A 144,179-nucleotide genomic window follows, 5' to 3' on the forward strand; every position below is an offset into this window, starting at 1 on the left:
AATGTGCTTGTTTTATTTTTTTAAACAAAGAAAACAATTTGAAAGGTGTCTTTATTTTTTAATTATCGTGCCAGGATTTTACTGGTTCGGCCCACTTGGGAGTAGATTTTTCTCCATGTGGCCCCCGATCTAAAATGAGTTTGACACCCCTGATCTAAATAATTAAAATAGAATTAATGTACCAGTGTTTTAAAGCAAAGGATTGAACCTGACTCCTTCCACGTCCGTGCACATCTCAAAAAGAGCATGTAAGGCGTGTTCAGTATTGATTGATTCATGGAGTCTTGCATCATATATGGCTGACTTCTGCTGTTCCAGACCCGAGGTGTGATATCGAATCCACGTGAATTAATAATAAAGCCCTGTCAGCTCCATTAGAAATACAGGCTTGACCATTGCATTTTTAATTAAGCTTGAGTGCTAACATATCGAGGAGCTGTCCTGCATGTCATTGCGTATAACTCTCAGCGAGGGAGTGGAATGACTTGACGTATTTCACACACACTGAAGTTGAGATGCCATGTGTCCTTACACAGTTTGGTACAGAAGTACCTCAATGACAGTCCTGAAAAGAGTTACTGTCTTATAGATAGAAGATACAAAACCAGTGACGTTGGCACGTTGTATAATTCGTAAATAACAACAGAATACAATGATTTGCAAATCCTTTTTTAACTTGTATTCAATTGAAAAGACAAGATATTTAATTTTTGAGCTGAGAAACTTTTTTTTTTTTTTTTTTGCAAATAATCATTAACTTTGAATTTAATGGCAGCAACACATTGCAAAAAAGTTGGCACAGGGGCATTTTTACCACTGTGTACATGGCCTTTCCTTTTAACAACACTCACTAAATGTTTGGGAACTGAGGAGACCAATTTTTGAAGCTTTTCCGGCGGAATTATTTCCCATTCTTGCTTGATGTACAGCTTAAGTGGTTCAACAGTTCAGGGTCTCTGTTGTGGTAGTTTAGGCTTCATATTGCGCCACACATTTTTAATGGTAGACAGGTCTGGACTACAAGCAGGCCAGTCTAGTACCCGCACTCTTTTACTAAAAATCCATGCTGTTGTAACACGTGGTTTGGCATTGTCTTCCTGAAATAAGCAGGGGCGTCCATGATAACAATGCTTGGATGGCAACATATGCTGCTCCAAACCCTGTATGTACCTCTCAGCATTAATGGTGCCTTTACAGATGTGAAAGTTACCCATGCCTTGGGCACTAATACACTCCCATGCCATCACAGATGCTGGCTTTTGAACTTTGTGCCTATAACAATCTGGATGTTTCTTATCCTCTTTGGTCCGGAGGACACAACTTCCACAGTTTCGAAAAACAATTTGAAGCGTGGACTTGTCAGAACTCAGAACACTTTTCCACTTTGTATCAGTCTTAGATGAATGGTCGGGCCCAGCGAAGCCGGCAGCCTTTCTGGGTGTTGTTGATAAATGGCTTTCACTTTGCCTAGTATAGTTTTAACTTGCACTTACAGACATAGCGATGCACTGTCGTTACTGACAGTTGTTTTCTGAAGTCTTCCTGAGCCCATGTGGTAATATCCTTTACAGACTGATGCCGCTTTTTGATGCAGGATTGAGGGATTGAAGGTCTGTAATATCCTCGATTACGTGCAGTGTTTTCTCCAGATTCTCTGAACTTTTTGATGATATTACAGACAGTAGATGGTGAAATCCCTAAATTACTTGCAACAGCTCATTGAGAAATGTTGTTCTTAAACTGTTGGACAATTTGCTCACGCATTTATTCAAAGTGGGGATCCTCGCCCCATCCTTGTTTGTGAATGCCTGAGCACTTCATGGAAGCTGCTTTTATACCCAATCATGTCACCCACCTGTTCCCAATTAGCCTGTTCACCTGTGGATTGTTCCAAATAAGTGTTTGATGAGCATTCCTCAACTTTCTCTGTCTTTTTTGCCACATGTGCCAGCTTTTTTTAAACATGTTGCAGGCATAAAATTCGAAATGAGCTCATGTTTGCAAAAAATACAGTTTTCAAGTTCGAACATTAAGTATCTTGTCTTTACAGTCTATTCAATCAAATATAAGTTGAAAAGGATTTGCAAATCATTATATTCTGTTTTTATTTTCAATTTACTCAACGCGCCAACTTCACTGGTTTTGCGGTTTGTACTTAAAGTTCAATGCATGAAGTTGTCTCCACAGCCTGGATTTGAGGATCCCTCCCAGGGGAACAAGAGGATGAACCGCCAGAGGTCGCTCATCATTATGATAGGCGAATTCTCATATTTTAACAGAAATTGGTTATTCGTGTCACACCAAGCTTTACATGTCAAGTGTTAAATGATTTAAATGAATAAATACAGCTACAATTATAGTTTAAAGTGGCTCTTTTCCCTCCGCGTGGAAATGTAACAAAGTATTGTTACATACGAAGTTTCCCCAAATATCACAGCTACATCAAGACAAACACGGATCATTTAAAAATACGTAATCAATTTCTGTACCGCTTATACTACATCTTCAAAGTATAGCTGGGTTAACACAAAGCTATCATGTAACTTTTACACTTGATTTAGACGCCGTCGGTCTTTCTTTTTTTCCTTCTCCGGTGTTTTTACCGCCCAGTACAGGTAAACTTGCCAACACTGCCATTATTTTGACACCTGCTAAAACACTGCCATTATTTTGATACCGTTAAAAAACTAAGCGAAACTGGAAAGAAAAAAAAGACTATCAGAAAAAGAGAAGCGATCATAAAAACCTTTGAAATGTACAAAAATATGAATATTGGCATCAAAAACATACACCCAAAACATTGTATTTTTTCAGTGTTTGTCGCCCAAACTTGTTTCGGTGTCAATAAAATAACTTCAATGATGTCAATTTTTTTTTTTTGTACCAAATCTTACTGCAGTGTTCTGACTCCATAGAAAAACCGCATGAGGCGAGGGTCTTATTTAAATAATATTTTCTACCAGGGTGGATCAATAGAGCATTTACCTGTACTTTTATTTGATTTGCATTATTTTTAACATTTTAAAAACGTTCTGTTTTTTTCTGGCTAACTTGATATTCATTGCAGATCAGCTGTGTGAGCAAAGCACTCAGGGAGGAGAGAGGCGATGGGAAAGTGTCAGTGCTGCTGAGTTAACACTGTTATTAAAGTTACATAGGATTCCAGTCCTGGCACAACTATTTGTTCATTTTTATTAATTTCCAGTCATGCAAAAATGGACTTTGTTTTGTAAGAAAGATGTTTTACATTGTTTCCTTTGTGGTTTCTGTTGAAACAGTCATTTAACCTGTGCTGAAAAGTCCCCATTTCAATGAAGAGTAAATAAGTTGGAGTTTATGTGATATTATTTTTTAACTGCCTTTAATCTGTCTCCAGTGTCTTACCCCTCATTTTGTACAACTTTGCAGGTGAAAATAAATTATAAAATGTTAAAAAGCCAGACAGAAGAAATATTTCCAGTTTTTGTTTATTACAATAAACCGTTAATCTGAGCATTTGTTATTTGCCAATTCCTCTGGCGGAATGTTGTACATTAAGTTGAGGTATACATTTATATATCATATTTCTTGGACTGTAAGGCGCACTGAAAATCCTTTCATTTTGTCAAAAATCGACAGTGCGCCATATAGCCCGGTGCGCCTAAAATACGGAATAATTTTGGTTGTGCTAACCAACCTCGAAGGTACATGGTATAATGAAGAGTGTGACCAGTAGATGGTAGTCACACATAGATGCATGTAGACTGCAATATGATGCCAATATACACCAAAACTTTAAATGTTCCATTGAAAATAAAGAACATTACACACGGCACTCAAAAATCCGTCAAAATGTTTTAGTATGACTTTGAAGCCGTACTGCTTGATGGATTGTCGGCCCATTACGGCTACTGTAGTCAGGGATACAAATATTACTATGGTGTGTGTATAAGGACTGCAAAATAGCACCCATTAGCAGACATATTATCTGGCGTTTTCTGGTACCTGCTGATGTGTATTTGAGGATCTGCATAAGGCCTGAAAATGGGCCCAAGTCCGCCACTGTAGTCCGTGACGATGATGTAGTCGCAAAGCTTCTTCTTTTTCACTATCTTCTTATTATGGGACATTCACCCTGTGCTGATGCCATTTTGTAATTTATAGTCTCTTTTATCTCTCTATGGAAGAACTTAAAAATACCAGTGGAGTGGGTTTACATAATTACAGGACTTTAGGAATTAGAGGGTTACGGTTGGACGGTTTTTCACGGGACAAATTTCTGGCGTTGTTGTTGCACTAGCGAGCCACGGGTGAGAAGATGCTGCTCCGTTGTTGATTGAAGTAAACTCTAAATGTCATTAAAACAGTTAGCTCCATCTTGACACTTCTCCCACGCCCATCCTTGCACGCTACACCGCTACAAGAAAGATGACGGAAAAAGGACGCTGTCGAAGGTGAGCCACGTAAATAAGACCATCCACAAAACGGTGCATCCTGAAGCGACTGTCAGAAAGCGATTTGAAGATGGTCTGTGAAACAATCTATGCAAAAATTTGGCCCTAGAACCACCATCACATGTTATGTAGACCACAAGGAAGTGTTTTACATTTAGAAAAAAATTATAATGACTCCTTTAATGCGCCTTATAATCTGGTGAGCCTTTTGTATGAAAAAAGACCTGAATAGACCCGCTCATCGGCAGTGCACCTATAATCCGGTGCACCCTATGGTCCAGAAAATACGCTATGTAGTTTTGATGTAATAATAATAATGGATTTGATTTATATAGCGCTTTTCCAAACACTCAAAGTGCTTCACAGAGAAGTGAAAACCCATGATTCATTCACACCTGGTGGTGGTAAGCTACTTTTATAGCCACAGCTAGCCTGGGGTAGACTGACGGAAGTGTGGCAGCCAGTTTGCACCACGGCCCCCCCCCCCCCCCACCACCACCACCTATGGTTCATTAACCAGTGTGCATGTAAATGTGCATGTAATTCTTACTATACTTACTGTCACCACGTTTTGAGCAAATCAATGACTTGCAGGTAATTTTAAAAATGTTCCATGATGATATTCTGACAACAAAATTGCTTCAGCGTCCAAATATTTGGGGTCTTTTCCTAGGCAAATTCTAATTATGCAAGCGAGTAATAACCTGTAATTAATCATGATTAATCACAATTCAAGATAGTGATTATTCTGATTTGAAAAATTGATCACCGGACAGTCCTAATTATTTGTTTATATTTACTACAATAATGACTCACAAAACCTTCTTGTGTACCACAGTGACAAATGAAAAAGACCCGATGTGAACCTGCTTCTGCAAAAAGACAAAACACACTCGAGAAACAAAACAACACCTCCTTAGCAGTTCACATTACAAAATAATGTATTTTTGTCTAGTATAAACGGAGTGCGTCCATGAAGTGACCGGCCTGTTTTATATGTCAAAGAACATTTGGTCATCTTGATAGAAATCAGTGAAAAATCAGCATGTACAGTATTCAAAATAATGTGAATCGTAAATAGTATGTGAATAGCCAACATTTTGATTGTCATTTAATCTAAAAAAATCCACTCCACAGTTTTAAAGCTAAAGATTAAACCTGGAGCACATAAGGCAATTTCAGCATTAATTGATTCATGGACACTTGCATCATACTTGCCCTGTTCAACTCCCGGACAAGCCCCCATTACATATGCAATGACCTGTGGGGTCAGTACACATTTGGAAAAGATACAGGAGTGGAAAAGTCAACAGATTTTATTTCTACTATGGTTCTATATTTATTACAAACATAACTCACGAACCGTCCAATGTCCCAAAGTTACAAATGAAAAAGACCTGATAAGAATCTCAGCTGCTTCCTGCAAAAAGACAAAACGCAAAGCGTTAACAAAACACCCCTACAGTAGGGGAGTCACTCCTACTGTGACTCCGATTTGTGTCTAATGTGAACAGAGTGCGTCCTTGAAGTGACCTGTCTGCACATAAAAACATGGCGAGGTGCAGTGTGTTTGCAAAGTCCTCACACATTTATGGCAATTCCAATAGTTTTGCGCAACCGTAGTCAACATTCTCTGAACCAAATATTTTTGCGTAAGTAATCAATAAGCAATGGGCCAATAATTTTGGCTATGACAGTGAGAGGGCCACTTTTGCTGCAACGTACGTTCCAAGGAGTGAGGAGTCATAGCCATAGGCAATGAGTAATACAGGCCTGGGCAATTATTTTGACTTGGGGGGGGGGGGCAGTATATCTATTTATGTATACATATATATATATGTACATATATATACACATACATACCTACAGTGTATCCATCTCATCCATTTTCTACCGCTTATTCCCTTTGGGCTTGCGGGGGACGCTGGTGCCTATTTAAGCTACAGTCGGGCAGAAGGCGGGGTACACCCTGGACAAGTCACCACCTCATCACAGACCTACAGTATGTACATATGTAAATTGTGAAAATCTGCTGTACAGTGTGTGTGCTTGGGTCCTATTTTTAGGAACACTAATACAAAACCTCACAATAAGGTCTGATTAAATGCTAAAAACATTATGAAAGACTGCTTAAAAAAAGAGAATGGAATTTTATTTTTTTTTACTGAATGAGACACCCAGAATGTACATAAAAATAAAGAATGTGGGATTTATAATATTAACTATGAACAATAAAACACTGAATATTGACAACATATGAACGTCACACGCCCTCTCGGTCGACATTTTCTACAATTAAATGAAACGCAGCAAAAATGCAACAAACACATGACGGGTAAAAATAAAAAAATAAAAAAACACCTACAATCTGATATAACATTAAGCTTTGGAACTTTGTAGCAAAAATCTCCTTCCGTCTCCCTGACACCCATATTTCAGGCTGGCCGATCTGGAAACACTCTGTGGAACGTTCCCCACCCACACTGCTTGGTGCCTCGTCTGAGCTGCTGTGACTTAGATTACCATAGTAACTAATTAGATTACCATAGAAACTAGTATATCATCCAAAAGCATCGAAATACTTTGTATAGTTAAAGACTCACGGTCATTTGAAAACATCACTGCACATCATAATGGCAGCTACAGTTTCCATCGTAAGGATCTAAAAAAATGATCTTTAGGCCCAGGGGCTGCATCCTTTGCCCAGATCTGGAGTAACAGATGCCTTTTCACCACTGATACTTCATCCGTCATTGCTTTTTTGAGACCGTCTATTTTGTCTGGCATTAACTGAAATGATCCAGCTGCAAGAAAATGCATATTGTTGGCATCTTTTCCATACAGTAAATATATGTCAATCCATGTTCTCTCTCCATTGTCTTGTCATATTGCACTGATTGCATCCTGAACAGCGGCGCAGTCATTTGTGCTTATCTGTGCCAGTCTGCACGAACATTCCTGTAGGTTCAAAACAGCAGTCGCAAAACAGCTTCAGGCTCAACAAATCACATTGCGAGCCCTAAATGGTTATAATTGCATCTCCTTGTGTCAAGATTGTGGGCATTCTAATAATCAATATACAAAACCCAAAACCAATGATGTTGGCACACTGTGTAAATGGCAAATAAAAACAGAATACAATGATTTGCAAATCCTTTTCAACCTATATTCAATTGAATGGACCACAAAGACAAGATATTTAACATTCAAACTGGTAAACTTTGTTATTTTTTGCAAATATTAGCTCCTTTGTAATTTGATGCATGCAACATGTTTCAAAAAGCTGGCACAAGTGGCAAAAAAGACTGAGAACGTTGAGGAATGCTCATCAAACACTTATTTGGAACATCCCACAGGTGAACAGGTGGGTACCATGATTGGGTATAAAAAGCAGTTTCCATGTAATGCTCTGTAATTCACAAACAAGGATGGGGTGATTTGCGTGGGCAAATTGTCGAATAGTTAAAGAACAACATTTCTCAACGAGTTATTGCAAGGAATTTAGAGATTTCACCATCGACGTTCCGTGATATCATCAAAAGGTTCAGAAAATCTGGAGAAATCAATGCATATAACATTGAATGCCCGTGACCTTGGATACCTCAGGCGGTACTGCATCAAAAAGCGACATAAGTGTGTAAAGGATATCACCGCATGGGCTCAGGAACACTTCAGAAAACCACTGTCAGTAACTACAGTTTGTCACTACATCTTTAAAGGCAAGTTAAAACTACTATGCAAAGCGAAAGCCATTTATCAACAACACCCCGAAACGCTGTCGGCTTCGCTGGGTCAGAGTTCATCTAAGATGGACTGATGCAAAGTGTAAAAGTAACTTATATCTTTTGTGGTCTGATGAGTCCACATTTCAAATAGTTTTTGGACACTGTGGACGCCGTGTCCTCTGGATGAGAGAGGAAAAGAACCATCCGGACTGTATTGGGCGCAAAGTGATGGTATTACACAATGTGCTAACTTCACTGGTTTTGGGTTTTGTACATTCTGCATTCACATGAAGACAAAAATTAATTGGGCTCTCCATTTTGCTCATTTCAGAGACACAATGCTTTTCACGCAAACTTACATCTTTGTTTGGGCTGCCAAGTTTTCAAGTGTTTTAATGCATGAACAACCTTTGGTAGATCAGGCCCTATGCCCTGCGATGAAGTGGCGACTTGTCCAGGGTGTACGACGCCTTATGCCCGATAGTAGCTGAGATAGACACCAGCGCCCCCCGTGACCCCAAAGGGAATAAGCGGTAGAAAATGGATGGATGGCATTTAAAACCATCATCATAAAATGTGAGCATAGCATCAATAATGTCAATATGCCACTGTCCACATACTTGTGAACATGTTTATACAACATGGACATTTGAGAAAAGACCAAAACGAAAATGTTTCTGCTATTCTATGGTGACAAATCCTTGCACTTCCTTATGTTCAAGACAAAAAAAAGAAATTGTTTTGTTAGTGTATTTCTTTTTGCAGATTGTCTATTTCTACCAGAGGCAAAACTTGTTTGTTAAATAATTCATTCGCCAATGAATAATTTAGTCGTTGAGTATTAACAAAACTGCCAGATTTCTTACACCATACGCAACTCTTACTAGGTTATGTTAGAGCTAAGTACACTATATCAAATTCTTTTTCGATCTATAATTCTGTTCCCAACGTGGTACACTGAATCAAACTGATATTGTATCGCCTCATATACTGGAAGTAACATGCTTGGAAACGCCAGGATAGTTTCATAAATATTATAAAAGTAAAAAGACAATATAAAGTCGAAGTAAACAGACATACGGAATTGAAGAAGAACCATTAAAGTCATCCACTAATTAAAAGGACAGGGAAAATAGCGTTTCCTCTGTGCATGTGATTCATGTTAGGTAGTTACACCGAAGACAATTACACAATATTCTAATAGAAAAAAGAGATCACAATAGGAGGAAGTAGCAACATGGGAATTGATGTAAGTTGTGTGCTTAGCTGTTTGCATCCTAATTAGATCTTAGCGTGCTGTGCAATAAAAAGGAATAATGAAAGCAGTCAATTCTTGTTGCCATGCAAAGTAAACCTTTGCCTTTTCCAAAAATAATTACCAGTAGATTTTGTCTTAGAAATTTCTAAAAAGGTGAGCAAAAAGTCTCCTACTCAGTTATTGCATATTGTTGCTGTGTCATAAAAAAAAAACATGCAAGTCCACTCAGTGATGATTATACTAGGGGTGTAACGATTTGTTTTAACAACGATTCTAATCAATTCTAAAATTTGTGTTTGCAGATCCGATCGTTTTTGTTTTTTTTATCCATACGATCCAAAACGATTCAGTGAATTAAAATTGATTCAGTAACTTTTTGGCGAAAAAAGAAAAAAAAATCAACCAGTGTGACTGTGAAATAAATACTGGATACTGATGTTTCTTATATTATTGTTAATTCTTGTAAGGGAATTTGCTATAAATGAATGTGTCATGGTGTGGTCGTATTTCCCTGTAAATAATGTAAAAACAAGAGTATAAAGAAGTCGTACTGTTCCGTTACCTTTGTTTATACTACTGTCACTACTCAACTGCCAAAGAACTGTAGACACCTTCATATTTGTTTCTTTCTATACTGTAAATAATGTAAAAAAAAGAGTATAAAGAAGTCATACTGTTCCATTACCTTTGTTCATACTACTGTCACTATTCAACTGCCAAAGAACTGTAGACACCTTCATATTTGTTCCTTCCTATACTGTATATACTGTTACACTATTTGATATTGCACTGGTACTGTATTTGACTACTGTTCTTCTACTTGTACTGATACTTCTACCATAACATCTGTGACTTATTGTGTAACTGAATTGTCTTGTAATTAATGTACATCAGAGCTATTACATTTTTTGTATTTTTGGTATTTAGTGTATGAGATTCTGCAACTAGTGTTTGGATCCCACTGTATGCAATATCTGAAGAGCATGGAAAAAAGCATTTCACTGTGGTGTAGTCTGCATGTGACGAATAAACTTGAACCTTGAACCTTACTGCGTAGATCGTTCTCCCAGGATGCAGACGGAACTCCGTAGGCAAAAGAAAAGTTTTCTTGTATGTTCACTATTTTATCTAAGGAAAAAATTACAATTAGAAACATATGTCTAATGTAATGCCGATTGCACGAGAAGCTATGGCAAAGCTAACGGAAAAGTTTAGCATAGAGAACAAGAAGGAAGAATCATGGAACATAACTGTTGCGTGAAGCAAACCAGACAACCAGACTGAGTGTGGCGAAAAGCAGGAATATACAGCTCTCTGATTAGTGCCCGGGAACAGGTGAGCGCATACTTGCCAACCCTCCCGGGTTTTCCGGGAGACTGCCGAAATTCAGCGCCTCTTCCGAAAACCTCCTGGGACAAATTTTCTCCCGAAAATCTGCCGAAATTCAGGCAGAGCTGGAGGCCTCGCCCCCTCCAGCTCCAGTGTTGACAGCCTGTTTTCACGTCCGCTTTCCCACAATATAAACAGAGTGAAGGTTCATTGTTAGGGAGTCTCATTAGCATCCTTCCAGCGCTGCAACAACACAAAACAAGAGCAGTCACGTTTTCATCTCTTGTAAAGCAGTTCGTCTGCCTCTAACAGCAATGTTGTGACACTCTTAAACAGGACAATACTGCCATTTACTGTACATGCATATGTGACAATAACATTTACGGCTTTTAGAGCAGTGGTTCTCAACCTTTTTTCAGAGATGTACCCTCTGTGAACATTTTTTTAATTCAAGTACCCCTAAACAGAGCAAAGCATTTTTGGTTGAAAAAAAAAAAGACAAAGAAGTAAAATACAGGACTATGTCATCAGTTTCAGATTTATTAAATTGTAAAACAGTGCAAAATATTGCTCATTTGTAGTGGTCTTTCTTGAACTATTTGGAAAAAAAGATATAAAAATAACTAAAAACTTGTTGAAAAATAAGTGATTCAATTATAAATAAAGATTTCAACACATAATGCGATGAGGTGGCGACTTGTCCAGGGTGTACCCCGCCTTCCGCCAGATTGTAGCTGAGATAGGTTCCAGCGCCCCCTGCGACCCCATAGGGAATATGCGGTAATAAATGGATGGATGGCTAGTTGTAAATATACTCCTCCCCTCTTAACCACGCCCCCCAACAACACCCCGCCCCCAACCACGCCCCATGCCCAACCACCGACCACGCCCTCCCACACCCCGAAATCGGAGGTCTCAAGTTTGGCAAGTATGGGTGAGCGTCCTGAACACTAATCAGAGGCAGGGGAAAATAATCAGCACCCATGGCAACCAAGAAAACACAAACCCAGGGGTGCTGAACCAAAACTAAGGGAGTCTTTAACTAAACAAATCATGATCCGGACAAGGGATCATGACAACGGAGATAAGATGCTGTTGAAGGTGAGCCACGTAAATAAGACCGCTCACAAAAACGGCGCATCCTGAAGAGGCCGTCAGAAATCGACTTGAAGATGGTCTGTAAACATAATTTAAGCAACATCTTGCTCAAATAACCACCTTTACATGTTTTGCAGACCACAACAAAGTGTTTTAAATGACAAAAAAAATTGTAAATATGAGCTTTATAATCCGGTGTGCCCTATGGTCCAAAAAATACGGTAGGTCCCCTTTAAAAAGGTTTTCCGAGGGCCACACTTTTCACGGATTATTTCTATTGTCCATGAGGAAAAAATGCAAGGCCAGATTATGTTCGGGTTCTTAATCCACTGTTCTTTCTTTTTCTTCTTAAGAACCCATGAGAAGTCGAGAGCTGCACATTTGTCAGAATAGAATGAGAGAAAGAGCGCTTAGGGACTGCCTGAAGAGAAGCAGAATTTGCTTGATCCTAATTGCACAGTCCTGCTGGGCAGAAAATGTTCATCATTAGAGCCATTAGTCATAATCGCAGCCGTTTAAGACCCGAGCTAGCATGCACAGGGCCCACATCAACCACACTTGATTGCCACAGTTGAAGGCGGTCTATGCAAGCGTCTCTTCTTTGGGTCTCTTTTTACCCAGGGCAAGCTGGACCGTCTGATTTCTTTGCCCCCACTCCGGGTTTTCATTGTAGCGCTTTGTTTCACGCGACATTGTGATTAATGAGCACAAATGATCGCTACACGGACGCCACAGGTTGAAACGTACGGATGATGGATGGAAACGCAGCTGAGCCATATTTCCAATGCTCCCGATGACTTTGTTTTGTCCCGACTACGTACCAGAATGCATTCTGAGGCGTTAATAACGTTGCCCTGGAGTGTTTTCAATCCTCACTCCGGGCGAGATAAGCTGCAGCCAAGAGAGCAGCAGAGGTCATCTGCAGTGCAGCAGCCCGCCGCAATTAACTCACAGAAATTAATTTGCTGATTTCAGATGTTTCAGAGAAAATAAGGCGCAGTAAGGAATTTGGGAGGATATGCTATGATTGGCTTTCACGCTAGCTTAGCTTGAAAACGGTTTTGCGGATAATGGCAGACATTGTGCATTAGTATTCCATTAGGTTCCTTTGGAGTATAGGTGTAGCCTAGAAGCGGCTCACCAGACAATGTGTCCTTGCAAAGCAAGTAAAAAAAAAAAAGTCTAAACCAGACTTGGGCAAATTAAGGCCCGTTAAGCTTTTCAATTTGGCCCGCCGGACAGTACCAAATAATTTTTTTAGATCTTTAAAGGCCTACTGAAACCCACTACTACCCACCACGCAGTCTGCTAGTTTATATATCAATGATGAAATATTAACATTGCAACACATGCCAATACGGCCTTTTTAGTTTACTAAATTTCAGTTTTAAATTTCCTGGGAGTTTTTTCTTGATGTCACGGACTGTTAGGAATATGAGCGCTACGCACACACACAGCTAAAAGTCGTCTGCTTTAACCGCATAATTACAGAGTATTTTGGAAATCTGTGTTGCTGAATATTTTGCAATTTTTTAAGTTAATATTGGAGAAGTCAAAGTAGAAAGACGGAGTTGGGAAGCTTTAGCCTTTAGCCACACAAACACACGGTGATTCCTTGTTTAAAATTCACGGAGGTGAAACTTTACTATGGATCAGAGCGGACATGGATCCCAACCAAATGTCAACCAGCAGGTTTCGGTGAGAAAATTGTGGTTAAAAAGTCGCTTCTTACCGGATATCAGGTGAGCTTGTGCCACCCATACAGCTGCCGTCGACGCCCCTGAGACACTGCGCGTCAACACACGGCCGTGGAAGTGCACTTCCGACTATCAGGTACTGTTAAACTCACTAAAACACTAGCAAAACAATAGAAAGATAAGGGATTTCCCAGAATTATCCTTGTAAATGTGTCTAAAAACATCTGAATCCGTTTCAATGCAATCGCGTTTTTTTTATTTTTTTATTTTTTCTTCTCGCTATCAATATCCTCAAACACGAATCTGTCATCCTCGCTCAAATTAATGGGGAAATTGTAGTTTTCTCGGTCCGAATAGATGTTTTTGTTGGAGGCTCCCATTAAAATCAATGTAAATATTTGAGGAGCCATCAACATGTGACGTCATCGTCTGCGACTTCCGGTAGAGGCAGGGCTTTTCTCTTAGCACCGAAAGTTGCGAACTTTATCGTGGATGTTCTCTACTAAATCTTTTCAGCAAAAATATGGCAATATCGCAAAATGATCAAGTATGACACATAGAATGGACCTGCTATCCCCGTTTAAATAAGAAAATCTCATTTCAGTAGGCCTTTAAGATTGAATCTACATGAATGTTCGGGCAGACTGGCACAGATACGCACAAATGACTGCGCCGCCGGTCAGTGCAATATGACAAGACAATGGAGGGAAAATATGTATTAACATATACAAGCCCCGTTTCCATATGAGTTGGGCGATTGTGTTAGATGTAAATATAAACGAAATGCAATGATTTGCAAATCATTTTCAACCCATTTTCAGGTGAATATGCTACAAAGACAACATATTTGATGTTCAAACTGATGACAAAAAAGTTGGGAAAAGTGGCAATAAATACTGATAAAGTTGAGGAATGCTCATCAAACAGTTATTTGGAAAATCCGACAGGTGTGCAGGCTAATTTGGGAACAGATGGGTGCCATGATTGGATATAAAAACAGCTTCCCAAAAAATAGGGCGAGATACACCCCTTTGTCCACAACTGCGTGAGCAAATAGTCAAACAGTTTAAGAACAACATTTCTCAGTGCAATTGCAAGAAATTTAGGGATTTCAACACATACAGTCCATAATATCATCAAAAGGTTCAGAAAATCTGGAGATATCACTCCACGTAAGCGGCATGGCCGGACACCAACATTGAATGACCGTGACCTTCGATCCCTCAGACGGCACTGTATCAAAAACCGACTACCACCACATGGGGTCAGAAACAATTCAGAAAACCACTGTCGCTAAATACAGTTCGTCGCTACATCTGTAAGTGCAAGTTAAAGCTCTACTATGCAAAGTGAAAGCCATTTATCAACAAAATCCAGAAACGCCGCCGGCTTCTCTGGGCCTGAGATCATCTAAGATGGACTGATGCAAAGTGGAAAAGTGTTCTGTGGTCTGACGAGTCCACATTTCAAATTGTTTTTGGAAATATTCAACATTGTGTCATCCGGACCAAAGGGGAAGAGAACCATCCAGACTGTTAGCAAAGCCAGCATCTGTGATGGTATGGGGGTGCATTAGTGCTCAAGGCATGGGTAACTTACACATCTCTGAAGGCACCATTAATGCTGTAAGGTACATACAGGTTTTGGAACAACATATATGCCATCCAAGCGCCGTCTTTTTAATGGACGCCCCTGCTTATTTCAGCAAGACAATGCGAAGCCACATTCAGCACGTGTTACAACAGCGTGGCTTCGTAAAAAAAGAGTGCGGGTACTTTCATGGCCCGCCTGCAGTCCAGACCTGTCTCCCATTGAAGATATGTGGCCCATTATGAAGCGTAAAATATGACAGCGGAGACCCCGGACTGTTGAACGCCTCAAGCTCTACATAAAACAAGAATGAGAAAGAATTCCACTTTCAAAGCTTCAACAATTAGTTTCCTCAGTTCCCAAACGTTTATTGAGTGTCGTTAAAAGAAAAGGTGATGTAACACAGTGGTGAACATGCCCTTTCCCAACTACTTTGGCACGTGTTGCAGCCATGAAATTCTAAGTTAATTATATTTGCAAAAAGAAATAAGGTTAATGAGTTTGAACATCAAATATCTTGTCTTCGTAGTGCATTAAATTGAATATCGGTTGAAAAGGATTTGCAAATCATTGTATTCTGTTTATACTTACATCTAACACAATTTCCCAACTCCTATGGAAACGGGGTTTGTATATATACACATATACACTTACACACAGACATAGATACAGTCAAGGTTTCTGTGGTTATCCATTATGAAATAGCTTCTGTGTTTTTTTCTGACCTGTTTCGTCCCTAAAAGCCTGTTTAGCAGGTTTCTCTGCTCTTCAGGGAATTTCAGATACAAATCCCCTGAAGAGCAGAGAAACCTGGTTGGTTTGGACAAGGCCTAGGCAAATATTTTCAGCGCAGGCAGGGATTTTTCCCTGAAATCCCCTGAAAAGCAGAGAAGCAGGCTTGTAGGGATGAAATAGCCACTGTGTTTTTTCCTCGCCTAACATATATATACACAGATAGATAGATATCCCGGCCCACAGACATATTTTTTTCCTCTAAATTTGCCCCCTCGAGTCAAAATAATTGCCTAGGCCTTGTCTAAACCAACATTACTGTCTGGATTGACAAATACCTTGTGAGTCTCCTTTAATTGTATTGTTTGTCCAGGCTGGCCCCGGTCATTGTCCTTGAATTTCAAATTAATTTTGCCATCAGCAATCCAAGGAGAGCTCAGCTATTCAGTGTGCTTTGCCTGCTTCTGCATGAATGTGGAGTGTTTGCAAAAGGTGAATTGGGTGTAGCTATTGGTGCTTGGCGAGCCTTCAAAGGGAAGCTACCCCACTGTAGCAGAATCAGGCCAGAACTCTGAAAAGGAGAATTAAAGCTTTTTGTTAATGGGAGGGCAATGAGAGAAGCGTCCATTTACGACAAGCTTAACTCTGCCCGTTCCCTTGGCCACAAGACTGTACACTGTAGATTCATTTAGATAGAAGTTTGTGGCCTCTGAGCCATTTTACAGTGACATGGACGAGCCTAATCACCCAAAATCCGGCAGCTTGAAAGACAAATGAGATGACAGGCTAATTAGTTTGGTTTTGTCCTGGTTAAGGACAAAAAAAGGACTTTGTCGGGGCTAGGAAGGGGATATTGAATAATGAACCGACTCTAAGACCCAGAGTAGGGTTGTATGGTATACCAGTACTGGTATAGTATTGCGGTACTCCATCCGTCCATCCATTTTCTACCGATTGTCCCGTTCGGAGTCACGGGGTGCTGGAGCCTATCTCAGCTGCATTCGGGCGGAAGGTACCGTACACCCTGGACAAGTCGCCACCTCATCACAGGGCCAACACAGATAGACATAAAACATTCACACACTAGGGCCAATTTTAGTGTTGCCAATCAACCTATCCCCAGGAGCATGTCTTTGGAAATGGGAAGAAGCCGTAATACCCGAAGGGAACTGAAAAGTTCTGGTTCCCGGGCTTGGCGTCATGTCGTGACATTGCCGGTTTTACGAGCAGAGAAGCATGTTCGGCAGCGCACAATCATGGAGTATTTACAAGCAGACACAGTATGTGGACAGCAAAGTGAGAATGGATGCATTTTGGCTTAAAAACTGAAGCTTTAACACTGAAACCTTTGGAAGAGGTGCTTTAAGACATGGCTAGCTAGCTAACAGCGAACATCCATCCGCAGTGTTTTAGCTACTTCTAAATCACTAATCCTCGCCGCCATGGCGACAAATAAAGTAAGTTTCTTACAAGTATCATCCCTGTAGGATGAGGAATAGCTAAACATGCTTCACTACACACCGGTGTCACCGCTAACAAACGCTAGTGTGCATGAATGTGAACAAATGCCATGGGTGAATCTACACCTGACATCCACTGTAATGATACCAAGTACAAGAGTGTATCTAGTCGATACTCATATGATTACATCTATATTTTTTTTATCGTCTCAAAATCTTTTTTCCTTTTCAATTCATATTATATTCATAAACTCAGGAAATACGTCCCTGGACTCATGAGAACTTAAGTTATGACCAATGTATGATCCCGGAACTACTTGGTATCAGATCGATACCTAATTTTGGGGGTATCATCCAAAACTAATGTAAAGTATCAAACAGAAGAATAAGTGATTATTACATTTTAAAAGAAGTGTAAATAGAACATGTTGAAACAGAAAATAAGCAGATATCAAAGGCCTACTGAAATGAGATTTTCTTATTTAAACGGGGATAGCAGGTCCATTCTATGTGTCATACTTGATCATTTCGCGATATTGCCATATTTTTGCTGAAAGGATTTAGTAGAGAACATCCACGATAAAGTTTGCAACTGTTGGTGTTAAGAGAAAAGCCCTGCCTCTACCGGAAGTCGCAGACAATGACGTCACATGTTTGATGGCTCCTCACATATTCACATTGTTTTTAATGGGAGCCTCCAACAAAAAGTGCTATTCGGACCGAGAAAACGGCAATTTCCCCATTAATTTGAGCGAGGATGAAAGATTCATGTTTGAGGATATTGATAGCGATGGACTAGAGAAAAAAAAGAAAAAAAGAGTTAAAAAAAACAAAACGCAAACGCATTGGGACGTATTCCGATGTTTTTAGACACATTTACTAGGATAATTCTGGGAAATCCCTTATCTTTCTATTGTGTTGCTAGTGTTTTAGTGAGTTAGATAGTACCTGATAGTCGGAAGGGTGTCTCCACGGGTGTTTTGACGCGCAGTGTCTCAGGGAAGTCGACGGCAGATTCATGGACGGCACAAGCTCAGCTTTTCTCCGGTAAGAAGCGAATTTTTAACCACAATTTTCTCACCGAAACCTGCTGGTTGACATTTGGTAGGGATCCATGTTCGCTTGACCGCGCTCTGATCCACAGTAAATTTTCAACTCCGGGAATTTTAAACAAGGAATCACCATGTGTTTGTGTGGCTAAAGGCTAAAGCTTCCCAACTCCATCTTTCTACTGTGACTTCTCCAATATTAATTGGACAAATTGCAAAAGATTCTGCAACACAGATCTCCAAAATACTGTGTAATTATGCCGTTAAAGCAGACGACATTTAGCTGTGTGTGTGTGCAGCGCTCATACTTCCTAAAAACCTGTGAAGTCTTGTTTACACATCATCATTACGACGTTTTCAAGACGAAACTCCCGGGAAATTTAAAATTGTAATTTAGTAAACTAAAAAGGCCGTATTGGCATGTGTTGTAATGTTAATATTTCATCATTGATATATAAACTATCAGACTGCGTGGTCAGCAGTAGTGGGTTTGAGTAGGCCTTTAACAGTGAATGAACAAGTAGATTAATAATTAATTTTTACAGCTTGATAAAATAATAGAATGATAAATGACACAACATGTTTCTGCAAACGTCAGCAGACTAATAATTAGGAGCCTTTGTTTGTTTATTTACTACTAAAAGACAAGTTATCTAGTATGGTCACTATTTTATTTAAGGACAAAATTGCTCTTCGTTATCATTAAGAAACATATGTTTAATATACCCTAATATTTTTTGTTACAATATAGCCAATAATGACATTTTTTTTTGTGGTCTTCTTTATTTAGAAAAGTATCAAAATACATTTTGGTACCGGTACCAAAATATTGGTATCAAGACAACCCTACTAACCCAGAGGTTTCAGAGTTTCCAAAATACACATATCATACATTGGAGATTTGCTGTGTAACACTGGAGCTGAACATTCAGAGAAAAATGTTTAACATTACATGAATGAAGTCATCATTTTACAATAAAAATTGTATATAAAAATGGTCACGCTGGTGCCCAATTGTAGCTGAGATAGGCACCAGCGCCCCCCGCAACCCTAAAGGGAATAAGCAATAGAAACATGGATGGATGGATATAATAATGGGTTCAAAGCGTTGAAAAAAAGTAGCGGCTTATAGTCGGTACTTGTGTTAAGATGTGGGCTGCTAAAATAACTAATCAAGGTTATGGTATTAGCATTATGATGTAGTGAAACTTGTCATTTTACAAAGTAGTTATTTACCTTCAGTGTGGTATAAGTACTTGCTTCAGTTCAGGTTAACTTGATGGGACTCTTTTCTCTCGCTTGGGTCTTTACTTTGACTGAAGTGTTTTTACTTGACTCTCCAGTGTGTTAAATGTGAGCACCGAGCAAGTTGTGTGTGTATGCGTGTGTGTGTGTGTGTGTGTGTGTGTGTGTGTGTGTGTGTGTGTGTGTGTCATTTAAATACAACTAGCCTGTGCCAGGCACCGCTAACACAGCACATTTGTTGAGGCCCAAGAAAAACACCTCTGACAGTTGGTCAACCTAAAAGCCCTCTAAAGTAAACTTTAGTGACCTGTACCATGCACAGGAGACGAGCTAAGTAGAAAGAAACAGAGGAATGCAGGTGAAGCAAATAAATCAATCAATATTTCATGAAAACACGAATGGTTCTTTGTCAAGAGAAGAAAAAAAAAATCATCATTACAGCTTGCGGTAAAATTGACATTGTAATCTTTTCCATTAGTGACACAACGCTAGCATCTCAGACCATATTTGCTTTCGCTCTGTTTATCGTAGCCTTTAGTGTTAGCTTTTGCAGGATAAGCAATTTAGAGGCTCAAGGAAAATAGCCTGTGCTAATTCTGCAAAGCTCCAAACTTTTAATTAGGACAACCGCTATGAAACAACAACATTAGCATGCAAAATACTAATCACAAAGACTGCCACCACACAGCTAATTAACAATGTCTGCCTGTAAAGCCAGAATAGTCCATGTAAATACTCCATACAGTCATATTTGTAGTTCATTTGAGTCCTCGCATGATGAATGCTAATTATCTCTCTGAGTTCTGCAGAGAGGGGCCATGATGCATGAAAGTACAGGTATATATTTTCTAATGAATCGAAACAGGAGACAACTAAGCAGGCATTATCTGAAAGCTATTTAACTGAAGAATGACGTAGACGGTTTACTTTGTTTACAAGGCAACAGTCATTAGATCGGTAAAACAAATCTTGGAGTGGGAGTTTTAAAAAAGGAGACTATTAAAACGGACATAAATATGTTCCTTACAGAACTGAAGTAGTGAAGTAGCTTTTTCATACTTTGTGTCAGGCTTTCCCCTGACAGTTTGTCTATGTTTTAGTTTTTTCCTCTGCATTTGTCTGTTTCCTCTGTGTTTAGTATCTCCTGTCTTTAGTTCCTGTCTAGTGCTCTTTTTTTGTCAGCTTCCTGTCTTGTTCCCTGAGTGCTGTGTTCCTCCTCAGCTGCGGCTGATTGGCACCTGGCCACACCAGTTGCCAATCAGCCTTCTCCTATTTGTACCTGCTTTGCCTTGTGTCAGTTGCTGGATCTTTGTATTGTTGTTGCCACATACCACTCTTGTCGTGCTACCTGTCGTGTCGTTTTGTTACAGCTACTACCTGTCATGCTACATTTTGTCCTGGTCGTCGTAGCGGTAAGCTGTTTCTGTTAGCATTAGTTATTCCCAGTTTTTCTGTTTGCTATCCACTAGCTTCCATGCTAAAGTTCCTTTTTGTTTTCTTGCTTTCAGTGCTAGCTCCCTTAGTTTGTTATTCCGCCCACGTGCGTGCTTTTTGTTTGTTTTTGTTTAGTTTTAATTAAATCATGTTTCCATATTCTATGCCTGCCTCTGTCTCTGCATCTTGGGGTTCGTCAACAACAAATAACTGTGACACTTTGTTTTGTTAAAGTAAAACAAAAACAAAGAATAATGCTATTTTGTACATTTTGTTCATGCTTTACCGTATTTTTTGAACAACAGGGCGTATTGGTTTATAAGGCGCGCTGCCGATGAATGGTCTATTTTTGATCTTTTTTTAATATATATGGCGCACCGGATTATAAGGCGCATTAAAGGAGTCATATTTAATTTTCTTCTAAATGTAAAACACTTCCTTGTGGTCTACGTAACATGTAATGGTGGTTATTTGGTCAAAATGTTTCTTAGATTATGTTTTACAGATCATCTTCAAGCCGCTTTCTGGCAGTCATTTCCGGATGGACCGTTTTATGGGCAGTCTTAATTACGTGGCTCACCTTCGACAGCGTCTTCTCCCCGTCATCTTTGTTGTAGCGGTGTAGCGTGCAAGGACGGGAGTGGAATAATTGTCAAAAGATGGAGCTAACTGTTTTAATGACATTCAGACTTTAACAACGGAGAAGCATCTTTTCATCCGTGGCTCAGTCGTGCAACAACAAGGCCGAAAATGTGTCCGTGAAAAACCGTCCAACCAGAACCATTGGTCACCACTTTGTAAGAAAATTGTCGAACAGTTTTAGAACAACATTTCTCAGTGAGCTATTGCCAGGAATTTAGGGATTCTACCATCTACGGTCAGTAAAATCATCAACAAGTTCAGAGAATCTGGAGAAATCACTGCATGTAAGCAAAGATATTACGGACTTTTGATCCATCAGGCGGTACTGCATCAAAAACCGGCATCAGTGTGTAAAGGATATCACCACATGGGCTCAGGAACACTTCATAAAACCACTGTCAGTAACTACAGTTGGTCGCTACATCTGTAAGTGCAAGTTAAAACTCTACTATGCCAAGCCAAATCCATTTATCAACAAAATCCTGAAACGCCGCCGGCTTGGCTGGGCCCGAGCTCACCTAAGATGGACTGATGCAAAGTGGAAAGGTGTTCTGTTGTCTGACGAGTCCACATTTCAAATTATATTTGGAAACAGAGGACGTAGTTTCCTCCAAAACAAAGAGGAAAATAACCATTCGGATTGCTATAGGCCCAAAGTTCAAAAGCCAGCATCTGTGATGGTATGGGGTTGTATTAATGCCCAAGGCAGGGGTAACTTACACATCTGTGAAGGTACCATTAATGCAGAAAGGTCCATACAGGTTTTGGAGCAACATATGTTGTCATCCAAGCAACATTATCATGGACGCCCCTGCTTATTTCAGCAAGACAAGTGTTACAACAGCGTGGCTTCGTAAAAAAAGAGTGTGGGTACTTTCCTGGCCCGCGTGCAGTCCAGACCTGTCTCCCATCGAAAATGTGTGGCACATTATGAGGCGTAAAATGTGACAGCGGAGACCCCGTACTGTTGAACGACTGAAGTTCTACATGAAACAAGAATGGGAAATAATTCCACTTTCAAGACTTCAACAATTAGTTTCCTAAGTTCCTAAACGTAACACAGTGGTGAACATGTCCTTTCCCAACTACTTTGGCACATGTTGTAGCCATGAAATTCTAAGTTAATTATTATATGCCAAAAAAAAATAAAGTTTATGAGTTTGAACATCAAATATCTTGTCTTTGTAGTGCATTCAACTGAATATGGGTTGAAAAGGATTTGGAAATCGTTGTATTCTGTTTTTATTTACATCTAACACAATTTCCCAACTCATTTGGAAACAGGGTTCGTAGGTAGATAGATAGATAGATCTTTATTGATACCTTCAGGAAAATTAAAAAGTGTATCAAATGTGAAGGACATTAATAAAGTAAGATGATGGTGTTGCTGTATGGATAGACCGTGAGGACTTGATTGTCTGCGTGTTTTTAAAAAGGTACATGTCCCCCTACAACAAATATTCAAAAGTATAAAAATAAATCCATCATGAACAAGTAATTAGGAATAACAGCTTGAGATTGCTTGTCCACACTTTACACATCTTCATGACAACCATGTCCCATTAATTTATTGTTGTTGTTTTTTTTAATCAAACATAAATATCACAATTTCCAGATGTTTCCAATTTGAGGGCTTGCTACACCAAACATGGACTACTTGCATTTGGAAAATATATTTTTCAGACTGCTGTAGCAGTGTTTTCCTGCTCTTAGGGCAACTTTTAACAGACATAATCATCATTCATTAAGCCTTCGTTGTATGGCCATGTATGGTCTGTCTGCACTTTGTTAAATTATTGAATTTCAGCACTGATTGCTTAGAGCCAGGACGTAGAACACGTAGTCCTGAAAACAATGTGGCTGCTTTCCAAAACACTAAATGTCATCAACAATTAAGCTCAATTCGGCCTGAATTGTCCATTACTATTGTCGTAGCTGTGCTGTCATCATTCGCCTTTCCCGACAAGTCTCGTTTTATCTTCACCATTGGAATGTTTGATTCCTTGTCAACACACCATGAAAGGTGGGGGAGGACGAGACACTGAAGGAGACTGCGAGTACATTTTTGGCTTAGGTTTGAAAGAACTTTGCGCAAACATGCGGATTAAAGAGCCATTTGTGGGTCCTGTCACGGTGCTGCATGGAGATTTGCTCGTAACAACAGTAAGGACAACTCACTGTGGAGTGGCTGATGAACGATATCGCCGTCATCTAGCTTAGAGCAGGGGTCAGCAACCCAAAACGTTGAAAGAGCCATATTGGACCAAAAATAGAAAAAAACAAATCTGTCTGGAGCCACAGAAAATGAAAAGCCGTATATAAGTCTTATAATGAAGACAACACATGACGCACAGTTGTGGTCAAAAATTTACATACACTTGTAAAGAACATAATTTCATGGCTGTCTTGAGTTTCCAATAATTTCTACAACTCTTAAAGTTTTGTGACAGAGTGATTGGAAAACCTACTTAGTTGTCACAAAACATTCATGAAGTTTGTTTTCCAAACATATTGCTAGGTCATCGGGCATCACCTGGACAAAGATAAGACCTTCTGGAAGAAAGTTATGTGGTCAGATGTAACAAAAAAATGAGCTGTTTGGCCAAAATACCCAGCAATATGTTTGGAGGACAAAAGTTGAGGCCTTTAATCCCCGGAACGCCATTCCTACTGTCAAGCATGGTGGTGGTAGTATTATGCTCTGGGCCTGGTTTGCTGTCAATGGAACTGTTGCTTTACAGAGTAAATAGGACAATGAAAAAGGAGGTTTACCTCCAAATTCTTCAGGACAACCTAAAATCATCATCCCGCAGGTTGGGTCTTGGGCGCAGTTGGGTGTTCCAACAGGACAATGACCCCAAACACACATCAAAAGTGGTCAAGATAGGCCTCAATCAGGCTAGAATTAAGGTTTTAGAATGGCCTTCCCAAAGTCCTGACTTAAACGTGTGGACAATGCTGAAGAAACAAGTCAATATAAGAAAACCAACAAATTTAGCTGAACTGCACCAATTTTTGTCAAGAGGAGTGGTAAAAAAATTCAAACAGAAGCTTGTGGATGGCTACCAAAAGCGCGTATACTTTTGACCCAGCTGATTTGGTCACATTGTCAGTAGACCCATTACAAATTCATAAAAGAACCAAAGTTCATGAATGCTTTTTGTGACCAAGTTTGTGCTCCAATCCCTCTATCACATAAAATAAGAGTAGTAGAAATGTTATAAACTCAAGACAGGCATGACATTGTGTTCTTTACAAGTGTATGTAAACCTTTGACCATGACCGTATGTGTCTATATTAGCTGTAATAGCCTACTATCAAATGACTGTCGCAAGTTGAAGCATATCTTCATTGACAGAAATGTTGAAATTTAATATTTATTCTACACCTTTTTACAACATTAGAAACAATTTGTAAATCAGAGGCTACTCAGAAGGTGAGATACCTCCTGGAAATTACTGGCTTTTAATGGCCAAAGGTATAGATGTGTGTCCAAGTTAAAGGAAACCGCAGGCTGTCTTCTTTTAATAGATTTCTTACAATCTTTGGCAAGCTGATTAATGTTTGCTGTGGTTTGGAACAACAGGGCACCCGAACAACTGTCTGAAATACAGCCAATAGTATGTACAGATAATGTGTCATGAGACATGCAGAACTAAATTACATTCAAAGAGGATACAAGAAAAAGGATATTAAATGAGCTCAAATATACCAACAAATGAGGCATAATGATGCAATATGTACATACAGCTAGCCTAAATAGCATGTTAGCCTTGATTAGCTTGCAGTCATGCACTGACCAAATATGCCTGATTAGCACTCCAACAAGTCAATCACATTAACAAAGCTCACCTTTGTGCATCCAGGCACAGCATGAAAATGTTGGTGGACAAAATGAGACAAAGGAGTGGAAGATTTTACATGTAAACAAACTGCTGTGTTACAGTCCACACTATGGTGAGTTCAAGAACTGCCAAAATTATTAGGACAAAACGATGTTCACCAAACACTCTCATCAGTGAAGCATACACACAAAGATATTAGAGAGTGGGCTTTCTAACAATTGGAAAGGTTTGTGTTATGTTTGTGCTCAAATAAAAAAAACATACTGAAACTAAAAAAATATTTCCCCCCCCCCATTTTCAATCCTTTTTTAAAAAAATGCCCCAGGGAGCCACTAGTGCGGCGCTAAAGAGCCACGGGTTGCTGACCCCCGCTTTGAGTGAGGTCTGATGAGGTCATGCCGACATGGTTATTGAATTTGAGGTCTTGGCCACAAAGTAGCCAGAACAAGAATGTGGGGTAAAAAACATGTGGGAGTTTTTATTTTTATTCGGGGGAGGGCAAGAGATTAGAAGCCACAAAGTGGATTTGAACTGACGTTTGGAAATTTGGACAAGATCCATGATACCAGCGTTTGGGGCTCTGGGCCATTATGTGCAAAATAGCTTTGGAGGGAGAGCGACGACAGAGCAGAGAAAAATAAAAATGGATGACACGGCTGACCAGCTAAACTTTTCTGGAACATAAAGCCGGTGGAGCGTTATGGGAGCATTCGTGCAAGATGACCACGACAGCAGGGAGAACAAGGACAGACCTTCAATTTATCAAGGCCATACACCACAATGAAAACATGTTGCTGGGGGCTACTAAAGAAGCCCAGTAAAAATGACTGAAGTTGAAAGTGTTTCTAAGTGATACTTTTAATTGAAAAACAATGGCAACATTAGTGTGGTCTCTGGCAGAGTGGAACTTTTTTTGCAACATATGTCCTTATTTCTAAGGACAAAACAACACTGTAAACTAGGGTTGTACGGTATACCGGTACTACTTTAGTATCGCGGTACTCATGAATCAAAAACGGTACTATACGCTGTTTGAAAAATACTGGTTCGCCATATACATGTATGTACTTTTTTAGGCATGACGGTGCATCATCGTCACGTCGTGAAATTGCTGGTTTTACAAGCAGGGGAGCATGTTCGGCAGTGAACAATCACAGAGTTCTTACAAGCAGACACAGTGTGTAGACAGAAAAGCGAGAACTGACACATTTTGGCTTGAAAACTAAAGATAAAGGCGAAGTTATTACACTGAAACGCCCTCAGGAAGAGGTGCTTTAAGACATGGCTGTCAGGCTTGGACTTGGTCTTGGGTTGTTTTCCCGAGGTGCGAAGCGAATGGAGTGGAAACGGCGTGAAGGTAGGTACATATTTATTTTATTTACTCATAAACTAAAAACAGGAACAAAACAAAAAGCGGGTTTCACGGTGGCAGTGGGGTTAGTGCGTCTGCCTCACAATAAGAAGTTCCTGCAGTCCTGGGTTCAAATCCAGGCTTGGGATCTTTCTGTGTGGAGTTTGCATGTTCTCCCCGTGAATGCGTGGGTTCCCTCCGGGTACTCCGGCTTCCTCCCACCTCCAAAGACATGCACCTGGGGATAGGTTGATTGGCAACACTAAATTGGCCCTAGTGTGTGAATGTGAGTGTGAATGTTGTCTGTCTATCTGTGTTGGCCCTGCGATGAGGTAGCGACTTGTCCAGGGTGTACCCTGCCTTCCGCCCGATTGTAGCTGAGATAGGCGCCAGCGCCCCCCGCAACCCCGAAAGGGAATAAGCGGTAAAAAATGGATGGATGGATGGTAAACAAAAAGCGCTCAGAATGGAGGTACAAAACTTGGGCTATGAAACAAAAGACTAGCACAAAGGCTATAAACTATAAACATGAAACACAACTCTAGTGCTATGACATGAATGACAAAAACTTACGTGGACAAAATGAACAGCATAGCAAGGCATGAAGCAGATAATCGAAGTCGTGAAGGAGGTGATGTTGCCAGACTGACTACCTGGTAACTGTGGCTTAAATAATGAACATAAGTGAAAACAGGTGTGAGACAAGACAGGTGAACTAATTGGTCGTCATGGTAACAAAACAGGGAGTGGAAAAAAAAAGGAACTTAGAGTCCAAAGGTCAAAAGCACCTGATATTCCTAGGCAGTCTCCCATCCAAGTACTGACCAGGCCAGACACTGCTTTGCTTTGAGAACAGATGAGATTGGGGATGCTCAGGGTAGTTTGGCCATACAAAACTCATGATCAGACATGACAGATGAAAACTAAATTAGTTGGCATGGTAACAAGACAAACAAGGAAATGCAAAACAGAACTAAATGTCCAAAAAACTAAACATAGCATGACCAAAACAAAAGATGAACCATAGGCGTGACAATGGCTAGCTAGTTAGCAGCGAATATCCATCCGCAGTCTGCAGTGTTTTAGCTACTTCTAAATCACTAATGCTCACCTCCATGGCGACAAATAAAGTACGTTTCTTACAAGTATCATCCCTGCAGGACGAGGAATAGCTAAACATGCTTCACTACACACCGTAGGAGGATACAATAGCGCACCGGCGTCACAATGTAAACAAACGCCATTGTTGGCTCTACACTTGACATCCAATGTAATGATACCAAGTATAAGAGCGTATTTAGTCGGTACTACTATGATTACATCGATATTTTTTATCGTCACAAAATATTTTTTCTTTATAAATTCATATTATATTCATATACTCAGGAAATACGTCCCTGGACACATGAGGACTTAAATTTGGACCAATGTATGAGTTTGCATGTTCTCCCTGTGACTGAGTTGGTTAGACTATGACAAACTTTAATGATCCACAAGGGAAATCATTCAAAAATTGTTCCCTCCGGGTACTACGGCTTCCTTCCACCTCCAAAGACATGTACAGTACCTGGGGTTAGGTTGATTGGCAACACTAAATTGGCCCTAGTTTGTGAATGTTGTCCGTTTATCTATTTAATGTGGTTGAAGTGTCCGCCCTGATATCGCTAGGTCGTGAGTTCAAAACCCGGCTGAGTCATACCAAAGACTATAAATTTGGGACCCATTAGTAATTATTTTGGGACCGGTAACAAAATGTATTTCGATACTTTTCTAATCAAACGCGACCATAAAAAAATGGCATTATTTTCTTTATTTTAACAAAAAATCCTCGGGTACATCAAAAATATGTTACTTATTGCAAATCGAAGAACAGTTTTGTCTTTAAATAAAATAGTGAACATACTGAACAACTTACATTTTAGTAGTAAGTAAACAAACAAAGGCTTCGAATTAGTCTGTTGATGTATGCAGTAACATATTGTGTCATTTATCATTCTATTATTTTGTCAACATTATAAAGGACAAGCTGTAAACATTTATTATCAATCAACTTGTTCATTTACTGTTAATGTTTGTTTATTTTTTGTTTCAACATGTTCTGTCAACACTTCTGTTAAAATGTAATGAACAATTTTTCTTCTCTTGTTTGATTACTTTACATTAGTTTTGGATGATACAACAAATGTAGGTATTGATCCGATACCAAGTAGTTACAGAATCATCCATCCTGCCTCCCCGGAATGCCAGCTGCTGAATCCAGCAGCCATCCCGAAGGTGCCCTTGCGCCCGTTGCCGCTTATGGAGGTCCCAATCGAAAGAATTGGGATGGACCTCATTGGACCATTTCACCTGAGCACACGGAAATATCGCTTTGTGTTAGTCCTGGTGGATTACGCAACACTCTATCCCGAAGCAGTGCCCCTGCGCTCCATCTCTGCAAAGAGTGTAGGGCAAGCGTTGTTTTGGGTTGTCTCCTGAGTCTGAATCCCGAAAGAGATTCTGACTGACCAGGGCACGTCCTTTATATCACGCACAATAAAAGAACTATACGGGTTACTGGGAAATAAAGCGATCCGCACCAGTGTGTGCCACCCACAAACAGATGGGCTGGTGGAGCGGTTAAACAAAACGCTGAAAACCATGATCCGTAAGTTTACGCACGAGGACAAACCAAATTGGGATAAATTGCTGGATCCCCTCATGTTTGCCATGCTGGAGGTACCCCAGGCCTCCCTAGGTTTTACGCCTTTTACACGACTGTACGGCCAGAGGCCGCGCGGAGTGCTGGACATAATTAAGGAAGGCTGGGAGGAGGGCCCGAGCTCCAGCAAAAATGAAATCCATTACGTTATGGACATGCGTGCAAAAGTCCACACGGTGGGGCACATGTCACGCAAGAATTTGCTCTGTGCCCAGGAATGTCAGCAGAGCGCGTATAACAAGGGGACCTAGCCAAGGAAATTTTCAGCGGGAGAAAAAGTACTTATATTACTTCCAACCTCCAGCTCTAAATTACTTGCGCGCTGGCAAGGTCCTTTTGAGGTCACACGGCAAGTGGATGATGTGGACTACGAGGTTCAGCACTCAGACTGGGTTGGAGGCACCCAAATTTACCATCTTAACCTACTTAAGGCATGGAGGGAGGCGGAGCCTGTGTCCATGGTGACGGTAGTGAGGGAGGAGGAGGAGTTGGGGCCAGAGGTCCCGCACTCTGTCCCTTCCCCTCCCCTCCCCTGTGATGATCAGCTCACGTTAGCGCAGAAAGCAGATGTTGCTGCGCTGCAACAACGCTTTTCTGATGTGTTCTCCTCCTGGCCCGGCCGCACGAACCTCATCCGACATCAAATTGAGACGAGTTACGGTGCAATCTCCGCCATACAGGCTCTCCAAACACAAGCGCAAAGTAGTTTGGGAAGAATTAAAAACCATGCTGGAATTGGGGGTAATAAAAAATCCCACAGCGCGTGGTGCAGTCCCATCGTTCTGGTAGGGAAGAACGATGGGTCTGTGCGCTTCTGTGTGGATTACCGCAAGGTGAATGAAATCTCACGTTTTGATGCGTACCCAATGCCTTGGGTCGACGAGCTCCTGGATCGGCTGGGCTCTGCTCGTTTTTTCACGACACTAGATTTAACCAAGGGCTACTGGCGGATTCCCTTGTCACCAGAGTCTAAGGAAAAAACGGCCTCCTCCACTCCGGAAGGTTTATACCAGTTTGTGACACCTCCGTTTGGTTTGTTCGGCGCGCCTGCCACGTTCCAGCGCCTCATGGAACGGGTGCTGTGCCCCCACGCGGCATACGCGGCCGCATACCTGGAGGATGTCATCATACAGAGTAGTGGCCGGGAACAACACATGCAGCGGGTGGGGGCGGTGCTCGAGTCCTTGAGGCAGGCGGAAAAGTGCGCAGTTGGCTACAGTATCTGGGGTACCACCTGGGGGGGTACTTGACCAGCCCACTGACTGACCTCACCCAAAAGGTTGCTTCAGATCTGATCCAGTGGACGGAGCAGTGAAGTGTGAAGTGAATTATATTTATATAGCGCTTTTCTCAAGTGACTCAAAGCGCTTTACATAGTGACACCCAATATCTAAGTTACATTTAAACCAGTGTGGGTGGCACTGGGAGCAGGTGGGTAAAGTGTCTTGCCCAAGGACACAATGGCATTGACTAGGATGGCGGAAGCGGGAATCGAATCTGCAACCCTCAAGTTGCTGGCACGGCCGCTCTACCAACCGAGCTAAACCGCCCCAGTGCTAGCGGATGTTCGAGAAGGTAAAAACAGCACTCTGCGAGGAACCGGTACTGCGCATGCCTGACTTTACCATCTCTTTTTGTCTGCAGGCGGATGCGTCGGGCAGGGGACTGCGGGTGGTGCTGTCCCAGCGGGTTGGGGGGCGTCAACCGACCCGTTCTGTACATCAGCCGGAATCTCTCGGAAAGGGAGGCAAAGTACAACACGATGGAGAGGGAGTGCCTCGCCATCCGGTGGGCGGTCGGGGCTCTTCGTTACTACCTATTGGGGCGCGCTTTCACCCATTTGGCACAGAGACGTTTAATTAACGTTGAAACAACATTACTTTCCCATGTTGAAATAACGTTGGATTTGGGTTGAAAATGAAAGTTGGATCAACGTTTAAATACCGACATTGAATTAATGTCAATGTTTCAATGTTGATTCAACTTTCAGTTTCTACCTAACAGAGACGTTTAATCAACGTTGAAACGTTACTTTCCCATGTTGAAATAACTTTGGATTTGGGTTGAAAATGAAAGTTGGATCAACGTTTAAATACCGACGTAGAATCTACGTCAATGTTTCAAGGTTGATTCAACTTTCAGTTTCAACCTAAGATCAACCAACCAATTATCAACCAATACATCAATATAATTAAAGACAACAAAACGTAGTGCATATATAGCTCCAGGCTGAATCCTGTTAATGCAAAATTTAAATTAAGTACAAAGAAAATGGAGAATGTCAATCAATATAATTATTTATTTAGCCTGTGATGCCCATCCTATTCCTCCCTTCCGTGCAGGGGCATATTTCAGTTTATTTTTAATGGCATCATGGACCATCGTTTCGGTCCCCTTCTGGGTATCCAAGACACTAGCTCTAAACAGGCAAAAAGAATACACATTAATTAAGGGTGCATGTGATTTACCCCAATCAAGTTAATGTAATTATTAAACACACACACAAACTCACCTGTGACTACATCGAGCAGCTTCGTCTCGGCAAAGGCAGTTTTTCCCCCTCCCCCCTTCATGTTCAGATTGGACGTTAATTCATTTGTCATGAGCCTGAAATTGAACACGCAAGTCATACATGCAGGCCAAAAAGTACGGGATTTTGCATTATTATAATTCCCGATCTAGCACTCATAGATTAGAATTTGGGTCTTACATCGCCTATTTTTATTTTAATACATATGTAGAGAAAGAGGAAAATACCTGTCCATGATGGTGCTTAAACAGCTCTTTAAGTCATATCCAATCTTTGAGAGCCTGGCTGTCTGCAAATATACAAGAGGATGTGTTTAGCATACACTGGGGGAAGGGGCTGGCAAACACAAACATACATTCAAGTATCGGGCCTGTTTTATTTACACGTGTTTTATCTACACGATTTCATAACCTGAAATTTTTACCTAAGTACAATAATATTTCCGATGTAAAAACAGCTACACAATTATAATGTTATAATTACTTACCAGCAAATCTTTCTTGCTTGGTTGAGTTTTTATCAACTCGTCAATGTCGAGTAGTTCCTCCACTGTCTCCAATTTCTGCACATGGAAGGACAGTTTTATCAAAAAATTATCCTTTTTGGTATTATATGTATCATAGCAAGTGTACTGTGTCGTTCCATATATGCATAAACTGAAATCATTGATTGGGAAGAATGGCCGCCCGAGTGGTGTTTTGTTATTGGACTTTTGTGCTCGTCACAGTTTGTCCATAACGAACACCATGTTCAAACATAAGGGTGTCCATATGTGCACTTGGCACCAGGACACCCTAGGCCGCAGTTCCATGATCGACTTTGTAGTTGTGTCATCGGATTTGCGGCCTCATGTTATGGACACTCGGGTGAAGAGAGGGGCGGAGCTTTCTACCGATCACCACCTGGTGGTGAGTTGGCTGCGATGGTGGGGGAGGATGCCGGACAGACCTGGGAGGCCCAAACGCATTGTGAGGGTCTGCTGGGAACGTCTGGCAGAGTCTCCTGTCAGACAAAGTTTCAATTCCCACCTCCGGAAGAACTTTGAACATGTCACGAGGGAGGTGCTGGACATTGAGTCCGAGTGGACCATGTTCCGCACCTCTATTGTCGAGGCGGCAGATCGGAGCTGTGGCCGCAAGGTAGTTGGTGCCTGTCGGGGCGGCAATCCTAAAACCCCCTGGTGGACACCAGCGGTGAGGGATGCCGTCAAGCTGAAGAAGGAGTCCTATCGGGTCCTTTTGACTCATAAGACTCCGGAGGCAGTGGACAGGTACCGACAGGCCAAGCGGTGTGCAGCTTCAGCGGTCGCGGAGGCAAAAACTCGGACATGGGAAGAGTTCGGGGAAGCTATGGAAAACGACTTCCGGACGGCTTCGAAGCGATTCTGGACCACCGTCCGCCGCCTCAGGAAGGGGAAGCAGTGCACTATCAACACCGTGTATGGTGCGGATGGTGTTCTGCTGACCTCGACTGCGGATGTTGTGGACAGGTGGAAGGAATACTTCGAAGACCTCCTCAATCCCACCAACACGTCTTCCTATGAGGAAGCAGTGCCTGGGGAATCTGTGGTGGACTCTCCTATTTCTGGGGCTGAGGTCGCTGAGGTAGTTAAAAAGCTCCTCGGTGGCAAGGCCCCAGGGGTGGACGAGATCCGCCCGGAGTTCCTTAAGGCTCTGGATGCTGTGGGGCTGTCTTGGTTGACAAGACTTTGCAGCATCGCGTGGACATCGGGGGCGGTACCTCTGGATTGGCAGACCGGGGTGGTGGTTCCTCTCTTCAAAAAGGGGGACCGGAGGGTGTGTTCCAACTATCGTGGGATCACACTCCTCAGCCTTCCCGGTAAAGTTTATTCAGGTGTACTGGAGAGGAGGCTACGTCGGATAGTCGAACCTCGGATTCAGGAGGAACAGTGTGGTTTTCGTCCTGGTCGTGGAACTGTGGACCAGCTCTATACTCTCGGCAGGGTTCTTGAGGGTGCATGGGAGTTTGCCCAACCAGTCTACATGTGCTTTGTGGACTTGGAGAAGGCATTCGACCGTGTCCCTCGGGAAGTCCTGTGGGGAGTGCTCAGAGAGTATGGGGTATCGGACTGTCTTATTGTGGCGGTCCGTTCCCTGTACGATCAGTGCCAGAGCTTGGTCCGCATTGCCGGCAGTAAGTCGAACACATTTCCAGTGAGGGTTGGACTCCGCCAAGGCTGTCCTTTGTCACCGATTCTGTTCATAACTTTTATGGACAGAATTTCTAGGCGCAGTCAAGGCGTTGAGGGGTTCCGGTTTGGTAACCGCAGGATTAGGTCTCTGCTTTTTGCAGATGATGTGGTCCTGATGGCTTCATCTGACCGGGGTCTTCAGCTCTCGCTGGATCGGTTCGCAGCCGAGTGTGAAGCGACCGGAATGAGAATCAGCACCTCCAAGTCCGAGTCCATGGTTCTCGCCCGGAAAAGGGTGGAGTGCCATCTCCGGGTTGGGGAGGAGACCCTGCCCCAAGTGGAGGAGTTCAAGTACCTAGGAGTCTTGTTCACGAGTGAGGGAAGAGTGGATCGTGAGATCAACAGGCGGATCGGTGCGGCGTCTTCAGTAATGCGGACGTTGTACCGGTCCGTTGTGGTGAAGAAGGAGCTGAGCCGGAAGGCAAAGCTCTCAATTTACCGGTCGATCTACGTTCCCATCCTCACCTATGGTCATGAGCTTTGGGTCATGACCGAAAGGATAAGATCACGGGTACAAGCGGCCGAAATGAGTTTCCTCCGCCGTGTGGCGGGGCTCTCCCTTAGAGATAGGGTGAGAAGCTCTGCCATCCGGGAGGAACTCAAAGTAAAGCCGCTGCTCCTTCACATCGAGAGGAGCCAGATGAGGTGGTTCGGGCATCTGGTCAGGATGCCACCCGAACGCCTCCCTAGGGAGGTGTTTAGGGCACGTCCAACCGGTAGGAGGCCACGGGGAAGACCCAGGACACGTTGGGAAGACTATGTCTCCCGGCTGGCCTGGGAACGCCTCGGGATCCCCCGGGAAGAGCTAGACGAAGTGGCTGGGGAGAGGGAAGTCTGGGTTTCCCTGCTTAGGCTGTTGCCCCCGCGACCCGACCTCGGATAAGCGGAAGATGATGGATGATGGATGGATGGATGAAATCATTGGTAAATTGCCTTGCATTAACGTTCTGCTTTTCAATTACCGGTAGTGGTACATGTACATAGACTTAGGGGTGGACCAGATGAAGCGTGGGGGAGGCTATGTTTTTTTGGGGGAAAAAAAGAGATTGTTTAGCAAAAACTGAAAAATAAATAGTTTGTTCTCCTGACGTATATAAAAAAAAAGTTTGCTCCTGTAAGCTCTGAAAAAAAAAAAAGTTGGTTGCCTCCTTGTGCCAAGAGGAAAAACTTTGTACCCCCCAACAATTTCTGCGCTCTGTGCAGTCTTTTATTGTCAATCATAAAACATATGAAACAAAATCTGTCTGGATATTTTTTCGTCATATATTTTAGTATACATGTTGGCCAACAGGTCAGCAGTGAAACCATTTGGAAGTTTCAATACTTGACAAAAACTCTTGTAATAGCAGTACTGGCCTTATCTGTAAAATAAAAAAATAAGTAAAGATCACAGCATTTAATATTACATGGATCCTTTTATGGGCGACCCGTGGACTTGCCTTTTGAGACAAAGCCTTGCTAACGAGTCAAACTAATTAAAAAGTACCTGTACTTAAAATAAACTGGCAACATTTTAAATAAACAATAAAATGAGCCAGAAAAACCTAACTGCCATCCAGACGGGTGTTTTGAAGATCAAAATCAAGAGGAAGTAAATTAATACAGTGACTGGCGCGGCTGTAAAAGACAATGGGTACAGAACCAAAGAAACATTTCTGTTTTGTGTTAGCTTGGAAAAACAATTGTTTGCTTTTGGGCAGGTGGGGAAAAAAAATGTTAGTTGTCTGCTTGGGGAGAAAAAAAAATGTTTGCTCAGGTCCAGTTTATACAGTCAAAATAAACGTTGAGAATAGGCGTGAGATAAATTTCTTGTTTTCCTGCAACCCTCTTGTGAAAGGGCCAAAATTATATCGATATAAATAACCTGTATTATCTCAAGGTACAAACCTGAATCTTTATGGACGTCGATGGTTTTCTTTGCAGTGAAATAGTTTAATTTCCAATTCAAATCTTCGCTCTTCGTCTTGCTTGCTGGATTGGAAAGGAAGTACTTCAGCACGCATGCGCACAAGCTTGGCTTTTAGTTCACGCTGCCATCAAGCGGCGGTTTCGTTGAAAACTGTCGCAAATGGCCAATGCGCGGGCAGAATGTTTGGCAAGTTGAATTGTACACGTTGAAACGACGTTGAAACGACCTTGAAATGACCTTGAAACGACGATGTCCCCCAATGATGAAAACAAACCAGATTTGCAACATATGGTGTGGTGGGGTCAGTTGGTTGTGATTTGGTCGGGATATGGTTAAGTGACGTCGCAACGTAATTTCAACGTCACCTCGACGTTGAACTAAGGACGGGTGCTCACTGGGCAGTCTCCGCTCGGACCACAAACCGCGCCAATGGCTCCACCGTATGAAGGATGCCAACGCGCGGATCACCCGTTTGTACATTGCAGTCCTACAACTTCCGGGTGGTCCACAGGCTGGGCACGCAGATGCCTGTAGCCGACTTCCTCTCTCACCCTTCTATGCGGAGGGGTGGGGGGGGGGGGGGGGGTGGGCGCGGCCGGACGACTGCCCGGCCTGAGTCTGACGATGGAGGCATGTGGAAGGGGGGCGTGGTCCACGCGCCACCTGCGGGCAGGGCATGTGCAGGAGCCGGCTGGAAGCAGATGACAGGTGAGTGGATACCTCAGCTGGAACGAGTTATCTAATCACCCGTCTCTTTATTAGCAGCGTTGGTGACCGCAGAGGGGGGCTGGAAAGCCAGAGGAGCTAAAAGGATGGAGGAGCTTAAAAGCCACAGCAGAAAAGAGGAAAGACTTTGGGAGAGAAATATTTAGTAATAGTGAAAATAAAAGACATTGTAATCTTGGCAACCAGCCTGCCTGCAGTCTATCGGTCCTAAAAAGAACCCCACGGCACGAGTCGTTCACAGTGAGCTTTTGTTAAACCAAATATTGTGTTTTTTTCATATACAACAACCTATCTGGATTCGTTAAGAGAATCGATAAGAGGATTCGATAATGGGCTCAAACTCGATAATTTCTTATCAAACATCATCCCTAGGGACAACCCTACTATACACACATAAGGTTATTTTTCTAAGACGATGCATGATATGCTGCTGATTAAATTTGTAGACAAAGAGACATCGATAAAATAAAAATGTTCTTAGTCATTGACCTATTTGAGGAGATACAACACTTGTTTCCTTGACAAGGCTACTTACTTGGTATTGAAATATCAAACTGTAACTGTAAGGCTGGGTGGCACATGTCTTACTTTGACATGCCCATGAAAGTTTTGTATAACATGCTCAAATGCCTCCCTTCATCTTGGAAATAAAATATATTTGACTCAAAATGTAGCTTTTTCCAATGCAGGGAATGATATGCTGCTTATTTGGGATCAAAACATTAACCTATAAAAAGGTAGCAAGGCTGGTTGGCACATGGCCGACTTCTATGTTTTATTTTGACATGCACATAAGGCTAATGCATTGCATGCTAGTTCTGACTCTCTGAACATAATTGGCTTCTGTTGACAAGGAAATGCAACAAGAATATCATGTGATGTGAAGTGAACTAAAGTAAATTTTATTTATATAGCGGTTTTCTCTAATAACTCAAATTGCGTTTACATAGTGAAACCCAATATCTAAGTTACCTTTAAAAGAGTGTGGGTGGCACTGAGAGAAGGTGGGTAAAGTGTATTGCCCAAGGACACAATGGCAGTGACTACGATGGAGGAAGCGGGGATCGACCCCGGAACCCTCAAGTTGCTGGCACAGCCACTCTACCAACTGAGCTATACCTCCCCACACCTAGTGATCTAATGACATTATTGATGCTATGCTCACATCTTATGATGATGGTTTTAAATGCCATCCATCCATTTTCTACCGCTTGTCACGTTCGGGGTCGCGGTGAGTGCTGGAGCATATCTCAGCTGCTTTTGGGCGGAAGTCGCAGTACACCCTGGACAAGTCGCCACCTTATCACAGGGCCAACACAGATAAATTATTTTTTATATTTAGTTTTTCCTCTTTAATTTTTCAGGGCATACAATTGATCACAAATGGACTGTTCAGTTTGTCTTAGAAGTTTCGCATCTCATACAAGCAAACATCAGTTCATGCTTATTAGGGATGGGAATTGATAGGATTTTTCCGGTTTTAATTCCACTTCAGATTCTGCTTCATGATTCGGTTCTTTAACCAAATGTAATTTAATTTCTTGATACTTATTTGTACAAAAAAAAAGAATACAATATGATGGATTAGCATCAATTTTGTTTAGTTTAGAGCTAACGTGGCCTTACAAAGCCAACAGTGAGGTCTTAAGAGATACATAGCATAGAAAAAAATACTGTAGAATATAACAAAAATAAAACATGTGGAAATTACACAGGAATATAACATTCTTTATCATTTTTAAAACTTTTAGGAATCCTTGTCATCTACCTAGAAAATATACCGTGCAAAGGTTTGTTTAGATCAGGGGTCGGCAACCCAAAACTTTGAAAGAGCCATATCAGACAAAAATACAAAAAACAAATCTGTCTGGAGCCGCAAAAAAAGAAAAGCCGTACATAAGTCTTATAATGAAGGCAACACATGATGTAAGTGTATAATAGCCTACTTTCATAATGACTGTCGCAGGCAAAGGCAAATCTTCGTTGAAAGGAATGTGGAAATGTAATATTTATCCTACACATTTTTACAAAATTAGAAAACATTAGTAAATCAGAGTTTCCTCAGAAGGTGAGATAACTCCTGAAAATGACTTTCTTAAAATGGCCAAAGGTAAAGATGTGTGTGTCCAAGTTTAAGGACACGGCAGGTTGTCTTATTTTAAGCGATTTATTACAATCTTTGGCAAGCTAGGTAATATTTGCTGTGGTCTGGAACAACATGGCACACACCCAACTATCTGAAATGCAGCCAATATTGTTTACAGATAATGTGTCATGAGACATGCAAAACTAAATTATATACAAAGAGGATAAACGTAAAGGATTTGAAATTATCTCAAATATACCAACAAATGAGGCATAATGATGCAGTATGTACATACAGATAGCCTAAATAGCATGTTAGCATTGATTAACTTGCAGTCATGCACTGACTAAATATGCCTGATTAGCACTCCAACAAGTCAATCACATCAACAAAGTGAATCTTTGTGCATTTACGCACTGCATAAAACGTTTGGTGGACAAAGATAGAGAAAAAACGAGTGGAAGATTTTACATGTAAACTGTTCCGTCACAGTCCACACTATGGTGAGTTCAAGAACCACCGAAATTTGTAGGAAAAAACGATGTTCACCAAACAATCTCATCAGTTAAGCATACACACAAACATATTAAACAGTGGGCTTTCTAACAATTGGGACGGTTTGTTCATGTTTGTCCTCAAACAAAAAACTTACTAAAACTAGAAAACCTTCCATGTTTAACTCTTTTTAAAAAAAATGCTCCAGGGAGCCACCAGGCTACCCACTAAGGATCTGCATGCGGCTCGAGACCCGCAGGTTGCTGACCCCACGGTTTAGATTTACAAGGTGAAACTAATATTATGACATCCATCCATTTTCTACCGCTGAGTCCCTTTGGGGTGGCGGGGGGCTACAATCGGGCAGAAGGCGGAGTACACCCTGGACAAGTCGCCACCTCATCGCAGGGCCAACATAGATAGACAGACAACATTCACACTCACATTCAAACACTAGGGCCAATTGTAGTGTTGCCAATCAACCTATCCCCAGGTGCATGTCTTTGGAAGTGGGAGGAAGCCGGAGTACCCGGAGGGAACCCACGCAGTCACGGGGAGAACATGCAAACTCCACACAGAAAGATCCCGACCCCGGGATTGAAACCAGGACTACTCAGAACCTGAGTGCGTTTGTCTCACAATACGAACCCCTCTACTGCCGTGAAGCCCCTAAAACAAACCCCGTTTCCATATGAGTTGCGAAATTGTGTTTGATGTACATATAAACGGAATACAATGATTTACAAATCCTTTTCAACCCATATTCAATTGAATGCACTACAAAGACAAGATATGTGATGTTCAAACTCATAAATTTTATTTTTTTTTGCAAATAATAATTGTCTTAGAATTTCATGGCTGCAACACGAGCCAAAGTAGTTGGGAAAGGGTATGTTCACCACTGTGTTACATCACCTTTTCTTTCAACACTAAAAAAATGTTTGGGAACTGAGGAAACTAATTGTTGAAGCTTTGAAAGTGGAATTCTTTCCCATTCTTGTTTTATGTAGAGCTTTAGTCGTTCAACAGTCCGGGGTCTCCACTGTCGTATTTCACGCTTCATAATGCACCACACATTTTCGATGGGAGACAGGTCTGGACTGCAGGCGGGCCAGGAAAGTACCCGCACTCTTACTACGAAACCACGCTGTTGTAACACGTGGCTTGGCATTTACTTGCTGTAATAAACAGGGGCGTCCATGATAACATTGCTTGGAGGACAACATATGTTGCTCCAAAACCTGTATGGACCATTCAGCTTTAATGGTGCCTTCACAGATGTGTAAGTTACCCATGCCTTGGGCACTAATACACCCCCATACCATCACAGATGCTGGCTTTTGAACTTCGCGCCTATTACAATCCGGATGGTTATTTTCCCCTTTGTTCCGGAGGACACCACGTCCACAGTTTCCAAATATAATTTGAAATGTGGACTCATCAGAGCACAGAACACTTTTCCACTTTGCATCAGTCCATCTTAAATGAGCTCGGGCCCAGCGAAGCCAACGGCGTTCCTGGGTGTTGTTGATAAATGGGTTTTGCTTTGCATAGCAGAGTTTTAACTTGCACTTACAGATGTAGCAACCAACTGTAGTTACTGACAGTGGTTTTATGAAGTGTTCCTGAGCCCATGTGGTGATATCCTTATACACTGATGTCGGTTTTTGGTGCAATACCGCCTGAGGGATCAAAAGTCCGTAATAGCATCGCTTACGTGCAGTGATTTCTCCAGATTCTCTGAACCTTTTGATGATTTTATGGACCGTAGATGGTAAAATCCCTAAATTCCTTGCAATAGCCCGTTGAGAAATATTGTTCTAAAACTGTTCGACAATTTGCTTACATCCTTGTTTGTGAATTACTTAGCATTTCATGGAAGCTGCTTTTATATCCAATCATGGCACCCACCTGTTCCCAATTAGCCTGCACACCTGTGGGATGTTCCAAATAAGTGTTTGATGAGCGTTCCTCAACTTTATCAGTATTTATTGCCACCTTTCCAATTTCTGTCACGTATTGCTGGCATCAAATTGTAAAGTTAATGATTATTTGCAAAAAAAAATGTTTATCAGTTTGAACATCAAATATGTTGTCTTTGTAGCATATTCAACTGAATATGGGTTGAAAATGATTTGCAAATCATCGTATTCCGTTTATATTTACATCTAACAATTTCCCAACTCATATGGAGACAGGGTTTGTATTATGATATTGGCTCGTAATATGCAACATGATATTTTGAACCTTATCTTGATAAAATGTTGATGTTTATTGCTTACAGTTTATAATAACCTTAAATTTAAAATCTCAGAAAATGTGGCGTTTAAAAAATTAATAAAAAATCTTTAGGCCATGATCATCAAAGTTGTATTAAATAGAGGCTTGACCTACAGTATGTCTCCTTGCATGTAATTAGTTAAAATCACATATTAGTTCCACATTCGAATTGCGAACATGAATGGACTTGTTCACCATATTCTAATCTTATGAGTTCCACCTTTTATAAAATAATAAAAATGTGGTGGAAGAAAACATGCAACTTTTCTCTGACTACAATTGAACGTTCACCTACCGAAGGAGTAGTCATTGCTCGGTGACATCCGTCGTTCCTGGCCGAGTGGTACTCTTCCCATCCGGTGAAAGCTGGCGGAAGACGTGAACTGGAGCCATTACTGCCCGCCTCCAAACGAGTCGGAATATGTCTCCTCATGCCCTTCCAAATGAGAAGGCATTCATTTCAGTTTAACCGATAACAGCGCTAACATTATCGGTAGCATTAGTACCTGTAGTATTTACAGCAGATTAATGCTGCTGCCTAGGATGAGAGCCACGCGGTTCATAAATGCTAAATTCATTGCATGCTGTGTGTTCAAATGATTCAGCATTCTCATCTTGATGAAATAGCAACCTTGGATTCATTAAAAGTAGCACCGTTGTGACCTTTTATAGTAAAGTGTCGGCAAACTTTGATGCACTTTTAACGCCCGGGTGTCACGATCTGGTAAACGTTGCTTGCAGCGTGACCCAAAGGATGCAGAGAATGGCATGCGGACCGCAAGTAAAGTAAAAGTAAAAACTAGTTTAATACTCGCAAGGAAGCAGGGATCAAACAAAAACTGCACACTCAGCATCAGTCTCAAAATAAAAATGATCTAGCAGTGAATGAGGAACCCAGGCGCAACTAAATAGAACTAATTAAATGAGGAACAGGTGTGGTGAAAGGACATGGAACAGAAAGTAAAGCTGCTTGAAAACACAGAGACCAAACAGTAAACACTGACAAAACAAGAGCACCAGGAAAGGAAGTGATTCTAAAAACAAAAACACAGGAAAACCCAAACATAACCAAGCTGAAAATGTGTGCGGGTCCGCCGCTGTAGTCTGTGGCGACACTGTAGTCGATAAGCTTCTTCCTTTCTCTACCTTCTTATGGATATTCATCTTCCACTGTTGCCATTTCTAATATAAAGTAGTGTAAAGTTCTTACTTATATCTGTCAGTAGACTCACTCTCAAAGCGTTAAAAACTGTAGTGAGTTTACACAACTCACCCATGGAACTTTAGTTATTAGAGGGTTCCGGTCGGATGGTTTTTCACGGGACAGATTTTCAGCGTTGTTGCACTAGTGCGCCACAGATGAGGAGATGCTTCTCCGTTATTGATTGAAGCAAAGTCTGAATGTCATTAAAACAGTTAGCTCCATCTTTTGACACTTCTTCCACTCCCATCCTTGCACGCTACACCGCTACAACAAAGATGACGGGGAGAAGACGCTGTCAAAGGTGAGCCACGTAAATAGACCGCCCACAAATTGGTGCATCCTGAAGCGACTGTCAGAAAGTGACTTGATGATCCGTAAAACATAATCTATGCAACATTTTGGCCAAAGAACCACCATCACATGTGATGTAGACCACAAGGAAGTATTTTGCATTTAGAAAAAAGTCATAAAATATGACCCCTATAACCAAGGGAGTAGGTTTGATTTTGAGATTGGTGGGGACACAAAAGTGCTCCAAGGCAGCACTCTGAAAGTTTACTTTTTTTGTTTTTACATTAGCAATCATACTTTCACGTCATGCAGATGTTATAGGGTAAAGTAACTAAAATGAAAGCAAAGGAGACAACTTGGAAGAGTTCTCATCTTTACTCTTTAGTGTAGGGCTGTAGTGCAACTGTGCATCATACTGTCAATGAACATAGCCTACTGTCCATCAACAACATCAGAAATACATTCATACAATACAACATTGTAAATAAACATAAATGAACTGTAATAATCTTTTCCCCAACTTGTGTTTAAATCACTCACAATTTTTCCCTTCATCTATTTCTTTCTATTGCTGCTTTTGTACTGTAAATATGTTACATGAAACTAAAAAAAATTCAAAAAATAAAACGGAAAGGTGAAATCCGGCGATCTGATTGGCTGTTAACCGTGCTTTAAATATTGAGCACGGCTACTATTCTAAAGCCTTATCACAGCGTAGGCTATCACTCCGCCTCAGGCACGTATGACTGGTTTGAATGGAAGTTGTTGTCATGTATCCATGACAACGGACTGTTGCAGTCCGTAGAAAAAGACAGCGGATGTTTTTACGATGTTAAAAAACGGACTAAAGTAGTTGAATTCACATGTTTAGGGTTAACTTTCACCTACGGGGAGGGTTAACAATTGAGCATTGACTTTCACCTGGAAAAAAAGCGGAGGAAAAGACGAGATGCAGTGCTAATTTGGAGCTAACGTCTGGATAGGTGGGACTGTTTTTTCCACAGTGAGGAGTGACAGCGGGGACAGCCAATCACACGTAAGTTAGCATGAAAGCGGCAAACAATCACGGAGCGATATTTAGGTTAGAGGCGGGACTTCTAGCAGAGACCGACATTTAACCCTTTCTGTGCCATAATCGTTGACTAAACATTACGGGCAGCGCTTGTATTGATAGTGACTACAAAGTAGCGGCTGGATATTGGTAGGGTCGTGTCCCTAGCGTCCCTACCCAATTCTACGCCCTTGCCTATAACGCGCCTTATAATCCGGTGTGCCTTTTGTATGGAAATAAACCTGAATAGAACCGCTCATCAGCAGTGCACCTTTTAATTCGGTGCGCCCTATGGTCCGAAAAATACGGTACTCATACTTTGAGATGCATATGAAGACAAACCGCTGCTTGCTACTCTGCCTTTTTTCTTTATTGCTTTTCTTTTTCCCCTCCAAAAGCCAAAAGAGTTGATCTGATTAGGAGATACCAGATGTAACTGAAAGTTGGTTCATTAATCACCCGTCAGGTTTACTTACCCGAGGCTCGATAAACAGTTATTTCCAAAAGGCGAGAGAGGAAGTATGCTTTGAAAAGTTGAATCAATCAACCCTCCGGAGTGTCAAGTTTTATTAGAACTTTCATCCCTGCTATATCAAGACCATGTATTACTTTCATGGCAGTCTAAACAAATGGATATCTGAACTGATACTTATTGACACTGTCTACCATCCCCACACAATTGTATTGATCAGGCGGAAGACGTACGATTGCCCACATCACGCCGGGGAACACTGTCCTATAATTAAGCAAGCGGCCAAAACCATTAAACTGTTGGGTAGTTGAGGCCTCCATAGTTTGAGTGCACAGACTTCAATAGTCCATTACTGTGATGTACAGGTCACAGAGGAACAAAACTCAATACGCAGGCTTAGACCGTCTTATGAGCTATATCAAGTTCAGCCCGGTGTCGACTTTTCTACAGTACAGTATATATCACTTGTAATTTCTTAACGCGAGAGAGGAGATAAAAATAGCTTAAAGGTGTCACACTGCATCAAATCTGTGATACAGGGGGATGGGGAGAAGCTGGCAGAATAAATGAATAGAAAAGCCCATACTGCAGTCGTTTCCATTAAAAAGTCCATGAAAAAGACTTCTTGCTGACGGTGCCAGTGGAACGTTAAACAATAAACAGGGCGTTGACATCTCGACGTCATCAGCTGTGACTTCTTCCTGATAACGGGTAATCAAATTACTTTTTTTACTAAGTTACAATTATGTTACTATTTAGCTTGCCGTCGTGTGGGAGTTGGCAGGAAGTCATTATTCATCAAAGTGTAATAATTCATACAGTCGCATATGACTTACAAGTACAAAGTTTCCAGGGCAGAAGCGCATTACAAAGTACCCAGTAACAAACGTGTCCGCATCATGCAACTTGCTGTGTCATGAACTTAAAGGCCTACTGAAACCCACTACTACCGACCACACAGTCTGATAGTTTATATATCAATGATGAAATATTAACATTGCAACACATGCCAATAATGCCTTTTTAGTTTACTAAATTGCAATTTTAAATTTCCCGGGAGTTTGTTCTTGAAAACGTTGCGTAATGATGACGTGTACGCGTGACGTCACGGACTATTAGGAAATATGAGCGCTGCGCACACACACAGCTAAAAGTCGTCTGCTTTAACCGCATAATTACACAGTATTTTGGAGATCTGTGTTGCTGAATCGTTTGCAATTTGTTTAATTAATATTGGAGAAGTCAAAGTAGAAAGATGGAGTTGGGAAGCTTTAGCCTTTAGCCACACAAACACACGGTGATTCCTCGTTGAAAATTCCCGGAGGTGAAGCTTTCCTATGGATCAGAGCGGTCAAGCGAACATGGATCCTGACCGAATGTCAACCAGCAGGTTTCGGTGAGAAAATTGGGGTAAAAAGCTGCTTCTTACCGGAGATCAGCTGAGGTTGCGCTGTCCATAAAGCTGCTGTCGCGACTTCCCTGAGACATCGGCGTCAACACACCCGTGGAGACACACCTCCGACTATCAGGTACTGTTAAACTCCCTAAAACACTAGCAACACAATAGAAAGATAAGGGATTTCCCAGAATTATCCTAGTAAATGTGTCTTAAAATATCTGAATCTGTCCCAATGCAATCGCGTTTTTTTTTTCTAGTCCTTCGCTATCAATATCCTCAAACACAAATCTTTCATCCTCGCTCAAATTAATGGGGAAATTGTCATTTTCTCGGTCCGAATAGCTCTTTTTGTTGGAGGCTCCCATTAAAAACAAGGTGAGGATGTGAGGAGCCATCAACGGGTGACGTCATCGTTTGCGACTTTCAGTAAAGGCAGGGCTTTTTTGTTAGCGACCAAAAGTTGCGAACTTTATCGTCGATGTTCTCTACTAAATCCTTTCAGCAAAAATATGGCAATATCGCGAAATGATCAAGTATGACACATAGAATGGACCTGCTATCCCCGTTTGAATAAGAAAATCTCATTTAGTAGACCTTTAATCGAATTATTTAGCCCACACGGTGTTGCCTAAAACAAACTACCACTCCACTTTGATAGTATTTAATAGTATGTAAGTGTATTCTCACTTGATAAAGTCTTTTCTAACATTCCACACGACAAAAAAATAGAAGTACAGTATTTTCCAGACTATAATGCACACTTAAAATCCTTTTTTTTCCTCAAAACTCGACAGTGCGCCTTATAACCCAGTGCGCCTAATGTACCGAATAATTCTGGTTTTGCTTTTGATTTTATTTGGTACATGGTTTAATGATAAGTGTGAGCAGTAAATGGCTGTCAAACGTAAGAGACACATGTAGACTGCAATATGATGGCAGTATGACTTGAGTAAACAACACCAACATAGCGGCATAGCTCTGTTGGTAGAGTGGCTGTGTCAGCAACTTGAGGGTTGCAGGTTCGATTCCCACTTGTGCCATCCTAGTTACTGCCGTTGTGTCTTTGTGCAAGACACTTTACCCACCTGCTCCCAGTGCCACCCACACTGGCTTAAATGTAATTTAGATATTGGGTGTCACTATGTAAAGCGCTTTGAGTCACTTGAGAAAAGCGCTATATAAATATGATTCACTTCACTTCACTTTATATATGCCATTGAAAATATATAGAACATTACATTACACGGGACTCAAATATCTATTAGAATGTTTTTGTCCGACTTTGTTAAACTATGAAGCTGCACCGCTAGATGGATTGTCGGAGCATTAAACATACGAGTATTACTATGGTGTGTGTATAAGGGTTTGTTTTGCAGTATCATGCAAAAACAACTTTTCTTACCTTCAGGTACTTGCTGATCTGTATTTGGGATCAGTGTAAGTCCTGAAAAATTGCGCGCACCCACCTTTGTAGTCCGTGCCGACAACGTAGTTGATAAGCTTCTTCTTTTTCTCTATCTTTTTGTTATGGGACATTCATCCAACCACTGTTGCCATTTCTAATATAAAATAGTGTAAAGTTCCTACTTATATAAGTCAGTGAACTCGCCATGAAAGCGGTAAATCATACTGGTGTAGTGAGTTTAAATTTTTCACCCAAGGAACTTTAGTTATTAGAGCGTTCCAGTCGGACGGTTTTTCACGGGACACATTTCCGGCCTTGCTGTTGCTTCCGGATGAGAAGATGCTGCTCCATTATTGATCGAAGTAAAGTCTAAATGTCATTAAAACAGTTAGCTCCATCTTTCGACACTTCTTCCACTCCCGTCCTTGCACGCTACACCGCTACAACAAAGATGACGGGGAGAAGTAGATGTCGAAGGTGAGCCACGTAAATAAGACCGCCCACAAAATAGTGCATCCTGAAGCGACTGTCAGAAAGCGACTTGAAGATGATCTGTAAAAGATTATCCATGCAATATTTTGACCAAAGAACCATTACATGTTATGTAAACCACAAGGAAGTGTTTTATTAACATTTAGAACAAATAACTATAATAATATGGTGCACTTTTTGTATGAAAATAGACCCGCTCATCGGCAGTGCGCCTCATAATCCGGTGCGCCCTAGGGTCCGGAAAATACGGTAAAATAAAGTACTCTCTCTGCACAGAATTACATGTTCAATGACTATTTTCAGACTTGAATCGACAAATGACAAGAATTGCCACAGAGCTATCAAGGACTGCATACTTTCGCAAGCCCACATAACGCTCAACAAATGAACTTCAATAGAAACGACAAACAAAAGGCCATTTTTGGAAATTGGAAGCAGACATGAAGCCAAACAAACGGGGTAGAAAGCATTTTGTCCTTGGATGATGGCAACAATAATAAGAAGAAAACCAGACAACTGGCAGGAAGTAGGACCGACACAGGCAAACACAAATGGATTGATTGATGGTTTGGTGTCTTAGGGAAGAGAGCTTCTTACTAATGAGCTGCCGACCTTTCAAAAGGTGTTGGAGTGAAGTTTAGAGACACTTGGTCATTCAAAAAGAATGCAAAAGTGCCAACTGTCAAGATTTGAAGGATGTTTTTTTTCTCATTTATATCAGTCAGTAATAAGATAGGATGTCATGAAAAAAAACATTTTTTGAATCCAATTAGAAATGTATAACACAACCTATATCCGCTTTGCACATACGCAAAATGGTTCAATTATTGTGGTAGCAACAAACACAGCATGTATTTGTGTCATCAGACAATGGTATGTTGAGGTTTCACTTTTGCATGTGTTAGGTCACAGCTGGGCAAATATTTTGACTTGGGGGGCCACATTGTGAGAAAAAATGTGTCTTGGAGGGCCAATTTGTATGTGTGTATAACGTATATATACATGAAAATCTGCTGTACAGTATGTGTGTTTGGGTCCCTTTTTTTCAGGAACACTAATACCAAAAGTCACGAAGTCCGATAGAATCTGAAAAAAGTTATGACAGACCACCTCAAAAAACAGAATGGAATTTTAAAGCTTTTTACTGAATGGGACACCCAAAATGTATATGAAAATAAAAAGAATGGGATTTACAATATTACTATGATCAATAAAACACTAAATATTAACAACATATGACCAGCTCCTCAATAGTTGTGTGTCTTTTACAATCAACCAAAACACAACAAAAATGTAACAAACAGCAAAATATGAACGCAACGTTTAATAAACACCTACAATTTGATATACTTTCATTCTTATGCAAAAAATTTGTTGTAAAAATGTGCTTTTGCATCTGTTCCTGACACATGCGTTACGGGCTGGCTGATCTGAAAACTACTGTATTTTTCGAACTATAAGTCGCAGTTTTTTTCATAGTTTGGCCAGGGGTACGACTTATTCTCAGGAGCGACTTATGTGTGAAATTATTAACACATTACCGTAAAATATCAAATAATATTATTTAGCTCATTCACGTAAGAGACTAGACGTATAAGATTTCATGGGATTTAGCGATTAGGAGTGACAGATTGTTTGGTAAACGTATAGCGTGTTCTATGTTATAGTTATTGGAATGACTCTTACCATAATATGTTATGTTAACATAACAGGCAAGTTCTCCGTTGGTTATTTATGCTTCATATAACGTACACTTATTCAGCCTGTTGTTCACTATTCTTTATTTATTTTAAATTGCCTATTCTTGGTGTTGTGTTTTATCAAATACATTTCCGCAAGTGCGACTTATATCTGTTTTTTTCCTTCTTTAACATGCATTTTCGGCAGGTGCGACTTATACTATAAAATTCAGCGAACAATTTTCTGTGATTTGCTACTTTGCTTTCCAGAAGGTATGTCAATTTTGTCATGGGATTTAGCGATTAGGAGTGACAGAATGTTTGGTAAACGTATAGCATGTTCTATATGTTATAGTTGTTTGAATGACTCTTACCGGCGGTATAGCTCGGTTGGTAGAGCGGCCGTGTCAGCAACTTGAGGATTGCAGGTTCGATTCCCGCTTCCGCCATCCTAGTCACTGCCGTTGTGTCCTTGGGCCAGACACTTTACCCACCTGCTCCCAGTGCCACCCTCACTGGTTTAAATGTAGAATTTAGATATTAGGTTTCACAATGTAAAGCGCTTTGAGTCAATAGAGAAAAAGCGCTATATAAGTATAATTCACACTCACACTCACCATAACATGTTACGTTAACATACCAAGCGTGTTCTCCGTTGGTTATTTATGCGTCATATAACGTACACTTATTTAGCCTGTTGTTCACTATTCTTTATTTATTTTAAATTGCCTTTCAAATGTCTATTCTTGGTGTTGGGTTTTATCAAATAAATTTCCCCCGAAAATGCGACTTATACTCCAATGCGACGTATATATGTTTTTTTCCTTCTTTATTATGCATTTTCAGCAGGTGCGACTTATACTCCGAAAAATACGGTAACCTCACCCACTCTTCTTTGTTCCTGGTCTAAGCTCCTGTGACGTGGATTACCGAAATAACTCCTATAACACTCGAAAGCGCATTGAAATACTTTCTACAGGTCAAAACTTAACGGTTATTTAAAAACAGCACTGCACATCATAATGGCGGCTACAGTTTTTTTTTGTCTTGTCCAGCAACTCAGGCAAATCATATGGTTGATGGAGATGCCCATATCGGCTTTTCAGATTTACTCTACAAAAGAGAAGCCTTATTTGAATTTGACTTTATTAAATGTATTTATATTATCATTTGGTGCAGCCGGGCCGGAGCAGGAGGGGATAGAAAGAGAAAAAAAGGAAGACAGAGAGGGAAATTTCGGGACAAGAGGGGGATTAGACAGAGAGACAAAAACAACAACAGCAAACACAACAATAACAACAAAAACAACAACAACAATAGAACATCACGGCGGCTAAAGTTTTGATGTTAAAGGTCTAAAAAAAAGTATGAAGAACGTGTAAATCTTAATGACCCGCAAGTGGCCTGCGGGCCGTATTTTGCCCAGATCTGTCTTAGGTAGTTCATGTCTTAGGTAGTTCAGGCATCTCGTCAGAATGCTCCCCGAACGTCTTTAGGGCGGGTCTGATCAGTAGGAGACCACGGAGACACTTTGAAACCTCCAAATGGCAGCGGGGGCCTAAAGTCAACTTGTCAAAGGTTTTTAGACGTAATTTCACCTCGTTGACATAAATGGATGAGGACATGCTCATTCTGGAAGTGCAAAATCAAATAATCATATTACAGGCATATCCTTACCGTTAATTGATTAACGTGGACCCCCGACTTAAACAAGTTGAAAAACTTATTCGGGTGTTACCAGTTAGTGGTCAATTGTACGGAATATCTACTGAACTGTGCAATCTACTAATAAAAGTTTCAATCAATCAATCAATCAATCAATCCTAGGCAGCTACATTGGGATCTGTGTCAAACGCCAGCAAGAGAATGGTTAGAAGGAGTTGAATGAGACGTGTGTGTGTGTGTGTATGTGTGTGTGTGTGTGTGTGTGCGTGTGCGTGTGCGTGTGCGTGTGTGTGTGTGTGTGTGTGTGTGTGTGTGTGTGTGTGTGTGTGTGTGTGTGTGTGTTGCTACCATTCTTGAGGCATCAATAAGGAAAAGTACCTTCCATATGAGGACCGGTAAACAAGTTAGGACATAAATCATGGCCCCATTACGGAAAACCATTGCATCTGGTCAACACATAAAAATGTAAATGCGCTCCCTTTGGCCAAAATTATTTAAAAAAAAAAAGTATATAGAAACATACTGTAATAACTTTATGTAAATAATGAATATTAAAAACAAATTACACACAAAAAATGAATCCATCCATCCATCCATTTTTACTACCGCTTATTCCCTTTGGGGTCACGGGGGGCGCTGCAGCCTATCTCAGCTACAATCGGGGGGAAGGCGGAGTACACCCTGGACAAGTCGCCACCTTATCACAAACACAAAAAATTCCCCTCCCACAAAAAAATAACTAAAAGCTTTTTCAGATTTGCACAGTATGTATATATTACTAATTGTCAGGCTTTCCCCTGACAGTTTGTCTATGTTTTAGTTTTTTCCTCTGCATTTGTCTGTTTCCTCTGTTTAGTATCTCCTGTCTTTAGTTCCTGTCTAGTGCTCTTATTTTGTCAGCTTCCTGTCCCTGAGTGCTGTGTTCCTCCTCAGCTGCGGCTGATTGCCACCTGGCCACACCAGTTGCCAATCAGCCTGCTCCTATTTGTACCTGCTTTGTCTTGTGTCAGTTGCTGGATCATTGTATTGTCGTTGCCACATATCAGTCTTGTCGTTCTACCTGTCGTGTCGTTTTGTTACAGCTACTACCTGTCATGCTACATTTTGTCCTGGTCGTCGTAGCGGTAAGCTGTTTCTGTTGGCATTAGTTATTTCCAGTTTTTCTGTTTGCTATCCACTAGCTTCCATGCTAAAGTTCCTTTTTGTTTTCTAGCTCCCAGTGCTAGCTCCCTTAGTTTGTTATTCCGCCCACCCCCGCTGCTACTAGACTACGCTGCTTCACAGGCCGCTGGATGTAGCCGCCGACGTATTCCCATGCTAGTTAGCATGTTTAGCACGCCCGCGTCTATCAGTCCAAAACGGCCCGATATGTCCATATCCAGAAGTGTCTGGCGGTCGTACGTGATCACGGAGTGACCACGATGCGAGCCAGCCATGAAGTCTGCAGAACTGTCCGGCATTTCCGCCAAATGTTCCATCTTTAGCAAGAGCACCGCAGTGTCGCAGCCCGTCCGGGCGCCGCCATCTTGCAAAAAAAAAAAAAAAAGCACGTTATCAATGAATTTTCAGAGTTCGTTGCTGATCTAGTGACACACGCCGATAATATAATCATAATGGGGGACTTTAATATCCATATGAATACCCCATCGGACCCACCATGCGTAGCGCTCCAGACTATAATTGATAGATGTGGTCTCACACAAATAATAAATGAACCCACGCATCGCAACGGTAATACGATAGACCTAGTGCTTGTCAGGGGTATCACCGCTTCCAAAGTTACGATACTCCCATATACTAAAGTACTGTCCGATCATTACCTTATAAAATTCGAGGTTCAGACGCATGTTCGTCAAACTAATAATAATAATAACTGCTATAGCAGCCGCAACATTAATACGGCCACAACGACAACTCTTGCTGACCTACTGCCGTCGGTAATGGCACCATTCCCAAAATATGTGGGCTCTATTGATAACCTCACTAACAACTTTAACGACGCCCTGCGCGAAACCATTGATAACATAGCACCGCTAAAGTTAAAAAAGGCTCCAAAATGCGCACCCCGTGGTTTACAGAAGAAACTAGAGCTCAGAAATTATTATGCAGAAAGCTGGAACGCAAATGGCGCACGACTAAACTTGAGGTGCACCATCAAGCATGGAGTGATGGTTTAATAACTTATAAACGCATGCTTACCTTAGCTAAAGCTAATTATTACTCAAATCTCATCCACCGTAATAAAAACGATCCTAAATTTTTGTTTAGTACGGTAGCATCGCTAACCCAACAAGGGACTCCTTCCAGTAGCTCCACCCACTCAGCTGATGACTTTATGCAATTCTTTAGTAAGAAAATTGAAGTCATTAGAAAGGAGATTAAAGACAATGCGTCCCAGCTACAACGGGGTTCTATTAACACTGACACGATTGTATATACGGCGGATACTGCCCTCCAAAATAGTTTCTCTCGTTTTGAGGAAATAACATTAGAGGAATTGTTACAACGTGTAAATGGAATAAAACAAACAACATGTTTACTTGACCCTCTTCCTGGGAAACTGATCAAGGAGCTCTTTGTATTATTAGGTCCATCAGTGCTAAATATTATAAACTTATCACTCTCCTCGGGCACTGTTCCCCTAGCATTCAAAAAAGCGGTTATTCATCCTCTTCTTAAAAGACCTAACCTCGATCCTGACCTCATGGTAAACTACCGACCGGTGTCTCACCTTCCCTTTATTTCAAAAATCCTCAAAAAAATTGTTGCGGAGCAGTTAAATGAACACTTAGCGTCTAACAATCTATGTGAAACCTTTCAATCCGGTTTCAGGGCAAATCACTCGACGGAGACAGCCCTCGCAAAAATGACTAATGATCTATTGCTAACGATGGATTCTGATGCGTCATCTATGTTGCTGCTCCTCGATCTTAGCGCTGCTTTCGATACTGTCGATCATAATATTTTATTAGAACGTATCAAAACACGAATTGGTATGTCAGACTTAGCCCTGTCTTGGTTTAACTCTTATCTTACTGATAGGATGCAGTGTGTCTCCCATAACAATGTGACCTCGGACTACGTTAAGGTAACGTGTGGAGTTCCCCAGGGTTCGGTCCTTGGCCCTGCACTCTTCAGCATCTACATGCTGCCGCTAGGTGACATCATACGCAAATACGGTGTTAGCTTTCACTGTTATGCTGATGACACCCAACTCTACATGCCCCTAAAGCTGACCAACACGCCGGATTGTAGTCAGCTGGAGGCGTGTCTTAATGAAATTAAACAATGGATGTCCGCTAACTTTTTGCAACTCAACGCCAAAAAAACGGAAATGCTGATTATCGGTCCTGCTAGACACCGAACTCTATTTAATAATACAACTCTAACATTTGACAACCAAACAATTAAACAAGGCGACACGGTAAAGAATCTGGGTATTATCTTCGACCCAACTCTCTCCTTTGAGGCACACATTAAAAGCGTTACTAAAACGGCCTTCTTTCATCTCCGCAATATCGCTAAAATTCGCTCCATTCTGTCCACTAAAGACGCTGAGATCATTATCCATGCGTTTGTTACGTCTCGCCTCGACTACTGTAACGTATTATTTTCGGGTCTCCCCATGTCTAGCATTAAAAGATTACAGTTGGTACAAAATGCGGCTGCTAGACTTTTGACAAGAACAAGAAAGTTTGATCACATTACGCCTGTACTGGCTCATCTGCACTGGCTTCCTGTGCACTTAAGATGTGACTTTAAGGTTTTACTACTTACGTATAAAATACTACACGGTCTAGCTCCATCCTATCTTGCCGATTGTATTGTACCATATGTCCCGGCAAGAAATCTGCGTTCAAAGGACTCCGGCTTATTAGTGATCCCCAAAGCCCAAAAAAAGTCTGCGGGCTGTAGAGCTTTTTCATTTCGGGCTCCAGTACTCTGGAATGCCCTCCCGGTAACAGTTCGAGATTCCACCTCAGTAGAAGCATTTAAGTCTCACCTTAAAACTCATTTGTATACTCTAGCCTTTAAATAGACTCCCTTTTTAGACCAGTTGATCTGCCGTTTCTTTTCTTTTTCTTCTATGTCCCACTCTCCCCTGTGGAGGGGGTCCGGTCCGATCCGGTGGCCATGTACTGCTCGCCTGTGTATCGGCTGGGGACATCTCTGCGCTGCTGATCAGCCTCCGCTTGGGATGGTTTCCTGCTGGCTCCGCTGTGAACGGGACTCTCGCTGCTGTGTTGGATCCGCTTTGGACTGGACTCTCGCGACTGTGTTGGATCCATTATGGATTGATCTTTCACAGTATCATGTTCTCATATGTTCTCATAGTCATCAGTATCATCAGTATGTGGTTTGTGCAGCCCTTTGAGACACTAGTGATTTAGGGCTATATAAGTAAACATTGATTGATTGATTGATTTTGTTTGTTCTTGTTTAGTTTTAATTAAATCATGTTTTCATATTCTATGCCTGCCTCCGTCTCTGCATCTTGGGGTTCAACACAAACAAACTGTGACACTAATGTTGTGAATGCAACACTTTATATATCTAGACAGGGTGGTCCTAAAGAGGTAGACTTTTTTGGTAGGTCTCAAGAAGGTACAAATAACAGCAGTGTGTGGGTGCGTGTGCGTGTGCGTGTGCGTGTGCGTGTGTGTGTGTGCGTGTGTGTTCAGCGCCCACCTAGGATGTTTTTACTGCTGTGGTTTTGCCCGCCACAAATACTAACTTAAAGTTGTCTTTCTGCGATGCAAAACTGTCGTCTTTTTCTACGAGTCACGTCAAGCAAGCGCCGCCACAGACGCCCACCGGTGGGTATTTAAGGACGGCAAAGCTCCAGACGTTCCATGGTGTTGCCGTTCAGCAGGCTTCACACATCTTGAATGGCAGGACCGAGTTTATTTGCTTCCGCTCCTCTGGAAGGACACAATAAACTGTTTGTGTTTAAATTACTACAACTCCCATGCTACTACAAATTGCAGCCAACAGGTTTGGGATCTGGGGTAAGTCGTACAATGGCACCCTTGGATTGTACGTGAATCGGTGCTCGGTAGGATCGTCGGAATTCGGTCAGTGTCAAAAAAGTACCGAAATCGGTGGCCATCTGTACTGATCCCAAAGTGTGCCATCTACTGTGCTACCGAGGTATCACGTTAAGAAGAGTGGCACATGCGTAGAAATAATTGATTACATCAGCTAGATATTTTAATTCCATCTCTGTAAAGTCAAACACCTTGGAAATATTAAATGCTGAATGCAAAAACATACATACATCCATTTTCTACCGCTTGTCCCTCTCATTAGTATGTGTTTAAAAAGCTAGTTTCAACAGTTAATAACCAATTTTTCGCCGGTGCGAATTATACTCCGGAGCGACTTATAATTCGAACCATAGGGTATTTATTTTTTTAAGTTTTTGCTTTTTTGTTTTTGTTTTTGGACTACGGTGTGTCTGGAATCCGTCCCTGGTGGGGAAGGTAATTCCACAATCTATTTCTGGTTGACCTGTGTTTTTTTCTCCATGTGTTTGTGTCCTGAGTTGCACCTACGTCTTGCCTGGCTCTTGTTTCCTCCAATCAGCTCTCCCACATTTGTGTTTCTAGTCCAGGTGGATTCATCTAATTAGTTTGTGCGTCCAGTTCTCACTTCGCTGTCTAGTCTTTGTCCAGTCCTCACATGTCCGGTGGGGTGAGTTCCACGACATTTCTCAAGCTCGTAGCTTTTTTTGTTTTGTGTACTTTTGTTGTTTTGACTATTAAACTTTATGTTTTTGAAATTGTGAGATCTGATTTACTGCAGTATTTTGGAATTCAACATTTTTGAGCAGCAGTCCACTGTTGCTCTGTTCTTGATACCGTGCTTTTGGGATCACCTTTCTTTGACGTTTTTTACTGCAATCAAAAAAACAGATGTCCTCTTCTTGCATTAAAGCTGGTCTTAGATTCATGGTTGTCATGGTGCTTTCCATACAGTCATGGTGTATATTCTTCCTCAGTTAATAACCCCTGCTTTTTCTTACAAACTAAGGACCTGATTTACTAATATCCAAATACTTCATGCTAAACAGCATGTGCAATCTATAAAGTAGCATGTGCTTTGGTGGTCGTGTTGCGTGTGATCTACTAACATTGCACATGCTATTCATACCAAGGGCGTCACTAGACCTAATACTGTACTGGGGCACACTTGGGGCACACATAATTCATGTGAGCGTGCAAAGCGCGCAAGCAAAAATATTTTTAGCACTTATTTATCATAAAAAATACACAAATAATGCTTTAAACTATGAAATCATATCAGATTATGTTGTATGGATCTTTGATTAACCATCTGAAATTAACTAATGCAGTTGACCTACTTGTTCACTTTTTTACTCCAGACTTCTAAACTGCTACTGGTAAAAGCAAAAAGGAAGAGCAATGAATCTTTTTGAAACATATATTGCAGTAATCATCTGCAAATTTAACATCTACAAAAGTAAAACAAAACAAAAAATAAAGCACCCCTACATCTCTGGGTTCTTTTTAAAAAAAAAAAATATTGCAGACAACAAAACACAACGGATTAATTTGTTTTAATTAGCCCCTTAACTGACTCAGCATGCAGCTACAACATTATAAAAGGATGTTGCTGTATAATAAATTACAAACCCCAAAACCAGTGAAGTTGGCACATAAATAAAAACAAAATACAATGATCCTTTTCAACCTATATTCAATTGAATGGACTGCAAAGACAACATACTTAACGTTCAAACTGGAAAACGTTATTTTTTGAAAATATTAGCTCATTTGGAATTTGATGCCTGCAACATGTTTCAAAAAGCTGGCACAAGTGGCAAAGAAGACTGGAAAAGTTCAGGAATGCTCATCAATCACTTATTTGGAACATCCCACAGGTGAACAGGCTAATTGGGAACAGGTGGGTGCCCCAATTGGGTATTAAAGCAGTTTCCATGAAATGCTCAGTCATTCACAAACAAGGATGGAGCGAGGGTCACCACTTTGTGAACAAATGCGTGAGCAAACTGTCCAACAGTTTAAGAACAACATTTCTTAACAAGGAATTTAGGGATTTCACCATCTACGATCCACAATGTCATCAAAAGCTTCAGAGAATCTGGAGAAATCACTGCCCGTAAGCAGCATGCCCGTGACCTTCGATTCTTCTGGCAGTACTGTGTCAAAAAAGCGACATCAGTGTGTAAAGGATATCACCACATGGGCTCAGGAACACTTCAGAAAACCACTGTCAGTAAGTACAGTTTGTCGCTACATCTGTAAGTGCAAGTTAAAACTCTACTATGCAAAGCCAAAGCCATTTATCAACAACACCCAGAAACGCAGACGGCTTCCCTGGGTCCGAGCTAATCTAAGATGGACTGATGCAAAGTGGAAAAGTGTTCTGTGGTCTGACGAGGCCACATTTGAAATTGTTCAGCTTTGTTTTAGTACACCAGAAACTTTAATAAGAACCTTAAATATCGCAAAAAAGACAAAATAAGAGCAAAACATAAGGTGTTAATTTTCCATTCACTGCTGACCTGTGGTAATATCGAGCATATTTCCATGCAATGTGAGATATGCTCACTTGCAAGTGCAATAAATTACACTTTACAACATCAGGTGAGGAAGTTCATTACTGCCAGTTCAGAATTCTCAGAAAAGTATTCTCAACCACGAAAAGCACACAATAGTTAATGCAGCTTTCATAATAATATGCACATTTTTCCTTAAGACTCTGAAATTGTTTTTTTCCCACCGTCAGGATAAGCCCGAGCCATTTGTCTCTCTAATTACTATCCTAACTCTGGCTGAGAAACGTATTTGTCCTTCGACACAAAAGCATCAGTATAATATCTGATTCCGGTGGTCTCAACACGCCGGTAGTTAGCCTTCCCTGCAGAAACTACCACAGTGTAAATTGTTCATCTAAATCAATCAATATGAACTACGGGACCGTTTTCACACCATTCCAAATGACCGCCTGAGGATTATGAGGGACATGTGATGCTTACAAATAACGTCCTCCCCTGCTGGTAAATGTGAAATACCTGCTGCAGCTTTTGTAATTAGGCCGTGACTTCCTTGAAAGTAGGTTGTATTTATTGAATGAAGGATTCCTTTTTGTGCAAAACGTCATACTTTTTAAAGTTCCCTCCAGATCCCAGCTGTCATGCGATAACAGCAACATTTTAGCTGGTGAAACAGAAATTTTTACAAACACCTTTCATCAGAGCTGTCGGCTGACAGTTTGACACCAAAAGGTGCTTTGTTTTTCTTCTTATCAAAAGTGTTCCTTTGCACCCGTGTTTCTGTTTATATCAGAGTCCCTTCTGATGATAACCACGCTCGACTAAATTTAGGCACCAAAATGCTCGGCTGCTTTTTTGAAATCATAAACGCGCAGCTATTAACTGCTATACGCTCTCAAAGGGTGGTCGTTTTTTTTTTTGTTTTTTTTTTTAATCTGTGACATTTGATCAAGTACAACTTCCCATGAAATCGGTTTATTAACACATACAGTATGTTGAAGAAGTCCAACCCCCAGCACAGCATCACTGTGGTTAATTATCTTTGTGTAGACTTGCATTGTTGTCATGTGATCGCACTGAGGATTAGGCTCAGTGTTAATGACGTCCTTACATGAACTCAACTAATTACAATGTAATTAAGATTAGGGTTGTACGGTATACCGGTACTATTATAGTATTGCGGTACTAAAGAATCAAAAACGGCCCTATACTCTGTTTGAAAAGTACCGTTTTGCCATATTTCTTTTTACAGGCATGACGGAGCATCGTCGTCATATCATGACATTACTGGTTTTAAAAGCAGGGGAGCATTTTCGGCAGCACACAATCACAGAGTACTTACAAGAAGACACAGTGTATAGACCAGGGGTGTCCAAACTTTTTCCACTGAGGGCCGCAGACTGAAAAATCAAAGTGTGCGGGGGCCATTTTGATATTTTTCTTTTTTTTAAAAGCAATACAATAGTTGTTGTTTTTATACCTTTATGGCGTTCCTCAAGTTGGGTCCCCGGTCTCCGGAAGGGTCTTAGTCATAAAAATGTTAGAAATAAGTCATAAATTATTATTTTTTTCATTAAACGCTTGAATTTCGAGATCAACTTCAGGTCTGTCTGTCTTTATAAAAATGTTTTAATTTTATTTTTTTATAGACATGCACCTGGGGATAAGTTGATTGGCAACACTAAATTGGCCCTAGTGTGTGAATGTGAGTGTGAATGTTGTCTGTCTATCTGTGTTGGCCCTGCGATGAGGTGGCGATTTGTCCAGGGTGTACCCCGCCTTCCGCCCGATTGTAGCTGAGATAGGCGCCAGCGCCCCCCGCGACCCCGAAAGGGAATAAGCGGTAGAAAATGGATGGATGGATTGATGTTTATGGCCATTATGTCAAAACCCTTATTTAGATGGCAAACACAGAAACTATGCAACATTTTCCCCCAAAACATTTCAAAGTGTAATATTTGACGTGAAGTAATTGGAACCCTAAATCGGTCAATAATTCATAATAAAAAAAGAATAAGTGTTGAAAATAAGTCAAATGTATATTTATATTTTTTTACTTTTAACGCTTAAGTCTGTAGATCTCTTGATTATAGATTTTATTAAAAAAAATTATACTTTTTTGTTTGTTTGATGCCATTTTTGTGAAAGAAAACTTTGTTTCGCACAAAATATGCAATATAATCCCTCCAAAATATTTGAAAGTGAAATTGTTCCAGTGAAGTAATTGGAGCCTTCAGCAGGTCAAACACAGTTTGGATGGCAACTTTGTGTTATTAGTGTCAACACTGCAAATTTTCTTGTTACATGTCACTGTATACTCTTTTATTACACTCTTTTATGTTTTACATTTTTATTATAGTATTTTTTAGAATGGGCCAGGGGCTATTAACAAATTAGCTGGGGGCCACAAATGGCCCTCGGGCCGCACTTTGGACACACCTGGTATAGACAGCAAAGGGAGAACGGACACATTTTGGTCTGAAAACTAACGATAAAGGTGAAGATAACATGGCTAGATAGCCAGCAGCTAATGTCCATCTGCAATCGGCAGTGTTTTAGCTTCTTCTAAATCATTAAACTTCCCCTCCATGGCAACGTATCATCCCTGCAGGACGAGGAATAGCTAAACATGCTTCACTACACACCGTAGGAGGATACAATAGCTCAGTGTTTTTCTCACACTAGTGTGCCGTGAGATACAGTCCGGTGCATACTTGCCAACCTTGAGACCTCCGAATTCATGAGATGGGTGGGGGTAGGGGGAGTGACGGGGTTGAAGTTGAACGGGGCGGGGAGGTAGCGATGGGTGTATATTGTAGCGTACCGGAAGAGTTAGTGCCACAAGGGATTCTGGGTATTTGTTCTGTTGTGTTTATGTTGTGTTACGGTGCGGATGTTCTCCCGAAATGTGTTTGTCATTCTTGTTTGGTGTGGGTTCACAGTGTGGTGCATATTTGTAACTGTGTTAAAGTTGTTTATACGGCCACACATATTGTGACCTGTATAGCTATCGACCAAGTATGTCTTCCATTTCACTTGGGTGTGTGTGAAAAGCCATAGATGTTATGTGACTTTGCCGGCACGCTGTTTGTATGGTGGAAAAGCGGACGGGACTCAGGTTCGCATGTTAAGGGGTGAAGGTTTCAGGTGAGAAAGGACGCTAAAGGCACGCCCCCAATATTGTTGTCTGGGTGGAAATCGGGAGAAATGTGTTACCGCGGGAGATTTTTGGGAGTGGCACTGAAATTCGGGAGTCTCCTGGGAAAATTGGGAGGGTTGGCAAGTATGGTCTGGTGTGCCGTGGGAGATTATCTAATTTCACCTATTTGGGTTAAAAATATTTTTTGCAAACAAGTGATTATAATCTGCAAATCATGTGTTGTTGTTGAGTGTCTGTGCTGTCTATAGCTCGGCAGAGTAACCGTGTAATACTCTTCCAAATCAGAAGGTGGCAGCCGGTAGCTAAATTGCTTTGTAGATGTCGGAAACAGTGGGAGGCAGGGTGCAGGTAAAAAGGTGTCTAATGCTTAAACCAAAAATAGACAAAAGGTGAATGCACCTAAGAAAAGGCACTGAAGCTTAGGGAAGGCTGTACAGAACCAAACTAAAGCTGAACTGGTTACAAAAGGAAAAAAACAGAATGCTGGATGACAGCAAAGACTTGCTGTGGAGTAAACACAGCATCCACAATGTACATCTGAACATGACATTACAAATACCAACATCCCCACAAAGAAGGATAAAAACAACTGACATTTTCTTGATTTCTAAAACAAAGCAGGTGCGGGAAATATCGCTCAAAGAAAGACATGAAACTGCTACAGGGAAATACCAAAAAAGGAGAAAAAGCCACCAAAATTGAAGCGCAAGACAATAACTAAAACACTACACACAGGAAAACAGAAAAAAACTCCAAATAAGTCACGGCATGATTTGACAGGTCATGACAGTACACCTACTTTGAGACAAGAGCTATAGTGATGCATGTTTGTTTATGGTTTAAAGTCATATCCAACAATTGTGACAACGACTTTACCGTCAACTGAGTTTCTGCTGGTGGTATGCCTCCAGACTTCCATCCTCCATCCATTTTCTACTACTTATTCCCTTTGGGGTAGCGGGGGGCGCTGGTGCCTATCTCAGCTACAATCGGGCGGAAGGCGGCGTACACCCTGGACAAGTCGCCACCCCATCGCAGGGCCAACACAGATAGACAACATTCACACTCACATTCACACACTAGGGCCAATTTAGTGTTGCCAATCAACCTATCCCCAGGTGCATGTCTTTGGAAGTGGGAGGAAGACGGAGTTCGCAGAGGGATCCCACGCATTCACGGGGAGAACATGCAAACTCCACACAGAAAGATCCCGAGCCCGGGATTGAACCCTGACTACTCAGGACCTTCGTATTGTGAGGCAGACTCACTAACCCCTCTGCCACCGTGAAGCCGCCTCCAGACTTTTTCAACGCAAAAAAATTTGCCTTGGCTCACAAAAGGTTGAAAAACACTGCAATAGCTCACCGGCATCACAACGTAAACAAATACCTACCTGTAGTGTTTTGCTTCATAAAGTATATACCAATTTTTATGGGCATTTTAACAGCAGTCACATGGTGCATCTACAATGGAACCCACTTTTTAAACGTGCTGATGATGCACCCTGCTTATTGCAAGAAGTAGTTTGTTTTCATATATATGAAGATATGTACAAAAAAACACAAACAGACACCAAAACACATCAATTAATAATGTTTAATCAGCCCCGTAAGTTAATTAACAGCTATAAAATTATCAAATTATATGACAATGTCTAATATTTTTATTTTTAACAGTCCTTTTATGTGGACAAGCATATGTCCTTTGTCACATGTTGCATGTCCTTTCTAAACGTACTAAATAAAGGTGCAAAACAGTGGCCACGAAACAATTTCAGTCTTGGTAGAACACACTGAGAGTGCTAAATACTTTTATTTGCATTTCTTCCTCCCAGTATTGTGGGCATTAGAACATCAGCATTTAATTCTGCATATTATGAAGACAGGCACGTTAAATGGATTGTGCTCCTTATTTAGCTCACTAAAGAAACGCAACAATGTTAATTTTGACAGCTGTTTCTAATGTAGTTTTAGTCATAGTCTTTTGACGAAAGTGTATAAATTAATTTAGTTTTAGTCCAGTTTTAGTCTCCAAAATTCCTGACTATTTAATTCGACTGAAATTACAATGCATTTTGAGAATTAAAATAAAAAAGGACAGCGGAAAACGCGTCTTTGAAGTTGTCTTGAGAGCACTTTTAGTAATTATTATTGCAGACCATCTCCATCCATCCATCCATCCATCCATCATCTTCCGCTTATCCAAGGTCGGGTCGCGGGGGCAGCAGCCTAAGCAGGGAAGCCCAGACTTCCCTATCTCCAGCCACTTCGTCTAGCTCTTCCCGGGGGATCCCGAGGCGTTCCCAGGCCAGCCGGGAGACATAGTCTTTCCAACGTGTCCTGGGTCTTCCCCGTGGCCTCCTACCAGCTGGACGTGCCCTAAACACATCCCTAGGGAGGCGTTCGGGTGGCATCCTGACCAGATGCCCGAACCACCTCATCTGGCTCCTCTCGATGTGGAGGAGCAGCGGCTTTACGTTGAGCTCCTCCCGGATGGCAGAGCTTCTCACCCTATCTCTAAGGGAGAGCCCCGCCACCCGGCGGAGGAAACTCATTTCGGCCGCTTGTACCCGTGATCTTATCCTTTCGGTCATGACCCAAAGCTCATGACCATAGGTGAGGATGGGAACGTAGATCGACCGGTAAATTGAGAGCTTTGCCTTCCGGCTCAGCTCCTTCTTCACCACAACGGATCGATACAACGTCCGCATTACTGAAGACGCCGCACCGATCCGCCTGTCGATCTCACGATCCACTCTTCCCCCACTCGTGAACAAGACTCCTAGGTACTTGAACTCCTCCACTTGGGGCAGGGTCTCCTCCCCAACCCGGAGATGGCACTCCACCCTTTTCCGGGCGAGAACCATGGACTCGGACTTGGAGGTGCTGATTCTCATTCCGGTCGCTTCACACTCGGCTGCGAACCGATCCAGTGAGAGCTGAAGATCCCGGCCAGATGAAGCCATCAGGACTACATCATCTGCAAAAAGCAGAGACCTAATCCCGTGGCCACCAAACCGGAACCCCTCAACGCCTTGACTGCGCCTAGAAATTCTGTCCATAAAAGTTATGAACAGAATCGGTGACAAAGGACAGCCTTGGCGGAGTCCAACCTTCACTGGAAACGTGTCCGACTTACTGCCGGCAATGCGGACCAAGCTCTGACACTGATCATACAGGGAGCGGACTGCCACAATAAGACATTCCGATACCCCATACTCTCTGAGCACTCCCCACAGGACTTCCCGAGGGACACGGTCGAATGCCTTCTCCAAGTCCACAAAGCACATGTAGACTGGTTGGGCAAACTCCCATGCACCCTCAAGAACCCTGCCGAGAGTATAGAGCTGGTCCACAGTTCCACGACCAGGACGAAAACCACACTGTTCCTCCTGAATCCGAGGTTCGACTATCCGGCGAAGCCTCCTCTCCAGTACACCTGAATAAACCTTACCGGGAAGGCTGAGGAGTGTGATCCCACGATAGTTGGAACACACCCTCCGGTCCCCCTTCTTAAAGAGAGGGACCACCACCCCGGTCTGCCAATCCAGAGGTACCGCCCCCGATGTCCACGCGATGCTGCAGAGTCTTGTCAACCAAGACAGCCCCACAGCATCCAGAGCCTTAAGGAACTCCGGGCGGATCTCATCCACCCCCGGGGCCTTGCCGCCGAGGAGCTTTTTAACTACCTCAGCGACCTCAACCCCAGAAATAGGAGAGTCCACTACAGATTCCCCAGGCACCGCTTCCTCTAAGAAAGACGTGTTGGTGGGATTGAGGAGGTCTTCGAAGTATTCCCTCCACCGATCCACAACATCCGCAGTCGAAGTCAGCAGAACACCATCCGCACCATACACGGTGTTGATAGTGCACTGCTTCCCCTTCCTGAGGCGCCGTATGGTGGTCCAGAATCGCTTCGAAGCCGTCCGGAAGTCGTTTTCCATGGCTTCCCCGAACTCTTCCCATGTCCGAGTTTTTGCCTCCGCGACCGCTAAAGCTGCACACCGCTTGGCCCGTCGGTACCCGTCCACTGCCTCCGGAGTCCTATGAGCCAAAAGAAGCCGATAGGACTCCTTCTTCAGCTTGACGGCATCCCTCACTGCTGGTGTCCACCAACGGGTTCTGGGATTACCGCCACGACAGGCACCAACAACCTTGCGGCCACAGCTCCAATCAGCCGCCTCGACAATAGAGGTTCGGAACATGGTCCACTCGGACTCAATGTCCCGCACCTCCCTCGTGACATGTTCAAAGTTCTCCCGGAGGTGTGAATTGAAACTCTCTCTGACAGGAGACTCTGCCAGACGTTCCCAGCAGACCCTCACAATGCGCTTGGGCCTGCCAGGTCTGTCCGGCATCCTCCCCCACCATCGCAGCCAACTCACCACCAGGTGGTGATCGGTAGAAAGCTCCGCCCCTCTCTTCACCCGAGTGTCCAAAACATAAGGCCGCAAATCCGATGACACAACTACAAAGTCGATCATGGAACTGCGGCCTAGGGTGTCCTGGTGCCAAGTGCACATATGGACACCCTTATGTTTGAACATGGTGTTTGTTATCGACAAACTGTGACGAGCACAAAAGTCCAATAACAAAACACCACTCGGGTTTAGATCCGGGCGACCATTCTTCCCAATCACGCCTCTCCAGGTTTCACTGTCGTTGCCAACATGAGCGTTGAAGTCTCCCAGTAGGACAAGGGAATCACCCGGAGGAGCACTTTCCAGTACTCCCTCGAGTGTACCCAAAAAGGGTGGGTATTCTGAACTGCTGTTTGGTGCGTAAGCACAAACAACAGTCAGGACCCGTCCCCCCACCCGAAGGCGAAGGGAAGCTACCCTCTCGTCCACTGGGTTGAACTCCAACGTGCAGGCTTTGAGCCGGGGGGCAACGAGAATTGCCACCCCAGCCCGTCGCCTCTCACTGCCGGCAACGCCAGAGTGGAAGAGGGTCCAGTCCCTCTCGAGAGAACTGGTTCCAGAGCCCTTGCTGTGCGTCGAGGTGAGTCCGACTATATCCAGCCCGAACTTCTCTACCTCGCGCACTAGCTCAGGCTCCTTCCCCCCCAGTGAGGTGACGTTCCACGTCCCAAGAGCTAGCTTCTGTAGCCGAGGATCGGACCGCCAAGTGCCCTGCCTTCGGCTGCCGCCCAGCTCACAATGCACCCGACCTCTATGGCCCCTCCTATGAGTGGTGAGCCCATTGGAGGGATGACCCACGTTGCCTCTTCGGGCTGTGCCCGGCCGGGCCCCATGGGAACAGGCCCGACCACCAGGCGCTCGCCATCGTGCCCCAACTCCGGGCCTGGCTCCAGAGCGGGGCCCCGGTGACCCACGTCCGGGCGAGGGAAATCTGGGTTCATTTCGTTGTAATTCCATAGAAGTCTTTGAGCTGCTCTTTGTCTGATCACTCACCTAGGACCTGTTTGTCTTGGGAGACCCTACCAGGGGGCATGAAAACCCCCAGACAACATAGCTCCTAGGATCATTGGGACACGCAAACTCCTCTACCACGGTAAGGTAGCAGCTCAGAGAGGAGGCAGACCATCTCAAAAACTAAAATTACAGCAAGACCTGCAATCCATGATTATTTCATTAAGTACAATACACACTAAACCTTATTATTTGTTATTGTTTAAACTGAAATTCAGCATTGTTTTCAAATGTTAAAACATATATGAGTAAAATGGTCATATGAAGAAACAGACTAGTTTTATTTTGGATTGGCGGGCAAGCTCACCTACGCATACAACAAAAGTAGAGGTAGAGTAAGCCGTCTTGCTCTATCTCTGCTGTCTTTAATTGCATAATGAATAAAAATATAAACGCTCCCGTTTTGCATGAGTTGAACTCAAAGATCTAAAACGTATACTATAGACACAAAAGACACATTCCTTTCAAATATAATTCACAGCATTTGCCCATTTAAGGCCAAAAGTTTGGACACAATTTCTCATTCACAACACAACTGATGTCCCAACCCTATTGATAAAGCAAGAAATTCCACTAATCAACCCTGAGGATGTCGTTGTGGTTTTTGCAGCCCTTTGAGGCCCTTGTGATTTAGGGCTATATAAATAAACATTGATTGATTGATTGATTGATTGTGGTGAAGAAGGAGCTGAGCTGGAAGGCAAAGCTCTCAATTTACCGGTCGATCTAAGTTCCCATCCTCACCTATGGTCATGAGCTTTGGGTCATGACCGAAAGGACAAGATCACGGGTACAAGCGGCCGAAATGAGTTTCCTCCGCCGGGTGGCGGGGCTCTCCCTTAGAGATAGGGTGAGAAGCTCTGTCATCCTGGAGGAACTCAAAGTAAAGCCGCGGCTCTTCCACATCGAGAAAAGCCAGATGAGGTGGTTCGGGCATCTGGTCAGGATGCCACCCGAACGCTTCCCGAGGGAGGTGTTTAGGGCATGTCCAACCGGTAGGAGGCCACAGGGAAAACCCAGGACACGTTGGGAAGACTATGTCTCCCGGCTGGCCTGGGAAGGCCTCGGGATCCCCCGGGAAGAGCTGGACGAAGTGGCTGGGGAGAGGGAAGTCTGAGCTTCCCTGCTTAGGCTGCTGCCCCCGCGACCCAACCTCGGATAAGCTGAAGAAGATGGATGGATGGCTGATTGATTGACTGTTTGATTAATAAGGCACACCTGTGAAATAAACACCATTTCATGTGACCATCTCTTGAAGCTCATCAAGAGAATGCCAAGAGTGTGCAACGCAGTAATCAGAGCAAATGGTGACAATTTTGAAAAAACTAGAATATAAAACATGTTTTCAGTTATTTCATTTTTTTTTTTTTGTTAAGTACATAACTCCACATGCGTTCATTCATAATTGTGATGCCTTCAGTGACAATCTACAATGTAAATAGTCATGAAAATAAAGAAAACACATTGAATGAGAAGGTGTGTGCAAACTTTTGGCCTTAGTGTATGTCTCTTGTTTTAATGTTAGCATTAAAGCTAGAGAGCTGGCACCAGTCCGCCGTAGCCCATGAGTTTAAAATAGTGCAGCTATCGTTTTTTTAGATTTTTTATTTTATTTAAAAATGGCATTGCTAACCGTCGGGACTGTTGTTGCCGTCGTCATTACTACTGTTTAACGTTTCCTCTCTACATTATTGTCAGGTTTCTCGGTCAAAAATCCAAACACTCTGTCTTGCTAGTTGTAGTTCTGATTGGATACTCGTTTCCTGCATGCGACTGTGATCTAACATGTCCCACCCACCTGATTGATTGATTGATTGATTGATTGATTGATTGATTGATTGATTGATTGATTGATTGATTGATTGATTGATTGATTGACATCTTGAAAAGCTAAAAGGCTTGTTTCCATTGTGGTGCATTAAATATTCAAAGACGAAATGAACCTAGTTTATTTTTGTATTTTTCGTTGACTAAGACAAAGAGTTTCAGTCAACAAAATTAACACTGAAACGCAACACTGTGCATGAGTTTAGTAGGTCAGCTTTGCGTGTGCTTTTAAGCTGTTTTAATACATACAACCCTTCAGTAGATTGGGTCCTAACTAAGTAATATTAAAATTTTTATCACGTCCTTAATTGTAGGACCTCAGTAGAGGGCAACCTAAGACTTTTGCCACCGTATACATGAGAGAGGCAGTGGTCTGAGCATATGTTTGAGAGCATCATGGCCCAGATGTCTTGAAATCACACCGGAATTGATCCTGACAGTTGGGCACTTATGAATGTCACCGGCTCCCAAATGTGATGACAAATTGTATTGTGGGGTAGACTTCAGGATTGTGGCCGGAGTGTGTCATCTTGCATTAATGTGCAGGAGACTGAGTGATTGGGCGAGAACAAGTGACAGGGAGACACGGAGGCACATGTGACTCTTGGAGGACCTTTGTGGCCAACAGAATTTTCCATCTGGCTTCATCAAAGGAAACGAAATGCTGATGGTCCAAAGCAGTGCTCCCCAACCTTTTTGAGAATTTGTCCCGCGGCCTGGCGGAGGAGGGGATTATAAACATAATTTTCTTTTCCTCCTCTGTCCCGCTCTCCCTTGTGGAAGGGGGCCGGTCCGACGGCCATGGATGAGGTACTGCTGTCCAGAGTCGGGACCCAGGATGGGGACATCTCTGCGCTGCTGATCCGCCTCCGCGTGGGATGGTTTCCTGCTGGCTCCACTTTGGACGGGACTCTTGCTACTGTGTTGGATCCACTTTGGACTGGACTCTCACGGTTGTGTTAGATCCACTATGGATTGAACTTTCACAGTATCATGTTAGACCTGCTCGACAACCATTGCTTTCGGTCCCTTGGGGGGGTTGCCCACATATGCGGTCCTCTCTCAGGTTTCTCATAGTCATCATTGCGTTTGAACAGCAAATATCTTGTCTTTGTAGTGCATTCAATTGAATATGGGTTGAAAGGGATTTGAAAATCATTGTATTCTGTTTATATTTACATCTAACACAATTTCCCAACTTATATGGAAACGGGGTTTGTTATTCGTAAATACAAACAGAATACAATGATTTGCAAATCCTTTTCAACCTATATTTAATTGAATAGACTGCAAAGACAAGATATTCAATGTTCAAACTGAGAAACTTTTTTTTTTTTGCAAATAATTATCAACTTTGAATTTAATGGCAGCAACACATTGGCACAGGGGCATTTTTACCACTGTTACATGGCCTTTCCTTTTAACAACACTTAGTAAACGTTTGGGAACTGTAGTTACCGACAGTGGTTTTCTGAAGTGTTCCTGAGCCCATGTGGTGATATCCTTTTCGCTTTTTGATGCAGTATCGCCTAATGGATCGAAGGTCCGTCGTATCATTGCTTACATGCAGTGATTTCTTCAGGTTCTCTGAAACTTTTGATGATATTACGGACTGTAGATGGTGAAATCCTTAAATTCCTTGCAATAGCTCGGTGAGAAATGTAGTTCTTAAACTGTTCGACAGTTTGCTCAGGCATTTGTTCACAAAGTGGTGACCCTCGCCCCATCTTTGTTTGTAAATGACTGAGCATTTCATGGAAGCTGCTTTTATAAATAAATGATAAATGGGTTGTACTTGTATCGCGCTTTTCTACCTTCAAGGTACTCAAAGTGCTTTGACACTACTTCCACATTTACCCATTCACACACACATTCACACACTGATGGAAGGAGCTGCCATGCAAGGCGCCAACCAGCACCCATCAGGAGCAAGGGGGAAGTGTCTTGCTCAGGACACAACGGACGTGACGAGGTTGGTACTAGGTGGGATTTGAACCAGGGCCCCTCGGGTTGCGCACTGCCACTCTGCCACTGCGCCACGCCGTCCCTTTATACCCAATCATGGCACCAACCTATTCCCACTTAGCCTGTTCACTTGTGAGATGTTCCAAATTGTCGTAACTTGGGCTTTGGTGCAGTTTCCTGCGTGGATAGTTTTCCCGAGATGCAAAAAGAGGTGACGGTACATGGCGTAAAGGTGAATGCATGATTTAATATATCTATAAAAAGTGCAAACACAAGGCGGAGAACAAACTTGGCAAAGAAACAAAAACTACCACAAGAGCAAAACTATGGACATGAAACAAAAGACTCGCTAAACGTGATGTAAATAAACAAAACTTACTTGGACAGAAAAGAGCAGAGCAGCATGAATTATGACATGGCATGAAGCAGAGTGATACATAACCAGAGTGAACCGAGCATGAAACAATCAACGACGCCAGAACGACCAACTGAAAAACCAGGCTTAAATAATAATGACATGATTAGTGACAGGTGTGTGAGTCCGAACACATGACAGGTAAAACTAACGGTTGTCATGGTGACAAAACAAGAGTGCCCAAGGAGTCCAAAAACAGACATAACATAACCAAACAAAACATGATCACAAAAACATGACACATAAAAGTGTTTGATGAGCATCCCTCAACTTGCTCAGTCTTTTTTTGCCATTTGTGCCAGCTTTTTTGAAACATATAGCCATCAAATTCCAAAATAACATTTTCCTGTTCGAACGTTAAGTATCTTGTTTTTGCAGTTTATTCAATTGAATATAGGTTGAAAGGGAATTGCAAATCATTGTATTCTGTTTGTATTTACCATTTACACGACTTGTCCACGGTGTAGGCCGCCTTCCGTCCGATTGTAGCTGAGATAGGCACCAGCGCCCCCCCCGCGACCCCAAAGGGAATAAGCGGTAGAAATGGATGGATGAATGGACAACGTGCCAACTTCACTGGTTTTGGGTTTTGTAGGAAAAATAAATCCTATTATGACCCCTTTAATAACCCGGTGTGTCCTATGATCTATAAAATACAGGACAGTTGTCATGGAGCATATGTCCTGCTGTTGAAGATCTTCATAACCATCTGGGCCAACCTTAGTTAAAAAAGGAGGACATTCAAAAACGTGGCCGACAGCCAGCGAAATCTTTCATGAAACCATCCCTTAATTCTACATTTTTGCATTAATATTGATTAAAATCTTCTGCTTTTCAAACACATGGAACATGACAGACACGCTCAGTCTCGAGCATTAACTCCAGGCCAGGACGCTACAAATATTCCCTGCAATATTACGACGTTAATTGAATTTGTATTAGCCGCTTTGCAATTGGAAAGGACATTGAGACATCTCCCTGCATGCAAAGCAGGAGGGAAAATGTGTTAGCTTAATGGCTGATTAGATTTCCTATATGTGCATACCAACATGCTAAACAGGATTCTCCCAGCGATGTCCTTCAAGAGCCGCATGACGATTATTAATCTTGCCAACAAAGTGAAAACATTTTGCTTCTGGCTTTTGAGTTCCCCTCGCTGGAATCCAAAACAATTTGTCGTGTTGACACAAGTATTGATGTTGATCATTTGTGCAAAGGCGACGTGGACTTTACTTTCCTTTCCCGTCGGCAAACAAAGCTATTTGTTCCAAAGATACTTTAGCTTTCCGGGGTTAATTGAAACACGGGGTTAATTGTTTATTGAATTATACAGCCTTTGCCTAATGTAAAGCATTATTATTGTATTTAATGGCGCTGGCCCTTTAAATACCAAACTCTGCCTCTAATCTAGATTCAACTGAATTTCATTAAAAGATAAATCCTCCATTGCCGTGACTGTCACACATCAGAGTGACCCGACATGACAAATTAGTTGTCAACAATATTGATTGGTGGGCGTCTCATATGGAACCGACCCACGCCATGCAAGCTCATTCGCGAAACGTCTGCATTTTAGTGAGTTTCAGGAATAGAAAAGTTTGGGCATTACAGTATATCAGGGGTCACCAACACGGTGCCCGCGGGCACCAGGTAGCCCGTAAGGACCAGATGAGTCGCCCGCTGGACTGTTCTAAAAATAGCTCAAATAACAGCACTTACCAGTGGGCTGCCTCTATTTTTTAAATTGTATTTATTTACTAGCAAGCTGGACTCGCTTTGCTCGACATTTTTAATTCTAAGAGAAACAAAACTCAAATAGAATTTGAAAATCCAAGAAAATATTCTAAAGAATTGGTCTTCACTCGTTTAAATACATCCATCCATCCATTTTCTACCGCTTATTCCCTTTCAGGGTCGCGGGGGGCGCTGGCGCCTATCTCAGCTACAATCGGGCGGAAGGCGGGGTACACCCTGGACAAGTCGCCACCTCATCGCAGGGCCCGTTTAAATACATACATTTATTTTTTTTACATTGCTTCTTATAACTTTCAGAAAGAAAATTTTGGAGAAAAAATACAACCTTAAAAATAATTTTAGGATTTTTAAACACATATATCTTTTTACCTTTTAAATTCCTTCCTCTTCTTTCCTGACAATTTTAATCAATGTTCAAGTATTTTTTTATTTTTATTGTAAAGAATAATAAATACATTTTAATTTAATTCTTCATTTTAGCTTCTGTTTTTTCGACTAAGAATATTTCTGAAATATTTCTTCAAACTTATGATTAAAATTCAAAAAAATTATTCTGGCAAATCTAGAAAATCTGTAGAATCAAATTTAAATCTTATGTCAAAGTCTTTTGAATTTCTTTTAACATTTTTGTTCTGGAAAATCTAGAAGAAATAACGATTTGTCTTTGTTAGACATATAGCTTGGTCCAATTTGTTATATATTTCATCAAAGTGCAGATTGGATTTTAACCTATTCAAAACATGTCATCAAAATTCTGAAATTAATCTTAATCAGGAAAAATGACAAATGATGTTCCATAAATTATTTTTTTAAGTTTTTCAAAAAGATTCGAATTAACTAGTTTTTCTCTTCTTTTTTTCGGTTGAATTTTGAATTTTAAAGAGTCGAAATTAAAGATAAACTATGTTTCAAAATTTAATTTTCTTTTTTTTTTTTTCGTGTTTTCTCCTCTTTTAAACCGTTAAATTAAATGTTTTTTTTCATCATTTATTCTCTACAAAAAACTTTCCATAAAAGGAAAAAAATGTACGACGGAATGACAGACAGAAATACCAATTTTTTTATATATATAGATTTATTTATTAAAGGTAAATTGAGCAAATTGGCTATTTCTGTCAATTTATTTAAGTGTGTATCAAACTGGTAGCCCTTCGCATTAATCAGTACCCAAGAAGTAGCTCTTGGTTTCAAAAAGGTTGGTGATCCCTGCAGTATATCCTTGTTAGGAGAAACATGCTATTAACATCCTGCTGATATGTTGATGATCGCATTCAGTGGGAGTCCAGTTTGCTTGCGTTTTGTTTTGCTACCCCCTAAGGCTTAGCTAAATGGGATATTGCTAATGGTGTCATGATATTATGCGAGACAGTTCATACGCCGGACGCTTCTGCTTCTGATGATCGCGTTCTACTTTCTCCAGGATTTAGGGACATTACAATAAAAAAAAGTGACAGGCAGACAATCGAGGAGTTTAAGTGTGATTGATTTGAAACTGAATATATTTTAAATGTTTCCCATTGAGGAACATTAGATGGGCCATTAGCCCGGCTCCAATTGTACAGGTCAATTAGAAACCAAACACTTCACAGCTGCTTAACAGGAAGCAGGCACATTATTACAAAGCCCAAAACCAGTGAAGTTGGCACACTGTGTAATTTGTAAATAAAAACAGAATTCAATGATTGGCAAATCCTTTTCGACCTATACTCAATTGAATAGACTGCAAAGACAAGATATTTAACGTTCGAACTGGAAATATGTTGTTATTTTTTGCAAATATTAGCTCATTTGGAATTTGATGCCTGCAACGTGTTTCAAAAAAACTGGCACAAGTGGCAAAAAAGACTGAGAAAGTTGAGTAATGCTCATCAAACACTTATTTGGAACATGCCACAGGTGAACAGGCTAATTGGGAACAGGTGGCTGCCATGATTGGGTATAAAAGCAGCTTCCATGAAATGCTCAGTCATTCCTAAACAACAATGGGGTGAGGGTCACCACTTTGTGAACAAATGCATGAGCAAATTGTCCAGCAGTTTATGAACAACATTTCTCAACCAGCTATTGCAAGGAATTCAGGGGTTTCACCATCTACGGTCCGTGATATCACCAAAAGATTCAGAAAGTCTGGAGAAATCACTGCACGTTAGCAATGATATTACGGATCTTTGATCCTTCAGGCGGTACTGCATCAAAAAGCGATCAGTGTGTAAAGGATATCACCACATGGGCTCAGTAACACTTCAGACAACCACTGTCAGTAACTACAGTTTGTCGCTACATCTGTAAGTGCAAGTTAAAACTCTACTATGCAAAGATTAATATTTACAATTTACACAACGTGCTAACTTCACAGGTTTTGGGTTTTGTAGATGGTGAAGAGTGCAGGGCCAAGAACCTGTACATTGTTTAAATCCTTTGCTTAATCCATTCCATAATTTAATTCCACATACTGATATGCTAAAGGTTTTATGTTTTGTACGTGCATAGAAATGTTTTAAATCACATTATTTTTTCCAGAGCTTATATATCTCCTTTTGTTGAGAAAAATTGTTGTACATACTTGGGGTAGCAGGTTATAGTTTGATTCGTGCATAATTTTAGCTGTTTGCAAATGCATCAAACAATTGTATTTCAAGATATTTGATTTAATAAATACATTAAAAAAATTAAACTGATAAATAAACATTTGACTTTTCTTTTATTGAAGACTCTTGATGGCAAAAACAGCGATGAGCAGAGAGGGAGGAGGCAAGGGGAACTGCACTTAACTTTAACCTATCACAATTATTATGAGAGATAAGACGACAGATGTATTTCTTAATGCATTATAACTTGTAAATAAGTGTAAATAAAAGTCCACTTACAATGGAGTCAATGGGAGGTCCTCTATTCTGCCCATGAAACCCAATAAAAAAAACATCCAAAAACCCCCAACAATACCCAATTTACAGTTTGTGACTTGAATTTTAACCAAGTATTAGTGATATTCTTATTATTAGGGCTAACGCAGACCAACTATTTATAGCGGTGCCGTGATCACAGAGAAAGCTAATTAGCATGTGCTGCTATATCGACGTCATTAACTGGTGAGCTACTTTCTCGAAGCTTGTGAAAGTTCATTCTAGATCGTACATAAAGCCTCTCACCTTGATAGTTGAAGGATGAGGGCAAAATCTGACAAGTTGGTCAACTTTGGCATCCAATTTTAACCCGAAAATGGCAAATAAAGACACCAAAAGACTCTTGGTTAACCCTCCCCCCTTAATTTTTTTCTTCACAATGACTATGAGTCATTGTTCATCTAAACGGGAATATATGATTATCTTAGCAGTCGGCAACCTAGTGAGAGCAGACATTGTACAGTAAGTCGAAGGAAAAAGCGAATGTTGTGATGCATTTGAAATGCATGCGCCACCATAGGATTAAAATGAGCAAAATATGTAAGTATTACATGTTTTTATAAATACTTCATTACATATATACTTACAGTGTTTACGTAAACCGTTGATGGATGAGTTTGGATGTTTTTTTTCTAAGTGCTGTATAGGCTGAATAGAGCGAGTCCCTTGAGCTCCATTGAAAGCGGACTTTGATTGCATTTATTTACAAGTTTGAATGCATTATACAAATTAAAAGAATATATGTGTGCTTGTCTTACATAAGGATTATGAATGATAGGCAAAATTCCAAAAAACTGCAGTTCCTCTTTAAGCACTGAGCCCACAGTGGTCTGCAGTCAAACTCAATTAAAAAAAAGTACATAGACTGAGTCACCAAAATGTGAGATCCCATGTTGTGCAGGCAGGATACTATCCATTCAACCATCCATTTTCTACCGCTTGTCCCTTTCAGGGTTGTGGGGGGTTGCTGGAGCCTATCTCAGCTGCATGCAGGAGGAAGGCGGCGTACACCCTGGACAAGTCACCCTCTCATCTCAGGGCCAACACAGATAGACAGACAACATTCACACTCACATTCACACACTAGGGCCAATTTACTGTTGCCAATCAACCTATCCCCAGGTGCATTTCTTTGGAGGTGGGAGGAAGCCGGAGTACCCGGAGGGAACGCACTCAGTCGCGGGGAGAACATGCAAACTCCACACGGAAAGATCCCGAACCCAGGACCTTTGTATTGTGAGGCACATGCACTAACCCCTGTACCACAGTGCTGCCCCATTTGCAAGTCATGACCTCAAAATTAACCAAAATGAGTGATATTGTTATCATAAGCGTTAACGCAGACGGCCTAATTCAGCCGTGCATTAATAGCAGTGAGCTAACTACGACCTAGCATTGCTATTGTGGACACACTGAGTGTCATGGCCCATGCACAACCCCCTCATTCCATCTGCTGCTTGCTCGGCTGACATTTCCGCTGGAAGCGCGACAGGACACGCCCCTGCAAAGTTGCAGGCAATATAAAATCAGCGCACCTGGTGCTAATCAAGACAAGCAGCATAAAGACCAGCGGACCTCAAAATCCTGGGCTGAAACGTAGTTCACTCCTCGTCGTAAGCATCCCGTCTCTGGCTCCCCTCCCGCGTACTGCTCTCTCTCTGTGCCTTCCCAGTTCCCGCGTCTTATGTCCTTTGTGTTTCCTGCAGTGCTTTTCCTGTCTCCCGTGATTGAGCTGTATGACTCGACTTCCTTTTGGATTCTGGACTGACTCCCTTGATCCTCGACCCCTGCTTGGACACGGACCTGTTGACGCCTCGCTTTACCCCATCGACAACCTGCGGGTCTCACAGACGTTCGAGCCTGCTTTTCTCCTCCAGGACTTCTGCCTCTCGCTCAACACTCACGATAACACTCAGCAAGTAATTCCCACACACAGTCTCACACACACGCACGCACGCACACACACACACACACACACACTCTTGGAATTTAGTCACACTCCATTCTTGAGTTTATTATATTATTGTGATATATATATATATATATATATATATATATATATATATATATATATATATATGAAAAATCATTATATATTTATATAAAACATAGAGCTTCTACTTGGCCCTGCGATGAGGTAGCGACTTGTCCAGGGTGTACTCTGCCTTCTGCCCGATTGTAGCTGAGATAGGCTCCAGTGCCCCCTGTGACCCCGAAGGGAATATGCGTTAGAAAATGGATTGATGGATGGACAGAGATTCTACGCCCCCTTGTGGTCTGTGACGTCTACTCCTCCAGTATGTAACACTGAGCCAGCGTCTGTTTTTGGTTTGTCTCAAATTTGCATTTACAATGTAATCAAAAGTGTATGAAAGTTGTACAGTTATAATAGTTTTAAAATAGTTTTATAGTTTGCCACACCTAGGAACATGTCAATGATATTTCCATGATTTCCTGTGGGAAAAATAGACCTGAGTCCAAACCTCAGCACGCCTGTAGGTTCAACTCCCGCATATACATATATACTTTTTAACAACATTGTGGGAGTTGAACGTGGCACCTGCCCCGTTTTTTATACACGCAAACTCATATAATTTAAAAGTGCATCGGTGGCAAAAGCATTAATGACCTATGGAGCTGGAACAGCAAGCAGCAATCAAGGTGACGTCTGTCTAATTTGTCCCACAGGCAGGAGCTGGAATAAAGGTGTAATGATGCGTTTATGAGAAGTCATTTCTGACCCTTCAGGAAACAAAGTAAATTAGGCACAAGGGCATTAACATTCTGGCTCTTGACCTTGCTACTATTATTCCAACATTTACATTAACATATAGCCGCAGACATTTAATTGAAGGTGGATGTAACCTTTTCATGTGCGAAGGCTTGCAATCAGTATTAATATAAAAAGGAGGGTGCGGGGCTCACTTAACCCACTCAGCCTGCATCACTTCTAATATACGGGATTTTTGCATTAGAAAAGAAAAGCAGTGAACTGAGAGGGGAGACCTAATTAAAAGTGGACCATGGAACCGTGTGTCGAAAGGTCAACAATCTGTCTTGGTGTTTGGCGGGGTGCACAAAAATTAACCTTGTCAAGTTAGATTAGGTTAAATATACTTGTGGCACATAACTGTAATAACAAAGGTCTGAATGAAATCGATTTATAGGACGATGGCACCTGAAGCTGAGAAGTAATTATTCCTCCGGTCAAGTGCAAAGAAAGAGGCCCTGTGAGTTGGTGTGTGTGTTATTGTAGCAAGATTACACAAACACTACCCCGCCGCCTACTAGAGATGGCTACCAAAACTCAGTTCCTAAGACCCTTGTTTCTTAACCAGAGAGCCCATTGTTGGGTCGCGAGATCCCTCTGGAACAGAGCTGGGCAAATATTGGGGGCCACATTGAGAGAAAAAAAATGTGTCTTGGGGGCCAATGTGTATGTGTGTATAAATGGTATGTACACATTTAGCTGTAAACATCTGTTGTACAGTATGTGTGTTGGGTTCTTTTTCTTTTTTTCAGGAAAACTAATACCAAAAGTCACAATGTCCCCAAAAAAAAACGGAATTAAATTTTACAGGTTTTTTTTAGCTGAATGGGACACCCAAATTGTACATGAAAATAAAGAAAGTGGGATTTACAATATTAACTATGAACAATAATTGGACAACATTCGAACTGATTATTTTTTTGTAAATATTATCTCATTTGGAACTTGATGCCTGCAGCATGTGTAAAAAAGCTCGCACAAGTGGCAAAAAAGACTGAGAAAGTTGAGGAATGCTCATCAAACACTTATGTGGAACATGACACAGGTGAACAGGCTTATTGGGAACAGGTGGGTCCCATTAAAAAAGCAGCTTCCATGAAATGCTCAGTCATTCACAAACAAGCATGGGGTGAGGGTCACCACTTTGTGAACTAATGCGTGAGCAAATTGTCAAAAAAACATTTATCAACGAGCTATTGCAAGGAATTTAGGGATTTCACCATCTACGTTCTGTAATATCATCAAAAGGTTCAGAGAATCTGGAGAAATCACTGCACGTAACATTGAATGCCCGTGACTTAGGCGTTTCTGCATCAATAAGCAACATCAGTGTGGAAAAGATATCACCACATGGCCTCAGGAACACTTCAGAAAAACACTGTCAGTAACTACAGCTCATCTCTACATCTAAGTGCAAGTTAAAGCTCTACTATGCTAAGCTAAAGACATTTATCGACAACACCCAGAAATTAAATATAAGTTGAAAATGATTTGGCAATCATTGTTTTCTGTTTTGATTTACATTTTACACAACGGGCCAACTTCAGTGATTTTGGGTTTTGTATTATCGTCTCTAATAACTCCATTTTTAAACATGTACAATACAATGTGAATCAAAAGTTTTGTGCTGTTCTTTGCCTACAGTAAACATTCCTGCTGGGTCAACGTCTGAACAGACAACAGCCTACAGAAACACTTTGTCGGCAAACTTGATTGCCTTTTTACATGGTAGAACAAAGCTGTCAGAGCTTGAGCTAATTAGTGAGGCGAGCCATGAGGGCTGTTAAGAATAATAACAAGCACCCTTCAGCCGACGCCAAGTGAGAACAAACCTCAGGAATGTATTCTTCATTTGTTGTCTTCACAATTCATCCATGGGTGAAAACCTCCAATGTGGGGACACACGGCATCCAGCAGTCACTATTTTTACCTTAATCATGAAAAAGAAAACCATTTTCCTGACAGGATTTAATTCCATGGCAAGTGTCCAACAGTGAAGCTTTGTGGTGAGTAAATTACAATAAATACTGCTTTGTCTCCCATATTTCCACAAACTATTAAGCACATCTAATTTAATCTGAGCGTTTGATGTATTTTTGTTTTCCTGGGCTGCTTTCAATAATCCCCAACAAAGAAAAATAAAAATGTGTCAGTCAGCCAGCTACAATTTGTGTTTGCCACTGAGGTTAGATATATGCGCCGGACAACACAAAGACGATTCATGGCTTTAATCTAGACGATGACGATGAAGCCTTCCTATCTCTGGAGACGCTACAAGGTGACTCAAGGTTATTTGATTCATTACAACGTACCGGAAAAAGAAGAAAGCCTTACAAGTGGAATCACTTTAAAAGCCGTATTGCATACATACAAGTTGTACACAAACCATTAATTTCACTTTAGATGCCATACACAGCAGTTATATATTTATGTATTTATCATAATTGGCTTCCGCTATGTCGCAGGGAACTTTATCATCGGGCAAATGCAGATTGTTTTTCTCGTTAAATGTCATTGGAGGACAAAGTATTCAAACTAGTGCCGTGAGAAACTGCAGAAAACCCAATTAGGAATACATCAGTCAGAATCACACACACAACAATGGTGGGAAATGTTTGCTAGCAGTAAAAATCATGGACATGTTTTACAAAACCCAAAACCAGTGGTGGAATTTGTAAATAAAAACAGAATACAATGGTTTGCAAATAGTTTTCAACTTATATTTAATTGAAAAGACAATATATTCAATGTTCCAACTGAAAAACTTTTTTTTGCAAATAATCATTGAGTTAGAATTTAATGGCAGCAACACATTGCAAAAGAGTTGTCACAGGGGTATTTTTACTACTGTGTTACATGGCCTTTCCTTTTAACAACACTCGGTAAACGTTTGGGAACTGAGGAGATCAATTTTTGAAGCTTCTCAGGTGGAATTCTTTCCCATTCTTGCTTGATGTACAGCTTAAGTTGTTCAACAGTCCGGCGTCTCCGTTGTGGTATTTTAGGCCTCATAATGTGCCACACATTTTCATTGGGAAACAGGTCTGGACTACAGGCCGGCCAGTCAAGTACCCACACTCTTTTACTATGAAGCCACACTGTTGTAATATGTGGCTTGGCATTGTCTTGCTGTAATAAGCAGGGGCGTCCATGATAACGTTGCTTGGATGGCAACATATGTCGCTCCAAAACCTGCATGTACCTTTCAGCATTGATGGTGCCTTCACATATGTGTAAGTTACCCGTGCCTTGGGCACTAATACACCCCCATACCATCACAGATGCTGGCTTTTGAACTTGGCGCCTGGATCAATTCGGATGGTTCTTTTCCTCTTTGTTTCAGAGGACACGACGTCCACAGTTTCCAAAAGCAATTTGAAATGTAGACTCAACAGACTACCGAACACTTCAATTCAGTTCATCTTAGATGACCTTGTACCCACCAAAGCCGGCAGTGTTTCTGGGTGTTGTTGATAAATGGCTTTGGCTTTGCATAGTAAAGTTTTAACTTGCACTTACAGACGTAGCAACAAACTGTAGTTACTGACAGTGGATTTCTGAGTGTTCCTGAGCCCATGTGGTGATATCCTTGACAAACTGATGTCGGTTTTGATACAGTACCGCCTGAGGGATCCAAGCTAATGGCCATTAAATGTTACATGCAGTTATTTCTCCAGATTCTCTGAAACTTTTGATGATATTACAGACCGTAGATGGAGAAATCTCTACATTTATTGCAATAGCTTGTTGAGAAATGTTGTTCATAAACTGTTCGACAATTTGCTCACGATTTTGTTCACAAAGCGGTGACCCTCACCCCATTCTTGTTTGTGAATGACTGAGCATTTCATAAAAGCTGTTTTTGTACCCAATCATGGCACCCACCTGTCCCTCATTAGCCTGTTCACCTGTGGGATGTTCCAAATTATTGTTTTATGCCACTTGTGCACCTTTTTCTAAACATGTTGCAGCCATCAAATTCCAAATGAGCTAATATTTGCAAAATATAGAGTTTTCAAGTTCAAACGTTAAGTATCTTTTCTTTGCAGTCTATTCAATTGAATATAGGTTGAAAATGATTTGCAACGCATAGTATTCGGTTTTTATTTACCTTTTACCAACTTCACTGGTTTTGGGGTTTGTATAATCAACGTTGTATCAATGCCTTCTGCCTGCTGGGTTATGGATGGATGGATGGATGGATGGTCGGATGGTCCGATGGACGGATGGACGGATGGACGGATGGATGGATGGATTGGGACCTGGAAGTCTACAGGTAAAATACCCCCCACCCCCCAAATAGACACAGTAATGATTTAAACTTATTTTGTAACAACTTTCAGCACATTTGTAAAAGCTAACTACGACGAGAGATAAACTAGCTTCTACATTACAACGAAACATGGTTAAGTTTGTAATGCACAACACAATGCGATAAGACTCCAATCCATACTGACGGACAAAAATGTAATATCATATTACAGTATCTGTAAAGTATTAGTCCACATTTAATGTTTTGTTTGTGCACAGCTAGCTCGACAGTGTATTTTTCATGATCAATATAAAGTATGACTCACTTGATGGTCTTTTAGGTCCAGCTGGCCAGGGACATTTTTTCTAGTTAATTTGGTGTAAGCACTCCATTTATTTAAAAAAAAGCTTGTCTCCAAATTCCACATTTGCAGTTTCAATTCACTTTCACCTCACTCTTTCGGCTTCCGTCTGCTCCAACCTTCTCGCTTACAGAAGCAGTACTTAATTCTCCATTCCTTCAGTATCAAACGGATAAGGTCCTCAATCCTTATTCCTCAAAAAAAAAGTCGTCTTTGTTGTCTGTTACCAAATCCGCCATGAATATTAAACACTCGCGTTTGTTCCTGGAAGTAAGAACACGTGCGTTGCTATGGAAATGGACATCACTGTGCCAAAGAATTCAGTAAATATTGTACATATTATATATTGTTATGAATGTGTCAGTTACTACATTACCGTATTTTCCAGACCATAGGGCGCACCAGATTATAAGGCACCCTGTCGATAAATGGTCTATATTTTTTCTTTTTTCATATATATGGCGCATTAAAAGAGTCATATTGTTAATATTATTTTCTAAATGGATAATACTTCCCCTTGTGGTCTACATTACATGTGAGGGTGGTTCTTTGGTCAAAATTATTGCATAGATTATTTTTTACAAATCTTCCGAAAGCCGCTTTTTGACAGTCGCTTCAAGATGCACCGTTTTGTGGGCGGTCTTATTTACGTGGCTCACCTTCGACAAGGTCTTCTCCCCGTCATCTTTGTTGTAGCGGTGTAGCGTGCAAGGACGGGAGTGAAAGAAGCGTCAAAAGATGGAGCTAACTGTTTTAATGACATTCAGACTTTACTTCAATCAGTAACAGAGCAGCATCTTCTCATCCCTGGCTCACTAGTGCAACAACAACGAATGTGTCCCGTGAAAAACCGTCCGACCGGAACTCTCTAATAACTAAAGCTCCTTGGGTGAATAATGTAAACTCACTACACCGGTATGATTTAGTGCTTTCATTAAGAGTTTACTTATAGATATAAGTAAGAACTTTACACTGCTTTATATTAGAAATGGCAACAGCGGAGGATGAATGTCCCATAACAAGAAGATGGAGAAAGAGAAGCTTATCGACTAAGGCGGATACGCGCAATTTTTTAGGATTAATGCAGATCCCAAATACAGATCAGCAGGTACCAAAAGGTGAGTAACGCCAGATAAAATGTCTTACTTTATACAAAAACCATAATAATACTCGTATGTTTTATGCACTAACAATCTATCATGTGGTGCGGCTTCATAGCTTACCAAAGTCATACTAAACGTTTCGATAGATTTTTGAGCGCTGTGTGTAATGTTCTATATTTTCAATGGAACATATAAAATATTGGTGTTTTGTACTTGAGTCATATTGCAGTCTACACGTATCTCTTATGTTTGACTGGCATCGACTGGTCACACTTATCATTAAGACATGTACCAAATAAAATTGCTTCGAGAATTATTGCTGTACATTAGGCGCACCGGGTTATAAGGCGCTCTTTCGAGTTTTGAGGAAAAATAAAGATTTTAAGTGCAGATTATAGTCGGAAAAGTAAGGTATAAAAAGACTTGCATTGTGTATATAGAACATTGATGGACGGTTTTGAAATTGTTTTAGAGGACTTTGAAGGCTACAACGGTGACTCCCATCTTCCAAACATTTTTATCCTCTTTAAAATCCTAAAAAAAAAAAAAAAAAAAGACGTGTTCTTGTCTTTCATAATGATTGTGAACAAAGGGCGAAATAAAAAAAAAAATGCAGTTCCCCTTTAAAACATGCACACTTGATGAAAGGTGCAAAGTTAATCCGATATTTGTTGCGTACGAAGTGGACTAAAATTGGTTTACATATCCTAATTATGAAAGTAAGCCACACTGGTGACCACTACATGTGGAACTTTATGAAAGAAGGAGGGCACAATAGGGAGTGTTCACTAGCATGAGGCTGATTCATGTTAAGACATCGCAGTCTCGCTGACTCAGCAGCTTTGAACAATACGTTTGTCCACGTGTGTGTTTGTGTGTGTGCACGTCGGGAAGTGTATGTCCGTGCGCGCACTCGCGTCACTACGGTTTGGCAGCAATGGATGTGAGTTGAATAGCAAATCTGGCACGGCGCTCACCTCGGAGATGTCTTTGTTTTATCAGCCATTTATAATGCGCGGCAGAAGGAGGACACGAGGTGACAGGAGGAAACAAGGACGCTGTTGCTACTGTTTTCCTATTTTGGAAATGGATTACTCATCCATGCTCACAGGCTTTGGTCCTTCTTTAAAGGCCTACTGAAACCCACTACTACCCACCACGCAGTCTGATAGTTTATACATCAATGATGAAATATTAATATTGCAACACATGCCTATACGGCCTTTTTAGTTTACTAAATTCCATCCATCCATTTTCTACCGCTTATTCCCTTCCATCCATTTTCTACCGCTTATTGCAATTTTAAATTTCCTGGGAGTTTTTTCTTGAAAACGTCGCGTAATGATGACGTGTACGCGTGACGTCACGGGCTGTTAGGAAATATGAGCGCGGCACACACACACAGCTAAAAGTCGTCTGCTTTAACCGCATAATTACGTAGTATTTTGGACATCTGTGTTGCTGAATCTTTTGCAATTTGTTCAATTAATATTGGAGGAGTCAAAGTAGAAAGATGGAATTGGGAAGCTTTAGCCTTTAGCCACACAAATACACAGTGATTCCTTGTTTAAAATACCCGAAGGTGAAACTTTACTATGGATCAGAGCGCGGTCAAGCGAACATGGATCCCGACCGAATGTCAACCAGCAGGTTTCGGTGAGAAAATTGTGGTAAAAAGTCGTTTTTTACCGGAGATCAGCTGAGCTTGCCCCGTCCATAAAGCTGCCGTCGACTTCGGTGAGACATTGGCGTCAAGACACCCCTCCGACTATCAGGTATTGTTAAACTCACTAAAACACTAGCAACACAATAGAAAGATAAGGGATTTCCCAGAATTATCCTAGTAAATGTGTCTAAAAACATCTGAATCCGTCCCAATATAATCGCGTTTTGTTATTTTAACTCGTTTTTGTTTTTTTTCTAGTCCGTCGCTATCAATATCCTCAAACATGATACTTTCATCCTCGCTCAAATTAATGGGGAAATTGTCGTTTTCTCGGTCCGAATAGCACTTTTTGTTGGAGGCTCCCATCATAAACAATGTGAGGATGTGAGGAGCCATCAAACATGTGACGTCATCGTCTGCGACTTCCGGTAGAGGCAGGGCTTTTCTGTTAGCACCAAAAGTTGCGAACTTTATTGTGGATGTTCTCTACTAAATCCTTTCAGCAAAAATATGGCAATATCGTGAAATGATCAAGTATGACACATAGAATGGACCTGCTATCCCCGTTTAAATAAGAAAATCTCATTTCTCTAGGCCTTGAATTCAAAAAGTTTAGAGACGACTTCTCATTGCACAGTGTGGGGAAGTGTCTCGCATTTATTATTTATTTTGATAAATTATTTCATTCTGCTTCTCACAGGAAGTGGACAATATTGTATCGTCATAATTTCAAAACCAGTTTTGGGGTTGAAGTAAAAACAAATGCTGGACACATCTGCTTGAAGTAGGATTTCTAAGCAAGTTAACCATCAAATTGTTCACTTCAGGTTTTAGGGGTTAAATTGGTGGTGTTTTTACAGCATCCATCCATCCATTTTCTACCGCTTGTCCAGTTCGGGGTCACGGGGGTGCTGGAGCCTATTTCAGCTGCACTCGGGCGGAAGGTGGCGTACACCCTGGACAAGTCACCACCACATCACAGGGCCAACACAGATAGACAGACAACATTCACACTCACATTCACACACTAGGGCTAATTTAGTGTTGCCAATCAACCTATCCCCAGGTGCATGTCTTTGGAGGTGGGAGGAAGCCGGAGTACCCGGAGGGAACCCACACAGTCACGGGGAGAACATGCAAACTCCACACAGAAAGATCCCAAGCCCGGGATTGAACTCAGGACCTTCGTATTGTGATGCACATGCACTAATCCCTGTACCACCATGCTGCCCGCGGGCTACACAAATGAACGTTAAATAAAATGTTTTTAAAACGTATTACAGTAAAATTCTGTCAACTGAGTGTATTGTTTTAAGATCAAATCTACGCTTGTTGTTTTTACCGTGTATTACCGTTAACATAAAAAGGGTCGCACATTTTTGGGACGGTAACCAACATGTGTCACACACACACTCCGTGCTTCCCTCTGCTGCGGGAGCATGCAGAAGCTCCGCTGGGAACACCAGACCCGCCCCCGCGCTCATCAGGCAGACCGCAAAACACTCTACGCCGCAGCCGGCGGCAATCCACGTCTGACACACCTGACATTGATGAAGGACGGTAGTATAACCCTAACCCTAACCATAACTCTAACCCCAACCCTAATCCTAACGGCGCTGACTCATCAATGTCGGAACCTAATCTACTACCCGTAAACTGCACGTCTCTGACAAACCTCCTGATCTCGCTCGTTGCCTGTTTCCTTGCTGCCTTTTGTTCCCCTGATCCCTGTTTCTCCCGCTCTTCCCACAGCGCTCGTGTCACCACTGCTGTTTCCCTCCTGGACCCGTTTTTCCTTCCCGGATGCTTGACCTAGCTTTGGACTTTCAGACCCTCTCTCCTGCCTTTGACCCCCGCTTGGACCTTAGACTTCCCCTGGCTTGTTCCCACTCGGATTTGGACGCTGAAACATCCAACACGCACCTCAACAAAACTCACGGTATTCACATATGGTAATTCCACACAGTCATTCATGCAGACACATAGTAGCATACACACTGTACGTATTCATCAAGTATTCAATACATCTATTGAAGTTGACATCCTGTTGCTGTGCCGTCTCCTCTAATTAACGGGGGAACATTATCACCAGACCTATGTAAGCGTCAATTTGTATCTTGCTGTTGCAGAAAAAATACCTTTTTTTATTTTTTAACCGATTTCCGAACTCTAAATGGGTGAATTTTGGCGAATTATACGCCTTTCTATTATTTGCTCTCGGAGCGATGATGTCACGTTGTGACGTCACCTAGGTAGTCAACCGCCTTTTTCTCAAATACATTGTAAACATCGGGTCAAATCTGCTCTGTTATTTTCCGTTTTTTCGACTGTTTTCCGTACCTTGGAGACATCATGCCTCGTCGGTGTGTTGTGGGAGGCTGTAACAACACGATCAGGGACAGATTCAAGTTGATTTACGTAGAATGTGCATCGAGCTAATGCCGCTATATCTTGCTGTGCTATCAGCCTGGATAGCATGTATATCACTGGATGACGTCACAGGAAAATGGACGGTGGCTTCACAGATAGCGAAAATCAGGCACTTTAAAGCCTTTTTTCGGGATATTCCACGATGGGTAACATTTTGAAAAAAACTTTGAAAAATAAAATAAACCACTGGGAACTGATTTGTATTGGTTTCAACCCTTCTGAAATTGTGATAATGTTCCCCTTTAAAAAAAAAAAATCACAGTGGTGTCGTAAAACCACAATAAAATTCTGGCCGCTAAATTGACAGTTTTTCCATTTACAATAGGTTGATTGGCAAGACTAAATTGGCCCTAGTGTGTGAATGTGAGTGTGAATGTTGTCTGTCTATCTGTGTTGGCCCTGCGATGAGGTGGCGACTTGTCCAGGGTGTACCCCGCCTTCCGCCCGATTGTAGCTGAGATAGGCGCCAGCGCCCCCCGCGACCCCAAAAGGGAATAAGCGGTAGAAAATGGATGGATGGATGGATGTTGTAAAAAATTATTTTTACGACTGTAAAATTCCAGTCAGAATCAGACATACTTTATAAATCCCAGAGGAGAAATTAAAATTTTAAGCACAGTCCCGTTCAAGATCAGACAAACATTACAGGGAGACAGAAAAGGATCGCTGACAGGTCTGCCAACTTCCGGCGCACCTTACAAAAAAGGTGGGGTACAGGTAAACAAGTGGGGAGAAATAAAATTAATAAAAAATTAAATTACATTTTTTTTTAAATTACAAAAAAGTGTGTGAGTTGCCAGTTTTTACTGTAAAATATACCGTAGTTTTTTTTACGGCATGCATAAAAAAATATATAATATTCAAATGCACAGACTAATTCATGTATTATTCGCTGTGAGAAGCAGCCCTCTAAGGACAGGCCTAACTGCAATGTGGCCCTTGACGAGAACAAGTGTGACACCCCTGGTCTACACTAGAGGTCCCCAAATTTTTTGACTCAGGGGCTGCATTGGATTAAAAAAAATTGGCCGGGGCCGGGCTGGAAAGGTCAGTAAAAAACACAGTGGCTATTTCATCCCTACAAGCCTGTTTCGCAGGTTTACCTGCTCTTCAGGGGATTATTCGTATATTTTGCTCTACACCGGTATTGAGCACTGTATAACGGACAGACCACAGAAACCTCGACTATATACACACACATGTATATGTATATATATATATATATATATATATATATATATATATATATATATATACATATATATATATATACATATATATATATATATATATGTATATATATATATATATATATATATATATATATACATATATATATATATATATATATATATATATATATTACGCAATATCATTTGCCTTAGTGGCTAAGAGACACCGAGAGTAACAAGCGGTAGAAAATGGATTAGAAAGGACAGATTTTCCAAAATGACAAATAAAAAAATATATATTTTTTTTTTTAACTTGGGACTTCCCGCGTGCCGGATCTTGGACGATGGCGGACCGGAACCTTAGTTTACAGGGTAACTCCCTGGTGGCGATAATCAAGTGAACACTTTATGTCACTCTATCTCTTAAGACTTGAGCTTAGTAGGGAATTGAAAGGATAGACTTTGGATGATCATGTTGCTTTTTATTTGGCTTTTTTGGATACATGCAAGGACAGTTAAACGGACTACAGGTCATCACGGAAATCCACAGGGGAAGAATTGTTTTTATTTTTAGTCAGCTCCTGCCTTGATTGGATGCAGCTTGTTTTGTATAAAAGTCTTTGATTTATGATAAAGGACTTGAAGTCAGATCTATGGTGCAGATTTTGGCATATGAATTATGTTGGTTTGGGTCTATGGTGTAGTTTTTGTGCCTCAATGACTTTTGTTTGGGACATTTGGTGCAGCTTTTTGGTTTTAAATGACTTTAGTTTAGTGTCTAAGGTGGAGCTGTTTTATTATAACATACTTGAATTAGGGTCTATGATAGCACTACTTTGATTGGGGTCTATGATACAGAATTTATTGATACAAAACTTTAAAGTTGAGTCTAAGGCGCAGCTTTTTGCATAAAAGGACTTTGATGTCGGACTATTGGTTTAATTAAATGATTTAGATTGATGGTGCAGTTTTTTCCATACAAAGCACTTTGATTTTGGTCAATAATAAATGACTGAAATTTTAATCTATGGTGCATTTTTTGCGTATAGAGGATTTTGGCTTGGGTCTACAGTAGTTTTTTTGTGTACAAAGGACTTTCTTTGGACCTATGATGCAGCATTTTGTGTATAGGGGACTTTTGTTAGGGTCAATGGTACAGACTTTGCCAAGGTTTGGGCTGAACAGCTAAGTTTTTAATGGCAACAGGGAGCAGACTAACAAGGACAATGATCCAGCCTCAAGAGGCAGGTGAAACTTGACTGTAAACCCTTGATTTGCAATCAGGGAGAGGTGTGTCCACTCATCGCCAATCAAGCGCAGGTGAGGGAAACAGCAATCAGAGGCAGGAATAAAGTAACTGCATGACAACACACAAAACAGAAAGTAGAAACTCGTAATAAGAACGCTGGACAGGAACTAAAACACCAGACTCAGGAAAAACCCATCATGACCAAGCCTGGAAGATTTTTATATACAAGGGATTTTGTTTGGATGGATCAATGGATATTTTTGTAGTCATTGCACAAGTATATTAGATTAGATTAGATTAGATAGTACTTTATCTATTCCTTCAGGAGAGTTCCTTCAGGAAAATTAAAATTCTCAGCACAATCCCATTTAAGATCAGACAAAACATTTCAGGGTCTGCCGGCTTCCAGCGCCCCTTACAAAAAAGATGAGATACAGGTAAACAATTGGGGGGGATGGGAGAAAAAAATAGAAGATTAAAATAAGATAAAATTAAAAAAAATAAATCGGTCTAAGCCTGGGCCCTGGAGAGGGGGTCCAGACTGAGGCCAAGGGAAAAAACAACAACAACTCATAGCCATAGTTTCCCTCTTACATGTGTGTAAGAGCAAAACATCAAACATTAAAGAACACAAAGGACATGAAAGACATTAAAGCAGCGGATACAATCAGCCACTTCTACATACAGCTATGAATAAAAAGTAAAAGAAACACACACACTGTGGTGGCCTCTGCAGTGTTCCATACCATCGTCTGCTGGGGTGGAGAGAGCATGGCCAGAGACAGGAGCAGACCCAACAAAGCAACCAAGAGAGCCGACTCCACTCTCGGCCGCCAACCAACTCTCGGCAAGAGTCCAGTCCGCATGGATGAGCGAGGATACGTCCAAGGAGACTGAGGTGTCCGACACCTGCTCACCCAGCCAAGACACTGTGAAGCCTCTCCGTCCCGGCGCTCAGTGCCAGCTCCGCAGCCCTGTCCCCTCATCCGCATCTCCTCCAGTCTCTCCAAACGGACTCCGGTGTGGCAGAGACCCAGCAGCTGGTCTCCATGGCCAAAAGGCTCCCGGGAGGCAGATCCAGAAGTCCACAAAAAGCACCGCAGATGTCACGAAAGTGCCACCCCTTGTCACACAGTCCTGTCCCAAAGGGTCCTGGACCAAAAGGCAAAAAAATATGATAACACATAAAAACAAGAGGGAAACACAAAAGGATGACACAAGAGCACAGAGCTCCTGCCAACAGCAGCCACTACAGCAGTGCCCTCTTGAAAGAAAAAGTACAACGAAATACCAATTTCAGCACAAACACACATTTTACAGAATTACAGGATTACAGAACAGGAACGCTGACGGGTTGCCACTTACGGCGCCCTATAAAAGGTGGGGAAAAAGGTAGACACTCGGGGAGGGTGTGTAAAAAAACAAGTCAAACCAAAGCAGACCTGGGCCACATGCGGCCCATTATGATTTTCAATCCGGCCTGCCGGACATTCTACATAATTTTTTTAAGACCTTTAACATCAAAACTGTCGCCGCCATTATGAAGTGCAGCGCTGTTTTGAAATGACCGTAAGTCTTGAACTATAGAAAGTATTTCAATGGTGGAAAGCCGCGCTTTTAAGTGTTATAGGAGTTATTACGGTAATCTACGTCACAGCAGCTCAGACCAGGAACAAAGCAGAGTTTGTTTCAGAGCAGCCAGCTCCAAACCCACCCCAAAATCTGCATCCACATCTGTGGATGCAGATTGTTAGTCTGCTCTCTGTTGCCATTAAAAACTTAGCTGTTTCATCCACATCTGTGGATGCAGATTTTTACGTGATAATATATCATATTGTAGGTGTTTATTACACTATGCATTCATATTTTGCTGTTTGTAACATTTTTGTTGTGTTTTGCTTGATTGTAAAAGATACACAACTATCGAGGAGCTGGTCTGAGAAGTAAAAGAGGAGCGACGTTCATATCTTGTTAATATTCAGTGTTTTGATGTTCATAGTTAGTATTGTAAATCTCACTTTCTTTATTTTCATGTACATTTTGGATGTTCCATTCAGTAAAAAACTATAAAATTCCATTGCATTTTTAACCTTTTTAGAATTCTATCGGACATTGTGACTTTTGGTATTAGTGTTCCTGAAAAAAAGGGACCCAAACACACATACTGTACGGCAGATTTTTACAGCTAAATGTGTATATTGTATTGTACCATATGTCCCGGCAAGGAATCTGCGTTCAAAAGACTCTTATTAGTGATTCCCAGAGCCCAAAAAAAGTTTGCGGGCTATAGAGAGTTTTCTGTTCGGGCTCCAGTACTCTGGAATGCCCTCCCGGTAACAGTTCAAGATGCCACCTCAGTAGAAGCATTTGAGTCTCACCTTAAAACTCATTTGTATACTCTAACCTTTAAATAGGCCCCCTTTTTAGACCAGTAGATCTGCCGTTTCTTTTCTTTTTTCTCCTCTGTCCCCCTCTCCCTTGTGGAGGGGTTCCGGTCCGATGGCCATGGATGAAGTACTGGCTGTCCAGAGTCGGGACCCAGGATGGACCGCTCGTCCAAAGTCGGGACCCAGGATGGACCGCTCGCCTGTGTATCGGCTTGGGACATCTCTGCGCTGCTGATCCGCCTCCGCTTGGGATAGTTTCGTATTGGCTCCACTGTGGACTGGACTCTCGCGGTTGTGTTGGATCCACTTTGGACTGGACTCTCGCAGTTGTGTTGGATCCACTATGGATTGAACTTTCACAGTATCATGTTAGACCCGCTCGACATCCATTGCTTTCGGTCCTCTCCAAGGTTTCTCATAGTCATCATTGTCACCGACGTCCCACTGGGGTGAGTTTTCCTTGCCCTTATGAGGGCTCTACCGAGGATGCTGTAGTGGTTTGTGTTGTGGTTTGTGCAGCCCTTTGAGACACTAGGGATTTAGGGCTATATAGATAATCATTGATTGATGATTGATTGATATATACCATTTATTCCCACATACACCTTGGCCCCCCCAAACACGTATTTTCTGTCAACGTGGTGACCCCCGAGTCAAAATATTTGCCCAGCTCTGATCTAAGTCTTAGATCAGAGCTGGGCAAATATTTGGGACAGTGGTTCTTAACCTTTTTTTCAGTGATGTACCCCCCGTGAACATTTTTTTAATTCAAGTACCCCCTAATCACAGCAAAGCAATTTTGGTTGAAAAAAAAGAGATAAAGAAGTAAAATACAGCACTATGTCATCAGTTTCTGATTTATTAAATTGTATAACAGTGCAAAATATTGCTCATTTGTAGTGGTTTTTCTTGAACTATTTGGAAAAAATGATATAAAAATAACTGAAAATTTGTTTAAAAATAAAAAAGTGATTCAATTATGAATAAAGATTCCTGCACATAGAAGTAATCATCAACTTAAAGTGCCCTCTTTGGGGATTGTAATAGAGATCCATCTGGATTCATCAACTTATTTCTAAACATTTCTTCACAAAAAAAGAAATCTTTAACATCAATATTTATGCAACATGTCCACAAAAAATCTAGCTGTCAACACTGAATATTGCATTGTTAAATGATATAAATAAATGGGTTGCACTTGTATAGTGCTTTTCTACCTTCAAGGTACTCAAAGCGCTTTGACACTACTTCCACATTTACCCATTCACACACACATTCACACACTGATGGAGGGAGCTGCCATGCAAGGCGCCAACCAGCACCCATCAGGAGCAAGGGTGAAGTGTCTTGCTCAGGACACAATGGACGTGACGAGGTTGGTACTAGGTGGGATTTGAACCAGGGACCCTCGGGTTGCGCACGGCCACTTTTCCACTGCGCCACGCCGTCCCATTTTTGCTTTTCTTTTCACATTTTATGAACTTACATTCATGTTTTGTTGTCGTATTATTCAATAAATATATTTATAAAGGATTTTTGAATTGTTGCTATTTTTAGAATATTTAAAAAAAAAATCTCACGTACACCTTGGCATACCTTCAAGTACCCCCAGGGGTACGCGTACCCCCATTTGAGAACCACTGGTCTAAGGTATTGTTGGGGGCCCAGTCTGGAGTGAGAAAAAAAAAACTCCATAGCAAAGCACTTATACATATTATGACATACAACTCAAAACCTGCAACGAGGGGTTGCCCGAAGCTGCCAACCACTAGGGGCGCTGCTCTGTGTTCCATCAAATCACATGTGTGGCTGCATATGTGATATGCGGCCACACAAGGTCCCTGTTTCGTGACCTCCGTGCTCTAGCGAACGTGATAGCACTGCCAGTCAGTCCAACAAAAGTCAACAACAACAGGTGTGTGTCCATGACGGACAGGAAAGGAGTTTGTTGCGTCTTCACTGCACTGTCCTCTGGGGGAGTCTCGAAGTAGCGACCATGTCAAGTCGCTTGCACCCAGGGAAAGTAATCCAGATTAGAATGTTTCTGTTTGAGCGAGAAAAAATAATTTTCCTACAAATTGTCTATTCCTGGCCCTCAAAATTCATCATACGTCACCATTAGAGCAGCCGACGTCTCCAAAATGTCGCCAAAAATTGCAATATTGTCTAAAATCATAGTAGTCTGAGTGCCCACAGCTCTGATCACATCCTCCAATTATTCGTGGCAGCTTTAGAGTACTTTGAACGGCTGCCAGCATCTTCCAATTTGTCCATACACTAGAACAACGCTTACTCCAATCAGCAGATGTCCTGTTATCATGTTTCCGAATAGGTAAATATCTTCAACGTCGATTTAAACGATCGCCATGCATGCGGCACTCCTTCTCCCAAGAGTCCATCGAGTGTCCAGCAACAAACGTTCCGTCAAAACAGGCAGTTTCCCCCAAACCCGAGAGCTTGTCAATTTCGTTGAGAGGCCAGTTGATCAATTCTATTGTTTGGATCAGTGTTTTTCAACCACTGAGATACGATCTGGTGCGCCGTGGGAGATGATCTAATTTCACCTATTTGGTTTAAAAATGTTTTTTGCAAACCAGTAAATATAGTCTGCAAATGATGTGTTGTTGACTGTCTGTACTGTCTAGAATAACCGTGTAATATTCTTACATAATAGTAGGTGGCAGCCGGTAGCTAATTGCTTTGTAGATGTTGGAAACAGCAGGAGGTAGTGTGCAGGTAAAAAAAAGGTATTTAATGCTTAAACAAAAAAATTAACAATAGGTGAGTGCCCCTAAGAAAAGGCATTAAAGCTTAGGGAAGGCTGTGCGGAACGAAACGAAAACTGAACTACAAAGTAAACAAAACCAGAATGCTGGACGACAGCAAAGACTTACTGCGGAGCAAAGACGCCGTCCACAAAGTACATCTGTACATGACAATTAACAATGTCCCCACAAAGAAGGATAATCCATCCATTTTCTACCAATTGTTCCCTTCCGGGGTCACGGGGGGCGCTGGAGCCTATCTCAGCTACAAACAGGCGGAAGGCGGCGTACACCCTAGACAGGGTAAAAACAACTGAAATATTCTTGATTGCTAAAACAAAGTAGATGTGGGAAATATCGCTCAGAGGAAGACATGAAACTGCTACAGGAAACTACCCCCAAAAAAATTAGGAGCGCAAGACAAGAACAAACACTTACCGTATTTTCCGCGCTATAAGCCGCACCTAAAAACCAAAAATGTTCTCGAAAGATGACAGTGCTGCTTATAACCCGGTGCGCCTTGTATATGTATTAATACAAATATTTATTTTCATAGAGTTTAGGTTTCGCAACTTCGGTAAACAGCCGCCATCTTTTTTCCCCGTAGAAGAGGAAGCGCTTCTTCTTCTACGGTAAGCAACCGCCAAGGTAAGCGCCCGCCCACCTGGAAAGAGGAAGCGCTTCTTCTTCTACGGTACGCAACCGCCAAGGTAAGCACCCGCCCCCGTAGAAGAAGAAGCGCGCGGCTAATCCGATTCATTTCATTTGTGTGTTTCTGTAAAGACGACCACAAAATGGCTCCTACTAAAAGACACGCGTACAACGCAGAATTCAAACTCAAGGAAATAAGTCACGCAGGAGAACACGGAAATAGAGCAGCAGCGAGAGAATTGAACATAAATGAATCAATGGTGCTTAGGTGGAGGAAGCAACAAGATGACCTGCGCCAAGTAAAGAAGACAACACAGAGTTTGAGGGAACAAAGCAAGATGGCAACAGTTGGAGGACAAACTGGAACAGTGGGTAGTTGAGCAGAGAGCAGCAAGCAGAAGTGTCAATACCATCACTATTCCAATGAAGGCAACAGCGCTAGCAAGCGAACTTCACTTAGATGATTTAAAAAGGTGGTGCTTCTTGGTGTTTCCGGTTCATGAAAAGACGCAATCTCTCCATCCGCACACGGACTACTATTTCACAGCAACTGCCAAAAGACTTTCAAGAAAAGCTGGCTACTTTCCACGCATATTGTAAAAACAAGATAGCTGAAAAAAGATCCGGCCAGGAAGGCAGGATTCATGGAACTGCCGGACAACAACAGCGACACTGACTCGGATGACTTCGACGAGACGGAGCCCGCCATTTTGGATGCCGTATTCGCCCAATGTTTTAATTCAGACACCGAAGAAGAAGAATTCGAGGGATTTATGGATGAGGAATAACTTCCGAAGGTGAGCTTTAAATGTTTATTTTGTGTGCTGTGACATTAACGCTCGAGCAAAGTTGAGTTATTGATGCAATATTTTGAGTGTTACTATTGTTGTGATTGCACATTCGCACACTGGTTTGTATTATTAAAGTTTGACTGACCTATCTGACTGTTTTTTTGACATTCCCTTTAGCGCAGCGGGGGCGCGGCTTATGACCCGGTGCAGCTTATAGGTTTACAAAGTTTTTAAATATGCCATTCATTGAAGGTGCGGCTTATAACACGGGGCGGCTTATAGCGCGGAAAATACGGTACACACAGGAAAAAAGCAAAAAAGTCCAAATAAGTCAGTGTGATGTGACAGGTGGTGACAGTACACCTACTTTAAGACAAGAGCAATAGTGATTGTTATGCTTTAAAGTCATAACCAACTATTGCCACGACGACTTTTTGCTGTGAACGGAGTTTCGTTTTTTAGTGATTTCTGCTCTCCCGTCCAAAGGCAAAACCCAGTAACTCAATTTTGGTCAAAACTGAGCTGATAATAATTTGGGAGTTCCTAGGTGATCTGCTTAACATTAGTGTATGCGATATTGTAATTTGTTCCGTAAGTAAGCTGTTACGCGCATGGCAGGACCTAGCAACTATACCACATAACCGCATAGATACAACAGAAATACCTAGTATCTCAAGGGACCAATCGGAGCTTCTTTGTCAGTCGCCTTATTGTCTTTAATCAGACATTTGCAGGAATGGGGGCCGACAGTCAACCTGATTATGTGATATTATGGCACGAGGGGATATTTGGAAGATTGGCCCAGGACGTTGCAAGCACCTTCATTAAATGTATTGTTCTTGATTCTTCCCCTTGCATACTCTTTTGGGCAGATAACTGTGGAGGTCAAAATAAAAACTGGACGCTGTACATGGCTCTTGCCCAATGTGCAAACGCAGAATGGGGCCCACCCGAGATTGGGATAAAATATCTGGAGAAAGGGCACACGTTCATGAGAGCAGATCCAATCCATGGCTCAATCGGCAAGAAAATTAAAGCTCAAGAAAACATATATACGTTTGATGACTTTGTAGATCTTTGTAAGACAGCATCAAGATGGATTGGTTTTCCTTTGTTTTCTCAAAATCAGCTAGAAGCGAGTTGCTAGGTTTTTCCTTTGAACGGGAGTGCTGGTAGTGTGCCTCCGCATTTTTCCAACGCAAAAAATGTGCCTTGGCTCAAAAAAGGTTGAAAAACACTGTTTTTGATTTTAGAAAGCTCTGCAAAAAGAGGCGACAAGAAAGTTAAAGCAAAACAAAGCAGCAAGCAGGAGACATAAGGGAGAGGGAAAGGCAGCATCCGGCTTCGATGAGTGCTAGTGGAAAGGAAAAAAATGGTGCAGCTTTTTGTGTATAAATGATTTTGGTTTGGGTGCATGGTGCAGCTTTTTGTGTACATGAATTTGAGCAGAATAGAACACGTTATCGTCATCGGACATGAGTGCATGGCACAAATAGGTTGCTACTCTGTTAGTTGCAGTTTAGATACAAGATGAACAATATATGTTCAAAATAAATCCATAAACAGCAGTGCAGCAGTGAAAAACAGTTATTGGGACGGCCCATGGTTAAAAATTGTTTTTAACCATGTTTGTTCTGCTCGTGTGACCGAACTCCCTTCCCTGATGGCTGTAGGTCAAAAAATGTGCTGACCAGGGTAAAAGATAAGGGACTTTGATCTGGGTCTGTGGTGCAGCTTTTTGTTTATAAAGGACTCTGTGTGGGTCAATGGTGCATCTTTTTGTCAGGACTTTCATCTGGGTCTGTGGTGTAGCTTTTTGTTTGTAAAATGACTTTGGTTTGGGTCAATGGTGCATCTTTTTTTAAGGACTTTGGTTTGGGTCTCTGTTGCAGTTTTTTTTTTTTTTTTAATGTTTTATTTTTATTATGTCTGTTTGTGATGTTTGAGAAGGATCACAGGTCAAATATTCTACAATTTTAACATTCTTCTTAATTATTGTATTTTCTGGACCATAGGGCGCACCGGATTATAAGGCGCACTGCTGATGAGCGGGTCTATTCAGGTCTTTTGTCATACAAAAAGCGCACCGGATTATAAGGCTCACTGTCGATTTGGGAGAAAATGAAAGGATTTTAAAGGCCTACTGAAACCCACTACTACCGACCACGCAGTCTGGTAGTTTATATATCAATGATGAAATATTAACATTGCAACACATGCCAATGCGGCCTTTTTAGTTTACTAAATTGCGATTTTAAATTTCCCGGGGAGTTTCTTGTTGAAAACGTCGCGGAATGATGACGCGTGCGCGTGACGTCACGGACTGTCAGGACATATTAGCGCAGCACCACTAGCGGCTAAAAGTCGTCTCTTTTCATCGCGCAATTAAACAGTATTCTGGACATCTGTGTTGCTGAATCTTTTGCAGTTTTTTCAATTAATAATGGAGAAGTCAAAGTAGAAAGATGGAGTTGGGAAGCTTTAGCCTTTAGCCACACAAACACACGGTGATTCTTTGTTTAAAATTCCCGGAGGTGAAACTTTACTAAGGATCAGAGCGGTCGAACGAACATGGTTCCCGACCACTTGTCAACCGGCAGGTTTCGGTGAGAAAATTGTGGTAAAAAGTCACCTCTTACCGGAGATCAGCTGAGCTTGCGCCATCCATGCAGCTGACGTCGACTTCCTTCAGAGACTGGCCTCAAGACACCCGTGGACACACCCCTCTGACTATCAGGTACTATTTAATCTCACTAAAACACTAGCAACACAATAGAAAGATAAGGGATTTCCCGGAATTATCCTAGTAAATGTGTCTAAAAAGAGCTGAATCCGTCCCAATGCAATCGACTTTTTTTTTTTTACTTAATTTTTTTTTTTTTCATTTTCGCTATCAATATCACCATCCACTAATCTTTCATCCTCGCTCAAATTAAAGGGGAAATCGTTGTTTTCTCTGTCCGAATAGCTCTTGCTGCTGGAGGTTCCCATTACAAACAATGTGAGGACGTGAGGAGCCCTCACACTTGTGACGTCATCGTCTGCGACTTCCGGTAAAGGCAAGGCTTTTTTGTCAGCACCAAAAAATGCAAACTTTATCATCGATGTTCTCTACTAAATCCTTTCAGCAAAAATATGGCAATATTGCGAAATGATCAAGTATGACACATAGAATGAATGGACCTGCTATCCCCCTTTAATTAAGAAAATCTAATTTCAGTAGGCCTTTAAGTGCGCCTTATAGTCCAAAACGTACGGTGAATACCAATACAAACAGCAGTGCAACAGTCATTGGTACGTATTCAATATCCTAACGGCCCATGGGTAAAAACTGTTTTTAACTCTGTTTGTCTTGCTCGAGTGACCGGACTCTCTTCCCTGATGGCTGCAGGTTAAAAAAAGTGCTGACCAGTGTAAAAGATCAGGGACTTTGATCTGGGTCTATGGTGCAGCTTTTTGTTCAAAAAGGACTTGGGTATGGGTGATTGGTGCATTTTTTGTGTATGAAGGATTTGGTTTGGGCTTATGCTGCAGTTTTTGATCATGAATGACTTTAGTTTGGGTCAACTTTTTGCATATAAAGGAAATTTATTTGGATCTGTTGCTGCAGCTTTTTGCGTATGAAGTACTTGAATTTTGGATCTACGGTAGCCCTACAGCTTTTTACGTATAAAAGTATTGGATTTGGGCCTGTGGTGCAGTTTTTGTGTATAAATGACTTCAATTTGGATCTGTGGTCTAGCTTTTTGTGTATAAAGGACCTGAATTTGGGTCTATGGTGCAGCTTTTTTGGTTAAAACAGACTTTAATTTGTTGTCTAAGGTGCAGCTTTATATGTATAAGCTGGATCCATGATAGCCCTAGTGTGTGAATGTGAGCGTGAATGTTGTCTGTCTATCTTTGGCCCTGCGATGAGGTGGTGACTTGTCCGGGGTGTACCCCGCCTTTTGCCCGATTGTAGCTGAGATAGGGACCAGCTCAGCTTTGTGTGTATGAAGGGCTTGAGTTTGGGTGTATGGTGTCGCTTTTTTTGCGTATAAAGGACTTAAAAATATGTCCATGATGTACCTTTTTGATACAAAGGACTTGAAATTGGGTCTATGGTACGGCTTTTTGCATTGAAAAAACTTGAATTTGGAGGTACGGTGAAGCTTCTTGGATATAAAAGACTTGATGATAATGATCTTAGAAGAGCTCGGGCCCAGCGAAGCTGGCAGTGTTTCTGGGTGTTGTTGATAAATGGCTTTGGCTATGTATAGTAGAGTTTAAACTTGCACTTACAGATGTAGCGATTAACTGTAATTACTGACGGTGGTTTTCTGAAGTGATCCTGAGCCCATGTGGTGATATCATTTACACACTGATGTTGCTTATTGATGCAGAACCACCTGGGGGATCCAAGGTCACGGGCATTCAATGTTACGTACAGTGATTTCTCCAGATTCTCTGAACCTTTTCACGATATTACAGACTGTAGATGGTGAAATCCCTAAATTCCTTGCAATAGCTCATTAAAAAATGTTTGACCATTTGCTCACGCATTTGTTCTCAAAGTGGTGACCTTTACCCCATGCTTGTTTGTGAATGAATGAGCATTTCATTGAAGGTGATTTTAAACCCAATTATAGCACCCGCCTGTTCCCAATTAGCTTGTTCACCTGTGGGATGTTCCAAATAAGTGTTTGATGAAAATTCCTCAATTTTCTCTGTCTGTTTTGCCACTTGTGCCAGCTATTTTGAACCATGTTGCAGGTATCGAATTCCAAATGAGCTAATATCTGCAAAGAATAACGTTTTCCAGTTTGAATGATAAATATCTTGTCTTTGCAGTCAATTCAATTCAATATAGGTTGAAAAGGATTTGTAAATCATTGTATTCTGTTTTTATTTACCATTTACACAAAGTGCCAACTTCACTGTTTTTGGGGTTTGTATATAAAATACTTGAATTTGGATCTACAGTGCATCAGGAAAGTATTAGGGACTTTGACCTGGGTCTGTGGTGCAGTTTTTTGACTTGAATCTTTTTTGAGTTAATCTCTTTGTGATTTTAATATTCATAATTAGATTAGTAACCCAATCTTTATAGTTCTTTGTTTAAAAATCAATTAACCCTCAGCCTTCATTCACAGCCACAGTTGGGGCATATGGACAAGTGGACACCTGGCTCTAATTCCTCTCCGCCCTATCCTTCACACCCTATCCCCAGCAGGTTTTTGTCCTGACGCTTCCTCCAGAGAGGTCAAGGTGACACGTGGTTGCCCGTAGAACAGCTGACTGGCCGTGTGTCACCGAGTCTGTTGAGGATCCACCATTTGGCCGAGTCTACCCCCCAACACCACACAGAGAGACCTTTTTTGTTGTGTTTTTGTGAGACAATAATATATATTGGCCTAAGTGAGGGCCACAGCAGCGACAGGTTGAGTCACTTCCAGCTCACTGACACAATCATCGACTTCTTGGATTGGAAATGGTGTGTGTGTGTGTGTGTGTGTGTGTGTGTGTGTGTGTGTGTGTGTGTGTGTGTGTGCTTAACAGGGCCAGTTAGACAGACTGCCTGATTTTTTTTTTTTCTTTTGCAGGGTCAGCACAGAAGGCGCCAAGTCACCATAGTGCCCGAGTAAATCAATGGAACCCAATTAGACGCCATGAGAAGGTGTGAGAGAAAATTAGAAAATTGAGACGTTCAAAAGGAGAGGTTGAAAAACCTAAGATAATCATAAAAAAAAAAAAATTTTAAATAAAATTTAAATGACAAGTGAGAAAGACAAAATCAAAAAATGTGATCACCTTATATTGACTGCAAGCGGATTAAATGGTCGATGTTGCAAAAGTGGGGTTGATTCCAGTGCGCTGTCTATTATAGAAAACGGGAAATTGCGAAAGACATTTGGATGAAAGCTTATGACATTTTGACATTACAGTCAGTGTGTGTGTGTGTGTGTGTGTGTGTGTGTGTGTGTGTGTGTGTGTGTGTGTGTGTGTGCATGTGTGTGTGTGTGTGTGTGTGTGTGGGAGTGAAGGCTGGGAACAACAGCAGTATGTCTCATGATGAGCTCGCGGGTGAGCCAAATGAGCAACCTGCCACTAACATCTGCTGTTTTGGCTGCAAATCTTCTCTTAAATTGTACAGACTCTATAATGCCGGATAGAAAAACATCTTCAGCGTTTCACCGAGTCACTCTGATGCACTTTTTTTTCTAAACACTGAGTTTTAGTGCAGCACAGAGACCATGAAATACAAAACCCAAAACCAGTGAAGTTGGGACGTAAATAAAAACAGAACACAATGATTTTTCAATGTATTTTCAATTTATATTCAATTGAATTGACTGCAAAGAAAAGGTACTTAAATGGGAACATTATCACAATTTCAAAAGGGTTAAAAACAATAAAAATCAGTTCCCAGTGGCTTGTTGTATTTTTTGAAGTTTTTTTCAAAATTTTACCGGTCCCGGAATATCCCTAAAAAAAGCTTTAAAGTTCTTGATTTTCACTATTTGCGATGCGACTGTCCATTTCCCTGTGACGTCATACAGGGCTGCCAATACAAACAACATGGTGGTTACCACAGCAAGATATAGCGACATTAGCTCGGATTCAGACTCGGATTTCAGCCGCTTAAGCGATTCAACAGATTACGCATGTATTGAAACAGATGGTCGGAGTATGGAGGCAGATAGCGAAAACGAAATTGAAGAAGAAATTAAAGCTATTGAGCTAATAGCTATTGACGCTATTCGGCCATAGCATGGGTGTACCCAATGAAGTGGCCCATAGCATGGCTGCCTTATTAGCATCGCCGGTAAAATGTGCGGACCAAACAATCAGGACTTTTGCATCCTGTGACACTGGAGCAACTTAAATCCATCGATTGGTAAGTGTTTGTTTCGCATTAAATGTGGGTATCTAGTTTCAAATGTACAAACAGCTAGTGTAAATAGCATGTTAGCATTGATTAGCATAGCATGTTAGCATCGATTAGCTGGCAGTCATGCCGTGACCAAATATGTCTGATTAGCACATAAGTCAACATCAACAAAACTCACCTTTGTGATTTCCTTGACTTAATCGTTGCAAATGCATCTGCAGGTTATCCATACATCTCTGTGCTATGTCTGTCTTAGCATCGCCGGTCAAATGTGAAGACACTCTGGCACATTCAATGGGGGTCTGGCTGCAGACACTTTCGCATCTTCGGGCCAGTGGTGCAACTTGAATCCCTCCCTGTTAGTGTCGTTACACCCTCCGACAACGAGCTGAGACCCAGTGTTTGTAATGTGTTGAAAATGAAAATGGTGGGTGTGTTACCTCGGAGACGTCACGTTCTGACATATTCACCACATGAGCGTTAAACAGAAAGGCATGTAATTCGCCAAAATTCACCCATTTAGAGTTCGGAAATCGGTTAAAAAAATACATGGTCTTTTTTCTGCAACATCAAGGTATATATTGACGCTTACATAGATCTGGTGATGATGTTCCCCTTTAATGTTTCGAACTGAGAAACTTAATTTATTTTTGCAAATAGTCATTAACTTAGAATTTAAAGGCAGCAACACATTGCAAAAAGGTTGGCAAAGGGGCATTTTTACCACTGTGTTACATGGCCTTTCCTTTTAACAACACTCGGTAAACATTTAGGAACTGAGGAAATACATTTTTGAAGTTTTACAGGTGGAATTTTTTTTCCCATTCTTGCTTGATGTACAGCTTGTTCAACAGTCCAGGGTGTCCATTACCACACATTTTCAATGAGAGACAGGTCTGGACTACAGGCAGGCAAGTCTAGTACCTGCGCTCTTTTACTATGAAGCCACGCTGTTGTAACTCGTGGCTTGGCATTGTCTCTCTGAAATAAGAAAGGGAGTCCATGATAACGTTGTTGGGATGGCAACATATGTTGCTCCCAAACCTAGATGTAACTTTCAGAATTAATCACAGATGCTGGCTTTTCAACTTTGCGCCTAGAGCAGTCCGGATGGTTATTTCTCTTTTTGTTCAGGAGGACACGACATCCACAGTTTCCCAAAAAATGTTTTAAATGTGGACTCGTCAGACCACAGAACATTTTTCGACTTTGCATCAGTCCATCATAGATGAGCTCAGGCCCAATGAAGCAGGCGGCATTTCTGGGTGTTGTTGATAAATGGCTTTGGCTTTGCATAGTAGTTTGAACTTGCACAGATGTAGCGACGGACTGCAGTTACTGACAGTGGTTTTCTGAAGTGTTCCTGAGCCCGTGTGGTGATATCCTTTACCCACTGATGTCGCTTCTTGACGCAGTACCGCCGTTTAGAAATGATGTAAAATTGACATACCTTCTGGAAAGCAAAGTAGCAAATCACAGAAAATTGTTCGCTGAATTTTATAGTATAAGTCGCTCCGGAGTACAAGTCGCACCTGCCGAAAATGCATGTTAAAGAAGGAAAAAAACAGATATAAGTCGCACTTGCGGAAATGTATTTGATAAAACACAACACCAAGAATAGGCAATTTAAAATAAATAAAGAATAGTGAACAACAGGCTGAATAAGTGTACGTTATATGAAGCATAAATAACCAACGGAGAACTTGCCTGTTATGTTAACATAACATATTATGGTAAGAGTCATTCCAATAACTATAACATAGAACACGCTATACGTTTACCAAACAATCTGTCACTCCTAATCGCTAAATCCCATGAAATCTTATACGTCTAGTCTCTTACGTGAATGAGCTAAATAATATTATTTGATATTTTACAGTAATGTGTTAATAATTTCAAACATAAGTCGCTCCTGAGTATAAGTCGCACCCCCGGCCAAACTATGAAAAAATACTGCGACTTATAGTCTGAAAAATACGGTAATTATTACACTACTATCTACTACTATTTACAATTTGTTTATGATAAAAAACCAAAGTAAACTAGATGAGGCAATTCCTGAAGGAATTGCATGCTGAAGTTAACATTAAATGCTGACGGAGTGTAAAATGAATGCAAGAACAGTTTGAATGTTGGAATGGTTTGAATGTTAAAGAGTTTGAATTTTCTAGGAGAAACAGAATTTGGTTTGGAACTTGGGAAAGTATTAGTTTGAATGGTTTGAACAGGTTGAAAAATGTTGAACAGGCTGAATATTTTGGAGTTGGTCTGGTTTGAATCGGATGAAAAATGTGGGAATTGTGGAACTTTGAAGAATGTCCATTGGTATAAATGAGAATTTCCCCCCCAAAATTGGGAATTTCGGTAAAAGCTGGATTTTTTTTTTTTTTTTTAAACTTGTGTAGTCTGAATGAGTTGAAATGCTGCAAGATGTCGGCGAGGAGGCGTGGCTGGCAGTCCAACAGCAAGGCAGGGCACGCCGTAGCCCGGCCCAAGATGGTGGCGAGGAGGCGTGGACGGCAAGCGAGCGGCGAGGCGGGGCACACCGGTAGCGATGCCGCAATCGTGATCAGGTGCGCGGGTCGCACTGTATAAAAGGGCGACAGCCGTGAACGTTGGGGAGAGGGACGGAGAGAAGAGACAGAGCAAGCGAGAAGCGCATGCTGAGCAAGAGAGACAAAATCGCAAAAAGCTGAAAAGCCGGGCGGAAGAGCAAGCAGCAGACGGAAAGGCTGAAAAGCAACCCGGCAATAGACAAATTCTTTGAAATAAAGATGTCTAAACCTGCTCGCCATTATGTCCTTCCTTGGTGGTCCTTGGAACCCGCACGGCGATGGCTTGAGTCTGTCACGTCCTCCTTTTTCATTGTCCCATTTACTCTCTGTAAAGCACCAGTTCCATTGGCAGCCAAACAGGCCCAAAGCATAATAATAGCACCACCATGCTTGACTGTAGCCATGGGATTAAAAGCCTCACCATTTCTCCTGCAAACATATTGCTGGGTATTGTGGCCAAATAGCTAAATTTTTGTTTCATCTGACCACAGAACTTTCCTCCAGAAGGTCTTATCTTTGTCCATGTGATGTCAGATGAAACAAAATATTGAGCTGTTTGGCCACAATACCCAGGAATATGTTGGGAGCAGAAAAGGTGTATGTAAACTTTTGATCGCGACTGTATATAATTGTGTGATAAGAAGACAATTAAAGCTGCATTTGAATCATGAGATAACCTTCTGACTGCTAATGAACAGTGCAGGCAGGATGCAGAAGATAATAATCCTGCGCACATTAAGGGGGAAGAAAGGATGTGAACACCCACTGGTTAGTGTGGAATATTAACCATAGCAATTACAATAAATGAGGATCATCTTGGAATCCATGGGTCTAATCAGCACTTCTGTCTATTGCAATGTAACATCTTGTTCATTTAGCTCTTGCCTGTTGCACCTTTATCCAAATCAATGAGGAAAACAACCTGTACTGTACATCCATTCATACAGTTTTTACCGCTCGTCCCTCTCGGGTCGTGGGGGGCAAGGGTGGAGCCTATCCCAGCTGCACTGATGGATTTTTTTCACTCCCTGCCATAATGTTTTGTATTAAATTGTTTTCATAAAGCACCAACAGAGACACTGAACATGTGTGTGTTATGGTTTGTTTGCTTACTGCAGGCGCTGCATCACTGGTGTCAAACCCAAAGCCTGCAGGCCAGAACTGGCCCACCACAACATTTTATGTGGCCCACGGAGACCAAAAAAATGTTCTTATATTTTCCTATTAAATGTGTTTTTTCTCCATTTTGATAGAAAAAATAAATGTAATGCATTTAAATTCATAACTTTTCAACTTTAATAGTATCCAACACTGTATACATATCATATTATCATGCTTTACAGCAGTGGTCCCCAACCACCGGGCCGCGGCCCAGTACCAGGCCGCAGAATATTTTTTTATTAATTTTGATTATTTTATCATTTAAAAAAAATATATATATATTTTTTATTTTTATTTTATTAAAACAACATAAAAAACACAAGATACACTTACAATTAGTGCACCCACCCAAAAAGAACTTCCCTTTTTCATGACAAAAACCTCCCTTTTTCATGACAAAGGGAAAGAAAAAAAAAAAACATTTTAACAAAAAATCTTAGAGTACATTAAACTAATGTTTCTCATTGCAATTTTATCCTTAAATAAAATAGTGAATATACGAGACAACTTTACTTTTATTAGTAAGTAAGCAAGCAAAGTCTCCTAAATTAGTCTGCTGACGTAAGCAGTAACATATTGTGTCATTTCTCATTCTATTATTTTGTCAAAATGATTAAGGACAAGCTGTAGAAAAAAATATTATTAATCTATTTTTAATATCTGGTTATTTTCTCTTTCAGCATGTTCTATCTACACTTCTGTTCAAATGTAATAATCACTTATTCTTCTGTTGTTTGGATGCTTTACATTAGTTTTGGATGATACCACAAATTTGGGTATCGATCTGATACCATGTAGTTCCAGGATCGGTACTTTTTAGAGGTGGGAAAGTACCAAATATGATTCATTAGTATCGCGGTACTATACTAGTACCGGTGTATCGTACAACCGTACTGTGTTAGTATTATTAACTTAAAATGTCCTTATGTTTGTATTGTTTCAGTTTCACAAATTCAGTAAATTCACTGAAACAGCCCAGTGGAGTAATTGAGTCGGTTCAGCTGATTGGAGAGCTAGCATCCGCAGTTAATGGGTCCTTGATGATGACTTCTGTTTTGTTTGATCAGCCGTTTCACTGCCGTGTTACAGACACCGTTAGAAAACAGTTAAGGTATGTAAATAAACATTTACAAAATGTTTGTGTGTAAATAACTCCTTTCACATTCTACGCACAGTACAGTCCAAGAGTTTGGACACACCTTCTCATTCGATGCGTTTTCTTTATTTTCATAACTAATTACATTGTCGATTGTAATTGAAGGCATCAAAACTATCAAAGAACACAACAAAAAAAGGAGAAATAACTGGAAAAAAAAGTTTTATATTGTAGTTTCTTCAAAATAGCTACCGTTTGCTCCGATTACTGATTTGCACACTTTTGGCATTCTCTCGATGAGCTTCAAGAGATAGTCACCTAAAATGGTTTTCGCTTCACAGTTGTGTTTGAAGCTCATCGAGAGAATGCTGAGAGTGTGCAAAGCAGTAATCAGAGCAATTGGTTTATTTTGAAGAAACTAGAGCAGTGGTCCTTAACCTGGGTTTGATCGAACGCTAGGGGTTTGGTGAGTCGGCCTCAGGGGTTTGCCGTAGCCTCTGCTGCGGAGATCAAGACACACCCGACTCATCGTGTAAATAAAAACTTCTTCCTATCGCCGTGTTATGGATACCCCCAAAGAATGTTCACTCTAATTTTCCATCTGATTTGCAGGTGTGTAATTTCTTGTGAGTTCATGCGCTATGTTGGTTTTGTTCTTTGAACAAGGTGATGTTCATGCACGGTTCATTTTGTGCACCAGTAAAAAAAACATAACTTTAACTTGAATTTGAAAAAAAAAACCTACATTTTATTTTTCACTAAAGAAGAGTTTGGTGGATGCACATATGAAACTGGTGGGGTTCGGTACCTCCAACAAGGTTAAAAACCACTGCACTAGAGTATAAAACATGTTTTCAGTTATTTCACCTTGATTTGTTAGGTACATAACTCCACATGTGTTCATTCATAGTTTTGATGCCTTCAGTGACAATCTACAATGTAAATAGTCATGAAAATAAAGAAAACGCATTGAATGAGAAGGTGTGTCCAAACTTTTGGTCTGTATTGTATATCTGTGGCTCATAGTCCAGTGCATCTAATACATGGAAAACAATTGTTTTCTTCTAAAATTTAGTAGGGGCCCTATAGTTCGTAAAATACGGTAAAAATAATGATAATAATGTGTCCTGGTATTCAATATTTTATGTGTTATGGTTGTCACAATTGAATTCTCTTAATGAGCACACTGTGCATCTGCTGGCTAACTGTCATGATCCGCTACCCGGATCATAGGTTTTGTGGATTGTTGAGTTGGTTTGTGCACTTCCTTGTTTTGTTTTGTCACCATAGTTGCTTATTTGTTTCACCTGCTCCTTCTTTCCGGACTCACACCCGCTTGTTGATTACCATCCTTATTTAAGCCTGCCCTTTCAGTGACTCGTTCTCGCCTCATAAAGTTTTGCTGCACGCAAGTAATGACTACGTTGATTCCCGATTCTGGTAAAACCTCCTTTGTACTTTCTAGCTTCCACGCTATGCTTTTGTTTTTGTCTAGCTTCCATGCTAGTTCTGTTGGTTTTGCCTTTTGTGCCTCGTGCCAGGGTTTCTGTTCCATAGTCTGTTTTATTTGTTAATAAATCTTTATTTCCTACCTTACGCTGTGTCCAAATCCGACTGTATCAGTGAGAGAACGCACCCGCATCACAACGATGCCCTGGAGCCGTGACACTAACAAGCTAAAAGATCACAGGAATTATTCAGCCATTGCTAACGAGTTCCTGTGCCACTAGCATAAAACTGGCCTCATGATTGTAAATCATCCTGGCTGATAATCATTAAAACAACATACTATTGAAGTAAGCCCAAGTCTCTGATTAAATATAGTAACAAACCGCCGAACGGACTGGACTGCCTTTTCAACATGAAAGCCATGCTGTGAAAGTGAGTCAGAGGGAGGTGGAACATCAGCAACAAAAGTTTCTCTCAAATCCATCAAGGACTCTGCGCTCCCACAGGCTGTTAGTCCTGCACTCCTTAAATGAGAAATGCCACGCATACAGTGGACCAAAGACCTTGGCCTCTCTGTAGATCAATAATGAAAAAAGGCTAAATTCACCACACTTTGGAACTACAAATACCAAAAGCGTACATATATATTTTCTTCCGTAGGCTCTACATTTTGGAAAATACACTCGTGGCTTGAATGAATTCAATGGCGGCGTTTCAAACTTGCAAGATGCATGCCAAGGTTGCATAGTTGCTTCTGTGGTTATCAAGCTGTTATCATTGCCATCACTTCAAAGCTATGTCATACCATAAAAAACCAAATGCCTTGTATAGTCCTGAATACCACTACTCAAAGATCATCTAAAAGACAGGAGCTCTCTGCCGTTTGTAAAGGAAAATAAGCTTGCGTAGGGATGGAACTAGAAAACCCGGTTCTTGTTCAGAACCACCTAGGCCTTCAGTGATCCCCAACTTCAATATTCGCTTCTCAAAACACCATAATTGATGTCACCACATGACCATTGCTGGAGAACTACTATACAGAAAAACATTCCTGAACTACTGGTGATTGAAACCCATCAACGGTGTACAAAACAGGTTATTTTCTGGCACATTCAAAAATCAATAACCCCGCATCAGCAATTGAAACAAATCTTACGTGATAATGTCAGAATTAAAATTGCAAAAAACACTATAGATAAAAAAATAAATAAATAAAATATTTGAACTCACAATTTGTAGCACCCATTTGACGCCGTATAAGTCAGTGGTGCCCCTCGTATTTCATCGCCGACATCATCTCACAAGATGTAGTTTCTCTTTATACATCCTTCTTGAAAATGGCTTGGCAAATATATATCTGCCACCTAATCAAAGTTCTGTTCTCCTTTTTTGTGGGTCAACACTTCCTGCTTCCTGCTAAATTTCAACTTGTGACTGGATACTCACTTTGGAATGACAAGTGAGTATCCAATCACAGTCTCGTTAAAGGCCTACTAAAATGAGATTTTCTTATTTAAACGGGGATAGCAGGTCCATTCTATGTGTCATACTTGATCATTTCGCGATATTGCCAAATTTTTGCTGAAAGGATTTAGTAGGCGGTATAGCTCGGTTGGTAGAGTGGCCGTGCCAGCAACTTGAGGGTTGCAGGTTCGATTCCCGCTTCAGCCATCCTAGTCACTGCCGTTGTGTCCTTGGGCAAGACACTTTACCCACCTGCTCTTAGTGCCACCCACACTGGTTTAAATGTAACTTAGATATTGGGTTTCACTATGTAAAGCGCTTTGAGTCACTTGAGAAAAGCGCTATATAAATATAATTCACAATTCACTAGAGAACAAAGTTCGCAACTTTTGGTCACTAATAAAAAAGCCCTGCCTGTACCGGAAGTAGCAGACGGTGTGCGCGTGACGTCACGGGTTGTGGAGCTCCTCACATCTGAACATTGTTTACAATCATGGCCACCAGCAGCGAGAGCGAGTCGGACCAGAAAGCAACGATTTCCCCATTAATTTGAGCGAGGATGAAAGATTCGTGGAAGAGGATAGTGAGAGTGAAGGACTAGGAATTTTAAAAAAAAAGGCGAGGGCAGTGGGAGCGATTCAGATGTTATTAGACACATTTACTAGGATAATTCTGGAAAATCCCTTATCTGCTTATTGTGTTACTAGTGTTTTAGTTAGATTATACTGTCGTACCTGAAAGTCGGAGGGGTGTGGTGACCGCCAGTGTCTCCGGTGGGAAGAGGAAAGAGACTCCACAACTGCAGGAGGTCGCAAGCTCCGCTCATGTCTACGGTAAGAGCCGACTTATTAGCACAATTTTCTCACTGAAACCTGCCGGTTGACACGTGGTCGGGAACCATGTTCACTTGACCGCTCTGTTCCATAGTAAAGCTTCACCTTCGGAAATGTAAACAAGGAAACACCGGCTGTGTTTGTGTTGCTAAAGGCAGCTGCAATACACCGCTTCCCACCTCCATCTTTCTACTTTGACTTCTCCATTATTAATTTAACAAATTGCAAGAGATTCAGCAACATAGATGTCCAGAAAACTGTGTCATTATGCGATTAAAGCAGACTACTTATAGCTTGGATCGGGCTGGAAAAAAATGTCAGCCACAACCCGAGACGTCACGGGCACGCGTCATCATACCGACGTTTTTAACAGGATACTTCGCGCGAAATTTAAAATTGCAATTTAGTAAACTAAAAAGGCCGTATTGGCATGTGTTGCAATGTTAATATTTCATCATTGATATATAAACTATCAGACTGCGTTGTGGGTAGTAGGGGGTTTTAGTAGGCCTTTAACATCAGGCCACTTGGATAGGCTACTGTCAACAGCTTGTGAGCTGATTGGCTATTGCAACTGTCTATCAACTGTATGTGTTCTCCAATTAATCCGCCAATGGTCCTGGTGAGCATCCAACCACAGGACGCGTAAATGTCACGTTCAACCTTTGTGGAGTGAAACTGTGGAATGGTTTGAATGTGGAGTTAAACCAATGTCCAAGCATAAACCAGTTGAAAAAGAAGTATCGGTACAAGGTATTCCAGAGGTACGGAGATAAAGAAGGGGTTTGATATTGGGTTTTTTGTGTTACACAAGAATTTGGGGCTGCCCATTGTGGTGTTGCTGTTGTAGCATGATACCATTTCCATGATCACCAGTGGTAATGGTGTGACTATGTATGTGTGTAGTGTGCATATGTATGTACAGTGGAGCAGAAAGTATTTAGTCAGCCACCGATTGTGCAAGTTCTCCCACTTAAAATGATGACAGAGGTCTGTAATTTTCATCATAGGTACACTTCAACTGTGAGAGACAGAATGTGAAAAAAATCCAGGAATTCACATTGTAGGAATTTTAAATAATTTATTTGTAAATGATGGTGGAAAATAAGTATTTGGTCAACCATTCAAAGCTCTCATTGATGGAAGGAGATTTTGGCTCAAAATCTCAGGATACATGGCCCCATTCATTCTTTCCTTAACAGGGATCAATCGTCCTGTCCCCTTAGCAAAAAAACAGCCCCAAAGCATGATGTTTCCACCCCCATGCTTCACAGTAGGTGTGGTGTTCTTGGGATGCAACTCAGTATTCTTCTTCCTCCAAACTCGGCGAGTTGAGTTTATACCAAAAAGTTCTATTTTGGTTTCATCTGACCACATGACATTCTCCCAATCCTCTGCTGTATCATCCAAGTATCCATTTTGGTATAAACTCAACTCGTCGTGTTTGGAGGAAGAAGAATATTGAGTTGCATCCCAAGAACACCACACCTACTGTGAAGCATGGGTGTGGAAACATCATGCTGTAGGGCTGTTTTTCTGCTAAGGGGACAGGACGATTGATCCGTGTTAAGGAAAGAATGAATGGGGCCATGTATCGTGAGATTTTGAGCCAAAACCTCCTTCCATCAGTGAGAGCTTAGAATGGTTGATCAAATACTTATTTTCCAGCATAATTTACAAATAAATTCTTTAAAATTCCTACAATGTGAATTTCCGGATTTTATTTTCACATTCTGTCTCTCACAGTTGAAGTGTACCTATGATGAAAATTACAGACCTCTGTCATCATTTTAAGTGGGAGAACTTGCACAATCGGTGGCTGACTAAATACTTTTGTGCCCCACTTTATATACAAGTTCATTAAGTTTGTACAAAGAGTGAACAAGTAGTTCTAGCTCAGTGTAATTTATGATTTAAAGAAAAGGGGTGGGATTTAATAAGTGTAAAGGTCTTCTCACTTATTCTCAAATTTGTTAAAAAAAAAAAAAAAAGAAAGTCCAATGCTTACTTGTTTTTGTTTTTTATTCTCCATTGTTTCCATTTTGTTATAATGGCTGTTAAGGCTATAGCACTGTATTGGATCAGGCTTGCTCTTGTTTTTTTGTATATTTGAAATAAAAATATATCAGTCAATCAAAAAAAACTTTGGGCCAGGTCAAAGGCTTTACTGACAACAACTCGTGATTTTATTGGCTATCGCAATAATCAATCAACTGTATGTGCCCGCCTATTTAAAGTGCACAGATGTCTGCAATGTTGATTCTGAACCTACTCAGTGGCCTAGTGGTTAGAGTGTCCGCCCTGAGATCGGTAGGTTGGGAGTTCAAACCCCGACCGAGTCATACCAAAGACTATAAAAATGGGACCCATTGCCTCCATGCTTGACACTCAGCATCAAGGGGTAGAATTGGGGGTTCAATCACCATAAATGATTCCTGGGCGCGGCACCGCTGCTGCCCACTGCTCCCCTCACTTCCCAGGGGGTGAACAAGGGAAGGGTATGGGTCAAATGCAGAGGACAAATTTCACCACACCTAGTGTGTGTGTGACAATCATTGGTACTTTAACTTTAACTTTAAGGCCCTGGGCAGATTTCATACAGCATGGCAACATAAGTTAGCTGAATTCTGATTGAATAAAAACTCTGACCTAAAAACAACAACACTGGAAGTAGCATAATATGAAATGGCGCAATACAAAGCCTAAAATACTACTGTTATGTTTTGGTCACATGGCTGCGCTGGTAGTGTCCCTTCCAAGGCAGAAGACAAGCTGGAGCAGCGTGCAGGTGGGATTAATGTTTTAATTATTTTAAGGCAGGATCAAAAATACAAAACTAAGGACGCTAGCAAGCGTGGAGCTAAAACAAACCAAAATGTTACCAAGGATGAAAAACGAGGAATGCTACTGTTTAGAAAAATCACTAGACCGAGGAGAAAAGCCAGAAGAACATAAATATTGCCTATTGCAAACATTGACCCAGCAACTAATGCTGGGTGACAAAGAACTGTAAAGGGGAGTGATTACACAAAACACCTGGTGGGAACACTAATTGTTAAACAAAGACAGGTGAGGAGAATCAGTGCCCATGGAAACCAACAGTAAACAGGGAAAGAGGGTGCACACAGGAAACAGACTAAAACCTAAATCATGCCATGACCCAGGTGACGAATCACTAACTGTTGAACAACTTAAACTGTACATCAAGCAAGAATGGGACAGAATTCCATTTGAAAAGCTTCAAAATTTGGTCTCCTCAGTTCCCAAACATTTACTGAGTGTGTTTAAAAGGAAAGGCCATGTAACACAGTGGTAAAAATGCCCCTGGGCCAACTTTTTTGCAAAGTGTTGCTGCCATTAAATTCTAAGTTAATGATTATTTACCAAAAACTATTAAGTTTTTCAGTTCGAACATTAAATATACTATTCTATTCTGTTCAAATGAATATAAGTTGAAAATGATTCGAAAGTCATTGTGAATTGTGAAATGTAAAACTAATACATGATATTAATTCATTGACAAGCAAGATCTGATAGCTCAGTTGCAGCTCATTTTTATTACCTATTCTGTGTTATATGTGTTTTATGTTGCACGATTGTACCAATAAAATTTCTTAATTTGTGAACTTGTTCTCAAACAATGGCAATAAAACTAGTCTGATTCTGATTATGACAAGAAAGACATGTCAAACCTTTATTATAATTTTGAGGATCATGGCTAACCGTTTTTAAGACTTCACATTTTCTGAGATTTTCAATTCATAGTTTTCATAGGCTGTATGTACGCCATAATCATCAAAATCATTATAGATAAAGTTTTGATAAATCTCACTTCGCTTGTAATGAGTTCATATGAAATGTTACTACGGTTACATTCTTGTGTAATTTTACAGAAAGTTCTGTGTTCCCAAAACTCCAAAGATCCTGTACATATGAGGGAGGTTCTGCTTTATTGAAGAATACAATACAAAGTCACAAAATGTCTACTTGTGTTCGGCTGTTTATAGGGAGCTGCTACAAAAAAAAATGGTAGTCAATGATCCTCTATATCAGTGGTTCTCAAATTGGGGTTTGCGTACCCCTGGGTGTACTTGAAGGTATGCCAAAATAACAACAATTCAAAAATCCTTTATAAACATATTTATTAAATAATACTTCAACAAATTATAAATGTAAGTTCTTAAAATGTGAAAAGAAATGTAACAATGCAATATTCAGTGTTGACAGCTAGATTTTTGTGTGGACATGTTCCATAAATATTGATGTTAATGATTCCTTTTTTTTGTGAAGAAATGTTTCGAATTAAGTTCATGAATCCACAAAGAGGGCACTTAAAGTTGATGATTACTTCGGTGTGTAGAAATATTTATTTATAATTGAATCACTTGTTTATTTTTCAGCAAGTTTTTTGTTATTTTTATATATTTTTTTCCAAATAGTTCAAGAAAGACCACTACAAATGAGGAATATTTTGCACTGTTATACAATTTAATAAATCAGAAACTGATGACATAGTGCTGTATTTTACTTCTTTATCTCTTTTTTTCAAGCAAAAATGCTTTGCTCTGATTAGGGGGTACTTGAATTAAAAAAATTTTGACAGGGGGTACATCACTGAAAAAAGGTTGAGAACCACTGATCTATATGACAAAATGGTTCTCAGTCTTCAAGGATGTACAGGGCTTCAAAAACTCCAGTCAAAGATTGTGTTTGCCTTTTTTAAGAATACAATGCAAACCCGTGAGTAGAAATCTTCTGTATGACTAGAGTGCTCGGGTGTTTCTAGGGACTTACGTTTGTACTTTCACTACTGAACGGTAGTGAAAGTTCTTCATATGACAAGAACATTCTGTGTTTTCAAGGATGCGCTTCAACGACTTAGTCAAATATCCTGCACATATAAAGACGTTTTTTCCTTTTTTGTGAACACCATGAAAAACTGAGTACAAGATCCTCTATATCAGGGCTCGGGAACCTTTTTGGCTGAGAGAGCCATGAAAGCCAAATGTTTCAAAATGTATTTCCGCGAGAGCCAAAAAATATTTTTTAGCACTGAAAACAACTAAATGCGTGCATTTTTAAGTAAGACTAACATTTTTGAGTATAATAAGTGTGTTATTCTTTTTAATTAATAATATTGTTATGCTTAAGTTAACCAATAATAAATAAGATACTTCTTACCATTAATGCGACATTTTGAACAGGTGCGATAGAAAATGGATGGTTGGATTAAAATGCATGAGCATGTTTTATAATTTGAACGTTATTTTTAACACTGTGATTACCAGCGGAATGCCAGCTAAGATTGATCTGAGAGCCAGGTGCACTCATCAAAAGAGCCACATCTGGCTCTAGAGCCATAGGTTCCCTACCCCTGCTCTATATGACAGGAATGCTCTGGTATTTTTAAGCGACATACTGCAAATAAAAACAGTAGCCAAAGATCTTTGAAATGACGAACACACAACAATCTGATTTGGTGTGCAGTGTAAACAGGGAATATGATAATAGCATCAATATGATGCAACTTGGTTTTCCAATATACTGATACTTTAAAGGCCTACTGAAATGAGATTTTCTTATTTAAACTGTTGCGATCTGCTGCTCAGACCTTCACGTTTGTTTTTTCCATCTGTTTCATTCTCAGTCTGACCCATTCAGCTAATCACGCTCATTTATAAGCCAGCCTTTTCTGTTCAGTCTTCCTCGGATCCTAATTTGCCCACGCGTAACAGTGACGACTCATTCCTTCGTATGTATTTTCTCGCTAGCTCTTACGCTAAGCCACTTTATATTCCAGCTTCCATGCTGAATGTTTTTTTTTACTCTTTTGTGTCCTCGTGCCAAGTTTTAGTTTTCCTTGTGTTTATCCTAGCTTTCACGCTAGCGTCTTTTGTTTGCCTTTTCCCTTTACACCAGTGTTTTTGTTCCTAGCCTTTTTTATTATTTAATAAATCCATTTATAACTTACCTTGTTGTGTTCGCTTTGACGCATCCCTGGAAGAACCAATGCCACACAAGCGTCACATAAACGGGGATAGCAGGTCCATTCTATGTGTCATACTTGATCATTTCGCGATATTGCCATATTTTTGCTGAAAGGATTTAGTAGAGAACATCCACGATAAAGTTCGCAACTTTCGGTGCTAAGAGAAAAGCCCTGCCTCTACCGGAAGTCGCAGACGATGACGTCACATGTTTGATGGCTCCTCACATATTCACATTGTTTTTAATGTGGAGCCTCCAACAAAAAGTGCTATTCAGACCGGGAAAACGACAGTTTCCCAATTAATTTGAGCGAGGCTGAAAGATTCGTGTTTGAGGATATTGAGAGCGACGGACTAGAAAAAAAAAAAAAAACGTTTTAAAAAAGTTAAAAAAAAAAAAACGCAATTGCATTGGGACGGATTCCGATGTTTTTAGACACATTTACTAGGTTAATTCTGGGAAATCCCTTCTCTTTCTATTGTGTTGCTAGTGTTTTAGTGAGTTAAATAGTACCTGATAGTCGGAAGGGTGTCCCCACGGATGTCTTGACGCCAGTCACTGAGGGAAGTCGACGGCAGCTGCATGGACGGCACAAGCTCAGCTTTTCTCCGGTAAGAACTCACTTTTTAACCACAATTTTCTCACCAAAAACCTGCTGGTTGAATCACCGTGTGTTTGTGTGGCTAAAGCCTAAAGCTTCCCAACTCCATCTTTCTACTGTGACTTCTCCAATATTAATTGAACAAATTGCAAAAGATTCAGCAACACAGATCTCCAAAATATTGTGTAATTATGCCGTTAAAGCAGACGACTTGTAGCTGTGTGTGTGTGCAGCGCTCATACTTCCTAAAAACCTGTGACGTCTTGCGTACACGTCATCATTATAAGACCTTTCGAAGACGAAACTCTTTGGAAATTTTAAATTGTAATTTAGTAAACTAAACCGACCGTATTGGCTTGTGTTGCAATGTTAGTTTTTATATCAATGATGAAATATTATCAGACTGCGTGGTGGGTAGTAATGGGTTTCAGTTGGCCTTTAAAACATGCCAGTGAATATTCAGTGAGCTTAGCAAGCTGTGACCTCACCAGAACACCATTTAAACTCGGAGTGGCTGGAGGTATTAAAAGGCACATATTGAAAAATACCACCAAACACTTTAAAACAGGGACGTCAAAATATATTTCATTGAGGGCCAAATGGCAGTTATGGCGACCATCTGATGCCCGCTTGTGACAGTGAACATAATGTAGGACTTTGCCTCTGAATTTCATTATTAATTATATAAATTGTTTTGAATAGACTGTTGATTTTACAGTAAAAACTTTTACAAAATATTACTGTAAAATTGTGTTGTTTTTTATTTTACGGTTAATATGAAAACAGTACCACTGTTTTTTGTTTTTAATGGAAAAAGCTGGCAGCTTAGTTGCCAGAATTTTACTAATAAATGTACTTTGGTTTTCACAACATTATGTTCCATCCAGTTCTACCGCTTATTCCCTTTGGGGTCACAGGCGGCGGTGGTGCCTATCTCAGCTACAATCGGGCAGAAGGCGGCGTGCACCCTGGACAAGTCGCCACCTCATCGCCGGGCCAACACAGATAGACAGACAACATTCACACTCACATTCACACACTAGGGCCAATTTAGTGTTGCCAATCAACCTATTAGTGATTCCTAAAGCCCAAAAAAAGTCTGCGGGCTATAGAGCGTTTTCCATTCGGGCTCCAGTACTCTGGAATGCCCTCCCGGTAACAGTTCGAGATGCTACCTCAGTAGAAGCATTTAAGTCTCACCTTAAATCTCATTTGTATACTCTAGCCTTTAAATAGACCTTTTTAGACCACTTGATCTGCCGCTTCTTTTCTTTTTCTCCTCTATCCCCCCCTCCCCTGTGGAGGGGGTCCTGTCCCATGACCATGGATGAAGTACTGGCTGTCCAGAGTCGGGAACCAGGATGGACCGCTCGCCTGTGTATCGGTTGGGGACATCTCTACGCTGCTGATCCGACTCCGCTTGGGATGGTTCCCTGTGGACGGGACTCTCGCTGCTGTTTTAGATCCGCTTTGAACTGAACTCTCGCGGCTGTGTTGAAGCCACTATGGATTGAACTTTCACAGTATCATGTTAGACCCGCTCGACATCCATTGCTTTCGGTCCCCTAGAGGGGGGGGTTGCCCACATTTGAGGTCCTCTCCAAGGTTCACATAGTCATCATTGTCACCGGCGTCCCACTGGGTGTGAGTTCTCCTTGCCCTTATGTGGGTTCTTCCGAGGATGTCGTAGTCGTAGTGGTTTGTACAGTCCTTTGAGACATTTGTGATTTAGGGCTATATAAATAAACATTGATTGATTGATATCCCCAGGTGCATGTATTGTTAACGGAAAAACAGCTGCCAGGTTTTTCTACCGCAAAAACAAATGTTTTTCCATTTACAGTAATACACCGTTAAAAACAAGATTTTACAGTAAAAATATGGCAGCTCAGTGAACCGAATTGTAACGCAAAAAGGTTTTAGTTATTTTTCAATTTACAGTAATACACTTTAAATAACACCTTAAAATGTATTGTCATTTTTATTAATTTGACTGGTAGTTTGCTGTAAAATCCTAAGTCAAGCAGATATTTAAGTATTTATATTTATTCAGACTAAAAATGTTTGAAAAGTATGATAATACACTGTAATCTTTGCTGCAATAATAGAACACTATTAAAGTTTAAAAGGCATGCCATTTCAAGCAGTACATATATTTTTTCTGTCAAAATGAAAAAATTCCATTACTTTTAGTAAGAAAATATTAAGTACTTTATTGACACGTATAATTTCCAGGTGTTTGCAGGCCAGATAAAATGACGTCACGGGCCAGATCTGGCCCTTGGGCCTTGAGTTTGACACCCCTCCCTTAAAACATGTGCAGAGATGGGCTGCCTTAATGCAGGCAAAACTGTCTTTGCTTGCATTGTTCCAATAGCAGATGAGATTGAACAAATCGCTTTTTGGCAAGAGAGCAGAATAATCAGAGTATTACTTTGGTCCTGGGAGATCCCTTATTGAATGCATAACAATGAGGCTTGATTAGAATTGATAATGGATCTGAAGAATAGGCCTCGCACTAATTTGTTCCAAAGCAACCTTTGACGTGTGCGGGATTGCCAATGACAAGGCAATTAGTGTTGAGGGGAGGGTCAAACTTTTTTGTGTTTGCGCCAGCAGAATACATTACATCACGTCGCTTGCACGTATTCACACAAAATCAACAAAAAAAAGAAAAAATGTGTGCATACTTTGTTCCAGATGTTTATCTATACTTGGCTCCTGCTGTACATTGCAGCAAATGCTGGCGAAAAGAAGTGCGACCTGTGGGATATTCCTGCATCCACACAAAGTCAGCATGAAGTAAGTTCTGCTTTTTCAAAGATAAATGTCAACAACTCTAGTCAATGATCCTGTACATATAAGGAGTGTTGCCCTTTTTGAGTATACAACGTAAAACCGTGAGTTAAAAGAAAATCTCAACATGACAGGAGTGCTCTGCTGTTTTTGAGACCTACTGCATAAAAAGAGTAGTCATACATCTTCTACATGCCAAGTACATTCCGCGTCTTCGAGGTTGTACTTCAAAAACTTTGGTCAAAGATCCTCGACATATAAGGGTGGTTTTGCCTTTTTTTTTTTCAATTCAATGTGAAACCATGAGTAAAAAAAACCTTTATGACAAGAGTGCTTGGCTTTTTTAAAAATGTTTTATTATTTTATAATTTTTTTCATAATTTTCTATTAAAATACCAATATAATTGAAAAACAAGTTGACTTTATACGCCTAGCTGTGTTTAATTGTATCCATTAAAACATATATAATTGCATTTACATTCCACAAAAATTCCATCTAATTTGGCCATTTTGAATATGAAAATCTTTGGCAATTTTTGTAGATTCAGGATCAGATGACGTCACTGCAGGACTGTTTCTGCACACTGACCATATCAATCATACTAAAATTTAGCTAAAATGCTGTTTATCATTCACAATCCTTCGCAATATAGTGTTGTGGAGGGGGGCGTGGCCTGCGAGCCTGCCGCAGAATGGGGTGTGGAAGGACCGGCCTCAAAGACAGCAACAGGTGAGTAGATGGCCCATGTGGGCCTTGTTATATAATCACCTGTCTTTATTAGCAGCAACCGGTACGGGACACGTAGTTGGAGTTGGAGGGGCTGATGAGCGGACGCAGGAGGAAAAGACGCTTTGCTGGAAAGCAGAAGCCTATTGATTTATGCAAATAAATCAGTGTTATACCCTGACTTCCGGGCTCTCCCGGCAGTGTGTGGTGGTCCGAAGAACCCATTAGAGGGCAACAAGTGTATACTCTCGCCTTGGAGTTTGGGAAAGTGTATTGTAGATTATAAATCATGTCTCTCATATGGATATTAAAATGATGACATAAACTGAGAAGTTGATCAACTTTGACAGCCAATTTTTGGTACAGTATGGTACGATACGGCCGGGCCGGGCCAATTGATTAGGACATCTGAGTGATTCGAGCAGGGGTCGGCAACCCAAAACGTTGAAAGAGCCATATTGGATCAAAAATACAAAAAACAAACCTGTCTGGAGCCCAAAAAAATGCAAAACTGTATATAAGTGTGAAAATGAAGGCAACACATGACTTATGTGTCTATGTTAGCTATAATAGCCTACTATCAAATGACTATGTGTCACAGGCAGAAGCAAATCATTGTTGACAGAAATGTTGAAATGTAATATTTATTCTACACATCTTTCTATTGTGTTGCTAGTGTTTTAGTGAGTTAAATAGTACCTGATAGTCGGAAGGGTGTCTCCACGGGTGTCTTGACGCCAGTGTCTCAGGGGAGTCGACGGCAGCTATGGACGGCACAAGCTCAGCTTTTCTCCGGTAAGAAGCAACTTTTTAACCACAATTTTCTCACCAAAACCTGCTGGTTGACATTCTGTCGTGTTTCATGGTTGCTTGACCGCGCTCTGATCCATAGTATAATTTTCACCTCCAGGAATTTTAAACAAGGAATCACCGTGTGTTTGTGTGGCTAAAGGCTAAAGCTTCCGAACTCCATCTTGCTACTTTGACTTCTCCAATGTTAATTGAAAAAAATTGCAAAAGATTCATCAACACAGATCTCCAAAATACTGTGTAATTATGCGGTTAAAGCAGACGACTTTTAGCTGTGTGTGTTGCAGCGCTCATATTTCCTTAAAACCCGTGACATCTTGCGTACACGTCATCATTACACGACGTTTTCAAGACGAAACTCCCGGGAAATTTAAATTTGTAATTTAGTAAACTAAAAAAGCCGTATTGGCATGTGTTGCAATGTTAATATTTCATCATTGATATATAAACTATCAGACTGTGTGGTGGGTAGTAGTGGGTTTCAGTAGGCCTTTAACCAAATATGAGTGATACTGTTATTACAAGTGCTGACGCAGGCGGCCTATTTCAGCGGCGCAATGATAGCAGTGAGCTACTATTGTTGACTGCTAAATTTGTGTCATGTAGCAAGCACAGGCAGAATACATTACATCACGACACTTGCGCACGTTCACACAAAATCAGCAGAAACAAAAAGCGGATGCGTGCATACTTTGTTCCAGATGCTCGTCTATATTTGGCTCCTGCTTTGCATTGCAGCATGTGCCGGCGAAAAGAAGTGTGACCTGTGGGATATTCCTGCATCAACACAAAGTCAGCATGAAGTATGTGAAAGTGCTGCTGACCTCGTCCATTTTTCTCCTTCGGCGCCATCAAGACCAAGGTAGGGCACCGCTACACGCTGTAACCAATCCTGTCCAGTACAAGGTGGGGGCCTCAAGGGCTGAACTGCGCGCCCTCGGGCACCCACGCTGATGAGAGTCAAGCGCACTGTCAGCATTGTCGCCGACATGAATCACACAACAAGCTTCAGAAACAACCTTATCTTCTGCGGCGTGAGAATATATGACCTATAAATTGCGACCTTGGCTACTCCTTTGACTGCACTTTTTTTTTTACGCCGGCATCCCGTCCCCAAACTGTTTTTACGACAAGTGCCCCGCGTTTTGACTGGAAGGCACACGGCCCGAAGAGCCCCGATGAAAGATAGCCTGCTCTGCATTAATCAAAGAGATGAAGCGGTTTGATCCCACCCTCAATTAGATTAGATTACATAAATTGAAGAGAATGTGATATCAATTTTCAACAGGTCATTTGGTTTGATCTTTTGCTCTCTTCTCCACGTTGAATGTGAATGCCTTTGACAAAAACCTGATCTTCTCATATTATTTTAATCTGCAACTTCCTGCAATTGTTTTCTTCTTTTGTTTTGAAAAAGGGTGGAATTTATTATTGTCGGGGGGGGGACACACCGGTCCGGTGGACATGGATGAAGTGCTGGCTGTCCAGTGTCGGGACCCGGGGTTGGACCGCTTACCTGAGCATCGGTTGGGGACATCTCTGCACTGCTGACCCGTCTTCGCTTGGGATGGTCTCCTGTTGGCCTCACTATGGACTGGACTCTCTCTATTATGTTAGAGCCACTACGGACTGGACTCTCACTATTATGTTAGAGCCACTCCGAACTGGACTCTCAATAATATGTTAGAGCCACTATGGACTGGACTCTCACTATTATGTTAGAGCCACTACGGACTTGACTCTCACTATTATGTTAGAGCCACAACGGACTGGACTCTTACTATTATGTTAGAGCCACTACGGACTGGACTCTCACTATTATGTTAGAGCCACTACGGACTGGACTCTCACTATTATGTTAGAGCCACAACGGACTGGACTCTCACTATTATGTTAGAGCCACTACGATTGGACTCTCACTATTATGTTAGAGCCACTACGGACTGGACTCTCACTATTATGTTAGAGCCACTACGGACTGGACTCTCACTATTATGTTAGAGCCACTACGGACTGGACTCTCACTATTATGTTAGAGCCACTACGGACTGGACTCTCACTATTATGTTAGGGCCACTATGGACTGGACTCTCACTATTATGTTAGAGCCACTACGGACTAGACTCTCACTATTATGTTAGAGCCACTACGGACTGGACTCTCACTATTATGTTAGAGCCACTACGGACTGGACTCTCACTATTATATTAGAGCCACTACGGACTAGACTCTCACTATTATGTTAGAGCCACTACGGACTGGACTCTCGCTATTAGGTTAGAGCCACTACGGACTGGACTCTCGCTATTATGTTAGAGCCACTATGGACTGGACTCTCACTATTATGTAAGAGCCGCTACGGACTGGACTCTCACTATTATGTTAGAGCCGCTACGGACTGGACTCTCACTATTATGTTAGAGCCACTACGGACTGGACTCTCACTATTATGTTAGAGCCACTACGGACTGGACTCTCACTATTATGTTAGAGCCACTACGGACTGGACTCTCACTATTATGTTAGAGCCACTACGGACTGGACTCTCACTATTATGTTAGAGCCACTACGGACTGGACTCTCACTATTATGTTAGAGCCACTACGGACTGGACTCTCACTATTATGTTAGAGCCACTACGGACTGGACTCTCACTATTATGTTGGAGCCACAACGGACTGGACTCTTACTATTATGTTAGAGCCACTACGGACTGGACTCTCACTATTATGTTAGAGCCACTACGGACTGGACTCTCACTATTATGTTAGAGCCACAACGGACTGGACTCTCACTATTATGTTAGAGCCACTACGATTGGACTCTCACTATTATGTTAGAGCCACTACGGACTGGACTCTCACTATTATGTTAGAGCCACTACGGACTGGACTCTCACTATTATGTTAGAGCCACTACGGACTGGACTCTCACTATTATGTTAGAGCCACTACGGACTGGACTCTCACTATTATGTTAGGGCCACTATGGACTGGACTCTCACTATTATGTTAGAGCCACTACGGACTGGACTCTCACTATTATGTTAGAGCCACTACTGACTAGACTCTCACTATTATGTTAGAGCCACTACGGACTGGACTCTCACTATTATATTAGAGCCACTACGGACTAGACTCTCACTATTATGTTAGAGCCACTACGGACTGGACTCTCACTATTATGTTAGAGCCACTACGGACTGGACTCTCACTATTATGTTAGAGCCACTACGGACTGGACTCTCGCTATTATGTTAGAGCCGCTACGGACTAGACTCTCACTATTATGTTAGAGCCGCTACGGACTGGACTCTCACTATTATGTTAGAGCCGCTACGGACTGGACTCTCACTATTATGTTAGAGCCGCTACGGACTGGACTCTCACTATTATGTTAGAGCCACTACGGACTGGACTCTCACTATTATGTTAGAGCCACTACGGACTGGACTCTCACTATTATGTTAGAGCCACTACGGACTGGACTCTCACTATTATGTTAGAGCCACTACGGACTGGACTCTCACTATTATGTTAGAGCCACTACGGACTGGACTCTCACTATTATGTTAGAGCCACTACGGACTGGACTCTCACTATTATGTTGGAGCCACTACGGACTGGACTCTCACTATTATGTCAGAGCCACTCCGAACTGGACACTCACTATTATGTTAGAGCCACTACGGACTGGACTCTCACTATTATGTTAGGGCCACTATGGACTGGACTCTCACTATTATGTTAGAGCCACTACGGACTGGACTCTCACTATTATGTTAGAGCCACTACGGACTGGACTCTCACTATTATGTTAGAGCCACTACGGACTGGACTCTCACTATTATATTAGAGCCACTACGGACTAGACTCTCACTATTATGTTAGAGCCACTACGGACTGGACTCTCACTATTATGTTAGAGCCACAACGGACTGGACTCTCACTATTATGTTAGAGCCACTACGATTGGACTCTCACTATTATGTTAGAGCCACTACGGACTGGACTCTCACTATTATGTTAGAGCCACTACGGACTGGACTCTCACTATTATGTTAGAGCCACTACGGACTGGACTCTCACTATTATGTTAGAGCCACTACGGACTGGACTCTCACTATTATGTTGGAGCCACTACGGACTGGACTCTCACTATTATGTCAGAGCCACTCCGAACTGGACACTCACTATTATGTTAGAGCCACTACGGACTAGACTCTCACTATTATGTTAGAGCCACTACGGACTGGACTCTCACTATTATGTTAGAGCCACTACGGACTGGACTCTCACTATTATGTTAGAGCCACTACGGACTGGACTCTCGCTATTATGTTAGAGCCACTACGGACTAGACTCTCACTATTATGTTAGAGCCGCTACGGACTGGACTCTCACTATTATGTTAGAGCCGCTACGGACTGGACTCTCACTATTATGTTAGAGCCGCTACGGACTGGACTCTCACTATTATGTTAGAGCCACTACGGACTGGACTCTCACTATTATGTTAGAGCCACTACGGACTGGACTCTCACTATTATGTTAGAGCCACTACGGACTGGACTCTCACTATTATGTTAGAGCCACTACGGACTGGACTCTCACTATTATGTTAGAGCCACTACGGACTGGACTCTCACTATTATGTTAGAGCCACTACGGACTGGACTCTCACTATTATGTTGGAGCCACTACGGACTGGACTCTCACTATTATGTCAGAGCCACTCCGAACTGGACACTCACTATTATGTTAGAGCCACTACGGACTGGACTCTCACTATTATGTTAGGGCCACTATGGACTGGACTCTCACTATTATGTTAGAGCCACTACGGACTGGACTCTCACTATTATGTTAGAGCCACTACGGACTGGACTCTCACTATTATGTTAGAGCCACTACGGACTGGACTCTCACTATTATATTAGAGCCACTACGGACTAGACTCTCACTATTATGTTAGAGCCACTACGGACTGGACTCTCACTATTATGTTAGAGCCACTACGGACTGGACTCTCGCTATTATGTTAGAGCCACTACGGACTAGACTCTCACTATTATGTTAGAGCCGCTACGGACTGGACTCTCACTATTATGTTAGAGCCGCTACGGACTGGACTCTCACTATTATGTTAGAGCCGCTACGGACTGGACTCTCACTATTATGTTAGAGCCACTACGGACTGTACTCTCACTATTATGTTAGAGCCACTACGGACTGGACTCTCACTATTATGTTAGAGCCACTACGGACTGGACTCTCACTATTATGTTAGAGCCACTACGGACTGGACTCTCACTATTATGTTAGAGCCACTACGGACTGGACTCTCACTATTATGTTAGAGCCACTAGGGACTGGACTCTCACTATTATGTTGGAGCCACTACGGACTGGACTCTCACTATTATGTTAGAGCCACTATGGACTGGACTCTCACTATTATGTTAGAGCCACTATTCTAACATAATAGTGAGAGTCAATTCCATAGCGGCTATTATGTTAGAGCCACTCCGAACTGGACACTCACTATTATGTTAGAGCCACTATGGACTGGACTCTCACTATTATGTTAGAGCCACTATGGACTGGACTCTCACTATTATATTAGAGCCACTACGGACTAGACTCTCACTATTATGTTAGAGCCACTACGGACTGGACTCTCACTATTATGTTAGAGCCGCTACGGACTGGACTCTCACTATTATGTTAGAGCCGCTATGGACTGGACTCTCACTATTATGTTAGAGCCGCTACGGACTGGACTCTCACTATTATGTTATAGCCACTACGGACTGGACTCTCACTATTATGTTAGAGCCACTACGGACTGGACTCTCACTATTATGTTAGAGCCACTACGGACTGGACTCTCACTATTATGTTAGAGCCACTACGGACTGGACTCTCACTATTATTATTTATATAGTCCTTAATCACTAGTCTCAAAGGGCTGTACAAACCACAACACAAGCCACAACGACATCCTCAGTAGAGCCCACATAAGGGCAAGGAAAACTCACACCCAGTGGGACGACGGTGACAAGGATGACTATGAGAACCTTGGAGAGGACCGCATATGTGGGCAATTCCCCCCCCCCCCTCTAGGGGAACCAAAAGCAATGGATGTCGAGCGGGTTAACATAATACTGTGAAAGTTCACTCCATAGTGGATCCAACACAACCGTGAGAGTTCAGTCCAAAGTGGATCCAACACAGCATACAGAGTCCCGTCCACAGTGGAGCCAGCAGGAAACCATCACAAGCGGAGGCGGATCAGCAGCGCAGGGATGTCCCCAACCGATACACTTGTGATTTAGGGCTATATAAATAAACATTGATTGATTGATTGATTATTGTAGGTCGATGGCCTAATTTTCACTGTATACTATAGGTTGGATGGTATACCAGCACTAGTACATTAATAGTATATTTTTCCTTGCCCTTATGTGGGCTCTGTACCGCGGATGTCGTTGTGGCTTGTGCAGCCCTTTGAGACACTTGTGATTTAGGGCTATATAAATAAATATTCATTGATTGATTATTGTAGATCGATGGTCTAATTTTCACTGTATACTATAGGTATACCAGCACTAGTATATTACCGCGATACTAATGAATCATATTCGGTACTATACCGCCTCTAAAAAGTACCGTTTTTTTTTAACGGGCATGACAGCGCGTCGTTACATTGCTGGTTTTACGAGCAGAGGAGCATGTTCAGCAGCACACAATCACAGAATATTTACAAGCAGACACAGCGTGTAGCATACTTGCCAACCTTGAGACCTCCGAATTCAGGAGATGGGGCGGTGGGGGTTTAAGTGGGTGGTGTTGGGGGTGGGCGGGGTTTGGTGGTAGCAAGGGGTGTGTATAGTAGCGTCCCAGAAGAGTTAGTGCTGCAATGGGTTCTGGGTATTTGTTCTGTTTTGTTACGGTGCGGATGTTCTCCCGAAATGTGTTTGTCATTCTTGTTTGGTGGCGCATATTTGTAACAGTGTTAAAGTTGTTTATACATCCACCCTCAGTGTGACCTGTATGGCTGTTGACCAAGTATGCTTTGGATTCACTTGTGTGTGTGTGTGTGTAAAAGCCGCATATATTATGTGACTGGACCGGCACACTGTTTGTACGGAGGTAAAGCGGACGTGACGAAAGGTTGTAAAGGACGCTAAAGGCAGCGCCTTTAAGGCAAGCCCCCAATATTGTTGTCCGGGTGGAAATCGGGAGAAATTCAGTTGCCCCGGGAGATTTTCGGGAGGGGTACTGAAATTTGTGAGTCTCCCACTAAAATCGGGAGGGTTGGCAAGTATGGTGTGTCGACAAAAAAGGGAGAATGGACGCATTTTGAGTTAAAAGCTAGAAATAAAGGTGAAGTAATAACCCCGGAAGGAAGAAATGCTTTAAGACATGGCTAGCTAGCTAGCAGCTAACATCCAACCGCAGTCTGCAGTGTTTTAGCAACTTCTAAATCACTAATCCTCGCCTTCATGGCGACAAATAAAGTACGTTTCTTACAAGTATCATCCCTGCAGGATGACCGGCATCACAATATAAACAAATACCATTGGTGGATCTACACCCGACATCCACTAATGATCCCAAGTAGGAGCGTATTTTGTCGATACTACTATGATTAAATCGATATTTTTTACCATGACAAAATTTATTTTCTTTAATTACTTACATTATGTTTAAAAAAAACAGGAAATACGTACCTGGACACATGACGACTTAAATTATGACGAATGTACGATCCTGTAACTACTTGGTATCGGACAATACCTACATTTTTGGTATCATCCAAAACTAATGTAAAGCATTCAAACAACAGAAAAATAAGTGATTATTACATTTAAACAGAAGCGTAGATAAAACATGTTAAAAGAGAAAGTAAGCAGATATTAACAGTAAATGAACAAATAGATTATTAATTTATTTTCTACCATTTTTCCCTCATAATTTTGACAAAATAATACAATGATAAATGACACAATATGTCAGCAGCTAAATTGCAAGCCTTTGTTTGTTTACTTACTAATAAATTACAAGTTGTCTAGTATGTTTACTACTTTATTTAAGGACAAAATTGCAATAATAAACATATGTTTATTGTACCGTAAGATTTTTTTGTTAAAATAAAGCCAATAATGCTTTTTTTTTTAGGTCCCTTTTTTTTTTTTTAGAAAAGTATCAAAAACATTTTAGTACCGGTAGCAAAATATTGGTTCTGGGACAACCCTACTGTCTTGCAGCTTGTTTTTTATTTGCCTGTGACACATCCCGGGTTAGAAAATTTCACAAAAAAACAAAGAACAAATTAAACCGGACTAATTTCCTCCCAAAATGGCCGTCCACCTGTAGGTATTTCTGGATAATTGTTGTCAACATTTGTTGTTCTGTCATGAGGAACATAAAGCTCTCAAAAACGATTTAGATAGCAAAATAATAATATTAGTCAATAATAATAATTAGGGGTGTGGAGAAAAAACGATTCGAATAAGAATCGTGATTTTCGCGTTGTGTGATTCAGAATCCATTCTCATTTTTGATTTATTTAATTTTTGTTTATTTATTTTTTTATCAATCCAACAAACCAATACACCGCAATACCATAACAATGCAATCCAATTCCAAAACCAAACCTGACCCAGCAACACTCAGAACTGCAATAAACAGCAATTGAGAGAAGACACAAACACGACACAGAACAAACCAAAAGTAATGAAACAAAAATGACTATTATCAACAACAGTATCAATATTAGTTATAATTTCAGCATAGCAGTGGTTAAAAATCCCTCATTGACATTATCATTAGACATTTATAAAAAAAAAAAAAAAAGAACAATAGTGTCACAGTGGCTTACACTTTTTTGACCACACACTGTGTCCAATGTTTTCACAAAGATGAAATAAGTCACATTTTTGGTTTGTTTAATAGTTAAAACAAATTTACATTATTGCAATCAGTTGATAAAACATTGTCATTTACAATTATAAAAGCTTTTTTTAAATCTACTACTCTGCTAGCATGTCAGCAGACTGGGGTAGATCCTGCTGAAATCCTATGTATTGAATGAATACAGAATCGTCTTGAATTGGAAAAATATAGTTTTTAAATCGAGAATGGCATTTAATCGAAAAAATTGATATAATCGAATCGCGACCCCAGGAATCGATATTGAATCGAATCGTGGGACACCCAAAGATTCGCAGTCCTAATAATAATAATAATAATAATAATAATAATAATAATAATAATAATAAGACATTTAATTTGTCAAATGGGTTTGATTAGATATTACACCAATTTGCTTTTTCACCTACAGTAAAACACAAAGTTATATTATGGATGTTTTGTTTAGATGAAGAAGCATATATTTGACCCACATTGTATTGGTTTTGCTATCTTCAATGTACAAAATGTATCAATTTAGACACTGCATCCTTCAATTTTTCTTTAATTTTTCTTTATGGGGACCTCACTGGAAAAATGTTGAACACCTCTGTTCTACGTATTCTCACTTAGCTTCTTCATGCTATGCTTATGAATGACGCTTGCTCCAATTTCTCTGACTTAGTGGAAGGGATGGATGTAAGTAACAATTACCGGGAGTAATGATACACAAGGGTAAAATACCTGAAGGTTAGTATCATGATAGGATAGCATTGGATAGGATAGACTTTATTTATCCCACAATGGGGAAATCATGTGGTTGCAGTAAAAATAAGGTGAAAACAAGAGGGAAACATCAAATAATACAAAATTAAAAAACCGCAAGCTGATGCAGCCAGCTGCCATTTCAGTGGTGCCATTTCTTCATGCTGCTACATAAGTAAAACACAACGGAAAATAAAAATAAAGTCATAAATAAATTGCGAACATACAATTGCATGCATATACTAATAACAAAACAAAAACAATTTCAACACCCAGAAACAACGAGGTGGTCTCTGCGGTGATCCACGCCATCGTCTACTGGGGTGAGGGGAAGCACGGCCAGAGACAGGAACTGAGCCAACCAGACAACCAGGAGAGTCGACTCCAGTTAGGCTTGCCACTGGCTCTGGACTGGGAGACCAGAGCCTTGACCAAAGTGATCAGATACGTTTGGTCAGAGCTCCGTGAAACTCGTCCATCCCAACGCTCAAGGCTACCTCCGCAGCACCGTCTCTTCGTCTGCATCTCCTCCGGTCAGTCCAGTGTGGCAGAGAGCCAGCAGCTGGTCTCCAGTGCCAACATGGCCATGGCCAAAAGGCTTCCTGGAGGCAGATCCATAAGTTCACAAAAAAGCCCTGAAAACCACCTCAGAAGTCACAAAAGTGCCACCCTTTGTTGCACAGTCACGAAGGGACCCGGATCAAAAGGCAGAAAACACATGAAAACATGAGGGAAACATCAGGAACACAAAAGAGAACGGAGGTCCTGCAAACAGCAGCCACTACAGCGCAGAATCTTGGAAAGTCATGGTAAAACTGATAAGATTATTGCTAGAGATGTGGTGATCCCATGTTCAGGATCAGATCAGGGGACCAATATTTACCTTTTTGAACTAATCGGCTGATCAGCTTATTAGCTGCCGAACCAGCCGAACTTTATCGCAGCTGTATCTCAGTGTGTAAATCAGTGGTTCTCAAACTCCGGCCCGTGGGCTGGATGCGGCCCGCCACCGTTCGAGATCTGGCCCGCGGGAAGTCCCAAGTTGATTTTTTATTTATTTATTTTATTTTATTTAAATCTGTCCTTTCTACTCCATTTTCTACCGCTTGTTGCTTATTACTCTCATATATATATATATATATATATATATATATATATATATATATATATATATATATATATATATATATATATATATATATATATATATATATATATATATATATACATATATATGTCATCAACCTAAACCTTGGTATTTACCGTGATGACGGACTGGCTGTGAGCCGTGCCTCGCCAAGGAGCAGCGAGAATACCAAGAGGCGCATATGCCAAATCTTCAAAGAGAACGACCTACGGATCACGATTGAAGCCAACAAGCAAACCGTCAACTTCCTTGACATCACTTTCAACCTGAGAAATAACAGCTACCAACCATTCACGAAAGACAAAAATGTTGAATATTCAATAAGATGGCAAACTCTTGCATCCAGCACACCTTGCAACAGTGGTAACAAGAGATGGAACCTAGAGAAACTGTTTATTATATACTACCCAAACCTGTCATCCCTCAATAAGCGCAGTGAAATTGTATCAGACACCTCCTAGGTAACACATGAGCCAATCACCACGCCTGCCTGTACCTACCTGTTCTGTGCCCTATATAAACCATGGTATGTGAATGCTTTCATTAAAATCTCCTGATGATTGAGGGAACCTCTCATGAAACAATTCTGTTGAGATGAAGTAGCCTTGTGATTTTTTTCCCCCACACATACAGTGGGGCAAAAAATATTTAGTCAGCCACAGATTGTGCAAGTTCTCCCACTTGAAATGATGACAAAGGTCTGTAATTTTCATCATAGGTACACTTCAACTGTGAGAGACAGAATGTGAAAAAAAAATCCAGGAATTCACATTGTAGGAATTTTAAAGAATTTATTCGTAAATTATGGTGGAAAATAAGTATTTGCTCACTTCAAACAATGAAGATTTCTGGCTCTCACAGACCTGTAACTTCTTCTTTAAGAAGCTCTTCTGTCCTCCACTCGTTACCTGTATTAATGGCCCTTGTTTAAACTCGTTATCACTATAAAAGACACCTGTCCACAGCGTCAAACAGTCAGACTCCAAACTCCACTATTGCCAAGACCAAAGAGCTGTCGAAGGACACCAAGAAAGGAATTGCAGACCTGCACCAGACTGGGAAGAGTGAATCTACAATAGGCAAGCAGTTTGGTGTGAAAAAATCAACTGTGGGAGCAATTATCAGAAAATGGAAGACATACAAGACCACTGATAATCTCCCTCGATCTGGGGCTCCACACAAGATCTCATACCGTGGGGTCAAAATTATCATGAGTACGGTGAGCAAAAATCCCAGAACCACACGGGGGGACCTGGTGAATGACCTGCAGAGAGCTGGGACCAAGGTAACAAAGGTTACCATCAGTAACACACTACGCCAACAGGGAGTCAAATCCTGCAGTGCCAGGCGTGTCCCACTGCTTAAGCCGTTGCATGTCCAGTCCCGTCTGAAGTTTGCCAGAGAGCACATGGGAGAATGTCATGTGGTCAGATGAAACCAAAATAAAACTTTTTGATATAAACTCAACTCGTCGTGTTTGGTGGAAGATGAATACTGAGTTGCATCTCAACAACACCATAACTACTGTGAAGCATAGGGGTGGAAACATCATGATTGGGGCTGTTTTTCTGCTAAGGGGACAGGACGAATGATCCGTGAATGGGGCCATGTATCGTGAGATTTTGAGCCAAAACCTCCTTCCATCAGTGAGAGCTTTGAATGGTTGACGAAATACTTATTTTCCACCATCATTTACAAATAAATTCTTTAAAATTCCTACAATGTGAATTCCTGGATTTTTTTTCACATTCTGTCTCTCACAGTTGAAGTGTACCTATAATGAACATTACAGACCTCTGTCATCATTTTAAGTGGGAGAACTTGCACAATCGGTGGCTGACTAAATGCTTTTTTGCACCACTGTATGCACTGTATGTATGTATATATATATATATATATATATATATATATATGTATGTGTAGGAAAAATCACAAGACTACTTCATCTCTACAGAAAAATTCATGAGGGGTTCCCTCATGAAACAGTTCTGTAGAGATAAAGTAGTGTTGTGATTTTTCCTACACATACATATTGTGCTCTACCACGGTATCGAGCACTATTCTCTGGATAATCCAATTAAGACATATATTATATATATATATATGGGCTTCACGGTGGCAGAGGGGTTAGTGCGTCTGCCTCACAATACGAAGTTCCTGCAGTCATGGGTTCAAATCCAGGCTCGGGATCTTTCTGTGTGGAGTTTGCATGTTCTCGCCGTGAATGCGTGGGTTCCCTCCGGGTACTCCGGCTTCCTCCCACTTCCAAAAACATGCACCTGGGGATAGGTTGATTGGCAACACTAAATTGGCCCTAGTGTGTGAATGTGAGTGTGAATGTTGTCTGTCTATCTGTGTTGGCCCTGCGATGAGGTGGCGACTTGTCCAGGGTGTACCCCGCCTTCCGCCCGATTGTAGCTGAGATAGGCGCTAGCGCCCCCCGCGACCCCAAAAGGGAATAAGTGGTAGAAAATGGATGGATATATATATATATATATATATATATATATATATATATATATTATATATAATATATATATATATATATATATATATGATATATACATATTATATATATATATATATATATATATATATATAAAGGGCTTCACGGTGGAAAAGGGGTTAGTGTGTCTGCCTCACAATACAAAAGTCCTTTCTGTGTGGAGTTTGCATGTTCTCCCCGTGAATGCGTGGGTTCCCTCCGGGTACTCCGGCTTCCTCAAACCTCCAAAGACATTGCACCTGGGGATATGTTGATTAGCAACACTAAATTGTCCCTAGTGTGTGAATGTTGTCTCTCTATCTGTGTTGGCCCTGCGATGAGGTGGCGACTTGTCCAGGGTGTACCCCGCCTTCTACCCGATTGTTGCTGAGATAGGCACCAGCGCCCCCCGCCACCCCAAAGGGAATAAGCGTTAGAAAATGGATGGATGGATATATATATATATATATATATATATATATATATATATATATATATATATATGAACAGCCCGGCCCCTGGCCAAATTATTTTAACTCAATGCGGCCCCTGGGTCAAAGTTTTGGGACCCCTGGTTTAAATGCTAAAGATTGTACTCACGTGAAAGATTCCCTCAAAATGGATACAATGTGAGGAGGACCCAATTACACTTCCAAATGTCTTGATGCATGAGTTGCATTCATTCCAGGAGGGTGCATGTCTTGCCAGAACACCAGCTCCAATGTGAGAGAGAGCAAGCTGCAACGAACACGCTGTCTATCCACTGTGCAAAGCCGTTTCTAAGATACTAATCCTCCAAACCATTCCGTAAAATGAAAGTTTATAGTTCGTCGTTTAGGGATGTCCTGCTAAATATCTTTGGCTTCCGATTTTGACCCGATTTTTGGGAAAAACAATTAGATCCTATCTCAAATCCCCATCGAATAGTTTACAATTGATTTTAGAACTAGACATGTTTTGAATTAAGCTAGCACCGTAACACATTTTTATAAATTGCATTGTGTAAATGGTGAATAAAAACAGAATACAATGACTTGCAAATCCTTTTCAACTTATATTCAATTGAATAGACTGCAAAGACAACATACTTAACGTTCGAACTGGAAAACGTTGTTTTTTTGTTTTTTTAAATATTAGCTCATTTAAAATCTGATGCCTGCAACATGTTTCAAAAAAGCTGGCACAAGTGGCAAAAAAGACTGAGAAAGTTGAGGAATGCTCATCAAACACTTATTTGGAACATCCCACAGGTAAACAGGCTAATTGGGAACCGGTGGGTGCCATGATTGGGTGTAAAAGCAGCTTCCATGAAATGCTCAGTCATTCGCAATCAAGGGTGGGGCGAGGGTCACCACTTTGTGAACAAATAAGTGAGCAAATTGTCCAACAGTTTAAGAACAACATTTCTCAATGAGCTATTGCAAGGAATTTAGGGATTTTACCATCTACGGTCCATAATATCATAATAAGGTTCAGAAAAATCTTGAAAAATCACTTCAAGGCCGAAAACCAACATTGAATGCCCGTAACTTTCGATCCCTCAGGCGATAATGCATCAAAAACCGACATCAGTGTGTAAAGAATATCACCACATGGGCTCAGGAACACTTCAGAAAACCACTGTCAGTTTTTAAAACAGTTGGTCGCTACATCTGTAAGTGTAATTTAAAACTCTACTATGCAAAGCCAAAGCCATTTATCAACAACACCCAGAAACACCCCCGGCATTGCTGGGCCCGAGCTCATCTAAGATGGACTGATGCAAAGTGTAAAAGTGTTCTGTGGTCTGGCGAGTCCACAATTTTAAATTGTTTTTGGAAACTATGGACGTTGTGTCCTCCGGAACAAAGAGGAAAAGAATCATCTGGATTGTTACGGGCGCAAAGTTCAAAATTTTATTGAAAATTTGTATAGGGTGCCCAATGAATGGGTAACTTACACAGCTGTGAAGGCACCATTAATGCTGAAAGGTACATCTGGGTTTTCGAACAACACATTTTGCCATCCATGTAACGTTATCGTGGACGCCCCTGCTTATTTCAGCATGACAATCCCAAGCCACGTGTTACAACAGCGTGGCTTCATAGTAAAAGACTGGCCTGCCTGTAGTCCAGAACTGTCTCCCATTGAAAATGTGTGGCACAATATAAAGCCTAAAATATCACAACAGAGACCCCAGACTGTTGAAAAACTTAAGCTGTACATCAAGCAAAAATGGGAAAGAATTCCACCCGAAAAGCTTAAAAAAAAATGGTCTCAGTTCCCAAACACTTACTGAGTGTTGTTAAAAGGAAAGGCCATGTAACACAGTGGTAAAATTGCCCCAATGCCAACTTTTTTGCAATGTGTCGCTGCCATTAAATTCTAAGTTAATGATTATTTGCAACAAAAAATTAGTTTCTCACTTCAAACATTAAATATCTTGTCTCTGCAGTCTATTCAATTGAATATAGGTTGATAAGGATTTGCAAATTATTGTATTCTGTTTTATTTGCCATTTACACAACGTGCCAAGTTTTGGGGTTTGCATATGGAATAATATAAACGCCCTTATTTTGAAACAACCTCTAATTTTCAAATGTTTGCATTTTTATACCCCGATAAGCTGTTGCAATGTCGACTATTCATAACAGTTTCATTAGCGTCTTCCACTGCGTTCATTTTCATCAAAGCGTGTCAGCAATTATTAAAAAACAGGCATGATAATCAATGACACAAATGTGAGGAGGCATGAATCAGTCGTTACCAGCAGCAAACTCTCCTCCTCTTCCTGGACGTGCTGACTGAAAGTGGGCCGCAATAGCACTGCCTGTTTGTTCAGGATTACAATTCACCCTCAAGGGGGGGATGGTTTGATTTGTAAGCAGGAGGAGGAGGAGATCAGCTTTGGAACCATCTCCTTCCCTGCGTAGTGTGTACACCTCAAAGCAGCAATAACACTGGAAACAACACACTACCCTGGAGGGAGAGGTGAACTAAAAGTCAGCTCTTGTTTCTTGGAAGGTGGAAGAAAAATAAAATTAAAGTAGAAATATCTCTTTGTCATAAACACTGTACAGCATATTCCATCCCTTGATAGGTAATTAAGTGTCAGCTGCACAACTGAGGTAATTTAACCTTCATCAGCCGTAGCGCGTGAGCCGATAATGTAAGGGGAATTATTTATTGCATAATTTAGCCGGGCATGAAACAAATGCTTAAGTGGGGATGAATGAACAGAATGCGAAACTCCAAATTCCACAGTTTCTAGGGCCATTTGTGGAACAGAGAGCTGGTTATGCCTGACACCAGAGACGACTGCATGTGTGTGAGAGAATTTAAAGATACAGCGTGGATTTAGAGCATTGACCATCAATAATACAGAAGCTAGAATGTGCTGTGATGAGTAATTAACGGCGAACACTATCATCAAAATGGCCTAACTGATGATCAATAGAGTCTGGACTATTTTCACAATCATGCTTGGAGCCATCGATTTGGAGCTAATCAGCAAAGATATCGAAAAGCAGTCAGTTGCCGTAAATTTCACATGATTGTAAGAGACAAGAGTTGTGCTTAAATGCTTCCAAAGACATAATAATAGCACAGACCGGGGCAATTATTTTGACTCGGGGGGCAAAATTTAGAGAAAGAATTGTGTCTGGGGTCCAGTATATCTATCTATCTATTAAAATCTGCTGTACAGTATGTGTGCTTGGGTCCTATTTTAAGTAACATTAATACAAAACTTCACAATAATTTCTGATTGAATGCTAAAAACATTATGACAGACTGAATTAAAAAAAATTTTTACTGAATGAGACACCCAGAATGTACATGAAAGTAAAGAATGTGGGATTTACAATATTAACTATGAACAATAAAACACTGAATATTGGCAACATGTGAACGTCACACCCCCTCTTGATTGACATATTTTCCAATCAAGCGAAATGCAACAGAAATGCAACAAACACAGCAAAATATGAACGGGAAGGGTAAAAAAAAAAAAACACTGTCAGGACTCGGACTGTGACTTGGATTGTTTCTTCAACGCAAAGGAAAATTGGCATGAGCCAGACGTGAATGTGAGTACATTTTATTTATTAAACACTATAACTAACAAAAGGGCAAACAAATGGCGCCCACAATGGCGGAGAACAAACTTGACTTATGAAAAAACAAAAGACAAACACAAAGGCTACAAACTATAAACATGAAACAAACACTTGCACTGTGGCATGAATAACAAAAACTTACTTGGCATGGACAGAATGAATGAACAGCATGGTATGCCATGAAGGGGGTTGAGGAATACGAAGGTGCCAGGCTGACTACCTGGTAACTGTGGCTTAAATAATAGCTAAGATAATATTTGACAGGTGAGAGAACTGAGGACAGGGGCGTGACTTGAAGACAAGGTGTAAACTAATGAGTAGCTATGGAAATAACAAAAACAAGGAAGTGCAGGAACAAGAACTGAATGTTCAAAAAACCAACCGAACATGACCAAAACAAAACATGAACTCATGGGCGTGACAAACACCTACAATCTGATATATCTGATACATCACCAAGCTTTAGAACTTTGTTGTAAAAGTCTCCTTCCGCATCTGTCCTTGACACCCGCATTTCAGGGTGGCCGCTCTGGAAACAGCTGCTGTAACTTGGGATTACAATAGTAACTATCATGTAAAAGTGCAGATTCCAACCATTGAAATACTTTGTATAGTTCAAGACTTATGGTCATTTGAAAACAGCTCTGCACATCATAATGGCAGAGAACGACCCCGCATAAACATGCGACCCACGTGACAAGCAAATGACGTTAAGTGTCTATATTAGCTATAATAGCCTACTATCAAAAAGACTCTGTGTCGCAGGCTGAAGCAAATCTTTGTTGACAGAAATCTTGGGATTTAATATTTATTCTACACATTTTTACAACATTAGAAAACCATTAGTAAATCAGAGGTTTTTCAGAAGGTGAGATAACTCCTGGAAATTACTGGCTTTTAATGGCCAAAGTTATAGATGTGTGTGTCCAAGTTAAAGGACACGGCAGGCTGTCTTCTTTTAATAGATTTATTACAATGTTCGGCAAGCTAGGTAATGTTTGCTGTGGTCTGGAACAACATGGCACACAAACAACCATCTGAAATGCAGCCGATATTACATATATGTCATTAGACATGCAAAACAAAAATATATACAAAGAGGATAAAAGAAAATGAAATTAAATGATCTCAAATATACCTACAAATGAGGCATATTGATGCAATATGTACATACATCCATCCATCCATTTTCTACCGTGTGCCCCTTTTGGGGTCGCGGGGGGTTGCTGGAGCCTATCTCAGCTGCATTCGGGCGGAAGGCGGGGTACACGCTCGACAAGTCGCCACCTCATCGCAGTATGTACATACAGTGAGCCTAAATAGCATGTTAGCATTAATTAGCTTGTAGTCATGCACTGACCAAATATGCCTGATTAGCACTCTAAGAAGTCAATAACATCAACAAAGCTCACCTTTGTGCATTCACGCACAGCATTAAACTTTTGGTGCACAAAAAAAGACAAAGAAGGACTGGAAGATTTTACATGTAAACAAACTGTTGCGTCGCAGTCCACACTATGGTGAGTTCAAGAACTGCATAAATTAGTAGGACAAAACAATGTTCACCAAATACTCATATTAAACATATTGAACAATGGACTTTCTAACAATTGGGATGTTTTGTGTCATGTTTGTCCTCAAACAAAAAACTTACTCAAACAAATATTATTTTTCCACCAATCCTTTTTTAAAAATGCTCCATGGAGCCATTTGGATGGCACTAAAGAGCCGCAAGCGGCTCGAAAGCCGTAGGTTGCCTACCCCTGACATAGGTAGATGATAAAATACAACGAAAAACCACTAACATCCGTATTGCACATCACGCAAAAAAAAAAATACCCTTAACCATTTCTAACCATTTGTCAAATAGTCAGCAAAGACATTTTTTTCTTGATAGCCACCAAGTTTTTCAACCAACGATGCTTAAATTTTACTTACAAATGTTCATCAGTTCGAAATTATATCATTGCAGCCATTCGAGGCACTTGTGATTAAAGGCAATATAAATGATCTCTGATTGATTGATCAGTTCCCTAAAAGTGTGTTGCAACAATTGGGTGGATTGTACTAAGGACTTTCGTAGTCCAGTTTGGTTCTTTGGATTTTGCCCATAGTCCACTATCAGTCGAATCCATGGTGGGTTTTTTTTGTGTTTGTGGTGATAGTAGTGTATAATGGCTGGCGACCAGGTGTTAGTGTCACGTAACATGCTGTAAATCTCGCCAATAAATGGTGATTATTTAGGTTACTCCAAAGAGGAATGCAGTCTTACATTAATGTGAAAGATAACACACATTTGCAACATTTTCCACTTGAGACAAAGGCTGTGATATGTGATAAAC

At 41.2% G+C, this 144,179-nt stretch overlaps 1 protein-coding gene across 4 annotated transcripts; it reads right to left on the reverse strand.

Moving 5' to 3' along the window:
* Positions 1-31,873: 31,873 nt before the first annotated feature.
* On the reverse strand, positions 31,874-112,570 carry LOC133568393 (uncharacterized). 4 transcript variants are annotated; one of them, XM_061920287.1, is made up of 7 exons: positions 112,441-112,570; positions 92,231-92,636; positions 42,123-42,263; positions 32,607-32,681; positions 32,347-32,408; positions 32,102-32,196; positions 31,874-32,008 (listed from the first exon to the last, which is right to left on the reverse strand). In XM_061920287.1, the coding sequence occupies exons 2-7, from the start codon at positions 92,474-92,476 to the stop codon at positions 31,941-31,943; spliced, it is 687 nt and encodes a 228-aa protein (XP_061776271.1). In that variant the 5' UTR covers positions 92,477-92,636; positions 112,441-112,570; the 3' UTR covers positions 31,874-31,940. The 4 variants fall into 4 exon arrangements, with proteins under 4 accessions (XP_061776271.1, XP_061776270.1, XP_061776273.1 ...); XM_061920286.1 differs by lacking the exon at positions 112,441-112,570 and adding an exon at positions 97,075-98,016; XM_061920289.1 differs by lacking the exon at positions 92,231-92,636 and having other exon boundaries at positions 112,441-112,552.
* Between the last annotated feature and the right edge of the window lie 31,609 nt (positions 112,571-144,179).

Source organism: Nerophis ophidion, linkage group LG14 (genome assembly GCF_033978795.1).
Source record: "Nerophis ophidion isolate RoL-2023_Sa linkage group LG14, RoL_Noph_v1.0, whole genome shotgun sequence".
Classification (NCBI taxonomy): domain Eukaryota; kingdom Metazoa; phylum Chordata; class Actinopteri; order Syngnathiformes; family Syngnathidae; genus Nerophis; species Nerophis ophidion.

Excerpts from the sequence above, each read along its gene's own strand:
- LOC133568393 (XM_061920287.1), bottom strand. The coding sequence starts at position 92,476 with ATGCGGATGAGGGGACAGGGCTGCGGAGCTGGCACTGAGCGCCGGGAC. Across the intron at positions 32,682-42,122 it reads GAGCAATGACTACTCCTTCG|AAATTGGAGACAGTGGAGGA; the intron begins GTAGGTGAACGT and ends TTCCATGTGCAG. Across the intron at positions 32,197-32,346 it reads TTAAGCACCATCATGGACAG|GCTCATGACAAATGAATTAA; the intron begins GTATTTTCCTCT and ends GTTCAATTTCAG.